General features: G+C 42.4%; 1 protein-coding gene across 1 annotated transcript; it reads left to right on the top strand.

The window, feature by feature from the left end:
- Positions 1 to 46,983: 46,983 nt before the first annotated feature.
- znf536 (zinc finger protein 536) lies at positions 46,984 to 140,020 on the top strand. Its single transcript, XM_069658431.1, has 5 exons — positions 46,984 to 47,046; positions 49,742 to 52,056; positions 84,695 to 84,853; positions 91,790 to 93,568; positions 137,383 to 140,020. Exons 1-5 carry the CDS (start codon positions 47,006 to 47,008, stop codon positions 137,535 to 137,537), a joined length of 4,449 nt encoding a protein of 1,482 aa, XP_069514532.1. The 5' UTR covers positions 46,984 to 47,005; the 3' UTR covers positions 137,538 to 140,020.
- Positions 140,021 to 144,179: the final 4,159 nt, after the last annotated feature.

Raw genomic sequence — 144,179 nt, 5'->3', positions numbered from 1 at the left:
GCGCGGCGGCGGTAGCCTAGGTAAATGGATCTTATTTAGCGGCGCGTCAACACGTGTAAGGGGGCTTACGGCTCATTACTCTGGGCCCCGGTCCTCTCTGCTCACCCACTGATGGATGGCAGAGGCTGCTGGGAGGAGGTGCAGGTGGGGGGGCAGGAGAAGGAGAGCAAGGTGGACATCGACCCTACCCTCCTTCATACCTCCCTTCCTCCCTCCTTGCCCTCTTGTTTTCAGATCTCCTCTCCTCTCTTTGATCAGTCTACTTTTTTCCCACATGTATTGTAATTGTTATATAATAAATGACCATATTTACCTTTTCTACATCGATCTGAATGTATGATGGCTAAATGTTTTTAGCTGCTTCAGATTCAGGGTGCTGGTGTTGTGCACACTGGTCTACAGTCATCTGTGAGCACGTCTCTCCCCTGTAAGGATGCTAAGATCTGAGGACAGGTAGCCACGTGTTGCGTTCAGAGAAAGATTGAAGGTGTCACTGAAACACATCTGCAGAAGTTTCCATCCTTTATTAGTTAATATGTAAAAATGATCAAAGTAATGTTTGATTTATTTCTTTTTCTATTGAAAGTTGAATCCTCATCTTACAATTTTATACACAGCACACATCACAGAGACAAAGTCCACAGAATGAATCTGTATATGTAGTCATGTACAATGTCTTTCCAGACCACCAAAAAGAGGAAAGCAGCACTACAAATAGTTACACACATTCCTTCAGACCATAAGATCCAACATTTAGAAATAGGGACAGGGTGCAGAACCTTTTTTCCCTAAATATCAGTCAGGAGAAACAAACACATTGTTGCAAGTCAGCTCTCTAGTAAACTTTAGGCCCTGTTGTTCTTTCGAGTTTTCAGACTCTGTGATTCTCTCGCTGGGTGGTAACTTTTAGGTCAGGACTTCTACTTTCATGCCTCAAATCCAGTCCTCTACATGTGGTGAACTTTTAAACCCTTACATTAGCTCCCTGACACCTAATTGTTACCAGCACACAAACCTGCAGGATAACCGCCTCAACCATGACACACGGTTACCCCCCCCACACACACGCATACACACACGTGTGCGCGTCTACTGCTCCCAAAGCACTGAGTCAAGTCCTTGTCTTTAAGCTCGCAGAGCATTCCTCTCATTCATGGAAGCAGGGCCCTCCTAGTGAAGCGCTTAATTGGCTGCAGATTGCTCTTTAACCTCAGGGTTACACCGCACACACCGCACACACACACATACACGGCGCAAGCACACGCGGACAGAGGCGAATACACACACACTTACATAAATACGCACACACCTCTTGTGCAGGCTGTTAAGGTCTTAAGGGAAATGGAGTGTGGTTTTTACAACTCATTGTGGAGGTCAAAGGTCGACAGATTTGTAACAATCTCTAAGGATCTGTCAGTCAAGACTAAGGTGCAAAGATGACTACTGCACACACACACGAACGAGCACACACACACACACACACATATATTTGTAAGCTTACTCTGTCATCTCAAAGTGTATCTACTTTGTTGTTTCTTCTTTCTGTATATAGAGGGACACAATCACCACACATTTAAGCCCTGAGCCTTACCGTGCTGGCTATTTGGTTCTTTCTGCAGGGATTTTCATTCAATAAATGTCTGTTAAGTCACTATCTATCGCTGAATGAGGTAACATAATGGTGACTGAACCTATGGCCCACTGATGAAAGGCTTTGCATTTGCAGTATTACAGACTGGGTGTCTGGTGCGACTTTTGCTGAAAAAATCACAAGCGGCGCCCAGTTAGTGACGCGTTTTCCATCAGCCAGCAGTGGTTGGTCTGCCAGAGAGGGTAGGTGGAGCTAAGCAGCTGCTTTTCCGGTCTCTTCAAGTGTTGTGAGTAAACAGTAATCTACTATGACTGAACAAACAAAGAAAAGATCGATGACTACAGATACAACTTCAAAAATTAATGAAAATCCAAAGAAAAAGAGACAAATTTGACGCTCAGATGAAGGCAAACAGTCTGAAAAGGAAAGCGACTGTCAGCGAGGAAAATCAACCGGAGCCAACCGTGGACGTCACATATGTGACACTGTTTGGATATCTGGGAAGTTTGCTCCCGCAATCACTGTTTATCGCCACAGGTGCCGCCAAAGAGAACTTCGAGATTACAACTTTAAGCAAGACATATAGGAAATCAGTATTCTTAAACTGCGTCTAGTATTGAACGGTCTGAGGTTATATCATCATCAGAATATAGCCGATGGGATCCGAGATTGTTCTGTGTCTGACAACATTACAGCAAGAATCTTTACAGAGATACACCTTGTTTGTGAAGGTAAATTATATTAGTCAACTGGAGAAAACTTTTCTTTTACCTTCCTCTCTTTTTCTGCCACCAGACTCAATGGATGAAAAGCAGTAATTTAACCCAAAATATGTAAATGTAGGGCCCAGGTTTATAAAGGGAATTCCCCTTTAACCTCTGGCTTGGTGTGTCCATTCTCTTCTCTAACTGCTCCTCATGAAATGCACAGTGACCTACTCTTCTGCTCCAGGAGAAATTAAGATAAATGTGTTCCTCTCTTGTATTAGCTTGTTCACTTTGCTGCTAGTGCATAAAGTAACTTACTGCTTGATTGTTTGACAGAAAATATAACAATGAGAGACAGAGGGAGAAAGTAAAATGAGACTTAAAAGAGGAAACAGATGTGATTTGAAGAAATTGGTCAGTTCACATTTACCTGTTTTTTTATTAGCTATACTTCTGTAGAAAACAAAAACTACATGCATTTTTCATCACTTAGACATCAGATTTAGAGAATCACATGTTGCAAAGAAAGGCAGTGCAAAATACAATTTTAAAAGGAACAAAAGACCCTGGTAGAGACTCAGTAACGCCTGCCAGTCTTTGCATTGTACAGGCTTATGAATGATTAAGCTACTGTAGCAACAAGGGCAGATCATATTACAGACGCCATTTTGTTAGTTCTCCCTGCAATCTTTCATATCTCCACCAGTCGTTTACCAGGTTTATTCCAAATAGGATGATGGAGGTGTGTGTGTATGTGTGTGTGTGTGTGTGAGAAAGAGAGGCAGGGGGTGCAGGCAGGGTGGCATGCTCAGAGTCAATGCCACAAATTGTTGTTAGATGCAGGTCTCCGTCTGCCATGCGTTTTGGACAGGAAGGTAACGTGATTGGCTTTGTTCAGTCTTCCTGGCAGCCGACACCAGCTGACATCTGTTCCCTCCTAACCACTCAGACTTATCTCCATCAGGGAGCGCACACACACGTACAGACACACACACTGTGACACAGAACAGACACGTGCACACACCGATTCACACGGTCATACACACAACAGGGAAAAAAAGTACTCGCATACTGAACTCGCTCACAGACACACTCACACTTTAACGCATGTGGGCTAATTTTGTGATAATGGAGAGTTCAGTTTGCCAGGTTTATGTGGGTAGCAAATAAATGCATTCACATATGTATAAAATGCTGAAAAAGGGACTGCGAACAGATTGCAAAGTGATACAAAATTGTCAGAATACACACATGTAAACAGGCACACACACACACACACACACCACATAAACAATAAGTGTGCCTGCATTATCTGATCTGTACTGAATCTACATTGTATTGAAATCTCTTCTGGAAAAAACTAGACTAGCAATAGTTGGAAAAAGAAGGGAGAAAGTGGCCTATTTGCTTATGCATTCAGCTCTGATTGTGGCGGCGTTGCAAATCTTATTGCATTGCTAATTTATATTATTGGCGGCTGAGTCGCTGGCACAGAGACCTGGGTGTATATCTTAGACATGTGGAATCTGAAGGCAGAGTGGCATCAACGCTTCCCAGCTAGACGAATTAGGACTTTCAGTCAGTTTTGCCTCTCTTGAGCAAATAACCGTCTGCAAAACTTGACGGTGTATAAAAGACTGCCTCTTTTTTCACTCTTAGATGAGACGATGAAAAAAAAAAGATGAAGAAGGAGCGGGTGGAGAAAAAAGGACAGAGGTCTGCGTGTGAGAGGGGGAGGCTGTTTGAAATTAGCCCTCCGCTCTGGGGTCCTGGGAAATGAATGTGACACGTCCAGATTTGGTGTTTTTGTTGCAATTACCAGAAAACACCAGATGAATTCTTTGTGAGCCATGTGTGCTCGTTTTGTGTATGCATGAGTGTGCGAGCACGTATGTGTGTGTGTGCATGCTCGTGTGTAGCTGCGTGTGTGTGAGCAGGTGGTGGGCATATTTGAAGATGACAGTAGGGGTCTGACCCATGCCAGGCCCAATAAAGCGGCCTTGTGATGGAGCTTATGTGACACACTATCCCTAGGGCTCCGAGGTCTTTCTCTCCATCACACACATGTGAACAACACACCACACACATACGCACGCACACGCAAACAGACACATACGCGCACACACACACAGCTTTTCATTTCCCTAGCAGTGCTCCCCGTCAGATAGCGAAGGCTGCACTCTAATTGCTGCCGGTACATGCGAGGTCTGTGTGTGGCCTAATGACGACACACTGTACGCTCAGCACTAACGCTAACGTTATTGATCCAAGGTGTCACCTTTGCATTTTCTACACAAACCCTTATTTCCAGTTGTAACAACCAGCTACGTCTGTTTTGAAATGTTTGAATGCAGCTTTCACTCGTTAAGATGAGTTAAGCGTTTGGATTTGTGCTGTACATCTCGCTGAACTAGAAAACCACAGAAGAATACACACAAGACTCATATGCACAATCATGTGATAATGAAATGTGAAAACTCTGTCTCTGAAAAGTTTAACTTGATCATTTGTTGGAGTTTGGGAATCTGCTTCTCATTCAGAGACGTTTCAAAAGGAGTCATTTCCTGTATCTGCTTCATCAGAGGTTTCACCACTGAATATACAGTCTTTCCTTTACATCTTAATGTTGGAGGGTAAAGAAGAGGTTTCATCCGTGTGCACACGCTAACCTTTTCTTAAAGACTAATCTGCTGCCTTTTAATAACCAATAAGCAGTTAAAAAACATCCTTAAATACTTTCAACACTTGTCCCTAGAACTGAACCCTGTCTAAAAACAGTGTTGAACATTCAGCCATGAGGCTAACATGAGGAAGCAAAGTTACACTGGCTCCATCATAGATAAGCTTGACAGTAATTCTGTGCGGCAGACACGACTGTCTCTGAGACAGAGAGGTAAACAGGTTGGATGTTACCTGTCAGATCACCTCACTACTCATCTATTCTCCCCAACGCTCGGTCTCACTTTCTCCCTCCATTGTGCTGTTGGGAGATTGAAGCACCAAGACAGAGGAAGGCTTCTTGTGACTGTGTGGTGCATGTGTGCCTCTCCTTAAAATCTTACATACCTGATTCTCCAGGTTGAGCACAATGTCTGACTGCTCACTTTCTCCTTCCTACATTGGCTCCTGCTCAGATTCGACCACATGTTGATAGCATTTTGTAGAGAGATTTACAATTGGAAGTGGAGGTTAAAATTTGCAGTTATTGGATTTTGAGGACCACCTGTCTTGCGTTAAACACAAAATGTGCTAAATAATCATCATTTCAATTATGCAAGCTTTTAGTTTTCAATTATAACTAATATATAAGCTTAAATTTGGGAAAATTAATTGTTTCTTTTTGTTAAATCAAATGTAGCTAAAAAACGGGCAAACTGATGATGATCAATTATAGACACGAGCCAAATCAAAAGCCAACAATTTACACCAATCAAATGAAGAATAAAATATCAAAAGTCCATATAAAAGAAAAACAGTAGTTTAAAGGTACCTGGTCACATGACATGGATCACCATATCATGGTGTTTGATTAAATTGGAGGTAACACAGAGAGATAAAGAGGGAAGAGCCAGGCCAGGCGGGGAGGAGAGGCATCAGCAATCAGGTAACAGTCTGGGATCTGAGCGTCATTGCAATTTGGAAGAACACATTTTCAATCACAGCAAACATACATCTCAGATTGGATGTTTGTCACAACATATATTTGTTATCTATGCTGATTATCTACATTTATACATGCTTTTAAAAAGAACCGTCTCAACAATAATTTGCTGCTCAAACCACAAAAATAGTTCTAAGTCATTTTCATCTTTGTTTCTATGCTCCCCTGATTTCTCCCAGAATCACAATCTCTCTGATTTTTAACATAAATCTGATATTTGTCATTGAGACTTTGTAAAAATAGAAAGTAAAACACCGAGAGAAGAATAAGGATGTGAGTAGCAGTTGTAAAGACAAGAGAAACTCCTTCCTTCTGCCACACTTTTAATTGAACCCTGGTTTTGCTAATTTTATCATCTTGTTTTTTTCCCCTTTCCTTCCTCCTCTATCCTGAAGGACTATTAGTTAGTTAGAGTTCAGCAATTGGTAAGTGACCTTTAACGTCAGCCTTATACTCAGTGTATCTGGTTAGTATTTTTACATCTTAAAAGAGTTGCACAAAACCAGGATTCAATCTCAGCTTGTGTCACCAAAAAGTGTCCAGGAGGTTCCACAAATTTAAAATCACACTTTTCCATGTCTGACGGTGATAAAGTATAAATTTCTCTCGCTCTCTCTCCCCCTCTCAGCTCTCTCGGTGGAAAAGTGTGAACTAACAAGCATCCATCAGCTTGTAACACAAAGGGCCATCTACACATGTTATTGAAGAGAAGCAGTGGAGTCTGGCCAGGCACTGCTGTTAAAAAGAGTGAGTGAGAGGGAGAGAGTGAGTAAGCAAAGCTCTATAGTGATTTGCCATTTATATTTGGCCTGCTATGGTAGATGGTGGCTGGCAAGAACAGTTTTTTTTTCCTTTTTTTTGAACACAATCTGTGCCTGCGGTCGGGGCGATGCATCGCTAATGACAGGAAGCCAGAGTGGTGTGGAAGCACAACAGCGCCTGGTGGCTACAAGGCCAGCACTCGCAAATATGTTCACCATCCCATTTCAGATAAATGGATACATGAGGTTTCATTGAAACATAAGATTGTTGTTACTCTCTGTTTCAAGGGATTATTTTCACATGTGAAGAACTGTGAGCAAAATCCCACTGCATAATATGGATATTAAATAATGCCACGGTTATAAACCTTTATTCTTCTACTGAACTAGTCCTCCTCAGACCCACCCGATTCAAAATTAGGTTGACCTCAATGGATCCATAACACACCAACGTTTGACAACCACATGTAGAAGAAAAAAGAAAAATCTACGACAAGCTCTCAAATGAATGAACGCATTTATAATTTTCACAATTGAATTAAGGATTTGGGGCACAGGTGATAAGTAACAAGTGTGAGCTCTCTTTCAGTCCAACAACACTGAGCATCCATCCATCCATCCATTATCTTCTACTTATCCGGGGCCGGGTCGCGGTGGCAGCCTACTCAGCAAGGTGACCCAAGCATCCCTTTCCCCAGCAACATTTTCCAGTTCCTCCTGGGGGATTCCGAGGCGTTCCCATGCCAGACAGGATATATAATCCCTCCAGCGAGCTCTGGGTCTGCCCCGGGGTCTCCTCCCAGTTGGACGTGCCCGGAAAACCTCCAAAGGGAGGCGCCCAGGAGGCATCCTAACCAGATGCCCGAACCACCTCAACTGGCTCCTTTCAACACAAAGGAGAAGCGGCTCTACTCCAAGCTCCCCCCGGATCTCTGAGCTCCTGACCCTATCTCTAAGGCTGAGCCCAGACACCCTCCGAAGGAAACTCATTTCGGCCGCTTGTATCCGCGATCTCATTCTTTCGGTCACTACCCAAAGCTTGTGACCATAGGTGAGGGTTGGAACGTAAATCGACTGGTAAATCAAAAGCTTTGCCTCCAGGCTCAGCTCCCTCTTCACCACCACAGTCCGGTACAACGCCTGCATTACTGCTGATGCTGCACCGATCCGCCTGTCAATCTCACGATCCATTTTACCCTCACTCGTGAACAAGACCCCGAGATACTTGAACTCCTTCGCTTGAGGCAGAGACTCACTCCACACCCGGAGGGGGCAATCCACCGGTTTCCGGCAGAGAACCATGGCCTCAGACTTGGAGGTGCTGACTCTCATCCCAACCGTGTCACACTCGGCTGCAAACCGCCCCAATGCCTGCTGGAGGTCCCAGCCTGATGAAGCCAATAGGACAACATCATCTGCAAAAAGCAGAGATGAAATCCTGAGGTCCCCAAACTGGAAACCCTTCTCCCCCCGGCTGCGCCTTGAGATCCTGTCCATGAAAATCACAAACAGCATCGGTGACAAGGGACAGCCCTGGCGGAGGCCAACACGCACTGGGAACGTGTTTGACTTTGTGCCGAGGATGCGGACACAGCTCTCACTTTGGTTATACAGCGACCGGATGGCTCGTATCAACGGCCCCGGTACCCCATACTCCCGCAGTACCCCCCACAGGACCACCCGGGGGACACGATCATAAGCCTTCTCCAAGTCCACAAAGCACATGTAGACTGGATGAGCAAACTCCCATGCCCTCCTAAGCAGCCCTGCCAGGGTAAAGAGCTGGTCCACTGTTCCACGGCCAGGTCGGAATCCGCATTGTTCCTCCTGTATCCGAGGTTCGACAATGGGCCGGAGCCTCCTTTTCAGCACCCTGGAATAAACTTTACCCAGGAGGCTGAGTAGTGTTATACCCCGATATTTGGGACACACCCTCCGGTCCCCCTTTTTAAAAATGGTAACCACCACCCCGGTCTGCCATTCCACAGGTACTGTCCCAGACCTCCACGCGACATTGAAGAGATGTGCCAGCCACGACAGCCCAACAATGTCCAGAGCCTTTAGCATCTCAGGGCGAATCTCATCTACACCTGGTGTCCACCAACGGGTTCTAAGGTTGCCGCCACGACAGGCACTGACAGCCTTCTGGCCACAACTCCTAGTAGTCGCTTCCACAATGGAGGCTTTGAAAACGGCCCATTCGGATTCAATGTCCCCAACCTCCCCCAGGATGCAAGAGAAATTCTTCCGTAGGTGGGAGTTGAAGACCGCACGGACAGGGGCCTCCGCCAGACGTTCCCAGTTCCCCCTCACTACACGTTTAGGTTTACCAGGTCTGTCTTGCAGCCTCCCCCGCCATCTGATCCAACTCACCACCAGGTGGTGCTCAGTTGACAGCTCTGCTCCTCTCTTCACACGAGTGTCCAAAACATGCGGCCGCAGATCTGATGAAACGACCACAAAGTCGATCATTGATCTGCAGCCTAGGGTGCTGTGGTACCAGGTACACTTATGAGCAACCCTATGTTCGAACATGGTGTTTGTTATGGCCAATCCATGACAAGCACAGAAGTCCAATAACAAATCACCACTCGAGTTCAGATCGGGCAGGTCATTCCTCCCAATCAGCCCCCTCCAGGTTTCTCCATCATTGTCCACATGAGCGTTAAAGTCCCCCAGTAGAACTATGGAGTCTCCAGATGGGATCCCTTCCAGGACCCCACCCAGTGACTCCAAGAAGGCCGCGTACTCCGAACTGCTGTTCGGTGCACAGGCACAAACAACAGTCAGAGCCTTCCTCTCCGCAACTTGCAGTCGCAGAGAGGCAACCCTCTCGTTCACCGGGAAAACTCCAACACAGCGGCGCTCAGCCGGGGGCTTGTGAGTAACTCCAGAAAGGTGAGCCCAACTATCTCTAGTTGGTAACGCACCAGCTCCGGCTCCTTCCCCACCAGAGAGGTGACATTCCATGTACCAACAACCAGTCTATGCTGCCGGGGATCAGCACGCCAAGGCCCCCGCCTTTGCCTGCTGCCCGGTTTGCATTGCACCCGACCCCTATGCCTATCCTTGCAGGTGGTGGGCCCACAAGGCGGCGGCTCCGCGTTGCTCGTTCGGGCTGAGCCCGACCGGGCCCCATGGACATAAGCCCGGCCACCAGACGCTCGCCAACGAGCATCCCCCCCAGGTCTGGCTCCAGGAGGTAGCCCTGGTCTCCCTGATCCGGGCGAGGTAGCTGTTTTTCGTTTGTGCCTCTTCATAGGGGTTTTTGAACCGCTCTTAGTCTGGTCCCTCCCCTGGGACCAATTTGCCTTGGGAGACCCTACCAGGGGCTAGTGCCCCGGACAACACAGCTCCCAGGTTTACAGGGACACGCAAACCCCTCCACCACGTTAAGGTGGCGATTCATGGAGGGGCTTAAGGTGGCGATTCATGGACACTGAGCAAACACCTCTAAATAAAGTTCACTGGTCGCCCAAAGAAAAGATGTAAAAATATGATCCTCGTAATAATAAGAGCCTAACAACCAACCTGACAATAACTACATGGTTATGGTTGGTGAACAATGTCAGTCATTGTAAAATGGAAATACTGTTTACAAACAGTGATGTCATGGGTCTGTCTATTTATTGTTGACCCCTCCATCAACCTGAACCCCCCCAGCTGCAGGGATTTGTCACTTGAACATTTTTGGTACAAATGCTGTTGTGTTTCTTTGCAGGACAATCTCCAAAAACAGGTGTCCTACATATCACAATCAGGCTTGTCGATCTGTGTGTACCAAGATCAATGCAGCAGTAACCTCATGTCAAGCTTGAAACTTTACAAACCGAGTCTCAAAATAACCTTACTGAAAAAAGCAGAATACAAACGAAAATATGCCAATAACCTTGGCTCAAAATCCTTGTCTCCTTGCCTAAATTATATGTATAAAACTCAACAGTGATAGGTAGAAACACTTATCATGATGGCTGATAAAGACGTTTAAAACCAGCAGTCTCAACAGCCAAATTCAGATGAGAAAATTCTGATGCGAGTACAGCCCAACTGCTTCCAGTTTGGGATTGAGTATCATGTTAAAGGGTACTAAGGCAGTATTTGTTGAGGGAGATTTGCGTGTTCTTCCCATTATATCCTCACCCATTTTTCCCAAGCTTTCAGTTTGCAGACTCAAACTAGCAACCATCCAAAGACTACAGGCTACACTCACCTCACAAAGCCTCTTGGGCAGACAGAACAGGGCCCAGATGCCCAGCCATGGATATGGTTTTTTGATAAAGAGCCCCCACCGGCACCACCCCACCCCGTCTCTTCTCCTTCCCCATGCCTCCTCCATAAACAATGAAAAGTTAATGAAGAGGTAACTTAATGATGTAATGAATATAGCGGAGCCCAAGGTCAAAGCTGGCTACAGTCTGGGCACGAGACGGGGGCAGGTGATAACACATGGTTTTATATGGCTCTCTGTCTCACACACACAGACACACAGACACACACACACACAGACACACACACACACACACACACACACACATACACACACACAGTCCCACTGAGTGTAGACCTAAATATTATCTATCGGCTGGCACTGAGAGAAAAATCCCTGCTCTTGACTTGTTGTCTGCAGAATGCATGCTTTATTGCTTACATGTGTGCATCTATACTTTTTGTGTATGCAGATGGAAGTGTATGTGTGTGTTTGTGTGTGTGTGTGTGTGTGTGTGTGTGTGTGTGTGTGTGTGTGTGTGTAGGCATGAAGGGATAAGGGTGTTTGAAGTACTGTGTAAGAGTAGAGGGGTGTTTATGCATGTTTTTTATTTGATTTGCAGCTGTGTGTGTTTGTGGCTTTTGCATTCCTTCCTCTGTGCGTACAGTACACTTGTGCGTGTGTGCATGTGTGTGTGTGTGTGTGTGTGTTTGACAGCACATGGGACTTGTTTCTGATGGCGAAACTGGTGATTAAAAATTGAAAAGGCTTGAAAGACACAGTAGAGAGTTTGGCGGAGCCAGGTGTGATCGATAGAGCTCCGGTGAATGGCCACTACTCCTACTGGTTGGCCTGAAGAGCACTTGGGAATGTGTGCGTGTGTGTGTGTGTGTGTGTGTGTGTGTGTGTGTGTGTGTGTGCTTGTGGGTGTAAGGCAAAGAGAGTGTGTGTTTGGGGTGTGTACCTTATGCCTTTAAATAGTCTGTAAACCAGTTACACTTTAAAAAGACATTATTTTCCTCACAGCGCAGCACTTCTGCTCTGAGGTTGTTTTAGACCAGCCTCGCCACAATGTCAGAAAACATTGGGATGTGTAGAAGCATCAGTCTGACAGCGACTGTTTGCATTTCTACAAGCAAAGAAAATATAGACCCAACTTATTTGATTAATTGGGAAAAGAAATGCTTGAATAAAATAAGAAGATGAAGAGGTAAGATAAGAAAGATGGCAATAAAGAAGAGGAGAGGAGCTCCTCGTGTAAGGCCCAGCAGTCAGCTGCTCTCTGTCTTCGATCTGTTTGACTTCCACCGGGCTAAAGAAGTGTCTACACCTCACTTTATCGCCTTATAGCCTTTTACACCAAAACAAATGGGGGAGGGGAGGAGGAGACTGAGGAAGGGCTGAAGGCAAGGAGAGGAAAATGAAAACATGAAGGCCGTAAGAAGAAAAGGGGGTGGTGGTAGCGAACTAGATAGATTATGCAGTTACTGAATGGTTGGCCCACATTAAAAGACAAGATGTTGAAAATGTGAGACCCCACACATGACGACGAATAAGGACAGATTTAACAGTTTTGTTCCTGTAGTGTGTGGACAGCACAGATATGACCCAAACAGCACGCCACACACTAACAGATTCATTCATCAACAACCACAGTCCAACTCTCAACACAGGAACGCGACTTTAGAGTAAACTAACATGGCGTACAAGTAACAAGAAAAATCACTCTTAACCTCCCTCACACCACAGAAAAATCTGACGAAATTATCTTTAGAAACATCAAACAATCAGGACTGTGCTCTCTTTTGTCTGAACGAATCGGGCCCAAAGTCACCTTGATTATCTTGTAGCGTGTAGCTTGCAAAGTTTAATGGCAAAACCTTCTCCACTGAAAATGTAGATGATCTCTGGCAGACCAACCACTGCTGATGGAAAACGCATCACTAAATGGGCGACAGCCAGTGTGTAAAACTGCAAATGCAAAGCCTTTCATCAGTGGACGATTGACTTAATAGACATTTTTTTGAATGAAAATCTTTGAGATAATCACCTTAAATCAGGTGTAAAGTTGTTTTTCCTTCTGCGCCTGCTTGAAGAGCCTCCCATCCCAGCATCCCCAGCAGCTCTGTCTATGAGAAACACTTGTCGCACACATTTTCCACCTGCTCACACACTTTGGTCTATCTGGTCAAGGGTGTTGTTTAAGTCAAGTGGAGTGCTACATTTAGACATTACAAATGTAGCCTGCTGCAGCAGGCTTTGCAGATTCCTCCCTTCTCACTTGAATCCACAGGGAAAATAAGAATGTTTTTGCATATGTGTTTCTCATCATGATGATATCACCCAGCTTTTAATGCAGTGCAGCTTTTTCTAGTGGCAGCAAAAGGTCTCGTCTCCCTTCTGTGTATACCTTTTTCCAAAAAACATTAATTTTGAGCTGAAATAGTTTAGATGCAAGAAGTGTTCTTTTTAAGCTAACTGGCCCTGTTATTTATGGAAAGAGTGCTAACAATGCAAAAGGCCAAAAAGGCGGTGTTTGCGATGGCCAAAAAATGACCACATCTGTTGTGCGCCATAAAGCATTTCTCACAATAAGCAGTATTTAGATCAGCAGTAGTAAAAGTGTGTGTGTGTTGCATTGGCAATATTTGGAGCACTTGTGAAGTGTGACCGACCCTTCCAATACAACTCATTGATTCTTGCACAGCGTTTTTCCCGGATGTGTAAGGAAGGAAAATTGTAGTTGGATGTGAGAGGACACAAAAGGCTGGAAGAGGCTGCTGTGTTGTGTGTAAAAATGTCAAAAGCAAGTTGTTTGGCCTTCAATCCTCGAGTCTCTGCTGTGTGTCCCTCTACTAGAAAAGCCCGGGGGAGGTGTGTGGAGTCTTTGTACACAGTGGTACCCACGGCATCACTCATACTAACCCTCCATTGGAATCCATTTGTTAAAGGGGTTCTGGTGGCTCAGCAGCCTCCGGGTGCAGCTTCACTTGCTCACACCTCTGTCATGAGTCATTCTCTCTTTCTTGAAGGTTTTTCCTGTCAATCTCCTCTGTGTGCTAAAAGCAGGATACACTAAACTTAGCTTCCCCAAGGCAATCTGTGATCCATCTGATCTGCTGGACAGCAGGCATGGTCATGTGCTGGCACTGTACCGCACTCTAAGATACAATATTATATTATAAGCATACGATGATAAGAATAGAAAGTGAGCTGGGAGTGTTTTATGAAGGTGGAAATATGTTAACACTTACTAAAGTAGCTAAAAGGTGTAAAATACCTTAAAGTGAAGATAAGATCGGAACATTTTTGTCCAGTGGCCAACACTGCACATTCAAAGAACAACGAAGACCAATCAGAAGTGCAGCAATGCGTTGAAATGTAGCTGTTAATGCGCTGACAGCTCGCACCATGTCGACCATCCACATTTGAAACTCCAGTGTGGCCTCCTGTCCACCAAGTTCAGTTTCTTAAAAAGGGAAATGTTGAACATTGTGAAACCACTATAGAGCATGAGCATATGTTCACCACAAGAGTTTGGTTCTAGAAATAGACATTCACAAAATGCAACAGCATGCTCAACACATGTGGGGTTTTGATGGGACGCTCGTATCGCACAGTTTGATCTTCTGAGTTGCATTGATAGTGTGCGAGGAGAAGGCCTGTGTATGTTGAGCGCTGTGTAAACTCCAGGTCATTTTGTAAACACTCAATCTCCCCATCAGATTCCATTAAACCCTGTAAGAACACAAACACACACTCAAAAAAGAAGGCCCCAAGCAGCAGCATTAAGCAAGTGCTCTCATTTGGACATAAATAGTGTGATGTTACTCTCATAAATCACTGTGAGATTGTACATTTGGCTGGGTGAAGGCTTCAGGTTTGCACACCCCTTCTGTAAACAGGTTCTCCTTCAGCTTCTCACAACTTCAGTACATGTGTGAGACTCAATGTTTGTGTATTGTGCATATGTGTGTGTGTGTGTGTGCGCAAGGTTACCGGGCCTGATCCGCTTTAAAAAGAGTCTTGCTGTAATCAAAAACAATAACCGCTCTAAGCATAAACTCTTCCAAAGCCCCCCTCCGCACTCCCCCACCCTTCCCTTGAAGTATGAAATAATATTCTGTGTGTGGGCCCTGGCCGAACGCTGAGAACGCAAACATTTCACAATAAAGTTGTTTAAATAAAGGCCTTGGCATAGATGGCTGGGAGATAGAGGACATGCTGCGTTAATTACAAGCGCCCGTTAAAATAAACCGCCGGTATAAAATATGACTCCCTCCCTCTCCCATTCTCGGGGATTTGAACCTATAAAATGTCAGCGAGGTGTATACCTCAGATGTGCTGTTTGGAGACCAAACACAACAGCAGCCCTTCTGGTTGGAGATTGGAAACGAGAGATAGACAGACAAAGAAAGAGAAAGAGGGTAAGGGGGGGGCAAGATCCGCAAAAAAACACAACAAAGCTCTACAATCAACAAAGAAAGCAGTGTTTACTCTGCATTTAAAGACTCACAAATTCCTCTCGCCCCCGCCTTGCCGTTGCGTGGCGTTAACCGAAAGGGAAAATAGCCCAGTTAAGCACCCGGTTTATTATTCTTCAAACTGGTGTCTGAAAAGTAATATGCTTTAAAGGCACAGTGATCGTACTGCTGCTCGCCCCTCTGTATCTGTTTCAGCCTCTCTCTTACGGCGGTATGTGCGTGTGGAAGTGAGTAAAGTTACAGAGCAAGGAGAGAGGCAGAGAGATGGATTATTTTTCCTGAAGCGTGGACTTAAGTTTCTGCTCTGTGCTGCTGGGTGGCCCACTCCTCTTTAGCCATGTTAACATAAGAATAGAGGGGTGGCCAGGGGGTGAGGGAGGGGTGGGGTAGCCGGGTAGCTGGTTTAAATTATTCTGCGCCTCCGCTGCTGCATAGCAGGAGCTGTTGTTATCCACTTAGAACATCAGACGATTTGTTCCTTCTCGCTCTCTCTTCTCTCCCTCTCTCAGCCCTGTGGGCGTCTTTATCCAGGACCCTTTGTACCAGTGTGATGTTATAACGCCTGCCCCGGCCAGGCTGCACCTCAGTCCCTGCTACTACACTTTTCTGATGCTGCATCTCTGAACTCAGATAAAAACAATCCATTTAAACTGCCTTGTTCCTTTAAAATCAGGTTTAACCCTGGTTTAAAAAACAAAGTCGGATTTGTGTTTTTTTCCAGCAGGGTGATGTGTTTTACCTCCAACTGAGCTAAACTAATCAAACCCCCATTCCAGTGAAAGATTGTGCCGCTGCGAGGATTACCTCAAAAATCTAAATATCAAATGTTAACTCTCCATACCGCGGGCTGTCATCCAAGCTCAGTGACGAGTGCTGTGACGCTCGCTGGCCCAGATGAGGAATGCAGTTATGAGGAGATATTTGTATACATTCAGCCTGCGCCTTGGAAAGCAGAGCTGGCGGTTGAGCACAGCTTAAAGACATCTGGATGCGATGAAATGCCATTTGTCTAAACAATCAAGAGTCTTACCAAAGCCACCCAACGTGCGCTGTGCTTTTAGTACATACTTGTGCAATGTGCTTCAACAGAAAGCGTTATTGACAAATATTTCATTGCGACAGCCTCGTGAGATCTCACAACGAGATTCTTCTTTTGCATCATTCCAGCTCTGTGCTGTAAACATAAAGCATTTGTGACGGCTGTGTACTTGAGGATGGATGAGATGCGATGAAGTTCATTCTGGGGAGGGGGGGAAGTGAGACATAAAACCATGGTGGCATTTGATTACAAATAAGACTGAGGCAAATCAGCGAGATCGTAATCTAAATACTTAAATGTAATGCTCATTCTTCTTACTGGAAAAAAAGGGTGAATTATATTTGCTTATATTATAGCTTATATTTTGTGGTTGACCACCAGCCAGCACTGAAACAAAGCAATCAGAGAGTACACATGAACGTGACTGGAAAAAGATACAGTATCAACATGTCGGGATGGATAACGACTCAAAATCTCAAGATAGAGACAGAGGCATCATCTATCAGGAGAAATGTCACACCTATGTAGTTATTTTCTCCTTAATTTCATTTAAACAAATGGTCTGGGCAGTCATGGCCGCCAACGTGTATGTGTGTGTGTGTGTATGTGTGTGGTGGTGGAAGAGAAGGGGGCAGGCAGACATGACTGGGATAATAAGCGTCATGGAATCTAATCAGATTTCTAAGAGGAATTGATTGTTGTGAGGCAGCCGGTGCAGGAGTGGGGTTGACAATAAGCTGAAATTTAAGTGTTAATTTTTATGCTAATCCTCTGGCATCTCCGTGTGATGCAATTTGGTCCAGCAGCCCCTCGACTTTGCGCAGCAGATATGAAATTGTCCCGCGCACAGAGAAAATGTCAGCTTGCCAGACCCTGAAAGCTGGTAATTTATTAGGTATGTTTCTATTAGTATGTGTCACAGTTGTTAGGGAGCCACATGCGCAGGCAGGCAGCCACAGCACCTTGTTCTCTCCCTCACTTCCTCCCTCTCTTTTTCTATGTCTCTCTTTTACTCATCTACCCCAACTCGCCTGATCCTCCTTTCTCTCGCTTTTTTCTCCCTGCATTGCCATCCACTTCTTTAGCATACACACACACAAACACACACAATGTCACACACCATGCTTGTTCTTAAGATGGTCTCGGCTCAGTGGCTGCTACACTGGGGCCTTAATGTATTATCATATATCGGGTGGTCCTTGCCCCCTGGACAAAAGGCTATTTAATACAATTTAATGACATTCCCAAGAATGGGGGGGGGGGGGGGGGCGGTAAAAAGAGAGGGATAGAGTAAGAGAATAAAAGAGAGAGGAAAGGAGGGAGAGAAGGGGGGAAGAGAAGAATAAAAAAAGAAAGGCAGAGGCCCAGATGAAAATAGCATCTGTGTTTTTCATGGCTCACCCATGCAAACACTGCAAAGTAGAATGCGTGACACTCTCTCTCTCTCTCTCTCTCTACCTGCACAGTAAGATGTGGATGGGGGCCTGAGAAGGTTACGTATAAGGAGACCTTTAGAATCACTTTTTGTCTGGGCCTCGGCGGTCTGCCCAAGGAGTTAGAAGTTATCGATGATTTTTCTTTACTTAAAAACAAAAAAAGTTACAACACAATGAAAATAAACACCATTAAATTGCTCCTTCAGAATAAAAGTCAAAGAGGTACAACCCTTTATATTGTCATGAAATCAGACTGTTATTGATACAGGTGAAGTCTTTTTCCCCATGCATAATTTAAATTGCATATCTGTGCACAAGAGATTCAGAGGAAACTATTTGTGCTTATACGAACATTATTATGAACATTGCACAAAAGACAGTTTAAACACGAGTTCAGTATGTCTCCTTGAAAATCAATCGTAAATAAGTATTATGGCTCCTATATTATAAAAAATAAACAAATAGGAAACATATTCACTGAACCTGCCTCCAAAGTTAAAAAGTGCTTGGAGTAAATATGTCGCCAAAATGTTATTAAGGTTTTTAAGGGTATGAAGTAAAGCCAGTCGATAGAGGATGCATGCAGCACCACCTGCCACAAGCCTCATTAATATGATTTAAGATTTGAAATTAGCTATTTTTTCAACTTTTGAATTAATTAAATAGTTCTTTCTTGGAGGGATGCACGATATTATCGGCACCATATCAGTATCTGCAGATTATGGCTTGAAAATGACTTTTTCTGTCGATATTTTCCACCGATAAAACAACGCTTCAATTCTGCCTAAATGCTCGATGATTCCCTAAAAAAAGAAAAATATTACATACAAATAAAATGGCATTTTGTACATAACCTAAGTTTAAGTACTTTTCTTATATTGCCCAGTGAATGTGTTCATTTTAAAAAGAACTGTATCATGTTATTTCTGCATCTGCCAGTGGGCCACTACAATGAGAGTAGGCATGATATCAAATTCACTGCAGGGGAGACAATGTTCTCTGCAATTAGGTGGGAAAATATCATGTGCTTAATATATCGGTATTGAAATCGGCAATCAGCAAAAAAATCCAATATCGTGCATCCCTACTTTCAAGAAGATTTCCTGAAATGGCCGTGACTCATGGATGTGTTTAAGCTGAACCCTTTAACTGTTAGAAAAAGATTGTCAAATGTTAAATTTACAATGACAAAAGATAGGAGACGCACTCTTTACCACCCTTAACTCAAGTACTTTAAAGCCTCGGTCAGACCACAGGCAGGAGAAAGTCCATCATGGTGTTTCAGTGCAGCTCGTCATGAACTGGAAAAATATTAATCTGTTTCCTCAAAGACACATTAGTCAATATTTAAATGTAATTTATTAACAAGAACACATGGCTGCTGTTACCACCGGTAACCACAGGTGTCACCAGAACACGATGGAAAACGTAAGAATCATGATTTTTAAAATGACTCAAATACAATTTTAATATATTATTAAATATAATTATTGATACAGTGTTGTATACAATAAATTATGTAGCTGTATTATGTATTGTTTTATCTTTTTAATGGTATTCAAATAATTAGCCTATCAAATATTTTGCTATTTTAACAGTATGACGGAGTTGGTTTGTGACTATGTTTTAAAGCTCATCATAAATGTTTAATTTAAATTCTGCCAAAGATTTCAAAGTAACTATAAAACTGCTCTCTGATACAGTACTTGAGTAAATGTACTTAGTTACTTTCCGCCACCACCTGTTAGTGAGCACAGGACAGTCAGTGTGGTTGGTGACGGGTGACAGGAAAAGAACATTTTTCAGCAGGATTACATTCTGTTCTCTTATTTTCTCATCTCTGTTATTGTTATCTATTTTAGTCGTGTATCTGTTTAAACACAGCTAAAATGGCTATGCTCCCTGCTCGTATGTTGTGTGCTTCTAGAAAGCCAGTCAAAACTGTACTCAGTGGGCCCAGAAACACACTGAAAGGTTTGGATGCAATTCACATATAGGTCAATTAAATGCAACAACATCTGCTCTCTCTCTACCATTTGCATATGGCATTCATATGTTAATGATGTCCCTTGTTTTTTTTCTGCATGTGTGTATGTGCATGTGTGTTTGTGTGCGCTATTTGTTTCTCTCTGTGTGTATTTTTTTCCTGTACTTCCTCCCCTCCTCCCAGTCTCTTTGTATCGCCAAACAAAAAGAGATGCAGAAAATTTGGATTCATACTTCCCTTTTCGGTGGAAAAAAACAAAACAGATACGCCCGTCCTATTTTCACTTCCTTTTGCTTGACGATTAAAGGGGAGGTTAGACGAGTGCCACAGTTGTTCCATTGCTGTGCCCCTGATTTCTACAAGAAGCCCCTTTAACAGCAGAGAAGGAGAGGCCCTTTCTCTTCCCCAAGCAGCTTAATGCCTTATAAATCAATGATGACACAGATGGACTAGCGATAATCTATTTAGAATGCCTCACAGCAAATATTGTTGTGCAGATGATTAGACAGCCAGTTATTTTAACTCAGACCCCTAAACCCAATCTTCCGCTTATCGTAATGCTGCTCAGATTTATGGTGGTAATTTGCGACTTGATATTTTTCTTATTTAAAAAAGAGATGTACAAAATTGCAGAAATTAAAAGTGAAATGAGGTTGTGGCAGGGCAAGTGTGTCTACATGTTTGTTGGTCTTTGTGCATGTGTTAAGAAACACAGTGGGAGTGTGTGTGTGTATGTGTTTGTATGTGTGTCCTGGGTGGCATGGGCAGCTTGAGGAACAAAAGACATGAAGAGGTGCTGGTGTCGGTGCCAAGGCCATAATGATCAGGCATGTTTCTTTAAAGCAGGGGGAGACAGACCTTTAGCACGATTGTATCTCCAGGGCATTTGGTGTGTGTGTGTGTGTGTGTGTGTGTGTGTGTGTGTGTGTTCGACAGTCTAGTGACACGAGGGGGGTTAATGGCAATCCAGGGTCTCTGCCCCTTTTCATGGTCGATGGGTCTCAATTTAGCGTGCAGGGGTGAGGAGAGGAAAAGAGGAGGAGGAGAAAGGAGGAGAGGAGGAGTGCAAAAATGAAGTGGAGGTTGTCAGACGTGGCAGCTGCTCGGAGGCCCTGATAAATATAAGCCCTTATTGATCGGTTGAAAATGAAAGATCCCCGAGTGGCGTGCAGTATTTAGCTTCTTGTCTGCCTCGCGTCAGCGGTGGCCTTGCCCTGGAGGGATAGATTTTCAGCTGTGCCTCCGGGCACCGCAGAGCGCTGGCTTTGATTTCATCTTTAACCTTTTTCAGCTGCGTTCCCTTGACCTCTGCAGCATCGCTCGCTGAATTTGTTAGATTTTCATCTTGACATCAACCCCTCCTCCCCTCCCCCACCTCATATTCTTCTTCCTTTCCACCCATCACTGTCTTCTTCTTCGTGCGGTATCCTCTGTCCATCTTCCTCCTCGCCTCCTCAGGTCTATATTTCATTATCACCTCCTCTTCTAATCCTCCCCCCTTCTCTGTTTCTCCCTCTAGGTGGCCATTCCAGCGAGCAGCAGTCAGTCAGGAGTGACAGTGAGAGGCCACTTGATCCTTGACAGGTTGCACTCCAGTATGCAGTTTGAGTGTTAAGGTAAGCTCGCACACAGTCGTACCTTAGCCTGCAGCAAAACAACCTTAAACTTGTAGATTTTTCCCTTTTTTCTACACCCTGTTTGATGTTTGCTTCTCAAACTGTAATGCTAAAAGAACAAGACACATACACACACATAAATGCACACATACACTCACACACTCCAACTGTTCGTCATTCACTCACCATTTAGTCTTATCCCCAAAGGCACTCTGTCTTAAACCAAAACACACACACACACACACACACAGTCACACAGCTACAGTACACTGCTGCTATGTGCGCAGACAGAACTTGTAACAATCTGGATTGTGATAATCTATGATAATCATCCACCACATGCCACCTAAAAACGCACATGGGTGGCATTCAACACCCACACTGGCACATTGCTTCAGTGCATCTCGTCTCCCTCTGCCGCTCTCCCCAATGTCACTACCTTCAGCGTCAATGTCACCACTCTGCTCCTTATTCCTCTTTTTTATGTATGAGGGGGCTCGTGCTATAACACAGCGCGGAGGGGGAAAAGGAAGGAATCTTGAACAATTTATGTTTGGCATTAGTGTAATTGAATCCCACTCGTATATCAAAGTAAGAAAGTTGCGAGGTGTAGGTGATATAAATGCAAGGTAGGGATCCATGAAAACATGGATGTGTCCCTCCCCTTTTCCTTGTCTTCCGAACAATGTCTCCCATCTCTTTTTTTATTCTCTCCCGCTCTCCCCTCCTTTAGCTAGATGGATGATAAATTCCCAGCCAGAGAGCCAGCAACAGCTGTTGGCAGACAGGCCTGATATGAGAATAGCAGCATAGGATGAGCAGGCATTAAAAATTAATATGCTATTTAGCCTAGGTGTATTTTAGGTATTTGACATTTTCATGTCCGGGACAGACTAAATTTATTCATAGTACAGAAAAAAAATAAAAAAATAAAAAAAATAAGGAGAGAGGAATGGGTGTGGGGAGGGGGGGAAGAGGGGGAGAGATGGAAAGGGGGGAGACAGGAAACACTAAGTGATGGCCATTCCGGTTTTATGGTCACCCTGTTTCACCTTGCCTACCAACACAGTGTAGAGTACAGGAGGGGTCTGACTGCATCTTAGATGTGGACTACACAGGGGAATATGACACCGCTGGTAGTAGTGATCACACCACACACAAGTGGAAACTGCTACCCAGCAAACCGTCTTCGCTTTTATCCACATATGGGATTTCCAGCTCAGGGATAAGTGTATGTGGAAGTAAACAAAGGCCAGGCCCATGGATGGGTTTCTGAATGGAGCTACTTGGCATGAGCCCAGGAGGTCAGGAGGGCTTACACAGCTGCCTGCTGCAAGTGACTGTTGTTATTTGTTGTCAAAAAGTCAATGAAACAACATAAACCAGCAAAGAGGCAAAAAACAACTACAATAACTACAAAGAGACACAGACGACTAAGAAACAGGAAATAACTACAAATAATGCAACTGGGTGTCTTTGTGTAATATCAGGGTAGGAGCCTTTAACATCTCTTTGCCGAGGGGCAAATTTTCTTATTGTCGACACCAGAATTTAAATGTTAAAGATATCCTGCTATAATATTTGCTATTAGATTTGAAAGTCTTTGTAGTCCTCTTTCACTGTGAAATCAGTGCTTTGTTGAATTGCAATTACCTGATCATATATTGAATCCTCCACCGGTGTTGTTATTCAGTTTTAAAAGAGCATTTTGGGATTGTAAACTGACCTCACCAGAAAAGCTGCAGAATCGTTCTGTGTTCAAACTCTTGAAACTATATTTAGTTTAGCTGGTATTTAGTTGTAATCATGTGACCTACAGTAAGTATGTGATTATGTCGTTTGATAACGGGCGGTTGTGCAATCCTTGTCCACCTTTAAACAAAGACAGTGGCCATAATATCCCCTCTATGTAACACTGGCCATCATCATGTGACCAAAATTCCACATTGGTGTTAGTAAGTGACTATGTGATGACATGTTGTGTCGAACCTTCATTTACACTTCCAGGTGTTAACATCTAAATACATTTTGTGTTGGGTTGACATGCGACCGTCTTGAAACTGAATGGTTTCAACTATGAGTCATTTTAAAAGGTGACAGCAAATATATCTGAGAGCCAAGAGTCTGAACAGATTTGGAGTTGGAGATTTGTTGATGAGGAACAAAAAAGAAATACTGTAGAAGAAGAGTAGCCATATCCAGAACTGTCATTTATCCAGATTAGACACTTAAAACGCCAGCTGTCATTACAGACAAAATACTCAGCAATGTAAACTTCACATTCTGCTCAATTACAAACATGATTATATGCAATTCGGATGCTAAATACATCATGCACACAAGAATGGCTTTGGTGCATGTTTATGATGTATATGTTCCCTTTCAAACGGCCCAGGACTGCAAAGTGCCTCTGCTCTTCCTGATCCACTGTTCCTCAGTGAAACAGGAGACCCCTGGAGGTCTAGACAGCAAAAGTAGCAGTCCCGTGCTGGGCCATGCTAGGACAGTCCTCTCTCTTTATAACTCCCTCTCCTCTCTGTCTCCCCCTCTCCCTCCCTCCCTGGTGATTAATGGCTAATGCTGCTCTAGTACATCTCTATATCCCTCCTGAACCCTCCCTCTCTAATCGTTGTGAAATCTTAGACATGGCCTGGATTTGGCCTCCTAGAGTAAAAAATGGGGATTGGGTAGAATTGGGGCAAGGGGGCATTTTCCACCTCGCACGGCATCCTTTGACTTTCTTCTTTCTTAATATCTTGTTATGTCTCCATATACCCAGAACAAATCTAGTACATTTGACACTTTAACACACCGTTCTTTAATAGAAAAAATGGGGTTGGTCTGACACTGTATGGTATTAATCCCACTCTATCATTATAATGCAATTCAGAACCCTCTTGTCTCTTTGGAGCAGAATGTTGTGAACACATAGTGGCATGTTTTCTCGTTAAACTACCACATCTCAGTTCTCATTCAATCACATCTTAGGAAATATGATATTTAATGATGGGGGCAGTGATATATAACTGAAACGTTTTATGATAGAACAACAGTTTCCTTTAGAGAGAAATAAAATGGGAAACATTTTATAACTTGTGCAGGACGTTTTGGCGCCTTGCATCATGAAATTGGTAACTGTGAAAGTAATATTTGGCCATCCCTTGACCATTGATCAAAGTCTATGCTGTGTATGCATTCTGTTTTAAAGTAATAATCTCGAAGATTTTCATTTAAATAAATGTCTGTTAAGTCACTATCTATCGCCGAATGGGGTAACACAGTGGTCATTGAGCCTATGGCCCACTGATGAAAGCCTTTGCATTTGCAGTATTATGTACTGGGTTTCTGGTGCGACATTTGCGTAAAAAAATCACAGTCGGCACCCAGTTAGTGACACGTTTTCCATCAACCAGCAGTGGTTGGTCTGCCAGAGAGGGTAGGCGGAGCTAAGCGGCTGCCTTTCCGGTCTCTGCAAGTGTTGCGAGTAAACAGTAATCTACTATGGCTGAACAAACAAAGAAAAGACCGATGACTACAGATACAACTTCAAAAATAAGTGAAAATCCAAAGAAAAAGAAACAAATTGGACACTCAGATGAAGGCAAACAGTCTTAAAAGGAAAGCGACCATGGACGTCACACATGCAATACTGTCTGGATATCTGAGAAGTGTGTTCCCGCAGTTACCGTTTATCGCCATAGGTGCCGCCAAAGAAAGTGAAACTGAGATCCTTGAGATTATAACTTTATGGTATTGGAGCAAAATATTTTAACTCAATGTACACTTGCAAGCCTTTTCCAGAGCTTTCAACCAAAACTTCTGTCTAGGGTTTGGTGTAGGTGATATTTTGAATATCAATGTTCTCATATTTCATCTGTTGTCCACTGACTCTCACAGTGACATAAGTAAATGGTTGTAAAGCCCTTACCCCCCATGAGGCAGCTTCACTTAGCTGATGAAGACCATGAGATGGTTTAAAGCTTCTTTTTAGGTCAATAATTAATTTTCAAGATGAACTGGCTTGAATGTCTTCTTGATATTTGTACATCTATGGTACTTAGGTTTAAGTTTACCATATACTGTATACAATTAAAAATGTAAAATGGTTATGTTCAAATAGATGAAATGGCTGAATATAAACACAAGCTATCACAGCCACAGTGCACACATCTGTTTTTAATGCTCACCAACTAGCATGTAACAGTGCAACATCAGTATCACTTGTCATTGTCTTTATTTATACCTCGGCTTTAGCAATTACTCATCTTCCACCTCTTTCCGAATCGTACCCTTCCACACTCTCTTTTTCACCTCTTGCTAATTATTTCATTTCCTTTCCTACCCCCACCCTCCCGCTCCTCTCTCTCTCTCCATCTCCTTTGCTTCCACTCTTGGCAGCAACTTCCCGTCGCCATACAGCACAGAACTCTATATACACTGACTGTTATTACCTTGGGGAACGTTTAGCAGCTCTGTGTTTAACACCACATAACCTCCGCTACATCGGCAGCGGCAACACAGAGAAAAAACCTGGGAGGTGGAAACCAGAGACGGCTTGTGTTAGGCGAGTGTTCGACTGATCACCACAATAAAGACGACAAGAGAGAGAGAGAGAGCGAGCGAGCATGTGACAAGCCTGCTTTATTCCAACCTATTGGATGATCAGTGATTCTTAAGGGGAGGGATAATTTCTTGCAATATCTCTCACTACAAAGTAAATAGAAATCAAAGCCCTTCACGCTCCGACACAGAAGCACTATATGAAAGAAACTATCTTAACAACCTCCTTCATTTTCTGCTCTTTCTTCCTTCTGTACTTCCCATTGATTTCACGTAAGCGGTGTTAAGTGAAACTATTTGAGAGGCAATGGATCCACTTGACTTCCTGTCTGGGAGGTAGAGGGTGATTGGCTCCCAGTACGGTCAAATAAAGCTTCTATTAAATCTAGTACTTGTGTTTTTTTTATTCCTAATTTGTCGATCAGACTTTTTTATACCCACTTAACAAATTAAAAGTGAAATTGAGACATCAAGTTAAGTTTCCCTGTGATTTGTAGTTTTTTAAGTGTGCTATTACTGTCACTCCCTATCATTCAAATACCCCACTCTCCCTTGACTTGCACACATAAACCAGCACCTACCCCCCTCCTTTACATGCCCCACCTTACCCATCAGCCCCCACAACACTCCATTCATTCCCATCTCTCTGACAGGAAGAGTGCTTATGTCTGTCTTTAAGGAGTTTAGATGAGGGAACATTTGACGGACAACAGGACAAGGTGTCAAAACCAAGTCATGTCCATCAATGTTCGCATGTGCACTTACACAAAACATGGACAGCAGCTCAGGGAGGGACGAGCAGGGACTGTCTGCTGATAATAAAGAGAAAAAAGATTTAAAGAGCGTTGAGGTGGATTGTGTGCGCATACAGGAGCTCACACACACACGCGCGTCTGCTCAGGGGTTTCTCTCTCCATCACATCAACCTCCCAGGATATCAGGTTGTATTTGATATATGGGCTGGGCTGTCTCTGCCTCCCTCGCTCTCATACGTGTTTGTGTGTGTTAAGGTCGACTTATCTAGATTGCACTCGTGATTCTTCCCATTGCCCTCTCTATGGGCTGAGACGTCGCTTCCCTGTGCGGGATGGACAGAGATGGATGAGTGAAGGAAACAAAGCAAAAAAAAAAAAAAGAAAGGTGCGTCATTCCACAATTCCTCAAAAGGCTTAATGTGTTATGAAAGTAACTTCCAGCTTATTAGCAACAAGAAGCCCCAACCCCCTCATATCCTTTGCACCCACCGCCTCCCTCTCCTCCTTTGTGGCATTGCTCGCTCGCCTCGGCAAACTTCCTGAATTAAACTGCCGGCTTCCTGTTCTTTTATATGCACGGCCACATCTGGGGCGCCCGCTCGCAGGGCCCCGCCGCTTAATAACAATCACCTTCCCTTTCACTCGGCCCTGATTGTTTCTAATTCGCCCTGACAGATAGTAGCTGACAAGCCGCTCGCGCCTCCCTCCCTCCGTGACCCGAGCTCACTCAGCACACTTATAAGGCCTGTCATTTTTAATATTTGATTTTCACTTCGCAAAAAGTTAGGTGTTTTAGAGCTGCCACAGCCACAGCCACCGTCGCCCTCCCCCTCCTCCTCCTCAATCGCATGATGAAATCAGTATTTAACTGAAACCATGTCGAATGGCCGTCCCTCCCTTCGCTCTCCCTCCTCGGCCCTTTCATTTTGTCCTTTTTTTCTCCATCTCTTCTTCTTCCTCTTTCATTAATTGTCTTTCTCTCTTTCTGCCTTCATCATTTCCACATTCTCCTTTCTTTCTGTCTCTTTCACTCAATCTCTTCCTCTCTCTTAGTTTATGAAGACAAAGCAAGTGGGGGCATGGAGCGGCAGGATTGTACAGACTCTCATGTAAGCCAGTGTCTAACCCACAGTGAGCCACCTTTGCAGCCACATTCATCCAGGCGTATACAGTACAAAGCCGCGGGACTGAGAACAGAGCTGTGTGTATTGACAAATAACCGGCCGTCAGACATGCAGCTTACTGGCTCCCAGCGTTATTTGCTTTCCATTGATTCCCATTAAAGGTATATGGAGCCATGTAAAATGCATATCAGGTAAGCTGATCATTAAATGAAAGGAAAGATTCATCGACAGCTTGACGGATGACATTTTGCCGAGCGATCCATACAGCCCTTCAATAAAAACACAATTTGGAGCTTAAGACAAAGAAGGAAAAAAAGAGAAAGAGGCCGTTTAAGATGGAGAAGGAGAGAAATAATGATTAGAAGGTTTCACGGATGGACAGCACAATACCCATCTACAGTTCTGCCTTAATACAACATTGACACAGCCTTAAAACATACTGGCCCCATCTCCATCATTTTGACTTATGTTGATATAATATTATCACTGAAAGCTAGCAGATAAAGACCACCAGATGTTATATTTGTAGATATTTTCCCTCCATGGTTTTTTTTCTTAAAGTAAAAATCTCAAAAATGTGCATGTAAATAAATGTCTATTTAGTCACTATCTATCACCGAATGAGGTAACAAAATGGTCATTGAGTCTATGGTCCACTGATAAAAGCCTTTGCATTTGGCTGGGTGTCTGTGGCGACTCTTTTGGAAAAAAAATCCCAAGCGGGATAGCGTCAGTTAGTGACGTGTTTTCCATCACCCAGCAGCGGTTGGTCTGCCAGAGAGGGAGAGAGAGAGCTGTCAGGATATGTGCTCCGGCGATAACTGTTTATCACCATAGGTGCCGCCAAAGAGAAAGAAACTGAAATCTTCAAAATTAAAATGTACTTTTTTGAAAAGTAAAAAAAAAAAAATTGGAATAAAATTGGAATTCTGGTCGGAAATCAAACCAACGTTCATCTTCCGTGTATGAAGTCTCATGCCTCATATATGTAGCCATACAGAAGGCAATGTTGTGTATAGGCCTGTAGCACTGGGAGTGTCTCCCATCACATACCTGTAGTTAATGTTCAACTTTATTAACTACAATAATAATTTTCCACAAACCTTAAAAACATGTGTTGCTTTACTCTTAACAAGCCGTTCCACAGGTCAGCTTGTGGCACCACTAACCTCACACATCACTTGGTCAGGGTGATCTCTGGTGCATCCCCTCATCTCCTCTCAGGTCTCTGCTGTCCCATGTTTAGTAGGGACATAAGGTAGGTGCTCAGAAATAACTCATTAGTCATATTTAAGCACTCAAGCAAGGAATGTATGCTGACAGTCACAAGAACATTTTATCTTTTCTCATCTTAAACTGATAACTGCCTATTTGTCAAAACTCAATAGTAGCTTCATCCTCCACCAAATCTGCAGACACTTCTCTCCTATCACTGCAGTCAGTCTTGTGCACCCAGACATTGTCTAACTACACCCCACGCTCCACCCCCACCTCGCCAGCCAACACATACTTCCATTTCAGAACCCAGAGGTGCCCGGGGCGCACCCACTGCCATTCTCCGTCTTTACCCAACGACAAAAACACAACTAATTGGAGTACCACTGCATGTTTTCACTAAAGGCACAATTTAATTACATTTGAGCTGGGAATGAGTATTTTGGGAAAGTCTGTATGTTCATTCAAACAAATGGAGCGAATGAAAAGCAATATTTGTTTTGCTTTGATTAGCAAACGGGCAGGATAATTTGTTAAGGAGAAAGAGTGAGGGCAGAAAATCTCTGTTTAACCCCCAGCTTTCCAGCCGTGGACTGCTGTGTGTGTGTGTGTGTGTGTGTGTGTGTGTGTGTGTGTCTCTCTCTCTCTATCTCACACACACACACACACACACACACACACACACACACACACACACACACACACACACACACACGCACACAAACACACACACACACACACACACACACACACACACACACACACACACACACACACACACAATGCATCCCCTCACTAAACGTTTGTGCCCCTTCCATCCTAACTTTAATGAACTTACGCTCCTGGGTTTGTGTCTCTGACCTCCCTCCTCTGCTCCCTTTTTGTGATTTCTTCCCTCTTTTTGTCTGCCTCTGTCTCCCCCTGATCCCCAGCCTCTGTCCTGTGGTCCTCCTGTTCATAAATCCTTTATTAATAACTCAGTGAATAATGTAAAGAGTATTGTTTTCTCCAAGGTTGTATTAATAAACATGAATGAATTTATTTGTCTTCACCAAAGCATGATTAATGCACATTAATGCCTGGATATTGCTCACTGTGCCCTGCATCACCAAGCACATATCACCCCCACCCCCACACGGTCTCTCCCACCAAAAAAGAAAAAAAAAGACCTATCAACATTAAATATTTATGGCATAATATTAATGGTTTTGTAAAGAAAATAACAAGTTATTAATCCTCTGATTAACAACTGATTAACCTTTTTTATTAAACACGTGATCCGTGCATCATCGACTCAGGATATGTCGACTGACTGCGCTGCAGAATAATTATTTTTGTGTCTTTTCTAATTACAAAAATCGCATGGCTGAACTATATGTGTGTGTGTGTGTTTTCCTCTTCTTTAGCGTTGACACGTGCATAGATGCACCACTCATACTTGTTCAAACACCATGAGATGTATGTAGCCGAGATTACAATGAGGGATAAAGGAAAGGAGGAAAATAAAACACACAAACAGACCCTAACTCGCACATTCTTTCACATAGACGCAGAACAAGAGCAGAGCCTAAATTTAGCTGCAGATCTTTTTAAAACAATGGGGTTTAATTCACATATCCGTTTATTCTGCACTCACTGGCATGGGGTGGGAAAGTGGAGGAAAACATGGCTCAAGGACAAAACATTTTCTCTCTTTTTTTGCCTCTGCTCATCTCAAAGCTATTGTCTGTATATTTTTAGTTCTTGTCAACTGAAAGACAATTATGTTGTGTTTACTGACATAATGGCACTGACTTGGGATTGGAGAAGACTGAATTAGACGCTATTTGAGTCTGTAGTTCAAATCCACCTAGTGCATTTGAATTTGCTGTTTTTAAGTATTAGTTATAATGATTTCAGTAAAATGAATGATTGTACAGATTTGTTGTACAATATTATTGACTTTATCAGTGTTTGGGATGGAGCTCATTTAAGTTTCACCTGTAAGAACACATTTTACAAGCTGTTTGTTAAATCTGCATCTGCCAAGTGGCCTGTAACTTCAGCCGTAAGATAAATCAATTCAAAGTACTATATTAAGTAAGAGTATAAAGTAATATAAAATGTACAAGTACACATTTTACTGGAAGACCCTTAAATATTTAAGTGTAACAAAAAACATGACGACGTGTGTCTTCGCATTGAGTTAGCTCTGCTGATCAAGTTTTACTTTCTTAAACCAAACTGAAACTGAAGGATGACTATGTAAAAGAGAACAATTAGAAAAATGATAGCACCATGTGCATTCATTTGTAAATAGTTGTTATTAATGTAGGTTGCAAGCACAACATAGTTTCCACTTGTCACGTGCAACCTTGGCTCAGTTCCTTGTAGCAAAACCGACAGGTTATCTTCCAAAGCATCCGATGTTATCGGCAACGATGTGTCAGATCTGTATCCCTGCAAATATGAATGTGCTTCTACCAGCAGAATGTCCCGTCTGAAGCTTAAGCTGCAGGGAGTAGTTTTACCACACTTGTTCTGTGATTGTTGGCTTAGATTAAGATTGACTGTGCTTGCCACTATACTAGCTATTTGGCACTAATGTGTTGCTAATACATAATTAGCTATTAGCTCAGTAGCTATTGATACCAATGTTAATTTAAATTTATATTTTTATAAACCTATATTATTATTTTTTAAATTTTTATGCTTTGTGTATTTTTTAGAATCAAGTTACCTTAATACTAAATTTTAACCCTTTTGGTTTTATTTATGTATTTTGTCAAACCTCAATCTGCTGTCTGCTGTCTATTGGACGTGTGTAACGCATCGTCGCTCAGCACCTCCACTCTTTGCGGCAAATGATTAAATTAATTAATTTATTTATGATGGTACATATAATGTTTGCTTTTGAAGCTGCTTCCTTAAACTACAGGAAGAATAGGCCTGACTGGTATGCTGTGTATAAATAAGGTATTCCTGTTTGAATAGCCCTGCTGTAAAAGGAAGCTTGAAGTGTCAACACAGCGACACTTCCTGTTTCCAGCCTTAATAAAACTAAGCTGCTCACATCCTCATGTCTTTAATGTAACACATTTCTCTCTTTATGCTCGTCCCATTTGTATTTTTTTTCCTTGGTTTCTTCGGGTTTCCTTCAGCGCAGTTTGCCACTTGTCAGATCTATTAAAGACCCGTAGTGTACAAGACAAAACAATATTTTTAGTGAGCTGTGTGAAGGGATAAATGTTTTTGTTGTTTTTTTTATGCCTTACCTTATGATAGGTCTCCCTAAGTTCCTGAAGGAGGCCTGCTTTAGTACTCCCACTTTTTCTCCCTTTCTCTCTCCCTCTCCCCTGCTGTTCTGTCTATCAATCACAGTCCTTGTCCACCTTCTATAAAGCATTGGGACCTTGCATTGGCCACTTTCTCTTTCTTTCAGATCTATGATCGCAACATTGAAATTCTCAGTTCTAGAAAACGAACATACTGTCTTTCCATCTCCTAATCTTTTTCTTTTTAAATTCTTTCTTTTAAATCCTGCCATACTGTGAGCCACACAAACAACCATCACACAGAAGCAAAAAACAAAACAAAATATATGTGAATTCGATTTTTATTGCCAATTACAGATCAATTCATCCCTGTTTTTTCTTTTGTAATGTTGCCTTGGATGCTGATCCTAATGAGATTCAACCTTATTTCACCCTCCTGGATCTCCCCCTAAGACTTGGATCCATTGCACATCTCCCCCATGGGTCTCCCTCCTCTGCTCCCTTTCTTTTTTCTCTCTGTCTCTTACCAGATTTGTCTGTAAATCTCCTTTTTTCCATTCTTCTGTTTTTTATTTTTTTGAAGATATCATTTCAATGCATTATCAAATTGAATTAGACTGATCCCAAAATATGCAGAAGGACATATGGTTTGGCCCAGTTTCTGAGAAGTGCGAGTTCAGTTTTTGGTAATTCTGTGAAAAGGATGTGTGTTTGTGTGGTGTGTATGTGTGTGTGTATTCATTCATTTACAATTGGGATTTCCAGGGCCTCTTGGGAATCTGAGGGTATTTATAGTGCTGCTCACACAGAGGTGGACTTCAGCGTAATTAAGAAAAAAGAAGAGGTGGTTAATTCTACTTTTCTGATCACTTTTTTAATCTTCTGTTCCTCTATTCTTGAAACACACAGACACACAGCGTCAGGTACATGAGCCTTAAGCCTCTTATGACTCCTTGTCTCCATGCATTGCAGACACAACAGTGTGTCAGCGAGAGGTTTAGGCATGGTGCGGGCCTTCCTTAATTACTGAGGGATTGCTTAACAGATACGACAGTGCTTTCACTGGAGGAGGTGCTGGGTCAGTGGCTGTACTGTATGGGATTAGCTGTACTCACCAGCTTCAGTAGGAAAAAAGTGCAAAAAATGTTCCAGAAGAAGTTAAAGAAGAGCTTCAGTATGAAGTGTAAGACACTAGGGAGGAGTTTAAAGAACGCCGATGTCTTTATTGAGTAGCTTTTTTTTCTTTCTTCCCATTTATCCTGTGTCATAAGTTTGGTATAAGGAGCACACTCTCTTTCTCAATATATCTCTGCTTGAAAAAGTATGAATATGTTTAAAGGCATGTAATCCCCAGTTGCCTCCAATATCTACAAAAAAGGTTCTGTGTGCACTCAGTAACACTTTTATTAGCTGTAGTCAAGAAACTCGTATACACAGTGCGAGAAGACGCCTGTTATTTTCAAAGAGGCTTTTGGATGTAACACACATGGGACTTGAACTATCTTGTCTTCATTTTTTAAAAGAATAGTAGAGATGCAAAACTGGATTGAGTGTGTGTTTGAGTGTGTGTGTGTGTGTGTGTGTGTGTGTGCTTATGTGTGTGCTTATGTGTGAGAGTGTGTGACAGAGGTAAGGAACTGTCACTATTTACTTGTCTGGTATGCTCAAACTGACTATGGCTATGCAAAGGAAATCATAAAACTGAAAAATCTAGAAGCATTAGAAGCATCAGTAACTAAACAAATCCAGATGCTTCCATTGGGTACAAGAGGTCAAGGAAGGTTTAAGTATTAAAGTGTAGACTTAATCAGATTACTCATAGAATCATATTGCCTTTGCAATAACAATATTTCAATTCCATTGAGCAGCTGCAACGAGCCACTCTGTGTTTTTACACCTGCCATAATCAGCAAATACTTGATTACGGACATTAGGCAGACCCGGCACATGTCTCTTGAAACTTGAAGCGTCAAAGTCAGTCTGACTACAAATGATTCGTTGTTGTTAATTGGCCTGTTGGTCATTCAGTGCCTCCTCTGCCTTTCCTTCATATACCTTAAAATTGGGTGTATAAGACACACTTTTTTTCATCTAAAAAGTGGGCTGTATCCTTTACACCAGTGTGCCCAATGTACCAGTATACAATGCGGAGAGAGGTATGTTAGTGTGTTATGGTATTTTAAGTGGTGATGTCACAGCTCTGCATTTAACTGTTTCCGGGTCCAAGCCGCTACAATGTCTCCTATTTACAATACGCCGCAGTGCTTAAGCGAGGAAAACTAACTTGATTGTTGCTATCACTTTGTCGTGGACATGCGCCGCCATGACCGCCACCCTCACAACAATTAACATTACCGTAGGCTGCCAGCTACCGCTAACTACAGCACCGGTAGCTGGCAGGATTGCAAACTTGACATGGCGAAAAGAGATAGTAGGCTGTAATTTGTGTGTGTTTTGAATGTGTTTTAAATGAAAATAAATTGATATAATGTTGAAATAACTTGCATACATGTTTTTATTAATGAATAGCTATAGAAAACCCCCAAAACAGACTGCATCTTATATTCCGGTGCGACTTATATTACGGATTTTACATACATACTGGCTATTAGATAGCCAACCTATTCCTGAAGTGGAATACAACAACAAGCAAGTAGAAAACGACCCGTGCAGCTACAAATATTTACAAAGCAGTATCGCATTAAGCTGTGTCTGAGCAGAGGGTCAGGGGCAGTGGTGAACCCAAATTAGGGAATGTCCTTTGCAAGAATGGTTTTCATCCTTCCAGCAGAGTTCAGAGACCAACGGAAGCTACGGCAAGGTGCACTGAAGCTGTTCTTGAAGCTTGTGTTGGACCAACACCATTTATGTTGTTTTTTTAGCCTTAATATGTCACCCATCTGTATGAGCTCCATTTGAGTCGTCTACCCTAACCCTAACCATATGGCTGGTTGGGTCAGTAGGCCTGAGTACAAAAGAGTTCAACCCGTTAACCCCGATCCCCATCCAAAAATCTAACCAAAATTTCTGATTTTCACAATGCTACCAAGCAATTCATGTAAGTTTAAAAAAACACAGAGCTCAATCTTAGCCTTCCCAGATTCTAAAACATATGAATCTATACAAGTGGGACGATTTTGCACACCTAGAGAAAAAGAGAACACCCACTTTCTCATCTCCCGTAGTGCAGTGGTCTGTTACTCTGCTGTGCACACAGTTGATTTGTCGCTGAACAAACACAGAGACACGTCAGGCGCAGTCAAAACACTCCAAACCATCGCAAGTTTGGGTGGGAGGAAGACATTTTCGCCTCCTTGTCACCAGCGTGAGTTTGGACGTACCATCAAAGGAGTTTCGGTGACAGCCCAGTGAAGGCTGCTTTGTTTGCCTAAGTCGTCTCCATTCCTTTTAATGAGCCATTATGGTTCTGTTTTGTCTCAGTCGTGTTCGTTGGCTGGCTGAGTTTCTGAGGCAGCAAGACATGGAGGATAAATGGGTAGGGGGTGGTGGTGGTGGGTAGAGGCCCCCTGTCTTCAAACCTCCTCGCAGTGTTTTAGGAAAGATAAGCTATTGGAGAGAGACTTTTTGTGGGAAAAGTAAAATCATTTGAAAAAGTTAACTGACGTATTGGTATTATAGCAAAAAATGGAGCCATTTACTGCTGTCCACTTTTAATATAGTAGGGTTTTTGTAGATTTTATGACAGGTGAAACTTCAGTTACAGCCATATTACCCTGCTTTATCGGTGTGCCCTCTCAAAATCAATTAAATAACTAATTCTCCAAGAGAGCAGTAGATAGCTCCAAAAATTCCCCACTTTGATAACTTTGATAACCTTTTCATCATTGATCTGGATGCTTTTAATCATTCAAACCCAAATCAAAGCCTGAACCCTGAGGCCAAACTCTCCGCTATCCCCCTCCATATCCTCCTTTTCTTTTGTCTCCTCCTTTTGCTTGGAGGTACGAGGAGCTTCCTTCTCACAGCATGTTGTAAACTGTAACAGAGTGCCATGGAAAGTGATGGAATGTTGAAGGGGGGAAGATGAGGGGAGTTGGGTGGCTAAGCAGACACAGTGACAACCCACCTGTCAGCAGGTACTCAGTATAATTGGTAAACGAAGGCCGCGGGATAGTAGCGGGGCCCCTTCTCTACTCTCTATCTTCTGCTCTGCTCATTGTTTGACGGGTATTTGAAGTCGCCAGGCAGTTGTTGGAAGCAGGTTTCTCCCTTGTTTGGTTCAGAGAAAGAATGAGGGCGACCAGGAGCGAAGGAAAAAAGGTGAAAGAGATGTTAAATATGAATCGCTTCCTTGGTAAGTTCACTGACAATGATAAGCCAAGGAGTGGACAGATATGTCTGTACATTTCATTGTGGATTGTCAATGGATAAATGTGTGTTCCATCTATATCAGACTCTTCCTACTCTCTCAATGCCAATTCCAGCCATCAGGCTCTGTTTGCCCTCTAATGAAACATATTCATCTTCATCGCGCTCTCTCGCGGCTCTCAAACTCACTTTACAGCATAGTCAATTAAACCCTTAGGGGCCACTCTGTGCGGAAAAGGATATATAATGCTTTGACATTTCAGCGAGTCCACATTAGGCCCACCCATAGAGTATTCTGCTCTGAGCTGGATGGAGAGGAGTCATAGCCAAGCCTAGAGGTAGAGGGAAGCCAGTCAGAGGGATTGGGTCTCTCATAAGCTAGTTAGCTCTTTGGATCCAGTTACTTATGCTGATGTAATAGGGCAATTGTAAGCTGATACTGAAGTCTCTCTGTGACCCCTACACCGGCCTCCTGTTCTCATATTAGGCTTCATAATATATATGAATGCTTATATAGTGTAACAATACACTAAATAATAACTAACTAAAATGGACTGAACTCAAAAGAGTAGTCTATTAGAGTTGTGGATCATCATTTAGGCTCCTTAAAATTTCAGATTGTTCGTCTGGTTAGTTATCTTCTTTCTTATCTAAATATGGGATCATCTACTCTGTTTGCTTGACTTGGTTCCTCCTAGGCATTCATACAGTCATTGAAACAACTGGGGTCAGCAGTGTAACGATGCAAAGCAAGTCTCATAACAAGCCTACAGCTGCAGGGCTCTGTTAGTGTGTGTCTGTGTGTGTGTGTGAGTGTGTCTCCGAGGCTCATAGTTGATCCTGCAACTCGATGGCATGAAACAGCTTGACTGAGCCAACTGTTCCTTAAGGCTGAACATCACCCCTTTCCCTTGTCATAACCCCTCTGACTCGGGGGCACTTTCTTGGATGTGTGCAATTGTGTGCATGTGTTTGTGTGTGTGCAAGTTCACACTTCACACACTTATCTTGGAGGCAACTTTGCACCCAGTCAGGTCGAAAGTGGTTTTGATTGCACTATTTTTTTGTTGCATCATATTTTACATTTATTGTAGCTTTCAACCAGAACTTCAGAGATATTAGTGATGAAGATACATGAGATTGTCCATACCTGACAGTTGATCTTCCTGACGTCCTTCAACAAAGTTATCAATTTTGACTTTACAATATTTAAACAAGACTCAATTTTTCTTTTAAATTAACCAAATGTGTTCATATATAACAATCGAAAATAGTATTTCTTGCTATAAGTTAACATTGTACTGTGACAGTAATTAATTATGGAAACCAATACGCTGTTTCTCAGTGGAAATTGTGATTTTTTTTTTTTTTTTCCTGTGATAAAGTGTAATACAGAAGGCATGACATGTCTCAAGTAGGGATGTGTATTGTTAGGAGGTTATCGATAAGGGGGTTTTAACTGGGGTTAAGAGCTGTCAGCTACATTAGAATAAAACGATTGAATGAAAACGACATTAAAGTGTTAAAGTGACTGTTAAAGTTACATACCAATAGGAGCACCATTTGCCCATCAGCTTATCAGTACTTTCAGTACTGACCAATCAAGTACTGGTACCCAGTTCTCGATACTAGTTTCAAGTAGGAGTGTAAATACCACTCAAAGTGTTTTAAATGACTGTATCCTGGGGTTAATAATTAGCAGATAATGAACTTTCTGACAGGAAATAGGGTTGTTTAACATGTCCTTGTTCTCTGTGTGCTTCACTACAGAGGTCTGAGAATGTGATCATGGGTTGCCACCACACTTCATAATCAGAACGACCTGCTCCAATAAATCAAACTAAAGCAATTCGATCCATTTTGGGAAGTAAAGCCAACAACAAAGCACTCAGAAGGTCTTAAGATTCTCAAACTATAGAGGTGTCGTGACTCATTGAAAAGTTTGAAGAATTTTTTTTAATACTGGGATTCCAGCCATGGTTCTTAACTTCACTAATATTGTATGCCTTCAATTATGTCCAGCTGTCACGTCCGACGGATCAGGCTTTTAATTCTTAGCAAGCCATCTCAGATTTCCTATTGAGAGAGGGATAATACAGTTGTGTTTTTGTGGAGGATACTAATGTTGGCTGTTTTATGGTGGATTGTACGTGATTACTATTTGTTAATTGTGTTTGTTTCTATCAATAGATCTGTGTGTGTGTGAGTCTGTGTGTCAACTACATTTGGTATGCCCAGCCACCAATATGTGGAACAACAACGCTAGCCGTCTATTGTGCCGAGGTACTCTATAGGGGTTCGCTGGCACTACACATGAACAGATGTGTTTCAGATCATTGTTGTTATTTACCAGTGATAGGCTGGAGCTCAAGAAGATGCCCCCCTGTTCTGATTTATTCATTCGGACAGTGGACTTATGCAGAGATTCTTAAAAACCTGGATCTTTTCTGCACGGATAGACGTGCAGATTTATTATTCATGAAGCTAATGCATTGTTTCTGTTGCTTTATATCTCTTTTTTGTTCTCTCATCCTGCCTTTTTCTCTCCTCCCCCCTTCCTCTGGATGGTGCACTGAATTCTCTCAGGCAAAGGTTGGCAGTTAAATGTCTGTGTTGAAATGAGAAGTTTGAAAGACGAAGCGCTATCTCTTTATATATGTGTGTGCGTGTAAACTGATTTAAATCGCTCTTTGAGCCCTACAGAATGGCGCTTTAAATGTTAAATGGGGGTTGAAGCCTGCCTGAACTAATTTGTAGGGCTTTGCACCGTGTTGACATTTAAATGTGATAAGAATAGCAAACTGTACCGACCTATTTTGAAGATGCTTTCGGAATACATTCACATCAGCTGCGGCCTATAATTAATAAAAAAAGACAGGCCTCTCTCGCTCCAGATTTGATTATAATACAACCTTATAAACACACCAGGGATAGATGAGAGGAGACGAAGAAGAGCAAGAAGAACTAGGGGAGGGAAGAAAAGAGAAGAATTACAGGAATAAAAACAAGAGAAATGATGGGGGGAGGAATTAAGAGGGAGGTGGATTGCGAACACCTGGTCTTTGAGGCAGATTGCGTTGGCTGGCTGCTGTGCTATCACATTACTCTGATCCTGCCTCTCTTGTTTGTCAGAGAATTGAGGAAAGAGAGAGAGAGAGAGAGGGTGGCGGTGTTGGGGGGGGGCGGGGTCGGGGTCTGCGAAATCAGCATGCAAATAACACCACATTGTTAACTTAATCAGATACAGGGGGAGAAAATATGGAGAGGGATGGGAAGGGGGTGATGGGGGTGAGGGGAGGGGGGGGATTGCCAAGGAGGTGAGGCAGAAAGGAAGAGGGGTTTTGCGGTGATGGGCGACGGCAGAGGGCGTGCAGATTATAACCACCCACGCCCCAACTCCACCCCGCACCACTGTCCACATCCAACCCGGGGGCTGCTCTGGAACTCATGGAGGAGACGCTGTATGTATGTGCGTGCGTGTGTTTTTGTGTGCGTGTGCGTGTGTAGAGAGAGGGAATTTAAGGGAGACTAATGTAGCCTCTTCAGGGCTCCGTCAAGTGGCAGGCACAAGCATTTAGCAGCCGGCTAATAAGCTAGCTCGTCTTGGCCAGACTGCCAGGCTCAGACATTTTCATAACGCTACTGTAAATGTCAAGATATTTCCGTCATCAACAATGAAAGTTGCAGTGTCCAAGTAACCCTTAGCAACCATTTAGACACTAATGACAGCAGCTGCGTCTCTTATAAATACAGATCAGTCCTCCCTAAAGGCCACAGCTGAACAGGTTTAAATTTAAGTAAAGTATTGTTTTAGGTTTGCCCTTAATCAGAGGGAAATATTCCCTGCATAGCATTTTCAAGTCTGTTTGACACATTTTGATATATTCACAATTGTGTTCGTGTACAAGGAAAGTTACAAGACAGTGTTTTTGTGTGAGTTTAAATACAATAGGTGTGTGCGTATCTCGAGGGAGAAGTTCACACAGTGTACTACAAAGAGGTCATTTTTTACTATAAATATCTACTGCCTTAATGAACTTAGCCCCCCCACCATAACACACAAGTACAGAAATGTGCGTGTGTGTGCCGCATCTTTTTAATGAGTGTGTGTACTGCAGCCTTTGTAGCAGCAGATAAGTCGGTGACGATGTTGAAGGTCAGGCAGGGCAGAGAAGAATGAGAGAAATGCAGTGTTTGTCGGGACAGTCGGCTCTGAGCTGAAGAGCTGGTGCAGACAGACGCAAGGGATCCTGGGACTTGGCCTGATTGTACCTTCAGACTGATACACGCACTGACACCACACAAGTGCTGCTATAATTTTTGAGGCTCTTTATGGACAACATTTATTTAGCACAAACGGTTTATCCAATACTCATTCAATCATTTCTCTACAACTCTGAGCTCTCTTTTCCAACATTTAAGTGGAATCAAAATGTTTCCTGACTTTTAACTACCTGAACTTTCTTTTTTTGTTTAATTACTGTTAGCTAACTAAAAGTAGCTTAAATGCTACAATTACTTGTAGGTAAGTGTTTAGATTTCCTCGTTTAGACAACACCTGCTAGTTTGGTTCATCATTTTTTTTAATGAGCTGAGCTTCTCCAAAAAAATCAACTCACTTCTTGGCAAAGGCAAAAATACCAAATTGTTGGAAATAATTGCTTTAAAGAACTTATATTTAAAGTTTAGTGAGGACAAAATATTCATACACACACAAACACAGATTGAATTTAGCTCTAGGTTGCATTCTTAGACATGTATGGATATGTGTGCAGTATACATTTTTCCTTTAGCGGGTGCCCAGGTGTGTCAGCATGTGTTTTGCAGTACAGTACTCTGAATGTACGTTTGTGCATGTGCCTGTGTGTAAGCGTGTGTTTTGTAGTCTGGTTCACAGAGAAGCCTGCAGATAAAAAAGGCTCCTCTGAGGTTCAACTTCTCCTTCCTGCTTTAATCACGGCTGCCTTTCACCGAGGCGTTGGCACCGATGCCAAAGCAGCCTCACTGCCATGTCTCTTCCTCCCTCACTCTTTTTCTCTTTATCCATCTTTCATTTCTTTTATTTCCTCCTGCAAACCTTTTCATCCCCCTCCACCCCTCCCAAACCCCATCTCTGATCTTAAGAGCAGTCGCCACAGTGTTTTTCTGATAAAGCTTGATAGATAAACATGCTCTCTTATGTCCCTGAGGCCCTCCGCCCTCTCTCCCGAGAGCACACCCCTCCAAAGCACTTCCTCTGCCACAATTAGTCTGTAATAAATATAATGCTTTCTCACTCTCCCTCCCTCTCTCTCTTTCATATTAAGTGCCACATTAGTGCTGTACATATCTGACTTTGAGGTGAAAGAAGAGATTGTGGTGTTTTTTTCTCTGTCTCTCCTCCACAGTCGTGCTAAAAGTGCGTGAGAACAATAGCAGGCCGCTAAGAGATATTGAAACATATGCAGAGAATCACAAGCATTTCCACTCGAGTCTGAGCTGATGGCTTTGATAAGATTAGTTTGCTTTCTTAAACAGGAAGTGTGCTGCTTAAAGAAAAAAAAAAGACAGCGTGGTTGCATAATAAGTTTAACTACTTCTCAGAGAGCTAAAGTTCCCTTCAAACTCTTCAGATTAACAAAAAAGACGAGAGGCAGAAAGTAGGAGAGGAGAATGATAGAGAGGGGGGAGTTTATCAAAGTGATGGAATAAAGAGAGATTTAACACGGTCATATTAAAAAGACATGCGGCAGTTTCAATATTTAAAAATCCCATTTGCCTCGACAGAAGAGCTTTTTCATTCAAGAGCATATGGCAGCAGTACCTGTAACCAGCTTCTCTCTTATCTCGCTCAAAGACAAAGAGAAAGAAGGAGTAAAGGGGTGGGGTGGGGGGGGGGGGGGGGGAGGTGCTGAAGAAAAAGAGATACTTTCAAACAGACATTCAGACATTGAAGAATCATTCAATTATCGGCAGCATGATGTAAAATAATTACCTGACTTGCTTCCTGTAATGAGTGCTGCTAATTAGCCATAGACTTTTGTTTTAGTGGAAAAAAGAAAGAGAAAGTCCCAAACTCCCAACAGCACAGAAGCTGTGAAAAAATATGTTGTATGTTGAAGAAGCACCTCATCCTTTCTCCACACACACACACACACACACACACACGCACACGCACACACCCTGTGACTCTTTACTATAGCCACACTTGGCTTGAAGGTGCAATTTACCTCCCAATGTATGCACACACCACTCGCAGTAAATAGTGGAGTCAAAAAAAGGAAAAAGATCCTTCTTCTCTTAATTAGCTGTGTAACAATTAAAGTCTCCTCTTAGTAAATTGAACCTTTGTCTCCCTTGCCTCCCCGGTTTGATTTCAGCACCTGTCACAACAACCCCTCCCTTTACCACCACCTCCACCGCTGCCACACACCCAGCACTATTACCTCCACCGCCACCCCCCCGCGACTGTAGTCATTATGCAAAACTCTACCAGAATGCGCCCAGCATGAGCGGAAGAAAACAGCAATTATTTCTGATATTCTGTTATTTAGGCCGTATTGACATTCAACTACTTTCTCTTTCTCTCTGCTCATGTGTTTCTCGGTGCCACCACCTGAGAAACAGAGAGAGACTCTACTCCACGTTGTTTCAGTCTCCATCCACACTAATATATGTTGTCACTGCAGCCATAAAGGCAGCTCTGGCCCATAATGTGACCCACAGATTTCTGTGGGTGTGTGAGTGTGTGTGTGTGTGTTTGCAGCATTGACATGCAGCGCAGAGGGTGACCAGTGATGTAAGCTATGAAAGATACACTGTGGTCATTGTCTCTCTGGCCTCTTTCTCCCTGCAGTCTAACCATGCGTGAGCTCTCTACACTGCCATGTTTTGTTGTCACACACACACACACACACACACACAAACATACACACAGCATTGTGTCCTACTTTTCTGAGTGATTTGACAGCCAGAAGAGTTTAGTCACGAGACACGAAGCAGACCAAACCACACAGGTACATTACAAAACATCAGAGCCACTGTTTGAAAATGAGTACAGGAGGATTGTTGAGCCGAGAGGCCTCAACGTCTTGCTGAGAGTTTAGGTCCAGCTTGGTAGAAAGAAAACCATGAAAGGTTCTATACAGAGCCAGTATATAAGCAACAGTTTCAAAACAAAGCCCTGAGCGCTCAAAACACTGCAACTTAAGAAACCACAAGCCAATAGATAAAGCACAGTTTACTTACATTACAGCATGTAGAAGAACAAGTGCAGCAGTTGTTACACAACACAACCAAATACAACTTTAAAAACTTTTAACCCAGTAGTGTCTGTGCTCTATTTTGGTCAAATTAACATTGTCACTATAGCATATATTTGCAAGTGAATTTGCATTATTTAAAGGCCAATATAAAAATTTCCATTAAATGTAGGATGGATACATTCAAAATGTAACTTCAGAAAATAAAGAACAAATAAACAAAATGTATGTATACTTTTAATCTTAAACCAATAACTGTATTTCTGCTAGATTGGCATAAACAGCATCAAGTGTACACCATCAGCAACTAAAGTTAAAATTCTGCACACTTGAATCTGTTAAGAAAGGCTGATATTCAGTGTTTCCAAAAGGACACTCTTAGCAAACTGATTCATATCTGTCTAATATCTAAAGTCATTTCCATTTGTCTTCACATAAAGACAATAACAACAGAAGAAGCTGCAGTCGATGCAGTTTTAAAGCAGAATTAATGCAGTGCAAGTAGAAGTGAACAGGTATGAAACTACAAAACGTCATAATCATGTCAACTACTATACTTTTAACCGCTCTCAGCACTGTTCTCTACTAAACATAGCCTGCTTAACAAATGTTTGGCACTATCAATCCCGCTCTCTTTGCTGGGCTTTATTCACTGCTGCAGGGGTCTGTCCATGCCGCTGACCGCTATTGTAGCGCACTCAGGAGGGGAGAGGTGCTCACAGATGTACATGCACGCATACACACACACGCACATGCACTCACTCACACACACAGACAGAGACATCTGCAGGTCACCATCATCATAGTGGGAATAATACCAGGGATGGTTATCATAAAGGGAAGCTTTGAGCTCCCGGCCGTCTTGGGAAGATGATTTGGCTGGCCCGGAACAATGAACTGTGGGAATCCGCTTGTCCTGCATTGATCTTCCTCCCATGGCATCCCCTGCAAGGCTGTCAGAGCGACGGACAGATAAAAAGACCCACAACATTTTTCTTTCTCTCTCTCTCTCCCTCGCCCCCGGTGTCTTTCTTTTCTCTCTGTCAGGAGGGCTCCCACTGATCAGCGGGGATGAGCTGAAAGTTGAACTACCTGTTGACAGGACCTCTTAAACAGCCCTCAATGACATATTGTGTGAGAGAAAGAGGGAGAGGCCGAGACTCCTGTTCATTCATTAATTCACTGAACTATTGAGTCCATGCTCTCATCAAACCCTCGATCCCTTGCTGTTATTTTCTCTGCATTAAAGTGGAGCAGGGGGTTTCATTAATCACATTTTTGTTAAAGAAGTTTTAAGTTGTTTGATGTTTTCATGTAAAAAGCCTTTTTCTGTCTCATTGTTGATGTGTTTTAGAAGTTATCCACTAAAAGTCTGTCAGTACGAAGGTGGTTTTTATATAATTAACAAAAGACAAAAGACCTCATCCCCATTTTTGAAATCCAAACTAGATAAAATCTGATCTCGTCCATGTCTGCAAATCTACTTTCCCCCTGCATTAAAAATAGAACAATCCATCTCTGAAGCTTCTCGTCTCTTTGATAGTGCCGAGTTATGAGTTTTGATCAAGAGGCTCTAGGCATGGGATGGAGTTGGGATTGTATCTGGCAGGGCTTGTGTGACTGTCTTCCATGTGCAGTTCAGAGTGTTTTCGCCTCATTACAGAAAGTAATAATGCAGTGAAGTCAAAGAGCGAGAGAGCGAGTGGAAGGAAAACAAGGCAGATTTTTTATTGGATTAATTAGACGTCTTGCAAAGACCACCTGCAAAAGGAACAAAACACAAGCTGGGAAGAAACTCATATCGGGTGTGTTCTACCTACAGAAGCACTGACTCTAACTAAAGCAACTTTTACTCACAGCTAATTGATCTTTGAAATCACAATGAAGCTGTGTGTGAACTTTAAAAATACACATAAAGCTTCTGAGTGCATGCGAATACCCTCGAAGCTTGTTAATCACAAAATGTTTAGCATTCATTGCTCAGTACTTGTAACATATGGTTAATACCCACATTGTCCCTTCAACATCAAGTTGCTGTCGCGGCCCCCCTTTCCCTCATCTCATTAATGATTTGGTGCAAATATGATGGAATTCAGCACATTGTGAATAAAGATTGATTTGTTTAATGCTATGAATTTGTTCATTAGGACTTAATGAGGTATTGCTTTGTGATTAGTCGATGGGTTTCGTGTCGATACATGTCAAAATAACAAAGTAAAGTTCAACTAATGGCTTTTCGATTCTTTACTTTGTCCCCATCTTGTCTTAAATGTCAGAGGAAAGTTTTATGACAGAACTCAGGCCTATCAGTTCATTTAAGAAGTGTATTAACAAAGTGTTTATTTTAATTAGAATTTATAATAGGTAGCCTTTCCCAATGTTGACACCACCATTCATATACTTAAATAATTTATGTGACTAAAATTACAGAGACACATATAAATCCTTTTTGCATTTATGATGCATGGCACTATTGATAAGACAGCAATGAACTGAGCACATTGAAATGCTGACTGAAATACACTTCCATTGTGTTACAGATACCACTTATAATTAAGCTGAGGCTTGAAGAGAAAAAGAGCAGAGAAGAAAAATGCATTTGGAGTGAAATCAGTTTCTCTCTGTGTCTCTCTCTCTGTGTGTGTCTCTCTCTTTCTCTCTCTCTCTCTCTGTGTGTCTCTCTCTTTCTCTCTCTCTCTCTGTGTGTGTGTGTGTGTGTGTGTGTGTGTGTGTGTGTGGAGCATTTGGTGTGTTTACGGGTGCACATGGTGCTTTGCTGAATATTAAACCACAAACTATAAAGACAACAAGTGAACCATCGTGAGAAAATGCTAAAGGAAGTCTTTGTGGTTTTAGAGGTATCAGAGGAGCCAATAGTTTTAATGAGGCAGCAATGCTGCACATGCCAGGAAGTGATAAGGTTATACAGGTTAGAATAACGGCAGATAGATACTGTACCAGAGTAAAGCTACAGACTGGATGTGTTGTTCATATCGGAGTGTACGCAGGCTGTGCAGCCATGGCAGAGACAGTGAGACATGATAGCAACAAAGTGGCAGTTCTGTCCTTCATACAATCGGTAAGAATGGCCAACCTGAGCCTTAATATTCTAAAAGAATCCTGTTACATCAATGTTTTGTAGGTTATTTTGTATGAGACTCACAACAGTAGCAGTTAGGATGATGTCAAAACAAAGATGTGTTGGTGTGATTTCTGTGGGCAGCCATTTGAAAGTGCTGGGTGAGTAGCAACATACTCCTCGTGTCTCTTAGAGGGCATGCGCATATTGAATTGTTGTCTGTAGTCAAATTATGTTCGGGTGCATGTCTTCTTCCTCTGTGTGTATGCGTTCCTACTTGTACACCACCCTCAAATTCCCCTGCATGTGTGTGTTGATATGAGCAGAGGGGGGATGTCACATAAGAAATGTCCTTTTTAATCAGGGGAAAAAATATAAAATGACTCGGGAGCAAGACAAGCATATTAATGTGCCTCATTTGCATACGCTCGTCAGCCAGGATACGTTTATAAAAAACACAAACTGGATTCGTCAGTTCATTTCACATTATTCCATTGTCTATCTGCCTTTGTTATATGTTAAAGATAAAGGCAGAAATCAAATTGAAGAAAAGGGCAAGCTGCTATCTCCCCAAATGAGCAACAGCTCATCAGCCTAGTTTAAATCACAGATTTCTATTCCAAAAGGCAGCCGCCTCTGCAAAAATGGCCCATTCAAATAAGGTCTTCTCCGATATAAGCGCGGCTGGTGATGGAATCTGGGGGGTCACACAAATACAGTTTAAAACTGAGGCCATTTTAAGCAGTCTAACAACGTTTTATCTTTGCAATGCTGTTCTAATGTTATTCTCGCTATAAATGTATACATACTGTTTATGCTTGTGATTTTTGAAGTATAAACTTGTGCATGTATTATATGGCTTTTATCATGCCTTATTTCGCAGCATTATTCAGGTCACATGACAGCGAGACCATAAGATCTGTCTTAAATTTAAGTGGGTTTTATAAAGGCATTTCAAGCTGTTACACATCAGCCTGCAGAACATAGCATGCTTATTATACTGTTGATGAATTCAGTGCAATTGTTTAAGATACTTGTGCAAATAAGAAGAATTTAAAGGGCAACCCACAAATGTCACATTCCTTTAAGCACAAGAGGAAGCTGGTCAAAGTGTCTAATTCATCTCCACAAGATAAGAATCCACCATCGACAGTGTGTTGGAGGGGCCAGTGGCTAGCAGAACAGACACCCCTTATGTCTACTAACCTCCTACTGATGGAAGAGAGAGGGAAAAAGAGGAAAACAATTCAAATACATTCATATGAATGAGCCAAGGACAATCTAAAGTCCCCAATGCTGTATAAACATACTGTAGGTGGGGAGAGAGAGAGAGAGAACAGTCTGACAGAATTCTTTGTTGCCTTTCATAGCTTTAAAATGTACAGTACGTGTACACATGTGGGTGTGACTGTGTTTCTGAAAGATTGGGATCATAAGCTTTCTAACATGATCCCACTTTCTCTTAAAAGTGAACCCACCTAATGCCTGTGCTTTACACTGCCTCTCCATGAAAGGATTTTTTGATGATTAAAATCATGCGTTATAAAACAGTGACCAGGCACCAGGCAGCATACTAATCAGCTTAATGAGATATTATACAATATTTTGTTGACCAAAGCAGAACTGTGGTTATTGTTTCTGAGAGTGTGACCCTGCCAGCAGCCAGAGGAAGTGTGCAGATAGATGTTTATACCTCTCCATCTGGAGAGCAGATGGATCAGCATTAAAACAATGCTATAATGTTATTATTGTTATTATTTATTCACTGATGTTACACATATGAACACTTTTTGTCAGACTACAATATGCTTAGAAAACTGTTATGTTTTGGTAGCATTAGAACCACTCAGGACAACACATTAAAACAAATCCAACTAAGTACCTGCTACCTGCCTATTCCTCTCAGACTCAAGGATTTGCTTATCTGCTATCTGCGTTTCATCTTTGTATGAACCAGTGCATCTTTGGCTGCATTGGGGACACTTTCAACAAGGCCAACTGTTGTTTTCTGCATCCTGGAAACTTTAAAAGAGTTAGGTAGAGAGAAGAAGACAGAGAGAGAATATGGGGAATAGAAAGAAGCTGAGGGAGAGCAAAGTGATTCACATCAAATGTAGTGCAGCTCTTTAATGGAATTTTGCGCCAAGACAAGTGTCGTGGCAACAAGATAAGAGTGCTGTGTTTACTGGAATAACCCCTTGGTTTTAAGTGCTATTGTTAATATCATAATTGTAGTATTGCGGTGGCTTCCCGACAATGCCGTTGCTCCGTTTCATTAAGGCGTGTAATTGGTGGAATTCTGATAGGATGGGCACAAGTAGCTTAATTATACACTGCTCACTGTGTTTACAGAGTAATTATTCCATCCAAAATGGTGTTACATTTTAAAAAAAGTTCTAAGGAGTCACAGCATTTCTCCAGGCCCTTGGTGCCGACAATTCACACAGTGCTGTGTTCATCAAAGACAATACATTTAATTTCCCTGTACTGAATGACACGGCAGGTGTTGTTTCCCTAAATTAAGTAACACATTAGGCGTGAACATGTGGTGTATTTAATTTGTAATCTGGACAAATTAATGCAATGTATTATTCTCAGACTTCCACTGTTATAAAAAAATTATAATTTCCCATTAAATCATCAACCCGATTATTTCTAATATGTTTTTTTCCCCCTTCTTTAACTGGTTTTACAGGATGGAGGACTCTAGTTTGTGTCTTGGTGTGTCGTCGGCGGTGCCTGACGCTGATGCCCATCTGAGCAGTGCAGTGTTAAATGGCCGCTACCCCATCAGTCAAAAGCTTCATCAACTTACTGCCCAGCTAGGACACGCCTTTCCTGATCTACACCGCCCACAACAGATCCCTGAAGAGAAAGCAGCCACACCTTTGGACGAGAAGACCCACCACGCAGCCCTGGCCAGTCAACCCATCAGCAGTCAGATGGCCCTGCTAGCCAATCAGCTTAACCGAGACATTGATGCAGGGGCACTTAGTGGGTTGAACGGGCGTGTTGATCTGCAGCAGTTCCTCAATGGCCAGAACTTGGGCATCATGTCCCAGATGAATGATATTGAAGATGACGCCCGCAAGAATAGGAAGTATCCATGTCCATTGTGTGGCAAGCGCTTCCGTTTTAACAGCATCCTGTCACTGCATATGCGCACACACACAGGAGAGAAGCCCTTCAAGTGCCCCTACTGTGACCACCGAGCAGCTCAAAAGGGCAACTTGAAGATTCACCTCCGCACCCACAAGTTGGGAAATCTTGGAAAGGGCCGAGGCCGTGTCAGAGAGGAGAATCGGCTGCTTCACGAGCTGGAGGAGAGGGCCATCCTTAGGGACAAGCAGATGAGAGGAAGCAGCAGCCTCCTCCAGACAGCTCAAACACCCCATATGAGCCTTACTAGCAGCACTAACACCCATCAGCAGCAACTAGGCTCAGCCTGTGGCCTCCTTCCTCCCTCTGGCCTTGTCACTCCAGACCCAATTTCCCAGCCCTCTACTTCACCCAAGCCGGCTGGCACCCAAGATGATCAGTCCCTGAACCCTGCTACAGGCTTCCGCTGCACCTTTTGTAAAGGGAAGTTCAAGAAGCGGGAAGAGCTAGACCGCCACATCCGCATACTCCACAAGCCCTACAAATGTACTCTGTGTGAGTTTGCTGCCTCTCATGAAGAGGAACTGATAAGTCACGTGGAGAAGGCCCACATCACAGCCGAGACCACGCAGGGCCAAGGTGCTAGTGGTGGTGGTGGCACACAGAGTGCCACTGAATTCCGCTGTGACGTGTGTGGCCAGGTTTTCAGCCAAGCTTGGTTCCTGAAGGGCCACATGCGCAAGCACAAGGACTCCTTTGAACACTGCTGCCAAATCTGTGGCCGTCGCTTCAAGGAACCCTGGTTCCTTAAGAACCATATGAAGGTGCATCTCAACAAGCTGGCTATCAAGAGCAAGCCGCCTCAGCCGAGTGAACAGGACATGGCTGCTGTCAATAGCATGAGCAATCTGGCTCAAGAAGCTCATGCCAATCTTTATTCCCGCTACATCTCCTGTCTTCAGGGAGGCTTCCTTTCACCAGAAAAACAGGGCCTGAGTGAGCAACACCAAATGTTGGCAAAAGCAGGCATAGCTATGAAGGAAAAGGAGATGCTAGGAAAGCTTCTGGGACCAATGGCAGGAGGTATGGGCCATGGGCTGGGTGAAAATGAAAAGCGTTCACTTCTGGGATGTCTCAACCTCGTGCCACCACTCAAGTCGAGCTGCATGGAGCGCCTCCAGGCAGCAGCAAAAGTGGCAGAGATGGACTCCCTCAATAGCTACCAAGCCTGGCAGATAATGGCTCGTGGCATGGCTATGGACAGGGCTTTCATGCCGAAGGAGCAGCAGCATCAGCATCAGCATCAGCACCAGCACCATATAGCCCCAGGGCAGGATGATGAGATGGGAGGTGCTGGGGCCTTGGCTTCCTTCTCAAAGGACAAGCAAGACTACTCCCTGATTGCTTCAAATGATAGCTCTAAGCAGAAGCAGCTCTCGGAGGCCTTGCAGGGATCCAAGGCAGTTAGTGGAGCCATGATGTCCATGAAGGAGGATGGAAGAGGCTTTGACAGTCACCGTGACTTGATGTCTCATCATGGTAGTGCTGAGGCTCCTGGAGCCCTGGCTGGCTTGGGAAGCCCAAACATCGACTACAGCCTCTCCAGCCTCTCTGGCCTAAAGGAGAAGCCTTCAGAGTGTCCAGACTGCGGCCGGGTCTTCAGAACCTACCATCAGATGGTTGTCCACTCTCGCATCCATGGCAAAGACAGGAGAGGCATTGAGGAGGCGCTCCAGCAACAAGGTCTTGAGGAACGCCGTGGATCAGCCAGTGACCCCGAGTCCCAGTCCATTAGCCGCTCTACCACTCCCGGTTCATCCAATGTGACAGAAGAGAGCGGGGCTGGAGGAGGACACTCCCAGACAGGAAGCGTCCAGGATGACAGCCCACATCCCTCCTCACCATCTTCAGGTAGGAAATACAGCCCTATAGTGTTAATTTTGATTCCTACAATTTTACCTACATGGAATAACTATTCTTAAAAAATATATGTGTGTATCAATATGACAAATCAATCCTCCTAAAAGTAAGTAGAAAATAACCCAAAACCATGTAAAGAATTGCAGCCACACTTTTCTTCATATGACTCGAATACTGAACATCAACACAACAACACACCCTCACACACCGTAACGTAGTGGTTTGCTTTTATATGATACATTACAGACAGACAACAAATATACATATATGTCTACCTCCACATATAAACATTTGAGTTAAGTTGTATAGGATTGAATTGTACTAATTGTCCTATGTGTATTATATATACTCAGGTATGTGTAGGTATCTCACAAGTTCTTGTGCTGGACATGTTAACAATTGGCCCTTGACACTGCTGTGTTGTTGCTACCATTCATATTAAGCCAAATACAGGACTCCAGAGAAAAGAACCCAGGAAGAGACCTGCTTCACCATTGCATTCACGTTTGCAGGTTGGCAGTCTAGATCCCTGTGGAACATGAGTAAAGACTGGGAGCGGAGGGACACACTCGTTTTAACCACAGCGATTAATAAATGTCTTTAATAAACACGTTAGAGACAACTACACCCCTCCCCTCTCTCCACACAGCAAACACAGGCCGGCCGGGGCTAGATAAGTGTATGTTTAGTGGGATTAAGGGAGGCTCGCTGCTAATGATTACAGAAGTTTTTAAAGGTAACTTTCGCTTGCTCCTCAGGGCACTATGCTGGCGTTAAGAAGCGCGTGCAGTAATTAGGTCACGACTATGCGATAATCAGTCGGTTTAAGCTAAACAAGACACTAATTAAAGATATACATATAAAGCAGGTCAAAAAAATAGTGAACTTCATTTGCAAAAGCGAGGATGTGCTTTTAAGTCTTTTGAGAAAATATATAAATAAATATAAATATAAATCAGAGTGGCTTAGCTTAAGGCTGTAAGCAACTTAATTCCACCAGTGGAGACGAAATTGTTTATTTATTCACAGAGGCATGAAGTCCTTATCATGCCCGTGTAGTGTGATGAGTTTGAACATGGGACAGGCTATGTTTATTTTAATCTAAGAAATAATAACAGACAACCCCCCACCCCAATTAGGAATTAATGAAAATGAGAGTGAGATAAAAACCTATTTTCTTTATAGAGACTATTAAACATAACACTTTTTCAACAGGGTGGGGGTGTAGCCGATGTAATTATCTTCTGAATTTTAATGCTGGAAGTTTCTCCCCCCCCCCCCCTCCCCCTTTCTCTCTCTCTCTCTCTCTCTCTCTATCTCTCTCTCTCTCTCTCTCTCTCTCTCTCTCTCTGTCTATCTCTTTTGACTTAAGCACTTTGAATCTGATGGGTTCAGCTTGTGGCGTTTCAACAACTTCAGAAGTACTGTATTAACATCCAGTGTTTGGTTTACAGAAAAAAAGAAGGGGAGGGAAAGGAAAGCAAATTAAAATAATAATTGACAAATAAAACCAATAGTATTTACCACCAAATGCTAACAAAGCACAAAGAAATGCATTAGATTTAGTTGAGTGGTTAAATCTCGCCCTCCAGGCCCCATCTGTGGGGAAGGAGGGTAGGATTAAAGACAAAAATATAAATACAAAAATAAATTAAAACAATGTATCGTCTACTTTACACAAGAAAACAAGTCTGCTGGTTTCTACAAGGCCTTATTATTGCCCTTCCTGCTATATTTGTCTCAATATTTGTCTGTATGTGCACTTTGTGTACAGGCAGTGTGTCTCATCTTTAGCTAAGTGCTCAGTTGTTGGCTACACTGTTTGATTCGTTGACATTATTTAAATTCTTTAGAAAGGCAGTCCTCAAACTCTCATTGTTACATGTTTGTAAGGGTGAAGCAAAAATAGGATTTCAAACTGCTAGTCATTGCAAAGGTGGAAACAAAGAGGACACATATTAGATATCTGATCTGCAATCTGAAAGAAGTAAACAATAAAAAAATAGACATACGTTTCTGCTACTTCCTGTTTTTTTATAAGAGGTAGTGAAACTTCTTTCTTCACAACTTACACAATGCGATTCACATTTGGAGCTCACGGACTCTCAAATTAGAAACTTTGATGTGTGAGAAAAAATGTGTCTGAGCCTCATGTGGAGAAAGGTGTCATGTTTTATCTCTGCATGCATGTTTGTTGTGAGTGTGTGTGTGGGGGATATATGCTTTACAGTAAGTGTGCATATCATTCTCTACTTCTACTTTTAAACAGGATGTGGCTACTGTACCATTGTCTTTATCTTAATATCTCAGGCTTTAAAAGAAGGGCTTGCAATTCTCTCTCAGTGTGTGTGCACCTGCAAGTGTGTGCCTGTGTACGTGTGACACTCTGCCCCGCCACCTACCCACAGCAATTTTGAGTTAAACTTGAATTATAGTAATCAAAAATAACATCTCAACTGTGAAAGAAGGTCAACTTTTGCGCTTTTGTCTTTGAGACAGCACTTGTTTAAAAGCAAGGAGTGAAACGGGGAGAAGTGAGGAAGAAAAAGAGCAGGAAAACAAAGGCCTCTGTCAGAGATGTCCTTTAAACACCTTTCTTATTACAATATTGTTCAGAGGCTAACCTTGAGCATAAAATTATATTTCTTTATAACAAAGAGGTAATTACATTTATGCCCATCACTGACTTTTTTGTTTGCTTATCCTTGGACTGACTTCACATCGGTATTATTCTTTCCTGCTATGAAGGCCCATGAAGCTGTTGAGAGAAAAACTCACCGTGCAGCAGTGTAGTCATGTAAGGGAGTTTCAGCAACAAGTAAACCTGACACGAACGCAGTGCATCACATTAAAATGGGCCCGCTGCTTTGGAAAGCATGGACTGTTTTTTGCCAGCTCTCACATGCAAATAATCCACCATTGAAAATCCTCATTTGCACGATACGGTCTCCCCATTCTGCTGCCACAGTTAAGGCAAAATGCAGCTGAATGTGTAAAAAATAGGCTTTTATGCATGCATGTAAGGCCTAAAGCAACACAAGTCCTCCTTACATGTACCTCCACAACCTTCCCCTAAACCCCACTCCCACCTCTTGGCTCCTGGCTGTAAAACACTCTCTACACACTCCCCCTGGCTCTCTCGCTCTCTTTCTCTCTCTCCAGAGAATCCCCCATGTCTACAATTTTTAAGAGGAACAGCGTTTTAACATGGTAGGGATTAGCCTGCATATCCCTGGTCTTTACCGCGGCTCAAACAAGCAGGCAAAATGCTCGCTCCATACAAATTGAAATTGGATTTGCCAACTTGACGCCTTAGGTTATAAAGCGCAGATATTCATCTAATTGCAACGATACCATGGGGGCGTAATTACACATGCGGACAAACAGTTACAGCGTAATTACTGTGTCATTAACAGGAATACTGTAAAGTTGAACAAGATCCAGACTACTACGAATATGCATGGTGACAAACCCGATACAGCTAGCTGATATTAGTAGATGAGTTGTCAATAAAGGCCCAAGTAACAGAGATTACTTTTGACATTTTATATTGATAGTCTTTTACTATCTATCACCAATCAGGATTATGAAAACTTATTTATGGAAAAAAAAGTTGATTACATTTCATTGTAATTCTACATAACAACAGTATAGACCAAAAGAATATAGTTGCCTTCAACAGGACAAAGACACAACATTTTAGTACCAGACTCAGCCAAGCTTTTGTTTTGTGGTGAGGGGTACAAATCCATTAATAAATGAGTAAATGATCCAGATACTATAATCATGCAGTGACTCAGGGTCACTGGGGCCTCAAGTCACTTGCCTGCTGGAGTGCGTACATATAGCAATTGATATTGAACTTATTTCAGCATTGTTAAATATCCTGAAGCCAGGGCTGCAACGCCTCAGCTAGTGGAGACAAATATATTTAATATTTGACAGTCCAGTCAGAATTCCTATTGTGCTTTCACTTATTTGTTCAGTTTTGAAGGAAGGCTTTGCAATGTACACAGTGTGATCAACTCGTCAAACTAGTCTGGGCTGGCAGCCAGTTAATTGGCAAAAAAATAAGAGAATAAATAATAAACACAAATCAAGAAGAAAGACACCGCCTATGCTTGTTGTCAGGATCGGATCAAAGATAGTGGTCAAATTATAAGAGAGGTGCGCACAGTTAAAAACCCACTTCTTCTTAAGGTGCTGCCTGTGTTTTAGAGGTCATTTGTGACTAAATCTAGTTTTACCCTCAACATTTAAATCCATATAAAACCACGAGGTGTGTATAAATAAAATCATGTTAATTCAAATTAACTCGGCATATGGGCATAATGGATGAAGGTAATGATGGCTAGGGCTGTATAAGGGGCGCAGACCAAGTTTTGTTTCCTGAGGCCCTAAATGGGATTATTTGGGCCCTTGTTATGTTTGTGACTATGAAGATAAAACAACAACCACATTTTATAAAAAGTAAACAAAGTGCTAAATGGAGCAGGAACATTTGAATATGCTCACTAATAGAAAGATCAAGCATGAAGGGCAAAGCCTACCCTTTGTCAAAGAGCCACATTTAGCATGTTTCTAACATTAAAAATATCCTCACTGTATGCCACAAACTCCTCCACCACCTCACTCTGCAACACTTTGAAATGAGGCCAGTCCTCTGCCAGAGTGCACGCCATAATATACCAGTGTAAAACTGTGTGCATTAAAAAATAATGAATTGTGTCTCTAATTTTTTTTCCGTTTCTCCCCTCTGCATAAATTACTTTCTTTGTAATTGACATCCGTTCCTCTTCTACTTCCCCCCTCACACTATTCTTCTTCTCTCTATAATCAGAGGACTCAGTGGTTACAAAACCTGAGCTTTCTACCCCCCACTCATTTGAAGCAGTCTGGCCTGTCATATCTGTATTTTTTATGTGTCACCAAACTTAAATAGACAGTCATTGTGTTACAGGCACATTCATTCCCCAAGCTGTATTTTTGTACAGTAGGTCAGGACTCTGGTGTCTGCTAAATGATAAAAGTTCTATTCAAACGCACTAATTGTCAGTGTGCCACGCTGATTGACATGTCTCGGATAAATGCAGACTTAGTATTTTTGTACACGCTTGCACCATATAAAAGGCCAATTTATTTCTCTGTTCTTCTTTCTCTTATTTCTTGCACAGTTCATTTGATTTCTCTCTTCCTTTCTTGCTCTCTCCCTCTCTCTCCTCGCCCGTCTCTCAGACTCAATTTGTAAATATTACCCATGGTGGGAATTAGCCTAGGCTTTTTAGATATTTTAAAATTCCAATTTTATTCCGACGAGTGTGTTTGATCGAGGGAAGGACTGTGCGCCTGGGTTTGCTCCTCAGTATTCCTGGGTGGCTATCAGTGGCTAGCCTTGTCCTTATGAAACATTTATCAGCCTGTTTTATGTCTTAATGATCACGTTAGGATTCCCCGCTTGGTTATGAAGCCGCGACAGGAAAAAAAGACTGTTGAGAGAGTAAAAGAGAGGCGATGAGAAAATGACACGAGCAATCCAGGAGGAGAGACGGAGTGGAGTGAGAAAAGAGAGAGATGACAGGGCATCACATTCCTCAGTAAACAGCGTTGCATTATGCCATCCTCTCTTTTCAACTCCAAATCTTTGCCAAAACATAGCTTACCTTTCTCCTGGAACAAGCTTCTTGGCTCACACACACGCGCGCACACACACACACCTCCCTCTTCCTCTGTCTCCCCCATTCCTTTTTATGTTTTTATAATTAAAACATAATATTTATCTTTCCATAACAGAAGGCTGCCTTACTCCGTCAGGTAGGCTGTTTGCATATTAATATTCTTAATACATCAACAAGCTATCTTCTCCAGTGTCACTGCTAAAACTGAGCAGGAGTAGAGAAAGAGAAGGTGACTCACAGATACGGCACGCTACTACAGTTTTGAAATGTTGGGGAAACTAAACTTGATTGAACATGCAGGGAAAGAGGAAAAGTCTTAAAAAAGAGAAGGAAAGACATAAATCAACATCACAGTCAGAACTTGTGCTGGTATAGGAGTGTGTTTACCCAGCCTCAACCTCAGGATGCTCATAGAAATGCACAAATCCAAACTAAACAAACATTTGTTCCTCCTTCAGTCAGAAGTACAAAAGCAAAAGTCGACACAGGCTAAAAAGTTTCCTTTCGTTTGATTGTTTATGTGTGTGCTTAACGGAGGGACAGAGGGATGGAGGGACGGAGGGGAGGGCAAAGCTGAATGAGGGTGCACGCCAAGTTCCTTTTCTCTGTCCGGTGACAGCTGTCCGACTCCGTCAATGCTGAATTCCTGTGAAATGAGACAGGGCTCTCGGTCAGGGAATGCAAATGGACGGCACTGGATGGTCGGCGGCTGCGCAGAGACGGGCCGGGTTGGGTGGAGGGGGTGGCCGGGTGTGGAGCGGGTTTTGTTTGAACAAGTTAACTTGGGCATGGTTGGGGTTCCTCCTGTGTGTGAAAGAGCAGGAGAATACATTGACCTTTGCCTCATTAAAAATGGAGGGCCAGGCATGTGATACCACGACTGAGGAATCTCTTGCCTGCTCTTTTTTTCTCATCCTCCCCACTATTTTTGCTTCTCCCTCTTTCTCTTCTTCACTTTTTTTCTCTCTCACTCTGTCATTCTCTAATTTTTGCCGCCCTCCCCCCTCCCCGCTCAATCTCCTCCTCTTAACCCCATTGACAGGTCCCATAAAAAGCCTTTTGTGTCAACATCAGGGTGCTGACATGAGAGCAGAAAGCGACATGAAAAATTTTTTTCTTAGTTGTAGCTATCTCCTCATCACAAAAGAGAGAGTGAGGGGAGAGGGGGGAAAGAGAGGGAGACGCAAAAAGGGGTGGAAAAGTGAGGGAGGGATTAAATCCAGGGATTAAGATCTCTGAGCTTTCGTTTTTTTCACTCTCTCCCCCTGCCACATTCCAATTGTTCTTAAAATATTTGGCAATGTCAATTAGTAAGTGAGCAGAGCTAGCTGATGAACACAATTTTCCAGGCGACTGAGCACCCTATTGTTGTGGAGCGAACAGCAGATTTCTGAGGTCATTATCATTCCCTGTTAGCCGTGCCCAGCTGCTCTCCTCTTGGCTCCAGCCAAACTCTGCTCTCCTCTTTTCCTCCTGCTCTTATACATCTCCTCTCCTCTCCTCTCCTCTCATTTCCCTCCCCCCTCCTGCACCATGTTCACCAGTTCAGAGCTGGTTGATAGCAGGCAGCAACAGGGGGCCTTCAACAAGAGGAAGGATGGGAGGAGCTGGCTGGGGGGGAGAAGAAGGGAGGAGAGAGTGAGATGGATGTATTGCAAGAGTGGGGGGAATACAGTAAAGGAAAATGAGATACGGGAGGAGGAGGTGAAGGGGGAGAAGGAATAAAAACAGAGAAGGACATGGGGCAAGTTGTGCAGAGGAGTGGGCCGGCCCGGATCAGGGTGACTGAACACAAGAGGGAGCATGCAAAGAGGAAAAGAGGAAAGAGATTATCTGATAGTGTAGCTGGGACTATATTGAGGATGGCACATGTGAAAGTGGAGAATATATTCAGCTTCATAGAAGAGAGAAAAAGAGGTGCACATTTTTCAGAACACGTAACAAACCTAACTGAGGTTTCCAGCCACAGGTCACAGTGCATTTTAGCCTTATTGTGCCGATTTCAGCACTAGTGCAGGACACTCTGGCAGGAGTGCAGAGAGAGTCAGAATTAAAAATGTTAATGTGCTGAGAAATGTTCTCTCCAAAGACATTATTGTCTAGAGAAGCCCAATTAAAAACATCACACACTCTGTATTTGAAGCTATTATCAAAAACATATTGATATACCTTACAGTGCATTGAACATGATGCAGATTAGATCTAAGATTAACAACTATAAAAAAACACACCTGCCTGCTGTTACACTTTTATTTGAAGGAGTTTTCTTTTACAGAGCACAAAGAATCCAAGTATCTGCATCTAAACATCCAAAGCATTCTTTCTTTTTCTGTGTAAGAAAAGATGAAAGATTCTTTTTAGTCAGAGTACAGAAAGAAGAATGAAACGAGTGGAGGAAATCAAAAATCCCTGACTTCTTCACACTTGCCAGTCGTACATCTTAATGTGTTCCCAGAGGCTTTTTCACCCTCTTCTACCTCCTCTTTCCTGCACCTTATTGCACCCCAAACACCCCGATCACCACATCCCAGCCGCCTTCCACCCCTCTCTTGTCATCTTTTCGACAGCAGATTTACACATCTTGGAAAGCAGAAAACTTGTATTGTTTAACCGTTTCATTGTTTTGCTACAATGTCCAAGTGAGGCATTTAAACCCAAGTTAGTAAGCTGTTCAAATAAAGACATTTCTACCAGATATCCATGAACAGACCAGCAGGATGCGATCAGTCCCACCTCGTCCTCTTGTCTCAACCTGTACTAAGTTAGTGTAAGTTAACACTGGTTGTTAATAGGTGTCTGTGCTGAGTGTGTGTCAGAGAGAGAGAGAGACAGAGAGAGAGAGGAGGAAGACAGCGAGTGAGAGAAGTGAAAAAGGGTGAGCGGCATCAAAGCGTTGCTCTCAGCTGCAGCTGCCAAGCTTCCTCGTCCCCAGTTAGCAGCCATCCAGCTGTCAGGCTGCGCGAAGAGGAAGAGAGGGGGGAAATCTCTCACCAGCCATATGGTCCCCAGTTCTGTCGGAGACACTCCACGCTCCGTGGGCAAATGGCAAACTCATATATCTAATCAACACTCTTAATATCCAGACCTGAGACCAAGGATATTTTCAGAGTCGTGCCTTTCAACAACATGGCAAAAGGGTAAAGAGTATATGGAATATGTCCAAGTGCTTAAGAGGATGTGTTTATGGTGTTATGTGAGCACTGCACACAGGTTACAGAGGTGACTGGGGAGAACTGTATGTGAAAGGCTTGTTGAACTTACAGTGATCTCATGGACATCATTCTTTCATTCAAAAAAGGCTAAATAATCCCATAAAACAGCTGTGCACTAGAGTTTATAGCAACCATTACTCAAACATCGGAGTGAACAGCACATTGTTGGGGAATACAGCTGTGGATGAATACACGTCTTAGTAAACGTGGAGGCATTTGTATGAGCAGGCAGAGCAGTACAGTGTCAAAACACCTGCTCTGTTGCTTCCCTCCTTCCACCCATTTTTTGTTTTTTATTTAATCTTCTTATTCTCACTGTTGATGTGACTGTGATGTGACATTTAGTATCACCTTTTGAGCAATGCCCAGATTTAGTGCCTGGAACTTAAAGAGATTACGATTACACTGCCCATCCTTATGAAAATAAAGAAACATGTGACCCCACACGTGACCTGAGCTCACTCGTGGTAAACAGTTTGTAGCTTTAAGGACAAAATAATTCTTCTATTTTAATATCTTCTTTTTTTTTCTTGTATTTTTTTTATGATGCAACTAATGATTCAAGCAGACATAATGGCATATAGACTTCACAATTCTCAAGACACATTTCTTCCTCCATGTGCGACATTATCGTGACAGTAATATGTGCACTGGATTGACTTGAACCCTTCTCTTAGTTGAGCAGAAGCTGATAGCTGTAGCACAGCTAGTCCCAGAGAGCACAGGCTTGAATATGGCTTTGTGTTGTATCTGTTAGCGGGATGCTACACCTGCTCGTCTAATCCTGGCAGGCCTCTGCCTCCAGTCTCTCCGGCTGCAGAGTAACGGGCGCCTTATTGTACTGAATCACGGGGAGGTTTGTCGGCATTACAGCGACATCGCTGTGTAAAGCTTGGAAACAACCATGGCCCCCTCCCCGTTGTGACTGAAGAGCGCATATCCCTCCCCGGTTCAGCAAACAGCTATTAGCGTGTGGAAGGAGCATGTAGCCTGCAGTGGAGGTTGTGGATGTAGTAATTGGTATGTGTGGGAGAGCAAGATAGATAGAAACAAAGACAGAAAAAGTGGAGGAGGAGAGACAGCGTGAGAAGGAGAAGTGGAGAGAGATTTAAATAGAATCAAGAGGTATGGATGGGGGCAGCTGGGGTAAGAGGGAAAGAAGGGGAGTTACCCAAGTCTCACAAATCTTTGCTCAACCCAACAACCTGAAGCAGAGCCCATTAAAAGCAGGGAGAGCTAGCTGAGATAGCAGCCGAGATGGATACGGTAGCAGCTATGGTTTGGAGGGACAGTAACTTTAATGGCCCCACTGGGTTTTTAATGAGTGTTGTGCCCCAAACAAAACGAGCTAATTAGTGTTATCATCCATATATCAGACCCTACACACACCCATGCGTTCTCAGGCAGACGCATACACACACTCGCACAAACCTGCCCCAACATTTGTGAGCTTCTTCATTCTGTTCTCTTTCCACATATTTTATGTTTCATTCTGTACATAAACTAAATTTAGTTTTCTCTTCAATCAAAAGTCTAAATCTTCCCGTTTCTGTGTAACTCCATTCCTTTTTGAATTTGATTGTCTCAATCTATGCGGCTGCACTCTTTTACGGATCTATTTCATCCTATTTCCTCCTGAAGTGATCCCACACTGCCTTCCTCCTACACACAAACACACACTTTCAAACCAATAAGGCCGTGCCCTGTTTGTGAGAAGACCGATTATGTCTACACTGGTTTAAAAGCAGGATAACAATGCCACAAACAGGCATTTGGAAAAACAGAAAAAGGGCTCAAGCCAATATCCCGGCATTTGGACTCAAGCCGCTGTTACCTGCACATAAGCCGCGTGTTTGTCACGCCATCGCCTCTGGTTGACCACGCCGCTCCACCAGCCCCACACTTTATTTCTCTTGCACTAAGCCTATTATAAAATCAATAAACAATTGAGCTTTTTTTCCAGTCCTTTTAAATCTTTTTCTCCTCTATATATCCTCTGAGATGAAGGGGAGGCATGCAGGCAGCGGCAGTGCGGAGAGCGCAGGGGGAAAGAGAAAAGAGTGAAGGAAAAAAGGAGGAACAAAAAGACTGCTTGCTTTCACAATCATGAAGTCAAATTAGTTTTTAACCAACTGGTGTCCCTGTCAAAGTTATTATATAATTGTGTCTGTTCGTGCAATGAGCTTTTAAGACCGGGCTCTGACCCTCAGGTCTCTCACTTAAACACAGTCATGGGAAAGGGCACATCTGATGCGCATGAGAGTGTACTAAAGAAGCTTTGTGTACAGACAGGGGAATCATATCCGACCATGATTGGGTATTTGTGTAGTGTGCACGCTATGCAGTAACTCAGAGTCATTTTAGAAATGTCCTGTTTGTTGTTTGACCGCACGCTGCCAGGTGAGGTTCAACATTTTAAACTGGAGTTTCATCTCCTTCCGTCACATCGCTTTATAGAACTTTTCAAGATTGTTTGGTTATAGAGAGCTCATGAGAATGATTGAGGGATTTTTAATTGTCACATTTTCGAAATGTAATAACCCTTGAGTTGATAAAAATCAACAAACACCAACTCTGACAGCTGATTTTCAAATTAGGCATCAAAAAATGTTGCGTTCAAAGATTTTAATTCCCTCTGTCAGTTTAAACTCATATTTCAAACTCAGCGGTAGGGAGATGACAATACAAACTTCTTTTTATTCCACCAGTCAGAGAAGTTGGAAATTAGAATGTCTGCTACAAAGCTACAAACCCCCCTCCTCTTCCTTTCTCCCCCGTTTCCAACTTCTCACTTTGTTTACTTCTTGAGTCTTCATGGACTGCGGCTACAGTAATTATCAATGATCAAAAAACAGCACAGGTTTTTCCGCCGATGCTTTTGATGTATGCATGACATTGTTGGTTGCCACATCATCAGCAACGCAGAAAGCAAGCAATTTGTGGGAAGAAGCTTCCCAAACGTGCTTTAGGCAATCCTTTGTAGACAGGATGCAGTCTGTCCCTAATACTGTGACCAAAAGTAATGATCATCTTTACACAGCTGCTGCTGATGTTATATTTTCACCGCAGCTTTATTCATATAAGATAGCAAAGCCTCAGCACGTTGTTCTCCAGATCTCAGGCCCATTCTCATCCAGCATGCTGGCTGCATACAGTGGCCGGACTTTTGACTGCAACAGATTTCAGCAAGCTGTTGATTGCATCATTTTGGACTTTATTCTTCAAGCAAGCATCCATCTTGGCTGACCCTCCTTTCAATATGCTATTGGCTGACCCTCTTCTTAACCAAGTTCTCATTGGCCAGCAACTCAGCCCCTCTTGCCTCCAGCCAAGCCTTGATTGGATGACTCAAAAGATCTCTGGATGGTCTACATGAGTGTAGATGTGGACCATCATGGTTCCCATTCCCTGGTTGCCATTTGGTCCACAGAGACAGGCCCCATAAACCACCCAGTCGTCGATTCTGGACGAGCATTTGGCCGGCTCGGTGCTATTCCCAGGGTTTGTCCCCCACAGGGACCCTGTGTGGGCCGCTGGTGGTGACTCTGCTTCAGGCAGCATGGTGTGGGCATGTGTGTCACATCCCCCCTTGTCATCCTACCAGACGGAGGGCTGTATCATGGCTATCGTCCTGTCACACTTGGATGATGCTTCTTCGCCTCAGAGTTTGACAGTGACTTGCCTTAGTGACAATTACCATCAGAACCAGCTTTCTTATCCACCTGGTTCAAAAGGTCCGTGTGCTGGAGATTGGCAGGCGCTTAATTCTGCCTCTCCCACTGCTGTCAGTTATTCCCCTGCTCCGTTATGTTTCTATCTGCTCTTCTTCCTCTTTATGGCATGTTAACCATTCAGTCTCTTTCACATCATGATACCTCTCTACATAAAGCTGGCAGCTCCAGTCCCAGTTTGGGCTGCTTCTTGCCACCATATCTCACCTCTATTCACCAAGAGAGCACGAGAGAAAGAAAGCCACTCTGTAAGCATTCGCAGGCCCTCCCTTTACTCCCTGTGTTTTGCTCCTTCTTCCCCTTATTTCCACTGGGAGGAACACTGACCTCATTTGTGAGGACAATAACCCCCTTGACTTTGGGGATTAAGACATGAAACCTTTGTGGATTAATTAGGTTCAGAGCTGAATTCATTTTGTCGCCATGGAAGGCAAAGAGAGAAAGAGGAAAGAGGAGGATATGGGCTGTAGGCTCCATTATGAATTTGCTATGTGCCCAGATAGATATATTAAAAACAAATGTTGGGGCTGATCACATTTAAATCCGCAAACAGAATGGAACTGCATTTGTTCGCTGGGCTAAGCATTAGCCTGGGAAGTAACAGTGACACAAACTGTCAAATCACAGCAAGCATTATAGAGTCTTTTACACCAGTGCTGACAAACCAGGATTTTGCAAGCGTGGAGACAATGTTAGCCCGCTGAGCTTAACTCTTTGGCAAGGTTACACATGCAAATGTGGTTTGCCGGACTATCTTCAATCCGCAATAGGCTGAAGCCGGAATCTGTGCATTCACGCCTCTCGATCTACTCTTAAGCTTGTCACACATAATGTAGCAAGTAGCAATCCTGACAATGCCGCAGGAATCACATTATCTCAGTTGTCTTGGTAACAAAGCAAAGTGTTTGTTTTCCAAGATGCGGTGCAATTGCAATTTAGACGCTTTACACCTATTGTGTTTTTTTTCCAGTCAAGAGCATATGTTGTTCGAGTGTATCTTTAGCTCGCAAAAAGGGCTGTTAGTTAGATGTTTTGTTTACAAAATAACAAAGGTGTTTTTTTCACCAAAGGCACAACAGAAGATGTGTTAATGCATGTTTCATGTCATCTCGTGCTCACTGTAAATAAAAGCGACTGTTGTCTTATTAGAGTAACACCTTCTGAATGCGACAGCCTCAGGTATAGCGCCCTTATGGACCAAGTGTTGAACATGTGCTTGATGAGATGCCTTCCTCACTTTCATTTACAGCTCTTCTAATGAAGCTTCGTCTTGTCACGTCTGTCGGCTCCCTTATATTTTTTTATCTGCCCTCAAGTTAACATCGCCCGACGGCCCACACAGTGAGCATATGTTTATTTTCATGATAAGGTTGTTACTGCGGGTGAATGTCTCTCTCATCCTCTCAGTGTTGGCTTGTAAAGTATAAACCTCCATGTGAGGATCTTAGAGGGAGTCATCGCCAGACCTAGATTAGGCCTGGGATTCTTGTGCATAATACACATGGTGATTGGAGATCTTCCTAAATCAGGAAGATTTGAAATAAATGGGTTTTTATGAGAACACTTTTATCAAGGACATTCGAAAAGACCTTTTAGCTCATAAGTTGAGTGAACTCGACAAATTCACAGTGTCTTTCCTCACCAAATGTACAAACAAAGGATCACTAGTTTAGACTTTCTGTAGACTTCAATGCAGCATCATGTCGAGGTACCATCTTTTATCCCCTGGGCCGTCATCCAGCTGCGAAAAGTTAGCTCCTTCCCTCCTGAGGACACAGGTTTTATCCTGGGCTTTTATAAAGTGAGGCTCTGATGCCTCCCCAGTGGTCCCCCTTGTTCCTCCCGTCCTCCGTCTTAAGACATGGAGCTAAGTCGAGGCTAAGCCACAAGCCACCCTCATGAGGGGACGGATCGGCCAAATGCCACCTCTCCTGGCAGGGCTTGCAGGTAAGGTGTAATCATGCCGGCGCAGTACTCTCAGGACCAGAATCAGGTATTTCCTATTAGACACAGAGATGAGCAGTGGATTTTCGGTAGGAGGATGGGAAAGCTGTTTTGGTCAATCCTCCCTCCCTCTCAATACCTCAGTCATGCTCTCTGCCTCCTTTGTCCCTCCTCCATTGCCTCTTGATCCTTGAGCCCATCCCCCTTTCTCACATTTCTACCTGTTTTGCTGCTACTTGACAAGACAGGATTTGTCTTCCCTGGCATCCCCTCTTTTCATCTTTTGCAGAGAAGGGCAAAATGAGGATGAGGGATTGAAAGTTTGTAGAGGAAAGTTTTTGGAGGACGTTTCTGGATTATGTTCACAAGGCACAAGCTGCTCACAGTGTGAACATGGCACGTTGTCAATGAGATCTATTTCCATGACGATTATTTTTATACTCCAACAATCAGGGAGCCGACAGCACAGTACCACAGGAGGAAAAAAAACTCTTTCTTCCAATTCGATACACCCTCTGTAACATTTTAGCTGTAAATACTAACAAAGCCATGAGGGAGAAGATAATGACAAGATATCAACCTTCTCTTCTGGCATCACAAATTCCCATTCTAGCCTAACTAAGTGTCCTGTTGAGTTGTCAAGTGTAAGTGCACCGAACCTCAGGCTGCGTGCGTCTTCTGATCGGATGCTCTCCACTGCTCAGTGTTGCGGTAAATGCAACATCTGATGGCTTTCTGAAATCCGGCGTGTTGGACAGGTGAGATGCTGCGGCGAGTGTCACTTTTGAGATGTGAGTTAGCACCATGTCACCCATCCCCATCTGTAAGCTTTCAGGATTGTACATTTGGTTTGTGCGTGTATGTGTGTGTGCATGTTTCCAGGATGTCTGAAGTATTTCAAACTGTTTTTTATTGTACTGAGTGTCCAAGAATTGTAATGAAAAAGAACATTTGTACAGTCTATCAAGAATATGGCAACTAAACAACTTATTTGGAATTCACTGCCATATTCAGTGTCACTATTTGACTCCGTGTTTGGCAGACTCGAACAGGGTGCAGATTGAGAGACAGTGTCACAGGGAGAAGGAAATGTCTTGCCTCCTTCATCTGCCATTTCAATTCCATATTTTGCCTTCCCAAGCTTTCTCTCTTATTTAAGCGTTAAAGAAACGACCAGATGCATTCACCTCCTGCTTTACATGAAGTCAATGACAACCGACAGCACAAGTCAAATGCTTCAGTACCTCCCAATGCGTGTATATAACTCATCTCCCAGTGTCTTGCGTGCTCAGTGGGCTGTTGGAGGGCTTTCCGCAAGACAGAAGGGCTTGGCTGCAGAGTGGGGCGAGAGCCAGGCATCTTGATGATTTTTTCGGGGTGCATCACCATCTCTCTGAAAGTGCCAAGTGTGCACCAAGGCCATGCCATGCGCTGTAGAGAGTGTGTGATAGGGGCACGCCATCTCCCATCTCTTCCAGGCATCTTTTAGTCTCTGAAACAAAGATGAATCTGGTTGCCACATTAAAGACAAACGCTGTGATTTCTGCAAGCAATAGAATTGTAATTCAGTGAAGCTGTAATGAATGCAGTGAAATGGTTGTCTAGTGAAACATTTTGTGAACTCGATTAAAGGTGCTAAACCGTTTATTTGTGAAGTCTGTTATTGCAGACATAATTTGTGGTGGCAGCAGAGTTTACCTAATTTTATTTATGTATTCCCTCGGTCAATGTAATGTCTAAATGAATGTGGAATTTGTATCTTATTGTGGCGCAGTAAAACTAGGATTTAGTTTCTAACCAAAAAGCATTACATGTGACTCTTCACTGTGTATTAACGAATCCTTTCACTCCACTGTTTCCATGAAGACATATTTAAATAAGCTGTCTGCCTTAACTTTCCAAATTGGTAAACTATCGTGAAAGGTTCTATCTTTATTTAAAAGTCTTACATTTACAGCTTTGTTCTTGTAACCTGCAAAGCTTCTGTCACCCCCCCCCCCTCTCCCCAGTCTAAATTAACGCCACATAACACCGATCGATGGTTCCCTGCTAATCGCGTTAGACGTTTTGTTTTAAAATACCAGCGCCCAGCTGGTGACTCCCAGCACTCATCTGTTTGTCTCTGTTGTGCTGATCTCTGTGTCTCTTTCTCCCTTCCCCTTCCTTCATCTCTCTATTGCTCATTTTCTACCTCTCTCCATCCATTCCTCCCTCTTTTCCTCTTCGCATCTCTATCCCTCCGCTGTGTGTTTGCTCTTCAGACTGGAGGGAGGGGTGGGTGACAATTTGGCCTCAATCCTAGGTATCACATATCTGACCATATTTCAAGCCCAAATGAAGGATGTAAAAAAAAATCCCTTTTTCGCTTTAAAGGTCAGACATTAGTGCTGGTAAAAATTGATCTGTGGATTTATGAATTTAGCCCTGTTGTTGGGGCTCCTTTGTAATGGAAGATTCAGTGGGGGAAGCTTAACATTGCATTGTTTTGCTTTGACAACGCAGCCACGAGAGCCCGTGCAGCTGTTCCCCATGCTCACAATGGCAGATTAATTAACACAATCATGTGGCGCTGGCTCGGGCTCAACAGCCAGGTCTGCTCGGGGATAGATAGGTAAATCCTATACATGCATTTCCAGACTACCAGTGAACATTCTTGTGAAGCCACGCCATAACTACATAGAAGTGGCCGCTGACTGGTCAGCAGAAGGCATTAAATTAAGGTTGGACAGGGGGATCTTTCTCTAATTGCACTGATGTTAAAATTGTGTTCTGTGCTATTTCTTTTTTTCTCATGCTACTGCTATTATTTGAATGCACATGTAACTGTGACTGGGAAATTCAAATGTGTCTTCTCTCAGACTGAACTGTTTTTGTGTCGCTAAAATGTTCCTGCGTGTGTTCGTCTCTCTGTGCTTACATGCACATTTGTCCGTGCTAACAGTATGCCACTAAGCCTGTGTGTATTTATGTACACGTATGTGTTTATGTCAGCATGTGTGTGACGTGTGTGCTAATGTGTAATTCTGCTAGAACCTCCTCCCATCAGAGTGCCGTCGCCATTAGACAGAGCCCCCCTAATTAAGATTCTGCCGGTCCACCCATCTCTCTTACTTACTTAGTTCCCTGACATTTTAAACTGTCTATTATGCGGCCTGGCTTTCAGGTGCAATGCTGTGTAAATGGCAAGTCAAAAAATTATGTATCTTTTACATACAGTTATCCGTCAGGGACAGGGAGGAGGGGGTGGCTGACAGATAGGCCCCACTGTTTAAATTATTACCGGACTCTGTGATCTTTCCTGATTGATCAAATCACTTTACGTCCTCGCTGTCACTCTATTAGCACCTTTCATTCCTCCTCCCTCCTCGCCCATACGTCCCACCCATCATCTCCTTCTTCCTCTCTTCTCCCCCGTGTTCTTTTTTATTTTTAATATTTCATCACACACACACACACACACTCACACACACCTCTCCTCATGTTTTGCATGAACATGACCGCAGTTTGTCAATATTTTACCCTTGGCCCATCCCCTGTGTTGATATAATGATCACTTAACAGTCAAGAGTAAGGCGAGGAGGAAATTAGGGTGTCGGCAGCAGAGAGGACAACAACACTGAAGCAATTATGTTTCTTTCAGCCCAAGCATTCTCACGTTAATGAAATCCCTTATCGTAAGGGGAAGAGGAAGGTGGGGAGGGGAGGACAGGTGCACGAAATGTACGTCGTTCATTTATCTTATTCTCTGAAATGAACGGAAGGAGCGGCAAGAATAATGTAGAGATAAAGTCCGGGCAACAAGTGTGTGCTGTTTTTTTTTTTTTTATATCGCTGGCCCTGCATTTTGCAATGACAGAGGAAGAAAGGAGGGAAAGGGAGATGAGTTTGTGAGGCCAATGAATGAGAGAGAAGGACGGGAGGAGAGAAGGGAGAGCAGGGTGTATCACACACTAGAATCTTCCTAAAGGACAAATCGAAGACTCCCCCCATGCTAACATTTGAAATATTTACCTTCCTGCAAAATGTCTGCCCTTTCTCTTTATAGATGAGATCAGTCACAGCCTTGGGAAGACAGAGAGATTCTACTGAAGACACTACGACAAACTAGGAGAAATTAGGGTCTAAGGACTTCTTTTTATGGATTCATTATAATCGCAGATTAGGAAGTACTGGGTTATTTTTCTTCAACTCAAATTTTGTTTTTGCTTTGACACTTTACTGCCAGGCTATTAAAAGGTAAAAAAAAAGGATAGAGAAAGGTCATTTCTAAAAAATGAAATGAAATCACTGAAATTACTAATATGTCTTTTAATCCATTTCAGTTGTTGACTGATAAACGTACGGACACCATAATCCTCAAAGAAGCTATCCTGCCTTACACAGTATAAAGAAAAATAAACAATTAGTGAAATATCAAACCAGTTCATCTTAAATGTTTAAATATATATTATAATCCATTGAGTTTAAAATCTAAAGCTAACTTGGATAGTCTATATTTCTTCAAACCTGTGAGTCAAGTACAAATGAATACTACACACAGACAAGTGTTTACAGAATGAAACCAGGTGTGGAGCTAGTTTTCCATTAAATCTGCAGGGGGACGGGGTTAATCTCACTGCTAAGATACTTTTGGGATGACAATAAATAAATAAATGCCCCGGTCCTTGTTAGCTGCTGCTATTAGTAGTGTCGGGCTTCAATGACACTAATGTCTGCTTTGGGCTGCTGTGCTTGGCTTCTCTCTGTCTCTCCTGTAAAAGAAGGCTATCTGATTGGAAACAGATCTGGGGCACTGGGGGGGCTCGCCCCAGCTTGTTGGATTTAATGACCCATTTCCTCGCCTGCCTCATGCCACAAGCAGTTAAATGACAGTCAAGGTGCCCAGAGGTTCCCTACCATGGGACCGGGGGGAGCAGAGAGTACACTAGCTGTGGAGATGGAGTGAGTAATACACAGAGACATACCCCGGCTACCAGGCAGCAAATCAAAGCCCATTTCCCCAGCAGGAAGTTAACTAGCACCCACCACAGTCTCAAGTCAGATGTTTGATGCTTCCACGAGTTATTTGTGTTTAAGTGTTGGAATTTTCTTCTTCTGATGTCGGACTCTTACAATAGCCACAAGAACAAGTGACTACACTTGTTGCATCAAGTGCATGCACGGAAAGAAAAATAAAAAGTTTTATGGCTACATGGCATCATCGTGGGGACATACTTTGTCCATGACAGAGTTCTGCTAGCCCTGATCAGCTGTCACTGGAAGGAAAATAAACAAGGCCTTGATTCTCAAAAGCACCTCAGGCCTGAGACGATTGTAAACTAGTTTTACCCATCCTTACAATGGAAGCACTGCAGAAGAAGTGCAAGCGAAAGTAAAATGCCACTTTTCTATTTATCTATGCTGTGTATTCGCCTGCATGGGACTAATACAGAAATAATGAAAGAATGGCATTCAGGATAGATGATGGAAGTATTCATGAAACTTAGAGGAACTGCCATTGCTCCTTTTTATTATGAGCTTAAGAGTAACTTCAGCCTCAAGCAGCAACTAATTCAATCAAGGTTTATTTCCTTATACTTAGTTCCACCCAGTTACAATTACAAAGGGCTGCAAGTGAAGAGCTGCAGACTCTGTGTTGAGCAATAGGCTTCAAGAACAATTATTGATAAATGTATTTTTTTTTGTCATTTATGTATTTATATATATTGACATTCATCCATCGTTTTTTCTGGTGCCTGCCAGTTGGTTGGCGGTTGCAGTAAACTGAGCAAGGAAGATGTCCCTCTCCCCAGAGATGCTTTCCAGCATCTTCTGGGCTATAAAACATTTCTAAGCTAGATGTGATAAATAATCTACAGCATGCATTGTGTTAATCTCAGAGTCTCCAGCTAGTTCAATCAATCAATCAATCAATCAAATTTTATTTGTATAGCGCCAAATCATAACCAGAGTTATCTCGAGACACTTTACAAAAAGAGCAGGTCAGACCGACTCTTTGTTATGTTATTTAAAGAGAGGCCCAACATGAATCCATCATGAGTAGCACTTAGCAATATTCGGCACATTGGCAAGGAAAAACTTCCTTTTAACAGGCAGAAACCTCGAGCAGAACCAGACTCATGTTGAACAGCCATCGGCCTCAACTGGATGGGCCGAAAATGGGATAGAAGGAGATGCAGGATAGAGACAGGCAAAGAGAGCAACAACAACATATGTTCTTGTTTGTACTACCAGAAAACCTCCAGAGTAAGGTGATACAACAAAGGCGATATCCTGATCAAATACAAAAACCACCTACATTAGTTTCTTTCGACACAAAGCAGGGTCTCCCTCTGGATGTCAGGTCTCCTTATGTTACCCGAGGTCCAAGTGTGATACCCTGCCACCCTAAAGAGGATATTCATTTTGGCTACGTATCCAATATTCTATACGTTTAGTCAGCCCAATGTTTGTGACCACAGGGGAGGTTTACAATGTAGATTGGCTGGTACACTAAATGGGTTGCCCCTGCTTCAGCTATCTCTGTACCACAACAGTGCTGTTAATCACATGCGTCACTTCTGAGGTCCTCAAATATCTAATTCAAGAAAATGACAAGTAGAATCATTCGTGACAAGGGACGGCCCTGGTTGAGTCCAACATCCACTGAAGACTTGTCTGACCTTTTCATTTTGTGACTGTGACATATCTCTCCCCCGATTATGCAAAACTTGAACAGCTTGTAGCAATTTTCTTAAGACCCTTTACTCTACCTGTACCCCCCAACAGGACCTCTGCCAAAGACTATCGCAAGCCTCCACAGGTTTAAGACACCCTAGTCCCTTGATGCCAAAGCATCTGCATGTTGCCTGGAAAAGGGAAATGTAGGGAATCATGTTTAAATGCTCTTTGGGAAACATACAAACTGAAGAGTCTTCCTGGGAATGCATGCAGGAAACTATCTTAACTTCTAAGATTGACTGTTTTTGGGAAACAGGATGCTGGGAACAATTTGCATACTGAGAAAGCTATAGAGAAACCACCATTTGAGTAGTGCACTGCCACCTATTTGTGTTATTTATTATGGTTTGGCAGGTCTGGATCAGAGCTAGTTCCTTCAAAAGCTAAATGGTCACTTTGCACAGAAACTCTTCTTTTCTTGTTCTTTTTAATCTGGCACCTTATTCTGAATTCTTAAAAAAAGTATAATAATATTGCAAGAAAAAATGTAAAAACAGAATGCAGATTGATACACAACTGATTATTCAGACATGACCTCCCTTTGTTTAGGGCAATAGTGGTCCTTTTATAACAATGAGCCCACTTGACCTTCTTTACAAGTACAGAGACAGTGCTTGAGACCCCGAGGAGAGACCTAAAAAGGCCATCAAACTTCCACCACTAAAAATGTGCTGCCCTATCGAGCTAATGATCAATTATTAATATCCACAATCCTCAGCCTTGATGTGGCTGCTTGGATATAGAAAGCAGGCAATTATGTGCTACTCTCTTATTTGGGTTTTGGCCGCCTCCATCTCCGGCCTGCCTCTCCCTCTCCATGCGTTGAGCTCCACTATAAATATATAACAGATAGTTCCTTTTAGCACACCACAAGTTCTTATTAGGGCCCTCTCATTGCAGATATCCAGATCCAGATTAATTTGTAATTAGTCTTGAGTTGTTGAGCCTCTGAAAGATAAAGGATTCCAACTCCAATTCTATTCGCCCCAAACACTGACGATCACTTAAAAAGAACAAACGCTCTCGTGCTTGATAAAAATAGCTTAAGCTTGGACTTATTTGTTTGGCGACAAATGCCAGACACATATGTCTGAATGGCTTGGGTGATGCTAAAGCAACGAATAAATGAGATGGTCTATAATGAAACTTGTCATTGTGTCTCTCTGCCTGTTTGTTTGTAAAAAAAAAAAAAAGGGGGGGGGGGGGGGGATGCTTAACAATTCATCAGCTCAGCACAGGCAGCCCTGTTGTTTCTCAGAGCGAGTCATAGCTGTGAAGGAAACAAAAAGGAGAATTAAAAAACTGTCTGCTTTACTTTTTTACAACGTAATTCTCCTTCCAGGAGATGCCCCCTTGGCGGTTTTCTTTAAGGCTTCCCATTAATTTGGCTCCAAATGTCATATATCCCTCCACAGACAAAAAAAGATAAATGGGAAAAAGACATATGGGCATTTAGGCAGAGTGTAAAAAAATACTGGAATAGTTTTAGTCATTTAAGAGGACAGGGGGTGGAGAGGCAGGGGGCCGAGGGTGGGGTGGAGGGGTGGAGGGGTTTCAGTCTATTAATAGTTGAGTCATCAGTGCCTCAATGTTCTGAAATGGCAAATTGTTAGATCCCCAATGGTGATTATTACTTGCTGTCAATGACCTTCATAACAAATTAAAATTATGCGACTGGGACAGAGCATGCTCTTTAATAGGCGTTATGCATGGGAGTGTGTGTGCGTGTTACTCTGTGCATGTAAATGTGTGTGTGTGCATGTGTGTGTGTTTGCATGCGGGTGGCCAGAGGGTGAAGGCCTCTAGCATTTAAAAACTCCCCTCCCCTCGCTAAAACGTTGGCCTTTCTCTCATTTATTCTTAAAGTGTGGCTCTATCTCTTGTGGTCATTGTTTCATGTCCCTACACAAACACACACACACACACACACACACACACATGCACGCACGCACACCGACAGGATGTTTGCTGCTACAATATAAATCTTTTTATTTCATTTTCCGAGACACTGGACAAGTTCATAGAAGAGGAAAACGGGACGCGTCCTTGGTCTCTGGATTTACAGCCTGACCAGGCTATGGTAGCAGAGATAGTCTCTCCTTCCTCCAGCCACACACACACACACACACACACACACACACAAACACACACACACACAATGTGTATGCATGACGTGAAGCAGATTTACCCACTTTAGCTCCCCCTCCACCATGGCCTTGTTAAAAGTGTTCATCGCCCCTTGTGGTAATATATGTCTTTAAGTGCACATTTATGCTCCCAAGCTATCGATCACTGTACATTCCCCACCCGATAATTACTCCACCTTAATATGCACCCTTAATGAGGCTTAATTGATTCATTTTCATTGATGAAGAATAACGCCACTAATGGCTGCGGTGTGCAGAGCATTGATACCACGTACAGTATGGACTGCGACCAGTGCCAGGTGGGTTGAGGGTGGGATGGAAGTGGTGGTTCTGTAGCTGTGCTTGATGATTGGCCTATTGTGCTTGCTGTTGATTTAGCATGCATGAGAATGAATAGGAAATCAATGGAGGAGTTCTACTATATTCAGAGTTAAAGGGCCAGTGCAACAGGGTGGTTGTCTTTAGGTGACAGTGTAAGGTAGCTGGAGAGAATTTGTCAGGTCTTTGCCTGTGCTGTTCTGACTCTTTCATCCCCTCTCTTTTCTGTCTTACTCAGCCTTGTATTTTGCTCTTATTGCTTCCTTTTTTTCCTTGTTCCATTTAATTTTCTTATTTTCTTTTCCGTTAGTATGTTTCCTTTAATTTCTAAATTATTTTCTAATCTTTCCCCGTTTCCTGTCACGCCATTTTTCTTTTTTCCCTTTCTTCTGACCTTTTCACTTCTCTTATATTAATTTAGATCTGTCTAAATTCCCTGTTCTCTCCTTTCATCTCTATTTTCCCAGTATTCCCCTTATCCTGTCATGTCCTATCATGTTTATCCTTTTCTTCTTTCTCCACTTTTCCAATGTACTTATCTTTTTCCTTATTTTTCCTTTTGTTTCATGGCCGTCTTCTACTTTTCTTTTCCTTTGTGTTGTTACCTTCATTGTCCTTACATTTCCTCTCCGCTCCTTCTGTATTATCCTTTTCAACTTTCCCTTTCACTTCCATTATTCTTTCAATCTTTTCACCTTTTCATTTTGTTGTTCTTAAATCCTTCCCTTCCCTTTCCCTTTCCTTTATTTCTCTATCCATAGAAAGCCAGCAGTATCCCAGTAAAAGAGACAGCGACCTAGTCATCCTTCACTAATGGTAACCACACCACTTCCTGCCAACACAGACTGAGAGGGGGCATGATGAATATACACTGCACCCTGATTATTATAGCACTACACACACAAGCACACATACACACACACATACACACACATTGGCAAGTGTGTGTGTACACAAACGCACAGACAAACACATTAGTAATTGCTCTTGTCTCATGTCCTAAAAGACACCCACCTCTGTCCCCATCTGCCTTTTGTGCTCTCATGCATACATGCAGACAGTGGTGGACAACACACACATTAACCATGAAATACGCACACGCGCGCACACACACACACACACACACACACACACACACACACACACACACACACACACACACTCATACACCCTCAAGCATCATCCACAGCCTCTCAACGGGGCTATGATCACCCTGCTAGAATGATAAAGTTAGTGAGACATCAGTGCTCCCTCAGACATTTGTATGTGCATGTGTGTGTCTGTGTGTGTATGCGTGTGTGTGTGTTTGTGTGTATGTCTTTTTCCAATGCTCTTTGAAGCCTGAAACAGACTTGAGGAGGGGGGAAAACAAAGGTGGGCCGGTGCCAGGGAGAAACTTATGGCACCATTCCTCTTCCCCTAGCTGGGCAGAGGCATAGCCTTTACTGAGGGAGAGAGCCACCTTCTGTCAGTCTGGGAGGGGAGGCGGGGAGGAAGAGGGATGGAGGGAGAGATGAGAGTGAGAGAAGTGGAAAGAGAGGAATGGAGAAAAAGAAAACCACCCTCAACAGACTGTCCATCATTTCCTTTTGTATAGTGACAGGGACTGAGGTTTGGCCCCTTCAGCATTAAATGATTTTACAGCTTCTGTAAGGCGTCAGCTCGTATTTCAGGCAGCATTTTTACAATAAGCACACTATGTTTTTTGCAGCAATGCCCTTCACCCGATAGTTTTGGAGAAATAATCTTCCCAGCGTGAAGATTACACTCCCTGAATAGATATTCTGCACTCTCACTCCCCCTTTATTCAAGAAAGTGCTTCAAACAAATAGCTTTAACACAATTCTGCACAACGGAAACCGCTACCCTTTCATTACCCAGGTTGAAAAAAGGGAACGATCTCTCCTCCTCCTGTTTTTCTCCTCATCCTCTCTTCTTTTTTTCTCCTCCGCAACTCCAGTTTTAGTGCGGGCGTTCACTAATAAATATAAATGTTTGTGATTAGCATCTCTGCAGCACAGGTGCATGTTTGTTGCGAGGGGAGGCTTGTTCATTAATTTTCAGCCATGAAAAGTGCAGCGCGCCATGAACGGAGAGTCCAAATCACACACACTGATAAATGAACGCACAGATTGTTAATGTACCATTGTAGGGCTGCTGCCTCCACCAGCTTTGAAAAAAAGGGCCTGCTGCCAAAAGCAGGGCTATGAGCACACACACACACACACACACACACACACACACACAAACAACACTTACACACTGGGTCTGAGAGGTTGGGCAGGGCCCTATTCAGAGGTCCAGATTAAAATGAATAGAACTTTAGATGGGGTGTGTTTTTTATCCTTACACATATAGCCAGGGATTATTTGGATTATAAAGACAGGACACCCCCTGGTGTGAGGCCTCTGGCTTGTGTTGTCTAATTAGATTTGGTAGAGCTGGTATCTGCTGGTAGCCAGCGCACTAAGAACCGTGTGTCCTGGTCTAAGGGTGTGTTGGCGCCCCCGTTTATGAAGATTGGGCCTTTCACATAAAAAACATTTGGCGCTAAAAGTGAATTTGTTTGTCTGGAGAAACACACCCTGCATGAAGTGGTCATTTGGAAAACTGTGGATCCTCAGAGTATTTTTTTTTTTCATGATGGTCATAAACATGACTTCATATCTGGATTAACACCACCCCACAGTCTGGATTGACATATTTGCTTTGGTCTGTGCATTATCACAATCAGCACATACTGTATATTTTAATTAGATAATGCACACTAAATCTAAAACTGATCCACCATATGTTTTATTTTGATATGCTCGCAACTGTAATGTTCACAACAGGAGAGAGAAATCCTGAGGAAGAGTAAACAAAGAGGGAATAAATAAAATCAGGCTGAAAATGGCTTGTTTTTCAGGAGCTGTGAAAATGTTTTAATAGGGGACTGCTGAACACCTGCCTTAAAATGTCGTTTCAACATCTCCCGAATGCCATTTTGCTTAATTGACTTGGAAATGGCCCAAATGTATTGCTGAATGCGATCTAATTAATATTAATAATAAATGCCATTATTAACATCAAAGAACATCTGGTGCCCCTGTTTACCCCACCGCCTTATATGTAACACATTCTGCTGCTGTTTTCATCTCACAAACATTCTGCGGGTAAACAACAACTTGCTTTTGCTTTATTTTTATTTTCTGTTGATTTGATTTTGTTCTTACAATTATTTCGGTCTTTGGTCTCATTTCTGTCGCTTGATAGGGTCAGCATGAAAACACATGCGAGGTGAGAAAATTGGGGCACAGTTGCTCTTTTCTCGTCCCCCCCTTCTTTTCTTCTTCTTGGTCTAGACCTGCTTGTTGTAATACCTCAGAGACTCCTCCGTCCCTGCGGTACTACCTGAGAAAAAAATATGGAAAATAAAAAACAAAAAAAAAAACTAAAGCATCTGCACACAGAGAGAGGCTCGCATTAGGACTTTTCTCAATGCCCATAAATCATGGACCAAATAACTTTAATCTAAAATTTCATTAAGTAGTCCTTGTCAGGTAGTAAAAGGAGGGGGATAATGCAGTGGTGTTTAATGATAATTGGTGTTTGGTTAATAAATTCTGCGAGTTCAGATTACGTTTTAGCAGTGGCTGGAATGCTAGCATCAGCAGTGTAACTAAACCTCAAATTGATTAACTCGCATGAACCAGACGCTCACAAAGATGGCAGTGGTCCAAATCAAAAAAAGAACGAGAGGGGAAGGGGGTGTTGGGAGGTGTGTGTGTGTGTGTGTGTCTGTGTGTGTGTATGAGAGAGAGAGAGAGAGTGAGAGAGAGAGAGCAAGCGAGCATCAGGCCGGATGGTGTTGTGTTGCTCTGGTGTAAGGAAATCAAGTCCCCCCGGGCGCATTTTTAAAAGCCTAATGCCTTTCAAATGATGTCATCACATTTTACTCTTTCTCTCTTCCCCCTCCCTCCCTCCCGCTCACCCAATCTCTCTTAATATCTTTCCCCTTTTCAAACTGTTTCCGTCAATCACCCCCCTCCCTCCTCCTCTTCCTCGCCCTCCTTCCACCCCCAGTTATTTGGCTACGGGGAGAGGCCGGCGGGCTTCAGTGGGGGAATCACGTGACGCATTAGAATAATGGCCGAGCAAGAAGCAAAACATCTTGTGTTTTTATGACTGATGTGCTTTTTTCCCCCTTAGTTTTATTTCCTGAAAGTGATATCATACTAATCAAAACCACAGAACGTTTAGAGTGCAAAGTGTGATTGAAAGAGCACCATTAAGGAACTGGCAAACCCCCCTCCCCCCACCCAGCCGCACCCCCGGCATCACATATGCACACACAATCATTGGCTTTGCTGTTTATTTTTGCTGTTGTTGATTTCTTCTTCTTTTCTTTTCTTTTTTTTTTTGTCCTCCAAACTGGGTGTGGTCGCTGTAATGGAGTAGGCAGTGTGCCCTATCCCAGGGGTACCCACATGAGCACTGACACACACACATACACACACACACACACACACACACACACACACACACACACACACAGATCCTTATCAATTTATATATTTGTCAGTCAGTCGTGGAGGCGGCCCTGGTGGCGTATCCCCGCGGTGGCAATGCATCGGTCGATACATTGCAAGATCCCGGTGACGTGCGGTCGGAAGGGAGTGAGCCTACACACACACGCGTGCACACACACACACTTGTACACAGTTGCACTTTCGCACACAGTTACTCAGAGGGGAGTGTGAGTGCAGCAGACAGCAGGCAGAGTGACTGATACTCAGCCTGCCTCCCAGATGGCCTGCTCAACTCTGCTCCAATCTGATCTCAGAGCCTTTGTTCTGGCATGTTCCATTACGCCGCCGTGACACCAGTAAAGGCAGAGGGGAGAGGAGCTGGTCTCAGATCAGATACAGCTGAATTATACATGTATTTCTCTTTTTTTCCCCCTCTGTGATATTCTTGTACTAGCGCAGTCACAGTTCTGCATGTGTCATGTTTTTTCCTGGGGTAGAGGTGAACGAGGGGTTCTGTAGACGTTGGAGTAAAACTGTTTGAATTTGAAGGGAGAATTGAGGTAGTAGTATGAATGTAAAATATATTCTTCTATGGTTTTATTCGAGACATGTAATATGATCTTTTGCAAAAAAGGGCTGTAGCAATCTCAGCAGCAGCCTTTGACACTTCACACAAATTCACATGAGTGAAGTTATAGACACTGTTTAATACATACACTCATCAACCACAGTTTAAGAAGTAAAACAACTGGAAAATATTTAAAATCTTTTCTGTTTACTTCACATCAGTCTGATTAATATAAAATGTATCGTCATTAAGTAAAGTCTTCATTTTAAGGCAGTAAAACATACAGGTCTTTATTGGCCATGGCACAGGCATCACAACCCTACAGTGTTTTATTAGTATGCTTTCCAGTGTTCTAAATGATGGTCTAACGCCAGCTTTACTTTCTTTTTAAATGCAACACTCAAATATATTCAATCAAAATGGTCAAATGTAAGATTGTGAATGAAAGTAGAGAAATGTCAGGCCTGTCTGCCTAATTGTATAATAGTGTGAGCAAAGTGAAAGCATAATAGTAGCTGGCCTTTACAGGCTTTTGTATAAAAGCCAAAGGCTCACCTGTGACAATCACTTTAATGCTGCGTCTCCTACAGTGAATCGTCTTTGCATAAAAAAGATGAAAGATGGGGAATGAAAATCAATACTGGGAGGGTAGTTACGGCTGGGTGTCAACAAGCGATCGAGAGTCTCTCCGCACATCTCACACCCAGCTGTGAACGATGATGCCTAATATATGGGGTGACCTTCAAAATGTCATAAATGTGTTGTGCAATAAAGTGTCAATATTTGTGGTTATATGGAGCAGGATGACTTTTACAGTAATTGGAACAGCCGCATTAAAAGCTGCGGATCAGTCAACTGATTAAAGACAAGCATGCTGGACACCCGGCTAGTGACGTACGTGTGTGTGTGTGTGTGTGTGTGTGTGTGTGTGTGTGTGTGCGTACACTCACAACACACACATACACAGATGAGAAGAGCAGGAAAGCACAGCCAAAGTTCTGTTATACCTTTCTTTGTAGTGTGTGTGTGTGGGTGTGTGTGTGTGTGTGTGTGTGTGTGTGTGTGTGTCTGTGCGTGCGTGTGCGGGTGTGGGAATGTGTGAAGCCCATTTATTATTGAAGGGCTGTTATATGCCAGGAGAGCACACTCTCATCCTCTCAGTAGTGTGTCTTCCTCTTACAGGAGCACTATTAACCCTGACACACAAGGACGTGTGTGTGTGAGTGTGACAGAGAGAGACAGACATGCAGAGCTGTTGCTGTGTGTGCGCGCGCACGTGTGTGTGTGTGTGTGTGTGTGTGTGTGTGTGTGTGTGTGTTTGGAAGTGTGGTCTGGTGTTTGTCCTGCTTCTAATCTGTGTTTTGGATTTTTTAATTTTAGCCCCATCTGGGGTGGGCAGGTGGGCCACTGTCTGTTACACGATCTGGGGACTGTGTGCCAAAAAGGGATCTGTACAGTAGACCGCTCGAAATATGTTTATGAGCAGGCGACTATGGCTACAGTATGGTGCAGTCCTGGACCGAGCACTGGGGGAATTGTATTCCTGTTTATTTATTTATTTCCTGTCTACGGGCCATCTTTTAAATTCATTCAAATGAAAATGCAAAAGAACAGGGCGGGGGCGCAGATGATGTGTTCACAGTGCTGGAATTATGCAGGAAATTATATTTTCACCTGTGATATTTTACATACACTTTCAGTTACCTTTTATTTGGCACAACAAGGCCACGATATTTGTAGTGATTTAAGAATTTTCTTGAAAATTTGGCAAATGTAGGTGGATTCATTAGATATATTGCAACATTGTCAATTTTTTATTTGAACAACCAAACAAATTTTATGTGCACCACCTTGTTGAATGCCACTTTTTGTGTTGCATATTTTCCACCTCTCCTACTTTCTCTGCGTTTCATCACATATTGTTAAAAATAATGTGAAAACGAAGATCATTTTAAAGCATGATCCACTTCTGCTTTTCAGTCACTCTTCCAGCGTCTCTCCATCACCAGCTCACAGAATGAAACCAGCGCGTGGCCGAGCCCCAGTAGAAGCAGCTGGTATTTAGTATCTGCGTATTGTCACAGACTTACATTTAGGTTGCCTTTCAGTTTCACTCATGATAAATAGCCTTCAGCCTGATAGCAGCGCTGCTGAATGGTGTTGTGTGTTTAGTGTCAGTGTGGAAGAAGACTTGCTGACTTGGGTCTTTCCATTCTGTAAACCTTATTTGACTCCCCGACAGAGAAGGGGCGGGATGGGGTGGGGAGCGGCAGAAAAGAAAAGATTAGGCTACTGTTAAAAAATGTCGCTCATTGTGCGGCGTGGTCGCCTAAGTGGGCCGCTCCATTTTGATTCTTTTTCTTTTATTCTGGCCTCCTACAGACGCTCATACCAAATCATGTGCCAGATTAGAAAATAAATAACATTTTAAAGTGTATTTTTGCTGCTTCGGGTCATGTGCAGATTGAAATGCTAAATAATTTCTGTTTTTTACTGTGGAGGCCACAATCGCTGTTTAAGTGTGTTTATGATGAATTACAGCCACAACCACCATGGAAACACATCAGTCCTCGCTTGCCATAGCAGCTTTGTCTGCACATTTTTTTTCGTTCACAACAAAGTTCATAACTCTTTGACCAGTTATTTTGCCTTCATGCACACATTTCATGAATAAAGCACAATAGACAGGTATTTAAAAAAAGAAAACAAAGAAGGCAGCAGATTAAAAAAGATAATTTTCATATGAATTTTCACTTTGTGATGAAATGCTTAAAATCAGTCGTGACAATTCTGAGTTGTGTGGGTTGATGTTGAACCTCCTGCACACTGACGTCCATCAAATGCTATCGGAACGAGTACAGATATTTTTAATTTAACAGCTACAAGATATAAGACAAATCCAGCATCTGTTGTGTATTCTGTTTTGCTTTTTAAAGTTGTTTTTTTTCCTTTTGTTTTGAACTTAACAGTGTGGCTCGGGCCTTTAAAATTCCTCCTGACTGTCAGCACATCAAAGGCTCTTAACCATCCGTACAACAAGGCCAGTGTGTACAATCTGATGATGAAACCCTCACCTCAGATTGTGCTGCTGTCAACACATTCCCAGGTTGTCGTCAGTCATCTTTAGATTCACATTCAGAGAGGTGATTGTGTTGATAACAGACTGCTGTTGCACTAAACTGTGCATCATCGTTTTTGGCGCACGGAGGAAGCGGCAGAGGGCGGGGTCAAAACCGTTATCACCCTATCATATCTCTGACAGCTACCTGTCAAAATCAGGTCGCAGGAAGAGATGCGAAGAGATGCTGTGATGCTGACACAGCCAAATCTATCTCTCTCCTTTTTTTTCTTCTTTCTTTCTGTCTTATTTTGCATTGTTAATTTTCACTGCCACCCAGCATATGCTTAATAAGAACGATGATGATAGAGAGGATAAAAAAAGAAAAACAGGAGGAGAAAGGAGAGGTGGTGGTGGTGCAGGTGGTTGTGTTGAAAGTGTGTGTGTGAGTTAAAGGGGGTGTATCTCAGGACTCTGGTGTTTCTAAAGTGACTGAAAAGCTTATGAACTGTCAGCATTCTGTCAGAGAGGAAAATGCACGGCCGTGAACCCGTTTGATGTGTTTGACTTTGTGTGGCGTTCGCACATTTGAGCAAAGGGAAGCAGGGACAATGAGAGACAGACAGACAGAAGAGAAAGGGGGGGAAAAAAATGTGTTTTGATGTGCAGGGGGTGGTTTGAAGTGGCACTCAACACACCTTCCATTTGTCTCTCCCTCCTTGTGCTGTCTCTGCGTGCGCTCCAGATGTTGGGGAGGACCTGGGGAAGGCAGCGGGGAGCATCCAGCCATCTCTGTCCCAGCACCGCGAGCGGAGTCTGGGCTCGTCCTCCAAGGACTGTCCCTACTGTGGCAAGTCCTTCCGCACCTCCCACCATCTCAAAGTCCACCTGCGGATACACACAGGTCAGTACACACACACACATATCACTCCTCCAGCCAAGTGCAGGCACTCAGTGCATCTATAAAGCAATTAAACATTTATTGTACCTCATGCAAAATTTACTTCACTACTTGTACTGACATATTGTCTGGGGTTAGACTGACATATTGGTTTATGAATATTGGCCTGAACAGATATTGGACTCTATCTGCCTCTGGTATGATGCTGATTAATTGATTGCAGTTTTGTAATTGATACTGCATTAGTTGGGAAGCCCTTAGTTTGGATTTGTTTTAATGCAGGACTAAAGAGTTTTATGTTAATTAATATATATTTTTAGATGTTAAAGAAGGAAGAATGAAAATGAGAAAATAACTAACAGATTTAAAGAAAGAAAGAAAGACAGAAAAACCCTCTTAGAGTACAAACCATCTCTATTAAATGAAGTGCACAGATGGTCACAGTTTCCAAATCACAGTATCACAATGTCCTGAAAAGAAGCCGGACCATAAGAGCCCAGTGATCCCAGTTCATCAGTAACACATACTGTATTCTCACCTAAGTCATAACCCTGTTAAGTCCACAGATATTTTCCACGCAGACGTATCAGATGTTTGAGTGTAATGCATTCATTCAAATTGACATAAAAACAAATAAATAAATCCCTTCACCAGTAGGAATGTGCGTTTCCTAACAGTGTCCCTCATTCAGGCTTATGGCTGTTATTATTCCCTTTTTTCAAACTCATCATTTCATTGAGCTCTAATTAACACAACAAGGGTTCAGTGTCCTGCAATGACATCACTCAGAGGGCAATTTCACACTCGCTAACTCTCAATAACTTTCAAGCCAAAACAAAGCCGGCCTGTCCACAGTTTGGGGATATGCGTGCGAGGATGTGTCTAATAGATTAAGCTCGGAGCCATGCACTCTCTGCCCATACATCGCACCAACCAGGGCTCAGGCAGCTCTCTGTAACCTGTGCGCCCGTTGTGACTGGGAGGGTGAGGCTGCAGTTGGAGTAATGATGTGGACTGTGGACAGTAGCCAGGGTGCTAACCCTCTGCAAGGTACAAACGCCCCACTGACTATCCAGGTTAAAGTCACAATTAGAGCACGCTGAGGTCACCTTACAACAAGGACGCCTGCGTCGAGCTGCTGGGCCCCGTGTGTAAAGTGTAACTTCACAACTAAGTGCTGGAACAAGTTACTACACTATTAGGCAACATATTTATTATCTATAATATTTATTGATGAATGGATTTGAAGTCTTTGGTTCATAAACTACCTTATCACTGGACAAGTACATGAATGTTGGCTGATTCTTGCCAAAAAATAATTCAATATGGTTTCATTGCGCTGAGGAAAGTTAATGGATAATGGAAATTTATATGAAACACAATCATGTGAACAGAAATAAAAAAACAAAACATTTCGTGCCTCAGAGTAACTTTCCCTTCTGTCAGAAACATTTTACCTCTCAATTCCTCAAGATGTTCCTGAAAGGCTGAGTCGAGCGTCCTGACCTTTTTATGTCTACTCTTCACAATGAAGTAATCCTTGAGTGCCAGAAGTGACGCAGAGGCTAACACGCAGTAAAATCAATGCTTTTTTCCCCTTCTTATTCTCCTTCTCTGTCTCCCTCACTTTTTCTTCCTTCTCTGTACTCAGACATATGAAAAAGAGTCCACTGATACTGTTGTGTGTGTGTATGCTCACTTAATCAGCATCCCTATGTTAACTAGGGCATCCGGGTCACAGCCAGGGACAGTGGTGGTTTTCAGGGGCATCTGGTATCTGGTGGTGAGAGATGTGAGTTATGTCCGCTTTGAGCAGTACAGTAAGGGTACCCATGAGGGCCATATTTCATCATGGAGGAAGCAGAGACCTCAACCCCAGGCCTGGCGTTAACTCATTTGGCAAAACACACAGAGACAAGTTGGTCCATCTAATTCCATCCACACAGCATATTTTAGAATTATCCATGAACATATATAGAAATGCTAAAACATAAAAGGCTTAATGTGGGGCCTGCTACACCTCGGAGCAAAAGGTTAGAAAGGATGTTTTCTTTAGTAGAGGAATGTATTTCTGGACGTGGGCCTATCTAAGCACAGCTTTAGTACAGTCTTCCACACGTAGAGGGAAAAACAGCTTGATGCATCCCCAACATGTGGCCTTTAAATCACTCCTATAACCTAATCATACCAGCTCCACTGTGACATCCTGATTACATCCACGAGATGACTTTTACAGTGGCTAAAGATCCTCTCTGTGCTCTGGTGACAATGCAGAGAAATTCACAGATGACAGCCGAGCTCCCCTTCATCCTAATGCAATGTGAGTGACACAATGGAGTTGCTTACCAAGCCGGTCGAGGCAGCATTGTGCAACGCAACGCAGAGATTAATGAGCGCCTAACAGCAGCTTGAAAGGAATGAAGTGAATTTAAATTTCTCCAAAAGTTAAAGAGCTAATGTTACAGTATTAATTTCCTCTTGAACAGTGAGTGGGAAAATATCCATTAGCAAAATTAACCACAGTTTTCTAGGTAGCTAACATTGTGCGGCTGTGCTGCTACAGTGTGGGGCCACAGCTAATGAACACACTGCAGAGGGTGATATTTCATTATACAAATTAATGCTCACATTTTAATGGGAAAGTCACATAATGAATCTAGGCTTCAGTGACAGCAATTAGAGGCCCAGATTGTCCCCTTCTGGACAAGGCACTATTTAGCAGTAAGCAGCTGTGTGTAAAAAATAAAAAGGTCCTCGCTCTTGACAATAGCCACACATAACTTCAGGCAGAGCCGCATAACCAATAAGAGTCCCTGCTCACCTTTAAATGAGGAGAGGGGGAGACAAAGAGGGAAGAAGAGACAGAGGAGAGGGAGGACTTTGCCCATGTCACTTAACCTTAACCTAACCTTGTAATCAGAATGAATCAAGAGGGACCTGTGATCTCCCTCCCCATTCCTCTTGCTACTTTGCTGCCTCCTTATTCCCTCTTATACTCTTTCTTTCAGTCCCCCAATATATTTAAGTTTGATATATACTATTTTACCATGTAGTGCACTCTTTTATCCAAAGCCCATGTATATAATTCCCATTTATTTTCCCCTCTGTTATTAGTTGTTCCATGTAGTCACAGCCTGATATATCTTCTCCTCTGTGCCGTATGAGCTCCACTGTAGTCCAAATAATATTAAAAACACATGAGTGAGACACACGTGTGCACTGGGTGACATGGAAATTCATGACAATGAACACAGTCTTTGTCATATATTTTGAGTCAATCCAACATACTGATTAGAGCACCAAATGTATATTAATCTGTCACTAAAAATAGTCCCAACAAATGCTCTTCATACTCATGTTTAAGTAGCATTTGCAAAAATGTAAAGTTCTCGGCTGTTATAGGAAATTACTTGGCTCTTTGTTTTTATTTTAAGGAATTATATATGTTTTCTTTATTGTAGGTCTGCCCTATTCATTGGATTCATTTAAAACAAGTCAGGCTTATCCTTTAGTGTAGAATACTTGCAACTGAGTGGACACATCCAAACTCTTATTTATCCATTTTAAATATATATATATCTCTCGAGTGCATTGCCAGTGCATCTACTGTGCCACTTTTCCCTGTGCCGCAACTAAACTGTATTAGAGCCATTCTCAATAACCACTAACTAAAACACATGTACTTACAACAGATGTAAAACAGCTTTCATTCAGTCTCAGAAGCTTCCAACTGCTGTTTTTTTTTTCCAACCTTCCAGCCAAATGGAAATTCATCTTCCAATATGTCATATCTATTAAGCCTTTTTAATTGCCCTTCTGTACAGGTTTGGGGTATTTATCTTTACTTGTTTCTATGGCAGTGTCACAATTCACACAAAGCCAGATGAAATCAGTGCATGCAACATGAGGTGCAAACACGCTGCGGAGATCCCAGTACAGCAATCAGAAGAAGTCTGATTTACAGCCACAGAGGTGTCACTTGGATGTTTATGAGCTTCGGTTTTTCAAGTCACAGCTAAGAAAGCTGCAGTGGTGTATTTCTTTCATTATGTTGTCCAATAGTAGTTAACAAAGCCAAGAAAAAAGTTCACCCTTCTATTTTTAACTCCCAAATAGCAATTTTCTGGTTTTGTGGCGGCAGTGATCTGTCATGTGGCTGGGAGGTTGTGCTGTTTGCGCTGATATCAATTAAAAGTGGATTAACGGGTACATAATGACCTTTAGCAGTAAATTGTGTGTAATGTTGCAAGGCAGGATACAGTATATTCCCCAGATGTCACACCAGGCCCCTGACGTATGATGGAGCAGATGTCTTAGCCAGTCCAAATGGCCCTCTAAGACACAAACACACACACAAACACACTCAGGCTCAAGCCTAAAAGCATGCATAAACATGTGCTCACACACATTCCACATGGTGCACACACACACACACACACACACACACACACACACACACACACACACACACACACGTAGATAAACACAAGTAAATGCAGAAATGCACTTGTCGTCTGTCTCACCCGCTCCAGATGTATTTAAATGCTTAATTTTAATGGAAAACTGGAATAAACTGATAAGTCTCTGAGGGCATCTTTATTTATTTTCAGTTTGCCTTACTTGGTAAACATCAAAGGAGGGTGTCAAACATCCAATCTTCTGGGCTTTTCATTCTCATTTTTAGATATGTAGATCCTACATTAATCTTTATTTTCCCCCCATGAACATTAACAACCTCTTATAAGGAAAAAAAGACAGTGGAGGGAAAAAAAAGATCAGATCAGTCTAATTTCTGTCTAATTTGGCTCCTAGAATATCATTTTGTCCAGTTAGAGGAATTGAGAATGATCATTTGCATCAGGGACGTTTCCTTATTAAATCAGCACTGAGCCTCTGTTCGGCAGCTCACAGGAGAAGCACTTATTGGGTTAAAAGCTCATCTCGTATGGTTTATTTTAAATATACTCTATGCCTCATAGCCACTCCAGCGTAAGAGAAAAGATATCAAATCACTGTCTTTCTATCTATAGTCAGGGCTATCTGTCTCTCTGCACGCTTCCTCTCCCTTTTTTTTGTCTCTCTTCTTCTTTGTCTCTGCTCTTTTCAGCATTTCCACCTTCAATTTTCTTTTGTATACCCTCCTATTCGTTTCTCTGCTGTATCAATATTGTATTGAGTTGGTGTTTGTGGCCCTGTATTTGAGAACTCTGCAGTAGGTCTGCAGATCGCAGAGTCTTTTTCTGGAATGGTGCCCTCTAAATAATGATAAATTACTTGAGCAGTATGCCATTTGCTAATTATATCCATGATTTACTACACAGCCCGACTTAAATCATTCAAACCAGCCTTGCGTAACAATGCCTTTTTTCTCTTTTATAAGATGGTTTCCATGTGTATAATCTAAACATTTTATGGCCATATACTGTATACTGTATGGAAATGTGATACACACAAAAACACTACAACAATACCTTTTTTCTTTCTTTTTCCATAACCCCCTCCCCTCCATTTTCACACAGTCACTGTTATCCCTATACCACAAATTCCACTCTGTAAAGTTTTCATATGGATATATATTTTTTGTTTAAATCAAGCTTAGCATTTTTTCTCTCTTCGTTTCATTGTTTAATGAATCCAAATCTGGCTCAGACTCCAAGCCTATTATAATTGCTAGCAGGATGTGTTCTATTTCAACATAAGTATCATTCCAATGGAAGATCCACTTCTGGCAGAATAATGCTGGTGTTATACCATTATCAAGAATATTCATGAATATGGATGTGCAGCATAAATAAATATATGTAAATGTTACACAACATATTCACCCATCTTTACCGTAAATTAAGTCTCTTTGATGTGTGTGTCCTGTACTGAATCATACTGTTCTTTATCATGGAGGTTCACTCAACTTGCATGTGGTTTGCATATGTCGCCTACACATTTCACAGTTTTTTTTCAATATTCGACTTATTTTTGCATCTTAATGTATCATCCATATTTTGTTCTCTGCACTGTAGCAGTGGTCAATGAGACTGTATGCTGTGGCTGATTTATGGGTGGCAAGATAAACTGCAAATAGGGAATGTCCGAGAAATTGTACTGTCATCGCCAAGACACAGGACTCTCCACAAACAAGGCCAGAAAAAGGCCTGATGACCCCACTGCAAGCACACACACACACACACACACACACAGACGCACGCACACACATACCTATCTATAAAGATGCACAGCAGCTCACATAAACAGCTTCACCATCAGACCCAGCTCATACACGTGCAAACACAGATAGCATCGAGACAGTTTTGTTGTCAGCGGAAAATATTATCTCTTGTAGTGGACTGAAGGCACCATATGGTGAAATGTTTTTTATGGTGCTGATGTGAGTGATGGCTCACTTGGCGGAGCTGGATCGAGCTGGATCGACCCATATTCAGATGCCTACTCCACACCCCCACCCCCATTCCAATTCACACACATATGCAATAACACACGCACATATCAAATGGAGCAGAGGCGATGTCTGTGGAAGTGCAAAGACATGGGATTATTAGTTGAATGCAGGTTCCTATAATCTCTTTGAATTGAAGTTTTTTCATTTTGTGCTTTATCAATTTGTCAATCTAAACTTTTTCCCGTTTTTTTTCCTTTAACCTTTTAGGAGTTAGAAATGTTATGTATTTTGATACTAACCAAAAGTGAGGCAATTGGAAAATATCTTCGTTTTTATAGTTGTTAATGACATGCATATCTTTTTTGTGAGCTCAACTCATTTGACCTAATTTCCTTTGTTCAGGGAGGTTACATGACCCTAGGGTCCACATTCCCTGCTCCAATAAATAGATTGTGATATCCAGTCAATCTAATAATCAGGTTAATTATTCACTGTTTTCCCTGTCTTTCCCTTTCTGTTTCTCTGTCTCTTTCTTGGCCTCTCAGGAGAGAAACCCTACCGGTGCCCTCATTGTGACTATGCCGGCACCCAGTCTGCCAGTCTGAAGTACCACCTGGAGCGCCACCACCGCGAGCGTCAAAATGGCTCCAACAACTCGGCCCCATCATCTGGCCACACCCCTTCTTCTGACCACAAAGAGGATCAAGGAAAGACAGCCGGTGGTGGCATCTTTGCCCGACCAGATGTCCTCCGCAATGTTTTCAAGGGCATGCCTCCCAACCTAGACTTCAGGGCAGGTCCATTGCTGCCACATCAGTGGGCGTCGGCTGGCATGATGCCTCCACATGACCGAGATCGTGAACGGGAGCGGGGAGACCGCCGCTTTGACTCTTCCTCCTCTGCTGAGAACATCAAAACTGCTGATGGCCCATCCTCTCTGGTCTCAACAGTTACAGATAGCTTCTCTGACCTAAGCAGGGCTTACCAAAGCATGATGGGAAATGGAGTCCACTTTCAAGGTTCTCTCCAGGCCTTCATGGACAGCTTCGTACTCGGCTCCATGAAGAAGGACATGAAGGACAACCAAAGTCCAGTCCAGCTCCAGGCCCATTGCTACAATGATAACGGTGAGCCCAAAGCAAAGCGGGCCATTTCATCTGACCAGGAAAGAGAAGATAAGGCTGAAGGCAAACAGAACTCAGAGCCTGGCAAACCAGGGTCCCAGTACGAACCACTCGATCTGTCTGTCTCAGTCCGGCCTGAGTCTGCTTCTGGATCTCTCCCCGGATCTTCAGTCACCATCCATGATAACGTGGCGTGGCATGGCTGCCTCTTCTGCTCCTTCTCCACTCCATCTTTGGAGCTTATGGCACTGCATCTCCAGGCCAACCACCTGGGTAAGACCCAACCACAGAGGTCTGATAATGGCAAGGAGCTCCATGTAGCGGCTTCCCCCACAACCTCAACCATTAACTCCTCCAACGCCAGGACCTCTGGTTTGGCACTTGACAAAGACGGAGATAGAGATGGAGAGAAAGGCCAGGGAGGATGGAACAACCACATGGACCAGCCCTACAACCCCTTCCAGAGTGACTTCTACAGGCGATTTGGTGGCTTGTATGATGGATCCCCAAGGGATCAGGGCCTTCAAGCGTTTATAGCCCCGGCAGAGCAGGGTCTGGACCTTCCTAGCCAGGCCTTTGGAGTACCACCCTCAGCCGTGGAAGACCACATTGGTGAGAAGGGCTCCTGTGGAGATGTTGAAGAGGACCATGTTGGATCAGATGATGAGATTGTTAAGGCTGGGGTGCGCAGTGCTAGTGAGACCCCCTCAACTACCCCCAAGAGACAGCAGCAACAAAATAACTCTGATGAAGAGGAGGAGGAGGGAGGAGTGGCTGAAGAGGAGGAAGACAGAGATGAGGATGGGCAAATGGACATAGAGAGAGATGAAGGTGGAAGTCCACCCTTAGACCACATCCAGAACCACCCAAAATTGCTCCACGATGACTCCTCTCTGCCCCCAAGAAGTGGAGCTCGTTTGGCGGCATCTTCTTCTGCAATTAAACCACTTTCTCTGGTTCCCCAAACCAAGAATCAAGCTCTGCCTCTGGAGAAGCAGTGGCAGCAGAGCCTGGGCCTCCTGTCTCCCGGAGGTCCTCCAGGACTGTTAAAGGCTGAGCAGCAGACCCACCTTGAGCAGCAGATGAACATGTTGTCTGTCCTTAGAGCCTACAGCAATGACAACCTGCCTGCATTTAATGGCATGGGAGGCGGAGCGGGAGGAGCACCCACAGGGGGCATGAAGAGGCCAGACCCACCTGGTGAGTGTCTTTAACCCCTACTAGCACTGTAACTGCTTTACAGGACACAAACATATATTCACAGGCAGCTATACTGGCAGAAAACCACACACATAAACACAAAGTCATGAATACACATGTGTTTGAAAGCCAAATTCAATTTTGCTGCACTGCATGGACATAAATAATAAACACTCAAGACAAACACACATCCTTTTTTTTTTCTTGACACCCACAAAAGTATCTGAGACACTCACTAAAGGTCTCCGGATTGGCTCTGAAGTGATTTCAGCCTTATTTCAAGCAAGTTTAGAAGCTATCAGCCGGGCGACTAGCAACAGATTAATCTTTATTACACGTTTATATTACTGGGAGTGCAGCGCCTCCCTCCCGCTCCACAGCATGGAGGGAATAACCCTGAATGAGTCAGAGCAGGACCTCGGCTCCCCGTGCCATCTCCTGCACATGTCTCTTAACTATCTTAGCTCTCATAAAGCCGGCTCCCAAAAGCCCATTACTTTATAAGACTCGTCGATCTATGACCCTGTGAAAAATGAACTGTCAACTTTCATGATTCTGCTAAGGTTACAGCCGCTCCTTGAGACTGAAGAAGGAAGTTCTTTTTTTTTTTCCTTTTTGCTCTTTCGCTGTTTAGGGTTGGATGTTGAAGGATTTCTATAGGAAGAAAGTAAAGACCTAGAGTTGGTGTATAGCTTTGAAACACTGAATTATAGACACAACAGAGACACAACAGAGAGCGATTTTATTCATAACAACTCTTTCAGATTGAAAACTGAGAATTTGAGTTTGTAGGAAATAAGCCAAACTTAATTCAAACTAGCAAACAATATTTAAAAAAATGAGATTTATCAGAAATGTTTTTATACACTCATTATTCTACTACTGTCTCCAGATGCCAGATCAAATATAGAAACGTATTTGTTTGTTTCTTTGCCATGTAAGCTTCAGTATGGCCCAATAGTCCACAATCATACATATTTGTTCCTTTTGTAGATACAAGAACAATTGCTCATTTTGCCAGTGAAATAAAGATCTTATGTCGAAAGAAATAGCATTCAGAAAGACACAGTTAAAGATGCATCAACGTTATTAATAATAGTGATTCCTTAATGAAGATGTGCTGCTACATATGTTCATCTGACCTTTCCATCACACACAGTATTATGCGTTGTCATGGAACCAGGCTCTCTGCATATCTTAACCTGGTGGCAGCATTTTAACCATACAATATTGATATATGTTTCATCTAAAAGAGAAATGGCTTTTGTGTGAGAATGCCCTACTTATTGTCTAATCAGAAAGCCAGTGAAAGCAAGCTGCGTAATGTGGGCAGATCCCTATGCGACTAGGAATGCTTGACCTTTATAGATAAGGCTTTCTCTGGGGAACAAAGGCCTTTTTTACATGTTGTTGCTTTGTCCTATGAGTCAGGCATTCATTGTAATTAAAAGACCAGTGAGTCTTCGTGTATCCAACTTCCTGGCAATAAATAGCCTCCATTGAGTTCTCTGAGACGGCAGTGAAGATAGCAAACAAAAATATATTTCAAGTAAGTAAGAACCAAGGCATGCTGTGGTGTGCTTGCAAATGGATGTGTGAGTTCTACTTATTATGACACTACCTACCAAACTCCACTCCCATCCCAGTCACCAGCCATCTGTGTGTACTAGTGTAGTATTAGGAGTCTTTCTTTCCACACGCTTCCGATGCAACCTCAGGTTTCTTCACACAGAGACGAGCGGATAATTGAATGGCAGGCACTTGGTTGACTATTGGAAGTTGAGTGTGTTTGTCATTGTTAACCCTGAGATTGAATACATGCTGTACCTCTCATGGGAGCAAGTGTTTCGAGTACAATATAACTGCCATCACAGGCTCTCCAACCAAGTTCTTGAGCTGTTATTACAATCAATATAACTACTAGAAAATGCATATACTTTATAAATAATTGTACTTTTTGCTGTAACTTTTATACTAACCATTATTATTAATACTCATACTGTTACCTTGACAAGTGCTATTTGATTTAATTTAATGGAGGACTTTTTCGTGTCTGTAAAAGTATAAATATCACAAGGCAACATACATTTTTTTAAATAAACATTCTTGCATTTAAATCCTTTTTGAAGTACTTTGGAAAAGAACATTATGACTATTAGCAATATGCACAAATTATATTACTAATGTTGTATATAAAAGTATTATACAGTAGGTTTTATTAAGTGTATGCATTTGTAAGTAGTATTATAATGTCGAAGCTATTTTAGTACTTGTTATGTTGTTGAGTAGTTTATTCGATTCAAGATCCAATATATTTTTTACATACAAACCTACCAAAGCAATGACCATGGCCAAATAAATGCATGTCAGAAGAAGGATAAAGTAGGAAGTGATGGGAATGTTATCTTACAGTACAAATTCTACTAAAGTCTTTAGGTAAATGTACTTCTAGCACTGTTGTCAATACTACCATTGTTACTACTGTCACTACTACTATTGTGGCTGCTGCCAGCTCTGCCACACATACTACAGTTGTATGATAAAGCCTGAGATAAAGAGAATAAAGAGACACTTGTTTCATGGTGAAATGCACTATTACAGTCCCTCTTTATGTTTCCACTTGTAAACCCCTTGTGTTCCTGGTCACCCACAGCTTGAAGAGCCACAGCCACACGTTCCTCTGTTATTTGGTGGGTGGAAAAGGGAGGGGCTACAAAGACGTCCGTAAAACTCAATTCAGACCTGGCAAAATGTGATTATCTGGAGTGGGTTTGCATTAGGTTTGTATGCAAATACAGCATAAATCATTAATATCGAAATTCTCCCCTGAATCTGTGGGAGCTGTTGTAGGGCACGCGCTGCACGTCTGGAGTGGCCGTCTCTTCATTAGTATGCCCAGAGGAGGGGAAAAGGGCTACAATGCGCATGAATCTACTTGCACTCTGACACATAACAGATACACACATATACAGATCTACACACACATTTTCACACATCTGTAGTATTAAACCACACATCCCTAAATTGGCCCAGGAATTGGATTTATCAATAAATGTCATTAACAGCAGCAGTGGCCCTCAGGTCTTTGTAATCAGACAAGGTATCTGGTTACTGAGGTACAGTACGCTGTGTAAAGATTGATATGAACCCACACCATTTGCTGTACTGTAGATGTGCTTAACGCAATCAATACTTGGCTGCAGTGGAGACCTATCTATAGCCATGCATTATCAAACATGAAGTATTACATTATTCAAACAGTGCTGAACATGCCACGACTGCTTGCGAACATTGCTCCTCACATCGTATTACTTACATTACCTCAACCCCCCACCTCGTTCATTTAATATATTAAACGTGGACCAGGACTTTAGAAGGTTGAGATTGACAAGCTGGAGAGGAAGTGTTGATGGAGGAGTAGGACTCAGACGAGCGCGTCGAGGATTTCAGAGGAGAAAATGGCAGAGCTCATAGCCGAGCACCTCTCGCAATTTGAGAAGTAGGCTACACAAACAGGCAGTTAGTGGATAGGAGAGAGAAAGAAGAGAGGGGAATGTTGAATATTCTCACATCAATTAGAGCCATCACTTCCAATTTACAAGTGCTCTCACATTGTGCTCCGTGGTTCTCTTCATAAGTGCTGTTGTTTGTTGGTGTTTGTTGCTGATAAAAAAAGAAACCTCTCAGAGAGTCACCTCCTGAACACACATTAGATGACAGTAAAACAAGTCTATTTTTGAAGGTGTGAGAGGATGAACATGTTTGGAGGCCTCAGTGTCACTAAAAAGCAGCAAACATCACAGCGGTTTAGCAGCATTAAAAATGGAGATTTGTAACTAAGAACTTAAAGTGTTCTTTATCATTTAAGCCTTAAATGAGCTATAGGTGTCAGTTTAATGATATTGATGAGTGATCTGGAATAAAAAAAGTCTTAACTACTATAATACTAAAAAGCTTGTTCAGAAGTACTCTACCTTATTCTACCTTTCATTGGTCGAGAGTACTCTTGGTGTCGATCACTCAATGTTTTTCTTGTGTTCTTTTTGTGGGGTCAACCCAGAAATGCACAGCACAAACATATTCAGAGAGCAAATAGCAGTGCCTCACCTCACAGCAGAATTTAGACAACCCATTTTGACTTTAGACCATCATGCAACACACATCTGTGGCAGAGTAAGTGACATACAGACTAGTTTGTGACACTGACTAAAGTCCATCTGCTGATGAAGATTTATTTTGGTCAAAACTTTTGGTTTGAATTGATCATTTTCTTTTAAACTCTTATGTGTAAACATGTAGATATTTTAAAGAGGGTGTTGTTTTGAAGAGAAAGTAACTGGCCTTCCTTAAAATTTAAACTACAAACTATATCCTTTTATGCAGGGTTACTCAAGCTGTTTGTGTCCAGGGGACATTTTTTAAGGACCCCCTCATAATCGTAACACAGATTAAACATATATGCTGACTACCATTTGCACTATTAGATGCCATTTGAACTATCTGTATTGTAAAAGTTATCAACCTAAATACTTCAGAAGTGTTTTATAGTGATCAACAGAAAAACAATTTGAATCATGTTAATACCACTTCTGACATCATTTATACTTTTCAAATTGATCTTCAAAGCTGAACAGTAGCAACACAGCTGCAGGAACAGCTCGCTGCGACCAGTGAGTTCAGTGATTCATGACAGATTGACGTGATGTGTGAAAATCATATCAGCTTCTATTGGTCCAAAGCTAAGGTGGGTTGGAGTAAAGGACACAATATGCTTGTTTAATTGGCGCAAATGGTCCTCATCTGTAGACATGCAGTTTTTAATGATACTATCATTTTGTAATTTATTATAAATTTATTACAATTATTTCGCAGACCCCCAGGCTATGGTTCACTGACCCCCAGGGGTCCTAGTACCCAACTTTGAGAACCACTGCTTTTATGCACTAACAAAAGTAATGATGTAGAACAATGGTAGAAGGAAGTGAGGTGTTTTTACTGGCCTTACATTTTCTCAAGGCAGGACAGTTCTCAAGAACGGTTGAAATACTACAGTTTAAATTAAGAAGGACAGACAGTAAGGGGATGATTGGTAAGCCCATATGTAATACTTAATGTTCCCATAATGCAAATAAGTTCCCCTTTTTGTGCTAAATGTTTGGCCCTTTGCCCTTATTGTAAAAACCCTGCACAATTAAAATGGAAGTTATAAAGTTAAGAAAGATTTTACTTTTCCCAATGTAGTCTTGCTGTAGCATCATTGGCCAATTTGTCCTTAATCCCTAAAATTCTGTAATTGTGTGTGCGTGTGTGTGTGTTGGGTTAAGGGAGTTGGGTTTTATCTTAGATACGGCACTAGATCTGTTACAGTGGCCAATTAGCTCTGACAGGGAGTGCACTCCAGCCGGCCTTCACTGCTCGGGATCTGAACCTGTGAGTGCTGAGGTCAACTTAGAACAGTGAGCAAGACATATACAGACAATACACACATGTGCAAGTGCATGCAAACACACACACACACACCCACACACACGTAGGCAAAAAACACATGCTTGTAAAGTGTAGGTGATAGTAATAAAAGGCTAACATGTGTGCGTGAGTATGTGCGTGTGTAAAAAGAGGTTCTGTAAAGCACTGATGGTAATTAAAGACATATGGTGGGATTGGTGGGCTGGCTGTGAAGCGCAGATGTAGTGGATCACAGTTGGCATTACTGGTGTAATTTTCACTTTCTCTGCTTTAAGTGGAGGAAAAGTAGGCATAACAAATGAAGCTAGACACACACACACACAGACACGCAGGCTCAAACATACAAGATGCACATATGCTGGTGTCAGTACAACACAGATACAGTAACTTTATGTACCACATAAGTTAGACATGAATGAGCTCTGGGCCTTCATTTATCAGTGAATATTAGGATTCAAATAAAATAAAAATATAGACTTTTATTTTTAGTCCTCTTCACAAACAAGGAAAAACAATGTGTTAAAATTAGTTTGACTAAAATAGGCTTTTATATTAAAAACAGGTATGGTGATCTCAGAGGTAGATTCTACTTTATATCCTCATTTTTAAAATCCTTTAAAAATCCCTAAAAGTTTTATTTTGGCTCAGATTAATGTCTTCTACTTCCTGCATTATTTTTTGCCTGTTCCAGGTCAGTTTCCTTATCTTTTATATAACTCCTGCTTGTTATGAAAATATACTGGTATATTTGTTTTAAAAAATTTTGTTTCATTTTGAGTCAATTGCAGTTCAATTAGTTTGTTAGACTCAAACTTTTGTGCTGTAGCTCAGTGGTAAGATTTATACTCCGAAAATAGTTCCCATCCATAGCACACCTATGTCGGCACACCAAACAGTGTTGGCGACGCTGACAGCCTGCTTGACTCTATTCTGATACAGCATCACTTTTACCTCTCTCCTGTCTGTCTGATGTGAGCTCACACACCTGCATGCATTCACACCCACAAACACGCACACATTTAAAACTTGCGATAATGCAGAACCTGGTAATTGCCAATAACACTGTCCTCATCAGGTGGTTAATTACCATGAATTTGGCTGTTTGTCTCGAGCAAACATGTGCACACACATAAACACTCACACAAAATGCTTTGACAAGTGCAAAAGAGCTGGGGTACTTATTCTTCCCAGACACCCCTGTGTTTACTAATGAGCTACACACATAGCATACCTGCATAGTGGTAATTGTTCTGTAAGCTTAAAAATAGGTGTAAGAGTTCAGAGAGCTGATGCCCCAGGATCCTCGGGAGACCAGAAGGTGCTTATGGTGTAATTTACAGGACTGTAAATTGAGGATACATGAAGTCTTTGAACAGAAAGGTTTCAAAGTCTTCGTCATTCATTGAGCCAGTCATCTCTGAAGTCTCTTTCCTGAAATGGATACATAAAAGTTGGGCAAAAATTCAAGACTAAAACAAAATGAATATTTGTTGTCTTTGTCATACCTTTGTCCTTTGTTGTCACTGAAATATTATTTGTGTTTCCTGTTCACGTTACATTTAGACAGTTCTACAATACAGGACGACATCCGCAGCAACAAGGACACAAAGTACAGTAGATTTATGTTCCCACTGTTGTAAACTTCTGAAACCCTTTTGTTTAGCACTTTCTGTTCAGTGATTCTTCAAGCTACACTGAAAGGAGTCAAACAATCAGCCAGGTTATCAGACAGGGCAGCAGTTTGGCCTCATCATTATTTAGGAAATCGTTTCACAGTTTGCCTTTCTTTTCTGTTATAAGAAACCTTTAGCGAAGCGAGCCATTGTGGCCACAGGTGAAGGTGAAACTGGCAAGTATTAAAGAGCAGATCCAGTCATGTTTTAAGACACATAAAATGCTCTGCTTGAAATTATAAATTGTGTCTGAGATGTTTTTTTCTGCAAAATACATTTAATTACCTTGTAGAAATCCTCTTCTCCTCCATCTCCCTCATTAAAAATGTCCTGAATCCGCCCACCATCGTTCAGTTGCAACTTGTTGAAACTTAGCTAGCTTGAAATGTAGTAATAAGTAGTAGTAACGTTAACTTTAGCAGTCAGTAGTGTGTTTGCAAAAATTACAATGACGGTTACAGCTGGCTCGCACATCGCTGAAGTGGCCGCCATAGGTTACACATAATGATATGCATAGCGTCACCCCGTCCATTAACGGGATTGGCTCCTCAGGTTTGTGACGTCTCAAACCTGCCAATCTGAAAACGTGTTGTTCAGCCTGTCCTTGGTACACTGCAGTTTAAAAGCAGACAGGCCCAGCCATGGAGATGACTGCTGATGTTGTCCCTGATATGTCTTGTAGCACTTGAGAAACACCGCATGGAGATGTTTACAAGTTTACACACTTGATTTTCACTGGAGCGGGGCTTTAAAATAAAGTGTAACATAAGCACAAGTTTATAAAAGTCAATCAATAAGCAAACTGACTCAGTAATGTCACTTATATAATATTACTATTCAGTACAAGTGAGGCTAAAGCAGCAAAAGCTCTTTATATATTTAACTGAATAACAATACTTCACATTATTTATGAATGAAGCTTTTAATGTGCAGGAGGAAGTCTGTGCCATAGGCCTGGATCACATGATTTGGGGTTTATAATCTTACTATGACGATACAAATGACGTTAGAATACACAAAACAAATTGTATTAATACAAAATAATCTGTTAAGAAACCCCCATGATCAGAGAACTAGTGACCTGGTTTTAGGTCAGGAAGTCAAAGGTCAAACTCTTGGCTGTGTCAGTGGACCAGACGGTTCAGTTAAATCATTTATTCATGGGAAATTCAATTGCAGGCTTGCAAAGGTTCTTGTAAACAGCTTAACTTGATTAAAACTTCAACCAGAGTTTGACCAATATCTGTCAGACAGAGCATGGAAAACTGGACACGGATGTTTCTCTATTCAGACCAGAGCCAGTCTAGTAGCACTTCCTCTCTTCTTGAATCTCTACATTTCACTTTCCCACACTCCAGGATCCTCCCTTTTTCTTTATCTCTCGCTCTCCGTCTTTCTTTCTCTCCTCATTGCTGGAGGGCACAGGCTCCTCCAGTGATTAAGCCGTCTGGAGGCCTGTCTGTCTGTCTTTTACTGAGGAGGAGAAGAAGAAGACGACTGTTGGTGAAACACTTCCCCCAGCACTCATTGTGTGCCTCCGCCATGCAGAGATGACAGCTCTGACGGCTGGTGAAGGCGAGGTGCTGTTACACATGTGCAACAATATTACCAGTTTAACTTGTGCAGAGGTGAATTATCGCCTTGTCACCCAAAAGTGCAAATAGTGTAGTTTTAAAAGAGCAATTAGGTGTAATAGCTCCTGTCAAGCCCTAAGGATGGTACCTGTTGCTCTCTCTCTCTCTCTCTCTCTCTCTCTCTCACTCAGCTTCTCTTTTCTCCGCGGCAGATGTGATAACTCTAAAAATATTTTGACCTCACTAATTCCCCTGATATCAACTCCTGCGCCTGTTGAAAGGTCCTTTTTGAAAAGGCTTCATATTCTTTTCACATTTCACATTCTCTCCTCAGCCGGAGTCACTAATACCGACGATAATATTGGCCACATCACGTTTCCTGGAAGTACAGTACAGTGAATGAAGGCCAGTATCGAGTTGCCCTTGAAAAGGAAATGGAGACGAATGCTGGATGATTGCAAAGTTAGCCTGCACGACAATTATTCTATTCATTATTTTAGAAACGGGACAGGGAAACAGGAGAGAATACAGCGTGGGAGCGGGGAGGTTAGCGGGAGCTGGAGATCACATTCATACACTATATGTGTATGTGTGTGTTCACGTGCAAATGGAGTGCTTTTATGTATATATGCAAGTCTGCACACCCTTTCCCCCCATGCACACTCATAGCCACGTTGGTGTGCATTGTATTCGATATTGCAAAACATGAAACAATGGGTTATAAATTGGCCTTCCAACCCGATATATTTGACATGATCTCTGCTTTCTATCTCGTTAGTTTGCTGTTTGTTTCTTTTCTTCCCTGACTCCTGTAGACTTTGTTCAGTTTGAGTTGCTCCTCTTAAGAATGCAACGTTCCCTTCCCCAGGCGCCCCGGAGATGTGAGGAGGACGCCTCAGAGGAGTTGTACTCATAAAGCTCCTCATCCTCCGAGGGAGAGACGGAGAGAGACAGCAGAGACTGAGAGAGAGAGAGAGAGAGAGAACAGCACCGGCAGGCAGAGACACACAGGCATAATAACTACACTTACACAGCTAGTCGACACATAATGAGACAATGCCGCAGCAACTTCAAGGAAAAACGCAGATATATAAAAAACAACAGAGAGCACGGCAGAGAGAGAGAGGGAAACAGGGGCTTGTGGGGTAAAAAAAATAAAAAATGAAGAAACTATGTCAACTTTTATTTCCTCTGTTATTCCACATCAATGGAGGCATGCAGCGATACTAATAAAAACAAAAAAACATACACAGGTATAGACGCATAGGCAGCAAGTTGGCGTGTTTGAAAAGCTCTGTGGCAATTAAAGACAAATAACTTGCATTATTTCCCGTAGTGAAGGATGATCCCGACCACTCGCTAAAAACATGTTTGATTTAAACATCAAAAAGCGCCGAGACACAAATAAATAAGACGCAAATAAACAAAGTTGCGCGAGGAAAAAAAACACAAAGAGGGAGAGAGAACACAAACCGCGGGGGGAATAAGGGAAAGAATAGCGAGCATCGAGACAAATAAGCCTGCAACATTATAACATTAGCAGTTAGAAAATACACTTAATTCCTCGGCAGAGATGGATATAAACTGCATTGTTGCGTTGCAAATCCCAGCGACCGGATTTAAGCTGCTGCATTGTTTTATTAGGGAAATATGGGGGTGGAGGAACACTGCTTGTTCTAATTACAGTGATTTAATCAGGATTAGAGAGGTTACCTGGATGAAGCGAGGGGGCATCCATGGCAAGGGCACATGCTTTTAGACACACTGGTACATGCAGCGGGGTGTTTCACAGAGCCGCTCCTTATCACAACTCATCTGCCACAGTGACTTCAGCCCGTGAAAGAATGACTGTCTTTGCTCTGGCACGAGTAAACACTGGCCTGTTGTTCTGCCTCTCTTTCCCTCCTCTCTCTGTCTTTACTTCTCTCCCTTTTTTCCCTCTCCTGCCTTGTTAAACAGCAGGCTGAGGGAATCCATTTTAGTCTGATTAATAACCCGGTTGATCACATATAACCCAATTTTAATTCAGTGCCGCCCTTGTCTGCCCGGCCACACCCACGCTGACCTTTGGAGTCGCCACAGCGACAATAAAGCACAATAAGCAGCATTGTCCTGTCAGAAAAGCTGAAGATGTTTTACATCATTACAAAAATTTCCTCCATCATCTTAAATGGAAGCTTTCCTCAAAAGGCCAGGCCTGCCATTGTGTGCGGGGGGGGGGTTATTACGAGTGCGATTCGAGTTTCCTGGGTCGCGGGGATGGGAACAACTTTTCTCATGCATTCACAGTAATATGAATCGTCCTTTTAAAACAGATATGGTTACATATTAGTTTTGAAAGGTACAGTAACTGGCTGAGCGTTAAGCTGCCCTCCAACACTGAGGCTCTTTGTTCCCTGGCCGAGCTAATAACTGGCTCCTGATCCTCATCTCTTACTGCTCTGCGGAAGAACACTCTCAACTTTTTTGTTTTTTTGCTCCATCTTTTCCCCCTGAATGTATATTTGATTACACCGTTATATGAGCTTCGTTTTGTCATTTCAATTTCACTCGATGTGTTTAGCGCTGAGAGATTTGTATTCAGGATTGGCAATTATGATTAGAATGCCACAAAGTAAGCCTTGTGAGTTTTTGCAATGACAAGTGAAAGAGAGAGAGAGAGAGAGAGAAAAATACCCTTCCTCTCTTTTTTTCTTCTTTTCTCTCTCTCTCTCTCTGTCACACACATACACACACAGGAAAAATGAATCAAATATTCATGAAGTGGGCTGAGGTTCTCATGCACCCATATGCTTCCTCATTCAAGCAGCTTGCAGTGGACAGAGGCATCCATCCAGCTTGTATGACACAGCCGAGTGTGACAGAGAGCATGACAACACCCCTCCGCCACCTATCACCACTACCGCTGCCATGGCGAGAATCATCAGATAGGTCATAGCAAACATGCACTCCTCTCCTCCTCTCCTCTCGTCTTCTCCTTTGTCCTTGTTGCCCTCCGCCGTACCCCACCACTTCCTCTTTCGTTTAATAATCTGTTGTGAGAGAGATGAGTCCTCCTAGCTCCGTGATTCACTGGCCAGGAATCCTTGTAAAATCAGGGCGCCGTGCATTTGCCAGTTTCCAGAAATTGTAAGAACTTTATGGTTTATAGTTTTTTATTATCCCTCGGCAGGAATGAAAAGGGTGCAGGCAGAGAGGGGAGGGTCCGGTGGTGGTGGTGGGGGGGTGTCGGGTGGATTAAAACTGGGGGGATTAGCACCATACTTTAAGATAAATCTTTTTTAATGTGAAACCTCATCCCCGCTCATTCTGGGGTAACCACTCTTATTAACTGCTTTTCTATCGCTCCCTTTTGTGCGGCCTATTTTTTCGCTCAGCAACTTTAAGTACAGGCTTTTGGACACGGCCGCGCACCGCCAACTCTGCCAGTTACACAAACAACGTCCCCTTTTTAAGCTTTTAAACACAGAACAATGGCAAAGCACATAGCTGCACACATTAATGCTTTTGTATATGGGAGGGGAAGAGAAAAAAAGCAAGACAGCAGAGAAGAAAAGAGATAAGCAGAGCTTGGCTGAGCTGCCCCTCCATCCCTCCATCTCTCTTTTTTCCCCTCACTCTATCTGTGTGAAAAAAAGAATCTCTTCCCATCATCAAATCCAGGCTGATCTGTATGTGTCGGGGGCTAAACAGACAAACATCATATTCTCCGTCTCCAGACTCTAATTGACTGAACAAGGATTGGTCACACTTTTAAGAAGCGTTCCATAATGGATTTCCATGTTTGTGCCTCTTTTAACTGGCAGCGCAAATGGAAGGCATAAATGTTGTCTTTATTACCGAAAACAACAGCCCTCTCTCTTTCTGTCTCGCTCTATCTCGCTCTCTATCTGTTTTTTTTCGCGCTGTAAAAGATGATATCAGTGCGACGGTCGGCATCCATTGCAAGGTCAACGCTGCCTGACAGATGACAAACGATCTCAAGATGGCCACATCATCTGTCCTGTAGTTGTTGGGCGCAAAAGAGATAAATGCATCTCTTTTTTTTCCTTCTTTATTCCTCTCTGCTTCTTTAATTTCATTATCACGTCATGGGGGGGCAGAGTGACAAAAACAGCCACCTGATTATCCGTGGCACTCTGCAGTGCTTCCAGGCCAAAAGCAAACGAGGGGGGGATGGGGGGGTTCAAAAAATCTGCACTTATCGTGTTTCTGTATCAAGAAGCAGGCTTGGCAAGAGACGGGGATTCAGTATTATGGACAAGCTGCTCATCAGATGGGAGTTGGGTTTATTTCTGTGGCCCACCCTCCCCTCTCTCCCTCCCTCCCTCCCTCCCTCCCTCCCTCCTCCCATCCTCTGCCACCCCTCTTGTTTGCTTCCCATCCAAGATGTGTCTCATTTTCCCTGACTGGACAGCTACATCACAAATGCCCAAAAGAACTTGGCATCCTCGTGTGGACAGAACACAACTTTTCATTTAAATTATTTGATTGATTTTCTCACTGTTTATTGTTTCTTTTTCTTCTTCTTCCCTTCATCTTTTCTTTTTTTCTCTCTCCAGGCTCATTATCTGTGGATAAAAACATGCGTACACACACACACACACACACACGCAGCTAAACTGCATCTCCGTCAGTGACGGCCACTTTTGACAAAACACTAAGTGCATTTCTTAATTATCTGACTTCTCTCTAATACTGTTGTCATCTCGCAGACAATCCCTCTCCTCACTCTCTGATGTTGTTATTATGTTCTCATTTGGACGCTGGCTCTCTGCAGGTAGTCATCTCCTGCCACTCCTCATGGTACCCCCCTCCCCCTCCTCGTCCTCTTCACACACACACACACACACACACACGCACACACACACACAGACACACACACACACACACACACACACACACACACACACACACACACATCCGCTCGTTCTCGGCACTCACAGGTCCTTGTTCAACTTTCACTCGTCGTCATATGTATCCTAAAACATTATACACAATCACTACTATGAAGCCCAATCAATTTGTCATTTTTTGTCACATTTTTTTTTACTTTGTGCTGAAAATGAACATTTTCTAGACTTCATACAACTCCTGTCTTCCTCCTTCCTTCAACAGCTTGTAAGCTTGTTAATTAAGAAAACAAATATTCAGCAACTTCATCAGAAGTGAGGCAACTTGTTTTACGTTCTTTTTAACTCTTTTCTTTGTGTGAGTGAGTGCCGTAAGCTCACTTAAAGTTGAATAAAAACACGTCTTACTTCTTTAGAGTTTCTCTGCTCATTCCCATGAAGTGTTAAAAGTTTACAGGAACAATAAAGGAATCTACAATAATCCCGTGCGCTTGATGCTGGTATGTTTAATCTCTCCTCTGTGGTCCTTCAGTAGATTCTCTTACACAATAAAGCGAGCCAAACAAGTCTATTGGTTTTTTGAGGGCTTGAATGCAGAGGCTGCAGTATTGGATCGTACACCTATTGAAGCTGATGCAGTATAACAAAGCGTGCAGGGCCAAAAGTAATGATCATATACAAATATCAATATGAGAAAGAGTGTGTGCTAAAGAAGACGCATAGCTATTGATGTTTAAATAACTGTAGTGTCAGAGAGATGGAGAGAGGGGGAAAAATGTGAATCATATTTTCTCACTCTGTCTGTGGGGTGAATATAAAAAAATACTTAATCGAACACGCGAGGTGCAAACAGTGAAGCCAAGGGCAAGATAAAAACAGAACCTCACCGTCTGTCTGTCTGCCTGTCTGTGGACAAAACTACAAACAAATACATAATCAGTCAGTGTGCTGATTCCTCTGTCAGCAGCATTATCTGCCGCTGCTGCCGCCGCTCTCTCCGGAAGCAGACAAAGCAGGGAGTGTTTGACAATGCAAACTCCGCTGATAAAAAAAGAGTAAAATGTACGTCTTCAAAAGTGTTTTTTTCCCACTCCTGTGTCTGTCTTTTAATTTGTCCAGGCATACGCAGCTGTATTTGCATTTCAAATACTCATATTTGAAGAGGGTGGTTTAAATGCCAAGACGAGAATTGATGACAATCACCTCGACTCAAAAGCATCGGCGAGACCCGTCTCTCTTCGCCGCTGACATTAAAACTAAACCAACGGCCACAACGCAAACACAATACAAATATATATTTATCTTCTCTGCTTCCTTCTTCTTCCCTCCATCAACCTTTCTCTCACTCTTTCTTTCCCTCCATCTCATTATTTTAGTATCACTTTACATTTGAATATCAGCTCTTAAAGTCGCGGGGCAACAGTGTGCGAGGCGCCGCTAACAAACTAGAATAAGAATAATCAGCAGGGTTCAAAATGAGGAGGAACTGATTCAACGGCAAACAGTCGGGGTGCATGAACACTTTTACACACACACACACACACACACGCACACACACACACACACACACACACACACACACTCCTCCTCCCCTTTCGCTGCCTTTTCATCACTTTTCCATATTCATTTCTGTAATTTACAGTAAATCCAATAGCTGTCAGTCACACACACAAACACACAAAAGAAAAAAAAAGAGAAATACACTTTAAATTTACTGCTTTGGGAAACAGCTGCTGCAACATTTACAGCAAAGACCACTCTAAAATATTAAAGATGTGTCATCACCGGCGCTCGGCCCCTGCATCTGTAACCATCTGCTTTCTATTAAAACATTACACCCAAAAAAAGCTCATGCAGCCGCTCGCCTGGCGATGCTATTTCCAGCCTGTTTTTCTTTTTTTTTCTTCTTTTTTCAGATCAGCTCGATCTGGGGGGAAACTGCATTGGCACAGACAAACAAGCCTTTGAGTCCCTAAAAAACAAGTTCCTGAATATGAGCTGGAGCTGTTGTACAACCTCTGCTATCAAGCAGCTGATATAAAATACCACAGGATGCTGACAGATTAAAGAATGCATGACTGGAGAGGTCACAGGTTCATGTGTCTGTGGAGCACTGTCTTCTGTGCAGCAGCAGCAGAGGTCACAGAGTCCAACGTGTTTACACTGAGAAGAATCTGACCAATGTCTTCAGTTCATCAAAGTTTTGTATGAACATTTCAGGGGCTTTGCGACACGCATCACGATACAGGGGGTGCAATTCAATATATCACGATGTATTGAAGGCTGTAAGCAGTGTGATACATATTGCGTTTTTTAATCTAATGTTAGGAAAACTTTCATCATAAAAAGACAGCAGCAGTTTTTGCATTTATCACCGTCCCTGTAACATCTAACATCCTCAGGAAATAAAGCCAATTTTAAGAATCAATAAAGTATCAGGAAACATGATTTTACAATACTTATGAGCATCAATAATTCTTGTTATCTACATTGTGACATTTTGTTATATGTTCCTGTTGATGGATAGGTCACATACACAGCCGCCCTTTTGATTGCGAGGCCCTGAGCGAGATGCTGAACCCTCAACTCGACGTGCCAGGAGAGCATCAACTAAACATCTCAAATGTAAAATTACAGTCCTCCCTCCCTGATGTCCTTGGGCTCCTCAGGGGTGTGGAGGCGTACAATGACTCAGACAGTTTGGGGCGATGACATCTGTCCTGTTAGAAGCGACAGAGAGGAGGAAAAAGAGGAGAGTGAGAGCTGGGCTTCTGAAAGCAGCGCCGCAAAAATATTAAGTTACAAGTGAACAGAGAGAGAGAGAGAGATGGGAGGAGAGACTTATGGGCCGAGTCAAAGGTAAACAATTACAACATCGTGACTCACTTTTTTGGAGCACGGCTAAAGGAAGATCATCTCTCCCGCTTAATAGGTAATTTCCTTTGTCTCCCGAGGATCATATCACATGTTGTTGCCTGCGACGGGGTGGTCTGCCGAGGTAAACGGCAAGGGAGAGAGAGCGGGAGAGAGAGAGAGAGAAAATTAAAACTTGGCTGGAAAACTTTCACAACAGCGCTCCTTGAGAAACATTCTGTTCAAATTAAACAAGTGCCTGTTTGTGAGGAATGCAACAACAGATTCAGAGGGACACTTCCCAGTTTTTCTTCTTTTTTTGATATTTCAGGCTTTCTGTCATCTTGTCTGTGCAAAACTAGTTGTCCATTTTGGAGTTGTCATCTCCTCTTCCTTCATTTGCAACTGCCTCCCCCCCTCCTCTTGTGTTCTTTCCCTCTCTACGTCTCCCCATCGCTCTCCCTTGTGATGTCACTATCTCGGCGTGAATCATTAGGATATCAGTGTTCAGCCACTGACAGAAAGCGCATGATTAACAAGCTCTCTTGTTTTTCCTCTCCTCTTTATCCTCCTCTCTTTTTTCTGAAATGAGGACTCCCGCTGCTCCCAACGACATTTCTCCTCATTCCTACCCCCCCTCCCTCCTCATCATCCCTCCTTCCCTTCTCTTCTTCCCTGTCGAGGATGGCAGGGAGTCACAGGTGTGTGACAATAATTACACATACACTCAGAAAAAAATAATGTCGTTTCCTCCATTTAATAAGTTTGCAGTAAAATAGGCAGCGAGACAGAGAGAGAGGCAGAGAGCTCAAATCTTATCGGATACCCCAACCTCTAACTTAATCATATGGCTCTTAAGAGCAGCCTGCCACCAGCTGGGGCTCCGTAATATGCATGCAATATGTGTGTAAAATGATACGCTTTAATTTTGAGCCCACTTTAAGCAGCAACAAAATCTGTTTATATGGGAGACATTTAAAAAGAAGAGAGGGATGGAGGGAGGGAGAACAGAGGATTGGGTTAACTCTTGCTCTGCAGGCCTGACAAAAGCCATCTGTCGGGTGTCAGCTAGTATCACTGTACTCACTGTAATGTTCAGAGAGGGGAGACAAAACAGGGCAAAAGTTGACTTTCTTTTCATTTAAAACTGAGGTGTCTCGTAGTCCACTTTGTTTTTATCCCCCCTAAAGTTGCTTCAAATCCGGACGTGAAAAAAAACATCCTTCCACTCAAAACACATGAAGTCAGACACAGATCCTTATAGCTGCTGCTGAAGCGCTTCTTCATCTTGCATGACCAGAAGCTGATGTGGCTAATGTTAGTGTTAACAAGAACTTTTGACATTGCATCGGCAGTTTGGTGACTCTATGACTCGTCAGTGAGGCTGTAACCTCAATGTTTTACTCCACACGTCGTCAAAACTAGAGGGCAAAAAAACTTGTTTGACATAACCTCTAAAAAATGACCCATTATAGCAATTCTCTTACAGCGCGTTCTGAAACTATTACAAATGAAGCTTCACATTTTGTCCTTTGATCTGTCTTCACAACGGTTATGCTTTGTTTAGGAGTAGGCACAGAAATGACAAGGTTAAGGTTACAGATGGTTTGGGATGAAATAACTACGTGGGAATGTTGAGGACTAATGTTGACGATATGACATGAGGAACCAGCTTAGTTTTACCTGCTCAAAGTCTCCCGCTTTGTTGACCCATTTAACCTGACAAACTCCGACTTTATGAGAATTTTTAGGGCAAAAAACAACATTATTGTTCTGTCTTTAAAGACATATGATCTATATTCCCAAACTGTCACTGATGGCCACAGCGGCTGCTGCCCTGCACGACTTACATGATGGCATGAGATGATTCTTTCAATGTTTAAGTGAGTGTGACAGTGTGAAACATCATGTATCTTTTCATTAAACCTAAATGATGTTTATACAGTATATAGTAAAATATCCAAACTCTTTTCTTCAACTGCACATTTCTGTAAAGGGAACATTTCCCCAATCATTCATAATGTGGATGATTTTGAGATAGCCACAATTTAAGCTGTGTGGCTAACCCTGTTGGCGTGTCAGCGGGGTTGAAGAGGTTAGAACTATTCTTTTTTCTTCTCGCTTGCATGCTTTTGCATCGGTTTGGACGTTTCCAGCAGAGTGACAAATGTTAGACAGAAGCTCGCCTGGCTCTTTGTACTCAAAGGGAAACACTTTAAACCCAGTTGATGATGGTTAATGACTGCGATGACACGGCTTTTGGGAATCTCCAGGGAATGGAAGCGCGCTGTTTGCTTGAGTTGCACCATCTAGTGTGCGGACCCGGGTTATCACTTAAGGGTAAAAGAGAGAGAGAGAACTAAAAGGACGAAACGAAAGCAAGTGCAAGGCATCCGAGGACAGGGGGAGCAGAAGGCTTTTGGGCAAGGAAGGAGTGGAAGGGGAGAAAAGAGGAAAAGAAATGGAGGGGAGGGCCGTGTGTTAACTTCAAAAAGCCTCTGACGGCTGCTGCTGCCGCCAGCTCTGACCACTCTACAGATGCTTTTGTTCCCCGCTCGCTCTCGCTCTCTTTTTGCGCCCTCCTCTCCTTAACCCCCCTCCTCCTTTCCTCCTCTCTTTTCGCCTGGTGTCTTTGGTGATCCAGTGTGAGAGGAGCGGGGGCTATCAAAGCCACCGCTGTCTGTTACAGACTTCAAATCCCCGGGCCCCCGTCCGTCCGTCAGCCCCAATCATCATATCTGCGAGGCCCCAGCGGAAAGCCTTGTACAATGGAGGAGAAATATTTGATCTGTCCTCTTTGCGAGGATCAACAGTCACACAAACGACAGGAGCGCCCCGGCGTTGCAACGGGAGGAGGAGGAGGAGGGAGGAAGAGGAAGTAGGAGGAATGGTGGAGGGCAGCAGGGGGGCAAGGGGAAGTGAGGAAGATAAAACAATATACCTCCACATGGCTTCTTCAAGTGGTTACTTAAATATTTCACATTGGTTTACAGACAGACAACATGTGAGAAAAGTGACATGTTGGACGGTGACTTAAAAAACACTAAAGTGAAAACAAGGCTCTTGGTATTTTATATTATTTTTGTTTTCTGCATTATCTTCATAATTATCTTAATTATTTCCTTCATTATATTTTATTACTCCTTAAAGGCTGAGCTATAATGCACACTTAATCCAGCTAATCCCATTTAAGGCACCTTTTCTTATAGGTTCAGTGCAGAACATACCTGGCATCATGGATTATTAATAACGCCTACAGAAAGCACTCTGAACTATTCATATGAATATTCATATAAGTGCTCCTCACAGATTAAATATGAATACACTTTATAAAACCTTAAAAAAACACAGTTGCAGGTGTATAAATGATGTTTAAACTATATGCTATATAAAAGGTAAAGCAAACATTAAAACATTCAGTAATTAAAGTGATTTATAAATCATTAATAAGGAAACATCCTCTTTATGAGGACTCTACATTAAGTAGATGTTTCCTGGGTTTTTGGCATTTTCACAGTTTTCCAAACGTTTTATGTCTAAATGATTAAGATAAAAAATGACTGATGAGTGAATAAAAAATGACTGTTACATAGGTGCAGTCAAGTAAATAAGTAAGGGGTTTAATACTAAATCACATGATTTTACATAGACTGACATGTTTGCGAGTGAGAGTCATAGTTTCCCCAGCTTTTTATTAGTCAATTCTTCATGACATAAAAGTGCTCAGAATAGACTAATAGGCCTGTATCTGCCCTTGTTTCTATCAATCTATTAGGCCATCTATCTGTCCATCTCACTGTCTGGTGACAGTTATTTATAGACATCAGCGTGTGTGTCTCCAGGAGGCGGCTGGTATAGTTAGCTCTTAAATCCTGTATGTGAGATCAGACTACATAATTACCTATCACATTAAGCCCTTTATGTCCACCAGACTTAGGCCTCTCTCTCTCTTACAGTCTGTCTCTCACTCTCTCTCTCACACACACACACACACACACACACAGAGTAGAGGAGCAGCTGGTAGCATTATTGACACACAGTGTGCCGGGGGCTGCGGGGTTGGGGGGGGGGAGCAGAGAGAACGTAGGGAGAAAAATCAAATGGAGACGACGAATATGTGATTGGACTATGTTAGTGTAGACGACTAATTTCAAAGCATTTTGTGTTTAATTGACCCGTACACGCATACCACAATTTCCTAAGTATACATACACACACACACACACACACACACACACACACACACACACACACACATTACACAAACGCACACATTACACAAACCCACCAGCCCCTTTGGAGAGAATCTACTCAGACAGAATGCTATCGGTGATGCAGGCATGTCAATCATCACCACGTTGCATCCAATAGAAGAGTCAGCAGGACATGTCACACACACTTACACACATGCACACACCAGACTTGCATGCACGTGCCAAGCTGCAGGTCCAGGGTTCATGAGGTCGAATGTGTCCACAGATAATCAGTGTACGTCTTACGTCTTAGTGCGGTACATAGTGTGATAGAAGATTGTACCAGAGTGGACACTGCTAATCTGGCAGTGTGTTTGTCTGGAGGTGTGTTGGTCTACCTGCTTGTCACCTATTGTTAAATCAAGAACATAAGGGGTGATCTAAACAGACATAAAGACTTATGTGTCACACACATAGGAAATGCATGGTAGTGGATACACAGAAGTGTTCGTGAACGCTCACTCTGCTCTGCTCTATTTTATCATCAGGATTGTTTCCATTGTTTGTGCTCATCATGTGCTCCACTTCCAACTCTATGAATTTATCATGTTTTACTAGAAGCACATTTTGGCAATGAAATCCCCCCCTTAAGTTCAATATAAAAAATGCATGTCCATATGAATATCACAACAACTGTTATGCTTCTTTTATTGTTAATGTGCAGAATTATTTATGGATCAAAATTCAGACGCACCATGATGGAAACAGTGCGGATATCTGGGACTTTGAAAGGCCTGTGTTTGGAGTCTAAATCTTGATAATGTACTGCTTGTCATGTCGGGTCTGATCAGAGCTGTGAGGGTCGCTGTGCTGTTAAAGGGCTGAGGAAGTTTTAGTCGCCCCGCTCTGCTGCAGGGATGCAAAAAAGAATAGAAAAAAACAAACGTGTGTTAATTTTGACAAGTAGAGACAAGTCCAAGTGTGAGTGTTACACGGTCTCAGGGGAGTCGGGTAAAGATGGCAGGTGATCTGCACCGTGTGTGTGTGTGTGTGTGTGTGCATATACATGGGGATGTGTGTTATTGTCATCGCTTTCAGCAACAATAAACAAATTCATTCTTTTATTCTTTGAATGTAGAAATTTGGGGTGTCACACATGTGTGCGTGTGTGTGTGTGTGCTCGCGTGTGTGAGTGTGTGTGTGTGCTTGCGTGTGTGAGTGCGTGGTAACAGATGTCCACCCAGTGGCTGCTGGGACAGCACTTCACATTCGACATGTGTTAAGTGACAGTGATGGACAGCAGGTAGTCCTTTTAATAATTCAATATATTTTAATCTCCTCTCCTCTCTCTCAGTGTATCTGTCTCTCTGTCAGAAGCCAAATAACACCGCTGACAAGGATATGATTATACAAATTGGGCAAATGTGACAATACACATTATATTTTTTTCTTATATACTTCAGTATATTCTGTTTTTATTTTTATTTTTGAGCTTATAATAAATATAACATAGAAGCACGAGCAAATTGCCCCCTTCCCTTTATTCCAGGCCTCTCCGCGTGTACTCAAAACATCACTCCATTTTAGAAAAGACCAATCAAAGACTAAAAAAAGGCAGCGGCAGAGAGAATGAGCCAGCCAGCCAGCCACTCAGTCAGTCAGTCAGCCAGTCAGCCAGAGACATAGACATTTCCCCAACACCAGGATGCGGGTAAGTGAGCCTCAACTGACCAGAAATGATTTGCCTCTGTCTGTTAGACACGTAATGGAGTCATTTAACTAGTCAAATTAGGAGCCGGCGAGATGCCGCATGCTTCATTACTGGGTTCCAATGGGCACCGCTCTACATTTACGTCAGAAATGATTTCAGGGCAAATTAATGTTTTTATTGTCCTGTGAAATAAAAAAAAAATGCCCATCACCACACACACACAACAAAGACAACAGGAGGACTCTTACACATGTATGTCTACATTCTTGTGCACACATGGCTCCAAGCTCTAAATGCAATACAACAACACGCACAGGTTGTTTGCACATACTGCTCTGTCTGTCTCACTGCTGCTTATGTGCGCTCACGCGCACACACACACACATTTGAGAGTCACACAACTTAAAGATCAGCACCATCTAGAGGTCAGAATCCGACACTGTCCTCCCCTCACTCACGCTTTTATTTTGTCTCCCTCCTTTGGAAAAAGTGTAGAGAAATGTTCCCTACCAGCAAACGCCAAATGATTGTTTCCTTAAAGCCATTTATTGAGAAGAAGGGCCTCTGTGGCCACAAGTGTGCGGCCTGTGGATTACCAGGAGGGCTTAACATTTGTCAAACAATCACGACATTTCTTTTTCATAGGAAATACCTTGTCCGGTATAGGTGGAAAAATGAGCCCGAGAGGGAAAAAAGGGTGTTTAAGACAAATTTCAGCAGCAAAGAAGCAGATAGTGAGCAGTGCTGACGCTGTGAGTGACAGATATTTAGCCTGGCTTGATCCTGCACTCCCTCTCCTGACCTCTAAATCAGAACCAGGTGATGACGGAAATAGGAAATAGAATATATTCACTGGGGAGAGATCAAAGACCGTGGGTGTGTGAGTGTGTGTGTGTGTGTGTGTGTGTGTGTGTGTGTGTGTGTGTGTGTGTGTGTGCGGAAAAGGAAGGATGGGAGGGGGCTATACATGTAGATCTGCTCCTTGTCGACAGGGAGGTCTGACAACTGGGATTATTGATGAGAGGCAGAACCCTAGACTCAGAGCAGAGCACAGACCTCTGGGATGTGGAGTCCTCGTGCTGTTTACATGTCCGGCAGTCTCACACAAGCTTGAACTGAATGAGATGCAGGCCCGGCTTTAATTTAACCAGCAACTTAAAAAGCCTGTGTAAAATGATACCAAAGTGTAGAGTGTCTTTCAGCATCCAGAACAATCGGATTGACAAGGAAAACTTTCAGAAAACCTACATGAAAAGATTTTGCAGTATCGAAGATTTCTCAGGATCGTGTGGGCGTTACCAATTGCAATTTGATTGACATCTGCCCGGCCCTGCACACGACAATGGCACATATTGTTACAATCAGTGTAGTGCAGTTAGCAGTGAGCATACACAACTTTAAATGAGATGCCCCATGTGTTTAAAGAATGCACTTCTGAATGGTGGCTCTGTTGTGTTAGCTCGTGCATGGCCCCACCCAATCCAAACCTTGCAAAGAGTTAAAGACAATATATATATATATGTATATAATACTTGTATATATAAACTTAATGTACATACGGTACTATATTACGTAGCCTGGAGGCTAGTATGTATTTGTGTTTCCAGTTGCTTTAAACTCAGCCCTCAAAAGATTTTAGATTCAGTGCAGACTTGGTCAAGTTGCCTTTAATGGTCAGAACGCAAGCAGGTTCAGTCGGCGCTCCTTCCTGTGGCAGTTTTTACAGGCTGCCCGCAGCTGCGTGTATTTATGTTATCATAGATTACAGCTGCATTGTTTGAAGTTGACTGACAGCCAGTGATATTTATGCTTATGCGCGAGTGTGTATTTGGATTCCTTTGTTTTTGACGAGGCACACACGCACACATATAAACACACCAACATGCACCGGTGTAATCATGCTGCACACATCCCCAGCTGTGCCGACACACACACACACACAAACACACACTCCCTGTCAGTTGCTGTTGTTCTTGACATTCTGTCGATATCATTGTGTCCAAAAAGCTCCGTTTGTTTGATGCAGCTCTCGACTGACGCTGGCCGACGCTCTTTGACGTGCACACAGACACTTTGTTCTAAGACCTGTGCAACTATCTGTCTCTCTCTTTGTTTCCGTCCCTCCGGCTCGTCGTCTTTCAGACTTCGTTGCTGTCCCTCTGCGATAACCAGTGGCACAGCCACAAGGACAGATCAGTTTCACACGCAGGCAGAGAAGCGTGTCAACGTGGCACTGTCAGGCTGAAATGCAAACTTGTTACTATATGTGAAAGTCAGGGGGGTGGCCATGGAAGATACATTTATTACAATATATTTGTTTAGAGTTTTTCGGTATCTACTTGATTTGGCATTATTTATCAGACATTTTTCATTTGTTAACACAAACATCTGTTCTTTCTTCTTACTTGTAAACAGAAAAATAAGGAGATCTTTGATTAAATAATTCTCGGTCCTAATATCGGCCTGATTAACCAGCCACTAGTTATTTGTTATTATTATTCAAGAAATATCTAAAATCCATCTTTTTCTCTTCTAAACAACTTGAAGTCATGTCCAAAGCACATGACGTGACTTACACACGTGTCTCAATATATGTCTCATTTGTTTGAACAGAGATGCACTGATTGATTTCTTCATCCATCTCTGGTCATCTCCTTTGCTTCTCCTCTCCCCCCTTCTCCTCACCCTCTCCCCCCCCGCCTATCGAATAGACACACATTTTATAGACACGGGCCGTGATGCTGTGATATTGTTTTTGACTCTCTCTGTTGTGTATTGATCATCAGCTCGCCTGTTTATCTGCACAGGGTGGACACTTATAGATGAATACATGCACACACACACATGAATACACTCTCACACAAACACACAGAAGCACACACATATATTTGGACGAGGGATCTTTGTTGTGTGTGTGTGTGTTTGTGTGTGCGGGACATTCAAGCACTGATGTCTGACTACTGATTCCTTGTCATCTTATTATTACCCCTCCATCTTACATGGAGGCACCGCGTTGTTGTTGCATGTTTTTGTGCATAGTTGAACTACTCGAGCGACGACTCCATCGCTAATTATAGCTTTCCACTTGAGCAGCGACACAGAGACACAGGGCCTTGCGTTAACTTCTGAAACTCAACAGTGTTGTGATTTTCAGATATCTGCAGAGCTGCATTGTGTTCAACCATCTAATTTTGTTTTATTTACTTGGAAATAGAGTTTTTGTGGTCCATTTTTTATGTGTCACGCACAGGGCATACCTGCGTTAACCCTTTTGAATGTGTGACAGCTAATATATTTGTAGATTGTAAGTTTTAATTTTGTATCTGCAGATTATTTAGCTTGGCTGTAGAATCAGAGGCTTGTGTGGCTTGTAGAATAACATCTTTGAACATATTTAATGTTATAAGGTAGGGAAAATTGCAACTATGTGCCCAGCTCTATTAAATGCTACTTACATGTTAATAATCAAAAGTAATGAATAAAAAAGCATATTGCTCTTAAACACTCTTAAAGGACCCGTTCTGTATAATGAGATCACACTCCTAAAACTTAGAATTACCGTGTTATGTTTTAGCTGTCCTTGGTGGAAGTCCTACGTGCACCATGGACAGCCAACTAACTACTTTATACTGTGATACTGATGTTGTTCTTTAAAGTGATAATCTTGAAGATTTCCATGTAAAGAAATGTCTGTTAAGTCACTATCTGTCACCGACTAAGGTAACACAATGGTGGTTGAGCCTATGGCCCACTGATGAAAGCCTTTGCGTTTGCAATATATAGTAGAAATACAGACTGGGTGTCTGTGGCGACTTTAGTGGAAAAAAATCACAAGCGGCCAGTTAGTGACGTGTTTCCCATCACCCAGCAGTGGCTGGTCTGCCAGAGAGGGTAGGCGGAGCTAACGGCTGCTTTTCCAGTCTCTGCAAGTGCTGCAAGTAAACAGTAATCTGCTATGGCTGAACAAACAAAAAAAAGATCGATGACTACAGATACAACTTCAAAAATAAGTGAAAATCCAAAGAAAAAGAAACAAATTGGACGCTCAGATGAAGGCAAACAGTCTAAAAAGGAAAGCGACCGTCAGCGAGGAAAATCAAGAGTTACAACCCGAGCCAACCGTGGACGTCACACATGCAACACTGTCTGGATATCTGGGAAGTGTGCTCCCACTATTACCATTTATCACCATAGGTAACGCCAAAGACAACAAAACTGAGATCTTCGAGATTATAACTTTAAGTGATCTGAAAACGAACCAGCAACTGTAATGTTCACGTTAGACTACAAAGTACAACATGTCCCTCTTCAACTCATCAAAGTAGATAAAGTGGGCTGAAATGGAAAAAAAAAGAATCTCAAAAGTGGATTTAAGTTCAATACTTAAACAAGTGCACGTGGTTAGTCAAGTCCCACCACTGTACATTAACCTGTAACATGTTTTCTGACGCTATGATGATACTTGTAATGCATTTTATTTTGTCTTCCTTCACGATCTGCCAGTTTACTCCAGGAGCACCATTTTAAGGCGTTCTGTGTTTTAAAGAAATCTCCTCTTGTGCCACAAAGTAGCCTGGCACAATGTAAAACTGTCGATGAATGCCAGTGAAAGCTGCCAGTCTTCTTGGTTGATTGTTTGTGGTAATTACACTAATGTCTACAAATGAAGCTGGTAATGGTTTATTGATGTAACAATGCTACATGTAGAACATTTAACAATCACAGGTTAGCTGCAGTTATGACCATTCAAAATAGAAACCTCCACCCGAACCAAAGAACCTTTGAAGAGCCCTCTTTATTCTGGGTGCAGCAGTGGCTCAATACACGGTTCAGCCCGAGCACCGATCAAGTCCTGGCTCGGTTGTTCGTTTTGTCCAGAAGGCAACTCCGCAGGACGTTAGCCGGCTCAGCATTCTGGGATAGCTGCCCGGGGGTCCCGGATGACCTCAAGAGTTAAAAGCAAACAGCGGGAGAGATAGACGAAGGCACGGAGGAAGCACGGGAACTGACAGAGAGACAGAGGAAGGAGGGATGGAGGTATGTTGAGGGAGGCAGTGGGAGAGAGAGATGGGAGGTTTTTTGAGAGAGGGGCAGAAAGAAAGACATTGAGAGAGGGAGGAGAAGACACAAGGAGGAAACAATCATGAAAATATGTCAAAGGAGACTGAGAGACAAGTAGACACCCCTGCCTTCATGCTCACTTATTAAGGAACGTTTATTTATATAGCACATTTCAGCAACAAGACAAGACTCAAGACAACAAAAGCAAAGAAACACATTTTAAAACAAGATGCTATCTCACCTTACAGAAATAGATGTGCAAAGACGGAAAAAAGAACACCTGAGAGAGAACCTCAGACCTTCAGACACCTGGACTACCACTGCTATAGTGGGTTTCATTGTCTAAGGTGTCCTGGGAGAGTTTCCTGATGCTGCTGACCATCTGATGAGCACTCCTGACCCTTTCTCGTAGCCTCCTTAATGCTCAGGAAGAATCATAGCAAATCCCTGCAGCCACATTTTAAGAAGCAGAAGAGTAGAGGCTGCCACAGTGCTTTAAAGCTTTGGTTTTGAAACGAGATGTTCAACAGTGAAATACAAGAGTAAAGTTTAAGAGTACACATACTTTTATTCACTTAAAGAAAGAGAAAAAGATCAGGCTTTTGTCTCTTCTAGGGCTCTAGGGAAAGACCCATGAATAAGCATTAAAGTCAGAAAGCTCAAAAAGGATGAGATGAAGAGGTAATGTAAACCCTGACATACTTAAAAGAAAAAGTGTGTACTTAAAGTGTGTGTGTTTTGTGTGCAAGAGAGAGAGAGAGAGAGGGAGGGAGAAGAATTGAGACATGTCAGATCTGTCATTTCCCCCCTTGGCCGCCCCGCCCGTTTTCCCACAGTGGTCCTCTCCTTGGCCTGATAATGACGCTTAAGAAGGTAATGGTGTAAATGAAAGCTGCCCCCCCTCCTCCCCCCGTCCCCTCCCCACTTTTCATTCTGCACATCTCTCTACCTCTCTCTCTCTCTCTGGGGAACAAAGAGGCCTTATTATACCTCCCTGTCAGCGTCGCTCTGTGTCTCACCACTGTACAATCACTGTTTTCAGCAGCACTATCAGCATGGGGTAAATGGAGAGAGAGGCTGAGAGAGTGGGCGAGACAGGTAGAGTGAGAGTGGGAACGTCAGTATTCAACACTAGTTATCTAGAAGTGCTTTTTTAGTTTGAAGCGCACCGCTCGTTTGTTGAAAATGTCTTTGTGTGCAGCATTTTTCCCCTCTTCTTAAAGCTTGAACAGGCAGTGTAATTTATTTGAGACGCGCGTTCACATGACACACATACTTACACACGCACACACACTCCTTAAGTCGAGAGATATCTTCTTATTGGGGAATCTTTCAATAAATCAATGTGACTTTAAACACATTTCCCAGGCGACGCGGCTGACCTGATAAGAAGTGAACTAATCTCTTTTGAGGCTGCCGGGAGAGCTTTGAACCAAATCTACTGTGCATCTATCACCAAGGTTATTTGTCAATGGCTGCTAATCCCAGGTAAATTTCCCTGGTTTTATATCAGGGTTCTCATGCCTGAAGTTTCTCGGCCTTGGGAAAATAAGAGAGCAGGCTTACAGAAAGCAGGGGAACAAAAGAAATGTTATGGATTTCAGCAGAAAAACAGCGGTTCAGCCAGGGAGCAGAGAGGCGCAGAGAGAGATGGTTTATAACCATCCTTTACACAATAAAAGCACAAGTGCAGTGCACTGCATGCATCTTAATAGAATAGTTTGATATAATGATGCTCATACAAGATCAGGTGTAATATTGCTCCTTTTAAAGAATACACCTTAGACATTTTAATAAACATGGCGTGGTCCAGTCAAGAAAAAGTTCTCACTTCCTTTAACATTATTTTAACAAGAAAAGCAACAAAGATTTTTTTTTTTTTAAATCTCTACACAGTTTATCAAATATGAGCCTCTAACATACAGCTGAGGTTTACTGTTAAAGGGGCCATATCTGTTAAATGGATATTCTCATATTTTCATGGGTGTCACATGTTTGGGTGTTTATTGTTCACAATGAAAAATTGAAAACTGCATAATTCCGTGTTTTTCCAGTATGACATTATTAAAAAGGTCGCCTCTGAAATGGGCCGTTCAGAACACCTGCAGGTTTCTACGTAGAACCTTGCTTTCACTGAAATCCACCAATCGTCATTCACCGTCGTTCGCCGCCATTCACCTCAGACTGCCTTCTAGCACTAGCTTGTAGTCAAGTCGTTGTCAAGATTTCAACTTACCATTCCGATACCTCCTGCCGATTCTGGCTCGTACATATAAGGCTGAATAACGATCCTAGAGCAGCCATGTTTTCTACAACCTTGGAGTGACAGTGCAGTGCGGCCGCTCCCCCATGAGGGGTCGCACACGGTCACTACAATACCAGGTCAGCCAATCGTGGCTAAGGTCTAACCTTTAAATGGCAAAATGGCTTGTTCGTTTCAGGAGGAAGGAGAGGCTCCAAAAAATAATTAAATTAAAATATGTAGACAATTTTTAAAATGAAACAAACTTTACCAACATGATTCAAAAACGCATTAGAATAATACAAAATACATTTCATAGCTAACATATGTCCCCTTTAAGGCTCACGTTCAACAATAGGCACAGGTTGTTCAGCACTAAAGTAAAATAAAGACATGTTGTACTTAAAATGTTTGAAGATTTATTAGAGCAATGTGTTTAAACCTGAAAATAATACATTTTAAATTCTACATAACCATCCAACATTATTTTAAAGACTGATAAATACAATGTAAAAAGAAAAGCAATGTAATGTTTTTTTTATTACTTTTTACCAATATCATAAATATCACCCTGGAATTTATTTTAAGAAAAAACTATGAAAATCATTCTGATTTTAAATGAATATTATTTTCCTATTAAATATTACAAAGTCAGATCTTCATTCTTCATAGGAAGCTCGTTCGAGGTCAGAGCGTAGGTACAGGAGGTCAGGTCCCCTGTCTGTGTTAAGTATAACAACCCAAGCACCCAACACACAAACTAAATGACCGTGACTAAAGTCTGGTCCACCATGTAAAAATAACTGTACGTGCAGAATCGTCCCACCACACACACTATTTGCCAATAAATAATTGATCAGACACATTATACAAAGTTTTTGCCATTTCCTGTGCTGCTGATCCTCCTCTCTGATTTGTTTCATTTTCATCCTGTATTTAATTCTTTTTGCCATGCCCTGAAACCCCCCCACCCCACCTCACGCCCCCATTCGCGCAGGAGATCATGGAAAATCTCTTTCCATATCTGTCATCTGCCACGCTGTGTGAGGAACAGTTTTGATCTCTGGCTCGTCTGTTTACGGCCGTTGTCAAGCGAAAAGAGTCGTAGCCGTAAGTGCTTACACCAGCACGTAAATAGTTTGACGTGTGGCTCTGTAACAAAGTTGTGGAAGTAAATAAGGACCCAAACAAGCGCGCAGAATTGCAATTAAGTTGTACGTCTGCATCAGGAAATGTTTGGAGCTGCGTGATTTCTGCTCGCTCTTTTACATTTCTGAGTCTTGATATGAAAAATGGATGTTTTTTGGTTCCAGAAAGACTTGTTGGCTGTGAGAGATCAAAGGGTAAGAGCAGTGTATTATAGCACTCAGCTACACACACACACACACACACACACACACACACACACTCATACAGACAGGGAATATAATGCAATTGCTGCTCAATTCTTCCATTGTGAGGTCATGGTGTGAGGGTCCAAGTAAGATGGAGGATTTTCTGGAATAGAAGATTTTCACAGCTGAACGGAACATGCTCAAAACACTAACATTAAAATCCAGAAAGACTCAAAACTCAGGATGTCAGGACGACAACTCCGACTAAACATGGAAATTAAAAACATCCAGACCTCCCCTTTTTTTCCCCGCTTCACCTCCTCCTCGTGTGGCAGGAGTACTTTAAGGACATAATGAAATATATTGTTCATTTGAAAAGTCTGTTCCATCATTTTAGTCACATTTTGTCATCATTCAGCCTCTTTCTCGCCATCTGTGGACACTTTGAGATCGCCAATAGTTTGGCTGCATGGCATTTGTAATGACTGCATGCATGTGAAGATTTTTTAACTGTCTTAAAGTATTTTATTTTCAGAATACAGAATAAAAAAGTAACATGCTTGCAGGGACATTTTTTTGATCATAATGAGGCCTTACGTTGTAAAACAGAGTTAAGTACAATAAGAATGCAGTTGGAGGCAGGAAAAACAAAGTTTATTGCATTGTTTCTGGCAGAATATAATCATGAGAAAGTAATATGTATTCGTAAACTTTAAATAGAGACAGACATATTTGTTGTTTTGCTGAAATAAAAAGTTAAACTGACAGTTTTATTAAAACACTGCAGCCACTTTCAGTGTTACTGAGCTAAATACTTTATCACAGCTAAACAAAACAAGCTGGAGAAGTTATCATGACAATTAATTATTCTGCAAATGTTTCACTTTAAGGTAAAAATACAAACCCAATTGTTCTTGCAATTTCATACACAGCATCAGAGAGAGATGTTGGGCCTAAAATAAAGTCACTATTTTTAGCTTCACAATAATTTCCACAATTAAAGAAATTATTTTGCATCAAAGTGATGAAATTAAAAGTGTAACAAATGTCGTAGCAGTTCTTGAAACATTGATGTCACACCGTCCATCTCTACAGTTGTTCAGGCAGCTCAGATACAAAGCAGCGTCAGGACAGACAGAAGGCAGAGGAGCGGCCTGAGAGGAAATGACAGAGCGAGCGGCTCAGAGAAAAGAGGAATGGAGAGAGAGTGAGTGATTCAGGGAGGAGGCAAAGACGAGATGGAAGAGGAGGGGTGCATGGAGGGGTGTGGGGGGGTGGCTGATCTTGGAAAGGTTTAGTATATCATAATTATCCCGTTAAGTAACGGCGGAGCAGTCTCCCCGGGGGAATTCGTCTTAAATGGAAGATTTGCAAGGAGAACGGGTCAGAGAGAAAAACTGCTTCCAGTCGGCAGGAAATCCTGTTTACATTTACATAATCATATCAACACTCACTCCTTCTTCTTCTTTGTCTCCTTCTTTTGGATGCCTTTTCAAAAAAAAAGAGACAAACGAGGGAGGGCTTTAGGCTGCCGCTTGTCGAAGTTTGTTGTTGCTTCTTTTTTTTTTTTTTGCTTGCTCTTATTTTGTTAAAACTGCTGCCAGTGTTGGCAAGAGTGCCTCTTTTTTTAATCTCTTGCCAGCACCTCCAACCTCTTCTTAACATCTCTGTCTTTCTGTCTTGTAATGCCCTCTTTGAGAGGGTTTGTCACACCTTTTGGCCTCTTTCCCTCGTTTGGCATGCTGTAAAAAAAAAAAAAGAAAAAAAGAGAAAGAAAAAAGGGAAGCTTAAGCATAAATAGGGTGCGGCGTGCCCGGCTGTGTGAGTCTTAATTGAGATCTGCTAAGAGCAGGCAGCAGATGTTTGTAGCAGCAACTGTTGAATCATCAGAGACCAGTGAAAGCCTGTGAAACCACGTTAAAAAGAAGCCAGGTGCTCCACATTTTTCATTTCGCACTTCCTCTGCCTTTTTTCTCTCTTTACATCACGGAGGAAAAAAAAAACTGAAGTAGTGATGTGAAAGTCTGCGTGTGTGTGTCAGGGGAAAAACAGATAGACAGGTTATTAGCAATGCTAAATTATTGTAAAGCGTCTGCAGCTTCATGCATCTGCTAAAAGAAGGGACCCTGACTTAAAGCTGAACTGAAACATGGAGAAAAGATTGCAATGAAAAGGTGATGAACGTTATAAATAGACAGATTGTAGGTCAGGAAACTGCAGGGAACATTCCTCTAATTAATTTAATTTTCATTTATTTTTCTCATATATAACTTTGGTTCTTTACATTTAACTTCATTTAATTTACTGTGTGTTAAATGTTGTATCATGTCGATATTGCTAATATACTTTATATTATATAATTATGGATATTCATTTCTGCATACAGTTCATGTTAGAGATGAAGCATTGCATTGATACTGAAAGGCACTCAAATGTAATTGAAGAGAGTCTGAATAAGGCACATTCAGGTTGGCAAACAGAACAGGGGCAAAGACTTGTCTCGATTGTGTTAAAGGCTGTTATTTTTTAGTATTTCTTCAAAGCAAAATCAGCGAGGTATTGTATCCTCAACAAGTCCTCAACAAATCTGCCGTGAATCAAAATACCACTGGATCATACTGAGTAACACCGGGACTTTTAGGGCCCATGGGAGTTAAAGGAAGTTTCCTGCTTTGCCTGGTTTGTTACCCTGACACCCACTGCCTTATAGTCTGCATCCTAACCCTGCTTTGCCGTGAGGACACCTGGGAGTGTCCACACACACTGAGGCAGAATTAGTTAACATCTCTGAACTAAATAGAGGTCATAAGGAAACAGAGGGCATAAGGTCATTTAGATATCGCCTTTGGTTACGTTTCAGATTCTTAAAGAGTAATTTATTAAATGATACAATAGAACAGTAATGGATAATAAAGTACAAGTGCAGCATAAGACTTAAGTTAAAGCCGCTCCAGAGATTCTGTACAGGCACATTTCAGATCCAATAAATGTTGACAGTTTTGTTTGCTGGCACTTTAACGTGAGACAAGAGCCCTCACCTGATATACTACAATGATGCCCTGTTGTAGTTGTTCAAGAGTGTGTACCTTTCTAATCCTCCTTTATTTATCTGTAACATTTAGCAGCTTGGGAGAACTTCCCCTATCCTGGGGACCAGCGACAGGTTCACTGTAATTATAAATGATAACAACACTATTAATCTCCTGTCTGTCCACCTGTCTGTCTGTCTTATCAATCTTCTTCTGTAGAGACGTCTTTCCAGCCCAGAATGTGGATATCGTCTCTCTTTTTCTGTCCTGCCTCAGTCCGTCTGTTTTACTGAAGTTTAATCAATGTAAATATTTAAAATGACACCTTTCTACAAACCATTTGAGCTGTTAACATTTAACACAGACTTACCACATCCAGATTTAATAAAGGCCTTTATATATCAGCTTAATTTATTGAGGACAAGGTTGATCATTGTACTCATAATCTATATTCTGACTTTATGACTGAGTATTATAGACTTTAACAGGGCAACACACGTACGATTGCCCTATATATGCATATTGCCCTATATAATATTGCCCTATTTGCTGCTGTGTGTCTTTTCATTGTCTCTACCTTCTACTGTACATACAGAGCATCCTCCTCACTGTGTCATCACTCTCCTTTCTCTGTCCTCCTCCTCTGGTTTCACAATCAGACGGAGGGGTTTGGGGACACATTTCAGTGGCCGATCAACAGTCTCCTTCTTCCTTCCCTTCTCCCATCTGGCTTCATGCCACACTGAATTAGTAACCAGATATGTCACCACCACAGTGCTGGTGCGGATAACACCGTGTGCTTCTGGGAGGGCCGTGGCTTACAGATTAGCACCTACAATTAATACAAGTGACTGGCAGGACGGCCGTCTGCTCTCCTGTGTTTGGTACTTTCTTGGTGCAGCACTTCAAAACTATGCAGGGTAAGAAGTTTGCAAAGAAGCAGCCTGCAGAGCCCGCAGTCTATGATGAAACTTAAACTAATACTGCACTTGCTAAACGGTTTGTTGTTGCATCGAGCATTTTGCACTTTGCGGTTTTAAACAAGTTTATTCTATCAACTCATCTCCTCCCTCTTATTCCTTTTCTTCTTCTAGTCGTAATACAAATATCTGTGCAGTGACAAAAGCTTTCTGTGGCTCTTCAGCAGGTATAATAGAAATGTAAGAACGCTGAGAAACACCAGCTTTAAGCAAAAACACACAGAAGTAGTGTACTGTAAGTTGAAACACATTTAATCTCAGATAATCAGGTTAAAGAAACTCTAAAGTGAGCGTTAAGAGGTAGCTGTGGCCATAAATGCTGCCCAGACGGCTTTTTCCAAAGCCTAAAAGCCCCTATAGAAAAGACAAACCCAATTTGTTACAGCACACTTTGAGATTCCAGTGCAGCTTTTTACAGCAGGCTGACTCACGCCGTACAGCTGAGGGCACTAATACAAACATCCACTGATGTGGCCTTTGACCTGTGACTGTGTCTCAGAGAATGAGGAAAGGATGTTAGTCATGTAAGCACAAAAAAAGGGAATTGTTCCTGCAATCTGTGGAGTTAGGATGACCTCACCTATTCCTGCACGCTGAACAAAAGCTTCCCCTTCAGACAGAGTGGATGGTAGTGATGGTTAGGAAACCTGAGAGCTTAAATCCCTGATTTCCTTGTGAGAACATGAAGGCAGCACGGATGACAGATAGTTGTGAATACACTCTCAGAAGAGACAGAAAGACAACAAGTTTACCAAAATGACAGCCCTCATCTGACCGTGGTAGAATCAGGGATCATGGGTAATCTGGCACTTTCATGATTTCTTTCACTGTCTCTCTCTCTCTCTCTCTCTCTCTTACATTAGACTACAGGCTCTTTCAAAGCACAGTGTGTCACAAGCATTTAAGATGTGGCCTTTTTTCCCCTGCACATTCCAACGCCATTATGTTACATTGTTGCTGAATAAAAGGCCGTATTATGTTCCAGCCCTCCCAGTAAAAGGGCAGAAGTGGACCCAGTTTTTATCTGCTGAACGAATCAATCAGGATTATGTCAGCTGAAAAGAATCACAGACAGCGGAGGCCAGGCTCTGTGTCTCTGTGTGTCTGAGTGTGTATCCCCCCCTCTCTCCCTGCCTCTCTCTCTCCCTCTCTGTGTGAAGGACGGGAGATTTGCAATGGAGGAAAGCACTTGTTGGTTATGAACATGCCCGGCTTGGTGACAAAGATGTCATTTGGGGTCTAAGAAAGCAAGAGGATTTTTTTCTATTTATGTATTTACCCACTCCCCCCACAACCCAGCCCTTTCCCCCTCCTCTGTGGGAGGATTGGAAGGGCACTAATTATCATTTCAGCAGAAATGATTAGGAGATCAAACAGGGATCGAATGCCATTTCCTTCCATTAATGCAGGGGGTTTAGAGTGCCTGTCATGGCTTGGCTTGTCCCAGGGCCTGCAGAGAGAAAAAAAATGAAAGGGGGAGAGAAAGGAGGGAAGAATGGAGGATGGAGAAGAGGCTTAAGAGGAAGGGAGTGAGGGAGGGACAGGACGGGACAGGGGTTTGGCAACAGAAGGAGAGAAGAGCTATTCAGTTAAAAGGCCAATGGATTGTGCAAGTGTAAGACGAAGCCCAGAAAGAATCATTTGAGCGGGAGATAATCAGAGGAAAATTTCCTGTGATTTTGTGAAAACCTGCATAGACAGTCTGAGAAAGTCATGGAGGGACACCGGCAGACTGAAAATAGAAATTCAATCTATAGTCCACAGACAGGTGGCTTACCTGGTTAGTTCTCAAAACCTGCAGTGCCACTTCCCCCCATATAGCTTTAAATTCACACAGGACTTGAACTAGGTGTCCTGGGTGAAGACCTTTTACTCTTTGGTCCATCCCTCAACCCTGAACGCCACACCAAGTGGCCTTTTTGGTCTGTCTTCTACGTCACTGAGAGAAGTTTCTTCAAGCGTCTAACACTGTTGCAGAGTGGTTTAGATCACATTTAGTTCAAGGCCCGGTGCATGTCACGCAGATGCTGAAAGATACTCTGTGCATCTTTATGGGATGTTGACGGCTGTGAAAAAGGCTCAGACTTGTTCTCATCCCAGGCCTTCAAAAACCATCACTTTGTCAGGGCCATCGGCATCACATGGCTAACGTATAAGTTTAAGTGTGTATTAAAATTTGAACTTCACCTGGACTTTTGGTTTCTTCTTTGAACCTGAATTGTTGTGGATGAAAGTCCAGCGTTGTTTGATCCTTTTATAACCCCCAACTGCAACCAGACTTAACCTGGCTTTCCACTATGCCACGAAGAAAAGTTGCTAGCAGCATCAAGTGAGTTGAAAGCACGGGGGTTCTCATGGAGATGCTAAAGGGTACCTTGTATTGCTTGGGCCATGACAAAGCGTCAAAAATCCGAGCGGTCTATAAGATCACATGTGGAATCCCCTAGAAAAGACGAGACCACACAAGCAAGACATAAATGACCAAGGTATGACCTTGTGTTTTCATTTTTTAAAGGGGTAGTCCTGCATTTAAATGTTGCACTTTCAAGCAGGACTCTTGAGTGATGAGAAGAACAAAGCAGCAGAGGCCGAGATATCCTCACTGCTCTTCTATAGCATGAGTTAGTCTGAAACGCTGAATGCAGCTTGATAATGTCGTTTGATCGCGTCCAGTCACTCAGGAAGTAGAAGGGCGAAGCAATATCCTGTGATGCTTCCTTAATTCCTTGATTATAGCCACACGTTAAGATTCAAGCTAAGTTTGAGGCTAATTCAAAAGTAGAACATAAACAAGTGAGGCTGAATTTGCCCCTAACAAAGTTCGATGTTTCCATTAAAAGATCAAAGAGACTCGAGGTGGATATCTGGAAGATTAGCGGGAAACAGCTAAGCAAAGGGGCACAATGGAGGATGTGGATGAGGTTGTGATTGTTTCAGCACGTCAGATGAGAGAAATGTCAAACAGAATGTGAGAGATGACCTCTGTGTTCATCGCCCATTAATGACCCTGCAGCTCCCAGCTTCATTTTCCCTCTCATCAAAAACATAAAAAAAACATTTCCTCCTGTCTCCAATAGTCATTTCCCCCCGCATTGTATTTATGTATTGAAAAAAAGGTAATAGATCAAGCACATTCCATTATTCTCTTATAAGATCATTAGCAAATATAATTAGATATGAAAGAAAGTAATTTGGAGAGGAGAGGGGAGAAAAGCGCTATCAGGCAGAGAAGACAGATTGTAGCATCAGAGTGTTTGGGCTTAAATTGCTCAGCGGAGGTATTATCAAGCCGGCAATCTTTTAGCCTCAGAAATAGTTTTGGAGTCAGAGAGCGAAAGATAGAAAGAGGCCACTAAAATTCACTTCATTGTGTTTCCCCAACTGCAATCATTCTTTTTCACAATTTGCTCGCTTTCCTCTTTTCTTCTCCTCCTCTGGATCTTCCCATCCTGTCATACGCATCACCTCGTACTAGACCTGAGAGTTTGCAGCAAAACAAAACTGAGTTTATAAAAAGAAAACAAGTTGACATGGAGTCATCGCACACAAAAAACACATTATCACAGACAACAGAGAATGGGTAACCTTTTTTACCCACTCCTCGCACATATTGATTCAGCTTTTGTATTATTTTTGCAACTTTAAAAACAGAAATAACACAAATTGCGTTCTGCCTTGATGTTGCTTCGTGAGGAACCTTTTCGCTGCACATCTCGTCTCTTCTCTCTCTCGAACACCACCCCTCCTCCTCCTCCTCCTCCTCCTCCTCTCTCCACCTGCACACAGGAGTTTTCGTCACTCTTTGTTGCACCTTAACACCATACTATGTTTGTCTAATAGGGATCTGAGTCGAAAGCAGACTGAGAGCACAACAATCCTGCTGCGTTTCACCACAAATTTGCTTTTTTTCCCTCACCCCTTTTTCTTCTTTAGTAGTGCTTTGAGGGATCGGGGGAGAGGGAGGGGGGGGAGTGTGGGAAGGGTGCAGAGGAGGGGTGGCAGGGTGGATGTGGATTTTTCTAGTCTTTTGTGCGAATCACAGGGAATGGTAACTATAAACATCCTGTATTCATTAAAACCATCTAAAAATAAAATTTTAGAGGGATGGTGGGGGGAGGGGGGTGTGCGCTCACTTCCTCGCCGCTCCTCCTCGGTGTATACAAGCGGGCCGTGTTATGCCTGGTGCCGCTCATATTTACATATTTATAAATACTGGGCTGTACAATGAGACGGGGCTGTGCCAAGAACAACACTTTCTGCTAGTGCACGGCCGGATGCCTGAGAGGCAACAGAGACCACAGACACCTTCAGTGGCACACAGAGGGACAGGACAGTTCATCCAATGTCAGGCATGTTTTACTATCCTCTTACTTTGAGATCACAATAAGTCAACTTGATGAGATTCATCAGCTGCATCCCAGTAACATGGAGGTGAAGATTTAAGTTTCCTCAGCAGTTTAAAGAAAGTGCAAGCGGCCTCACTGTTTCTTAAGAGGCTCTTGTCTTCTCACGTACCTCTAGCAAAGGTTCCTAACCTGTTTGTCCAGGACGTGTTGTCACCAGGTGGATATTCGCAAGATTTTGACTAGTGCTTTTCACTTGTCTTATTAGGACACTTTCACAGTGGTTCTCAACTGGTCTAGCCTCAGAACCACTAGCACCTCCTTAATGACAAATCACGAGACAAATTTTTTAACCAATCAAATGTATTAAATTAAAATCTGTGCAGTTTGCGTAAAAAGAACATTTTGCCGCTACAATTCATTTAATAAACATCCTGTTTTCAACAAAAATAAACCTGTAACCTGTACCTGTAGCCGGGATTACCCATTTACATGGACTGTGAATAAACTACATTACTACTGCACTCACGTCACAGGAAACCCATGTCCTTCAAAAAGCGCAGCAAAGACTTTTTTCCACAGCTTTTTTTTTTTCAGGCACACACCAGAGACCCATACAGACCCAAAACAGCCGCACGACCCACCAGTTGAGAACCAGGGCTTTCGAAGACCTGAAGAGATTAGACATTCAGGCACTGTCAAGAATAAAAAGCAAAGATCAGAGTTACAAGTGAAATAAAAACAAAACCAATAAGATAGATTTTGTCCTATTTTGTTTATTTACTTGTGACCCTCAGATGTATTACAAGACCCTTTGTGGGGGCCCCAACCCAGGTTGAAAACCACTACTGGTATCTAGACCAGCAGACAGCATCGGTTTAATATAATCAATTGTGTAGATATCTTTCTCTGACATATGCCCCTGCACTTTCATACAATAAAGCTGAGTAGAAAAAAAAATCCACACAGTTTTTCAAGGTACTACTTTCATCAACACAAACATGATTTCACTCCATTGTAACGGAGTGGAAACAGATTTCTTAGAAATGCCAGCATCTTATGATTCAGAAGTGTTGACCTGGAAAAATCTATACTAGCTGAACCCTAATGTGCATCAGAAACAGGAAGAACACAGTGATTAGCTGCTGAAACAGAGGCACCAGTGTTTCTCAGCCATTCGTGTGAATCTGAAGAAATGCTGCACAATGTGCCACACTACCAGCCTCAAGAATGGCAGGGTGTTGTGCTGCAAAATGCCAGCTTCTTCTTGGTGAGTGCCTGTTGTGTGATGTTTTCACAGACTGCTATTAATGTGAGGTGATGCCTCTGAGACCACACACACTCACACTTATTCACACACACACACACACACACACATACACACACAGTCCACTGTATCCCACGGCGGTCCCGACACATGCTCACAGTGCAGTGTTATGCCATTGTTCCATCCTCCTTCCCATTTATCCATTCTGTTAAGCATGACACATGTATTAACAGTGGATGGATCCTGGAGCTGTGTGTCCTCACACCATATGTTTTCCTTTCCCGGGCCCTCTCCTCTCCAATAACCACCCCTGTCTCCATCTGCTATCTTGCAGCATGCCACAAGAGGGCGCACTTACTCTTTCACATTGTTTTCTAAGAGTGTTGTGGCGATTCGGGCATGTATTGTAGACTGGTGCTTTATTGCCGTTAAGTACGAGACATTAATAGTTAGATCTTTTTTATGGACATACAACTTTATGAATATCCTTCTGCCATCTTGTATGCATGATGCATCCACCCCTAAGAAGGGCACACTCTTTGAAGGAAACAAACACTTGCATTCATGTGATAAATGAATGCCAGGCAGGTTGTGTGTGTCTGTGAGGTGCATCTGCCGCCTGCCCGAATGGGAAATTAAAACTGTGAGGGGAAGTTATGCTAAATCTATAAAGTTGGCCGGGAAATTTCTCCCCCTTCGCAGCGGCAGTTGTTTGGGGAGAAGGAGCAGCGTGCTTAAATAATAACATTCCAGGTGGCTTAGTTAATGAACAGTGAAAATCAAATATGGAGCCTAATCTGGAGCTCGTTACAGGAAGTTTCTTTACAGGGAAGTCAAACGCAGGAAGTGCCCTCAGGGAGAGAACAGACACTTTTTGAAGCTTCAAAGGAGGAAACTTTAGGTTTATTTGAGTGATGCAGGTTTTTGTACGTAAATCAAAGATTGTCATTGTGCATCTTAAGGAATCAAAGAAATGCTTGATGTTAAATGGTGCCTTCTTTCATGCTTTTTTTTCAGTAAGAGTGTTTAGGCAAATTATCTTCTCATATAGTTATTTCTTCTTCATACAGAAATGTTGAAAGTGATTCTCCACTGATAACACACCTAAATCAACGCAGCGCTCTGGTATCTTTCCGGAGGCTTTAATGTCTGATTTACTGTCTTAGCTTGCCATCTTGTGGTGAAAGTGTGCAATGACACATGCAATTTAATAGCAAGGAATTCTAATGTGAGATGTACCTCAAATTGGATGAGAAAAATCTGATTAGTTGACTGTAAAAGAAACCGACCCTTCAGTGTTAATAGTTGCATCTTCATGCTGGTATTTGTGTGATCTAGGATACTAAAAGTGTGCTTTAGGAATAAGATTTTTTTTTATGTTCCAGTTTTTAATCAATGCCTCTTATAAAATACATTTGCAATGATCCTTTAGTGTTGCTGGAAGCATCTAAAGTGAGTAGCATTGAGCTTTGGAAGCATAAGGCCAAATGAGGTTGGCAGTAGTTTGTTAATGTTGGTTGCAGGGATGCAGGGGCAGATCACGCCCTGCACAGACACCAGAGAGTTATTACTCACAGTTGAATCTAAGAGATGTTTTATCATGTTATTAGCTCTTTATTTTCCCTCTGTTACGGCGGCACTTCCTTTCATTTCGATATCCATTTCCGTCCCTGCAAAAGCACAGCACAAATAAACCCGTGTTTTAATTTGGTTTTGTCAGATTCATAACGCCACTTTAAAAGAACATGACATGCAAATGTGTTCAGTGGCGTTTTATTGCAAAATAATTTTCTAAGAAGTTGCTGAGGGAATGAAAGTGTAAGAAACGGAGGGGGGGCTGGGGACAAGTTGTATTATTTAGTGGCCGCTGCTGTGGGACCTAATTACAGCTCTGCATTTCTTACTGTCTCACCGAGTCTTCAAACTTTTTTATTAGAATTACTCACTTCACTTCTCACCCACTGTCACACTTCCTGTCACACTTATTGAGCCAAACAACTTGCTTGTAACAAGTATGAAACTACTCCAGTTGTCATAACCGTAATGTGCTTTTGTCTCATATCACTTTAGAAGATGATTATTTCTCTGAGCAGCCGATCACAATCTCACAATGTAAGCTGCTGTGTACAGAAAATGCAAATACAAGACCTGAAGGAAATACATGTTAGATTTGGACTGTAGGTGTAGCAATCTAATGAAAGCTCTGCTGATGCTGCTCGTATAAAGAGCAGCATTTTAATTAGTCCTGTTTATAGATACAGTACTTTGTGTAGTCTGGGGCATGGTGGACAAATAACACAATGCAAAGCAAGTTTATTTATAGAGCACCATCCATAAATAAAGCAATTTAATCTCAAAGTGGTGAATGAAACTATATCGTGCATTTTAATTGTGAAATGATTGTATTTTTATGTCTGTAATTTTCAGGAGTTCCTGTTATTTTGTCCACCCTGTTCATTAGATACTAACAGCACATCACCAGTGTGTTAGGACTAACAAGAAAACTGTCAAATTAATTTAAAGCACAGGCTCTGTTAGCTGAAGGGTTTCTGTTGCTGGTCCTAGTTAAAGTAGTGTTAGTGTAAGTGTAGTTGTTAAAACTGGAAACAGGTTGAATAGACTCATCAGAAAAGAGGAGAAACCTTTAAAGGGCCAGCTCACTGAAATTACCAAATGACCAATTTCTCACTTATTTCTAGCCAAGCCGACACTTTTGGTTTCATTTTTCCAGCACAAACAGATATCCTTATTTGCTATGAGAGCCATCTCACCGATATAACGGAAGATTTGTTATATTTAAAAACTAGAAAAAAAGCTAAATAAATACCTTTTTTCTCCAGGATAATCCATAGATTCCTTTGTCTCTGGATAGCTTGCCCTGGGACTGCTCTGGATTATCCAGCGTAATGGAGACATTGGAAAGAGCTGCAGCTTTTGAATAGTTAAAGGCTGTCTGAAACATAAACACAAATTCAGTTGTTTAGTTGTAGACTGAGGAACTAGAAACATGAATACTAACTGTAGTTCAGTGAGGAGATGCATTACTGTTAGTTATTTGGGTGAAATGACCCTTTAAAGCCTTCAAATTTGACACATCAGTAGAAAGGTGTTAGTCTCAAATATCCCACCACCCCATTTGCCCCCCACTGACCGTATGATGCAATGCTGAACGTGTGTGTGTATGTGTGTTGGGTCCGTGGTGCTAATCTGCCTCTTGTTCTCTCATTGGCCGTAGTGCATCTCTGGGTAGGAGAGGAGGACCAGCCAATGACCCATGACCCCGCGCTGACCCTCGACCCCAACCATCTTAACAACGACCTTAACCACCCTAACAACCATAACCTAGGCGACCCAGAGGGGCTGGACGCCCACGCTGTAAACAAAGACTAACGTCCCACACCGGAGCGAGGCAGGATGAGGAGGAGGAGGATGAAGGCGATGAGGAGGAGGAGGATGAAGGATAAATGAAGGAATACACTATAACAAAGACTTTATTTAAGATGAAAAAAACACAAACTACCGTCAGAGGCAAGAGAAGGCGAGAACTTTATGAAGGAGAGTTTGGGACAGTTTTCCTGTGGGGACGGATTTGAGAGATGGACCTAATGACTTTTACAAACAAAGTGACGGCAACTTCCCTGTTTTGTCTCCTGTGGTCTGAATGCCCCTTGTCTTTGTTGTCTTCTCTCTTATACGATGTTTTGGTTTGTTTTTTGTTCTTTTGATGAAACTACCTGTCTGATTAGCACTTCCTGTAACCGCAATCTCTGATACATTCCTCCAGCTAGAAAGGTGTGTCTCTTTTTTTAATTAGGACTGAAGTGTAGTGCTTAATCAAACGCTTTCAAAGACTTTTCTCTCCTGTTCAATGAAGCAGACAGTTATTTCACGTCCACGGACCACCATTATATTGTACCTGGAATGTAATCTACTGTAGAATAGAAACTTAACCGGACTGTTGACGGAGACCAAGCACATTTCCTGTCAGACCAGCCGCTCCTGGCTCTCCTACCTGCTGTCATAGACTCACTGTTTATGTCACATGACCATCCATCTTACATGATTGTGGTTGATGAAGGACAGGGCACCATATGACAATCTACAAGTCAAGTTTGTTTCCAGAAGTAATCCTGTATCACAGGTAGAAAAACAGTTTTGATGACGGTGGTGCTAATGATGATTGTGAAGAAGACGGCCCTAGATGTACTTATAATACTTATCCCCGCTCCATGACCAGGCCAGGTGAGGCCTTCACCCCGCTATACGGCTCCCTTTGTCTTTTTTCTTGTTCTGTATCATTCAACTCAGCCCCCATAGGCGCTTAATGTACATAGAGAGATATACAGTTGTTAAAAAAAGTGAACTTTTAAAGCATTTGAGGAAGAGGTGACAGTAGTTTACACGGCCACGGTCTCTAAAGGTCGACATTCTTCTGGAGTTTGACAGAGAAGAAGTAAAAAAAATAAGATCTCTAAAAGAAAAAAAAGGGGGAACAGTTTGTTTCTTTATCGCCCTCCACCCGTCTCTCTTCATCTCTGGTGTCAACCTCAAGGACTCTACTGTCGCAGATGTTTCTAAAATACTGCCACCGATCATTGTTGCACAGTGTTACTGACTACTGAAATGGTTTGATGTATTTACTTTAAGAAGAGAAAAAAGAACAAAAAACTGGAAAAAAGACATATTGTGTATAGCCTTAGATACAAGTCATCTGTTATTGCTTCTACAAAGCTATGTAGCTGTGCTAGACTGTAGGACGTAGGGTTGATTTTATTTTGATCTTTTATATGTACTGTACATTAATGCCTTCTTCATTTACGGATCAAAAAAAAAGAGGAAAAAGATGACAATCGTCTCCTGTGCTGCAAACATATTTGCCCCCATATATACAGAATTCATTATGCATAGAGGGACTTTATCCTTTCTCTTTTCTTTCATTTGTTTCGGTTCTCAGAAGTATTTTGCACTGTGATAGTATTATAAATCCAACCTATACAGTACAAAACTAGCTAACTAACTAAACTGAAGGTGTGTGTTTGTGTGTCCCTTGGCATTGTGAAATGTTTCTACGTCATTTTTTGTGAACCCAGAGAAAAATTCTAATGCGGTATGTACAGTTCAAATATAATACTTCTTTATTTGAGTTTGATCAACCTCTATACTGTATGTGGCACTGACAAGTTGTTACCCAGATTTCTTTTGTATGCAAATCCCCCTCCTGACCTGCAGCGTAGGCCTGTTACTGCTTTTCAGAGCTCATGTTCCATCCTGAGGAGATTTTGCTGCAGTACAGCCTCTTTTTCCATTTTCATTTGATTATTGTATATTACAATTAACCAGTCTTTCAATTTCAATATGCCAGAAAAAGAGGGGATTCAGAACTAAATAATAAGAGTGAGAAATAGTAGAAGTGAGAAGTAACGGCTGTGGGGAAATATAACAGGGTGTTTGAAGGGAGGAAAACTGGAAATGGGGTCTGAGTAAACCAATCACACGAATCCTGCCGGAGGCACTGGCCAATGGCTTTGACTTCTGACCCTATCTCTGTTTTCCGGGGGTGTAAAGATGAGAGATTAATGGCGAGGGTCTGGCTTGGGCTCTCTCCTTCTCCGAACCAGCTATAATGAGCATTCCACTCCACATATTATGTACAAAACCTGTCTTGTGAGCTGAACACTCTTTATGTTTTGCTGTACCCTCATGGCAGATGCTTCGTTTTGTAACTACTGAACTGTACTTATAGTAAAAATAAAATGTATTCAAACTAAAAAACGGATTGTCACAGAGCACCAGCCTGTTTCTTGTTTTTAACTTCTTCATTTCTGACAGAGGGAGAATCAGGGAGGCGAGCCGGCGTGTCGGGGTGTCACTGTGTGATCAGACGTGGGTAAACTGTTGGGAGAGTAGTCCATCACTTCAACACAAGTGATTATCTCTCAGTCAATCTGATGGCAAAGCTTCACGCACCGTGATCATCGAATACACACAACTAAATTACTGTCTGCACCTCGCTGTCTCCCAAAGGTGCTCGTACAGAGAGTGTAGTGAAACAACCTGTACAAGAAAGATTCAAACATTTAAATTACAGAGAATGACTTTCAGATTTCAGACACATGCTCTGCATTTCATTCATCTTTGATCCATGCCTCATCTCCATCATTGTTCATCATCCAAGTACTTCTTTCTTTGTCTTTGTATCTTCTGGTCCATGCTTCTTACTTTTGACCTGTCAAGACATGTTTAAACTAACAACAGCTCTAAGACTTAAACCAGCTGTGGATAACACGATAACATGTGTCAATATGACAGATCAGCACAGGAACAAATATAATTTAAAAATCTCTTTCATTTTACATCTTACTTGAGTAAAGGTCTGCCTATATTATGCCTACAACATTATGCAGGAATATGAGTGTGCATGTAAATATACAGTGTGAACTATAATGTAATGTTTGTTGGGCTCCCTCTGTGTACGGTGAAACACTGTGACATACGCTGGCACATGTTATGAAGCCTGAAATTGAATTATATATTAATAAATTATTAAAACAAAATTAATATACCTTAAAAGATTACAATAAACAGGTAACTGTGAAATACACTGATAAAATAACAGTTTCTATGTTCATTGGTGTCCAGAACCTTTAGTTTGGTCACTGTTTTACACTGCACACATACACACACACAACTCTTGCACAGATTAGTTACCATCTGGAGGATCAATTAAATACAACCATTTCTTTACAAGTGGCCATTTTTGTTCACATAAGTTTTAAAAATCAATTTTAAGGGGTGCTGGTTTAGCTCAGTTGGTATAGCAGGCGCCCGGTGTGCAGAGGCTACAGTCCCCGTTGCACTGATTGCAGGCTCGAGTCCCGGTCTGCCGATCATTTGGTGCATGTCATCCCCCACTCTACTCCCCACATGTCCTGTCTCTCTTCAGCTGTCCTGCCTAATAAAGGCACATTTTAAAAAATAAATATTGAAAATCTGAGCAAAGTATTTATTTTTCTAATATCAAGAAGCAAAAATGATCACATATTTTACCTTTGAACAAGGTCCAAAGGGTCAAAAGAATATTGTTTTAAGAGAGTGGTGATGACACGTGGCAAAGGGCCGAGGGTGGGAGTTGAACCCAGGGCTGTCGCATCACGGACTGTAGCCTCTCTACATGGTACACGATATAACAGCTGAGCAAACCGACGCCCTGAAGAACATGTTTTAATGGATCATTTGCCAGGTAATACAAGGGTTCAGAAATATGATTTTGTTTTTCTACAAACTTGATATCAGGCCTAGTGCAACGTAAAGGTGCTTAGTTTACAGTCAGTTGTACAAAATGTCTTCATGTTTCTCTCTTTTGGACTTTAATCATTGAAAAGTCTGGTCAGGAAATAACAAAAAAAATAATCTGACTTTTCAGGCATTCTCCCAGCTCATTTCAATAAAAGAAATAAAGACAAAGTTTAAGGTCAGGCAAACATTAGGGTCTGTTTACAGGAAGGCCCCAAACTCATCCTGAGGTGAGGGGTTTTTATAAAGACTAAAGAGATACAGTATATGTTTTTGTTTGTGTGTGTGTTTGAGAAAGAGAGGGCGTGCACATATATAAGTCCAAGTATAAATCATATTGCAAAGCATCATGGCCGTATCATAACAGTAAAAATGGCAACAAATCTCCCCCACATCAGAAGTTAACTCCAACACAAATCTCCCTGCTCACACAGCCCGGCCGCTTCAGCTGACTCTGCTTTTCAAAGGAAGAAATATGACACGCTTTCATTGTCCCCCTCTGTGGCCTGAAACCTGATCCGCAGCGCACTGATGGAATCTGTATTTGTGTTAACCTAACGTCAGGACCCCAAAGGCTGCGGAGCCGCTGGGAGGCTGCCCAGGTCAATGCCTGACTAATTTTTAAACGGATCAGCTGCAGCGCACCAGATGTGGGGGGCCGCCTGCCATGAAAGTCTGTTCCCAATAAAAGCCACATCCGGAGAAAGTTACTGTTTGACTGGTTTATATCCACACACACACACACACACACACACACATACACACATCTCCAAGATCAGTGTTGCTGAGCAGGAACAATCAGTATATGTTAGTTGCTTTTTCTGTGTGTGCGTGTGTGTATTATGTTCTGTAAATGCTGGGTTCATGTGTGATTGTATAGGTAGGGGAGTATGCATGCATGACTGACTCTGTGTGTCTGTCTGTGTGTGTGTGTGTGTGTGTGTGTTTGTGTGTGTGTCATCCCTATATCTCTGTGTAAGCGTGTGTCTCCATGTTACAGCGCACATGTGTCTGATTAAAGAACACATTAGGTCATCCTTCATTCTATCCGGCCTGTCGTGTGTGTGTGGGTGTGTGTGTGTGTTGCTGAGCAATTTCAACATTTGAAGCGACCTCTTTCACAGCATGATGAACGCCATACTTTGCCCTTCATTTAACTTCCTCTCTCGCCATTTTCTCTGTCTCTCCCCCACCCCCACCCCCCTCTCACTCTTCAGTATCCATTTCCTCTCATTTTCCTCAGTTATGCAGTTATGCAGTCGTGTGTGTTTGCACATATTTGTGCATGCATGCTGGAGTGTTGTATAAGTGTCTGCGGCTTCATGTGGATTGATGTGTTTAAGATGACGCTCTGCAGCGGTTACAGTTGTGCCAGTGTTCAGTTGGTCGCTGGGCAGATGGTGACCTGCAGATGAACCCATGTTTCTGCTCATTTGTTCAGCTGCCTCTAATTTCCCCTCCTCCTTTACATTAGAACAGCTGGGGTCCTGCAGTGCAGTCCTCTGGTTGGACCACTAGAGGGCAGAGCAGGCCAGGTTTTCGTGCAGAGCTGGTGGCGGTACGATCCTCCTCTGAGGAAGTTGCATGTTGTATTGCAGAGAAACACTTGATGTCAGTGACCGTGTTCTGGGAACTCGTGTGTTATAGCAATCTTGCATTGTTTAAAATTAACTACTCTTAGTTCAACAAAATCTAAAATAAACTAGTAATTCAACATTTCTCTTTTTGCGGCATTGCAGAGTGTAGAAGGCATTAAGCAGCATTTAAACCGTAATTTGGAGACGCAATTACTAATGCCTTAAAATATCTTTTTAAAAATGAAACATCTGTAGATATAATTTGAGACTGTGTTTTCAGTGCCTTGTCAATTTTTTGGGAGGCTACAAGCTGCAGGACTTTTGACTATTATCATTTCCTGGCTCAGAGGGACGTCAGAGAACGACTCCTGCAGCCTGTATCATTCTCTTGCTTAAAGGCACTTTAGCGAAAAGGTGAGTGTTGTGCTTTTGAGTGTGTCATTATTAATTTCCCTCTGCATGCTTTCTGTTGTCTTCAAACATCTGCTGTGTTGTTGTGTTACTTTAGCTAAAAAACAAAGTTGATATATGAAACTTTCCGCTTCCTCTGTGGCCACCGAGGATTATAAGGATTCATGAAAACATGCAGAGTCCAATACTAATTTCAACTGATTAGTTTTATAATAAATTTGCAGTGTACGACTAAAACAATCTGTCAATTAACAGAAAATTAATTGGTATATATGTAGAAAACCGATTAATTACATTAAACTACAAAATGCGGCAGCATCTCTGATTTCAGTGTCTTGAACTTGAGAATTTGCTTTAATTTTCACGTCCCTGTAATTGAATGATCTTTTGTTTTTAGGCAGCTGCTTAGGCTGAGACTGTGTAATCAGCATTTCTTATTATTTTCCGATATTTGATAAACAAAAAATTAAGAATTGATTTGAAAAACAAATCAATAGCATGAACGATTAAAAAAAGAACTGTTTGCTGCAGCTCTGATTTGAAGCAAACATATACTAACAAATGCTAATGAGACAGCTTGTCCCCTCATTCTCATGCATCCCTCCGTTTCCTGCCAAGCATCTGTGCTTATGTGTGTGGGTGTGTAAACGTCTGCGTGTGTGTCAGTGTGTACCCGGCAAAATGTGTGCTTTTTTTTTTTTGAGGCAGGCCCGGTGTGCTGCGGCCTCCCTCTTCTCTCTCCTCAGCTCTT

The sequence above is a fragment of the Semicossyphus pulcher genome, unplaced genomic scaffold (genome assembly GCF_022749685.1).
Source record: "Semicossyphus pulcher isolate SPU_LCO1_2020_fin unplaced genomic scaffold, fSemPul1.0.p SCAF_1, whole genome shotgun sequence".
NCBI lineage: Eukaryota > Metazoa > Chordata > Actinopteri > Labriformes > Labridae > Semicossyphus > Semicossyphus pulcher.
The sequence above is the reverse complement of the archived record's forward strand: the minus strand, read 5'-3'. Positions and strand labels throughout refer to the sequence as shown.

Excerpts from the sequence above, each read along its gene's own strand:
- znf536 (XM_069658431.1), top strand. The coding sequence starts at position 47,006 with ATGATAGCAACAAAGTGGCAGTTCTGTCCTTCATACAATCG. Across the intron at positions 47,047-49,741 it reads TTCTGTCCTTCATACAATCG|GATGGAGGACTCTAGTTTGT; the intron begins GTAAGAATGGCC and ends CTGGTTTTACAG. Across the intron at positions 93,569-137,382 it reads GAAGAGGCCAGACCCACCTG|TGCATCTCTGGGTAGGAGAG; the intron begins GTGAGTGTCTTT and ends CATTGGCCGTAG.